The sequence below is a fragment of the Motacilla alba genome, chromosome 1A (assembly GCF_015832195.1).
Source record: "Motacilla alba alba isolate MOTALB_02 chromosome 1A, Motacilla_alba_V1.0_pri, whole genome shotgun sequence".
Classification (NCBI taxonomy): domain Eukaryota; kingdom Metazoa; phylum Chordata; class Aves; order Passeriformes; family Motacillidae; genus Motacilla; species Motacilla alba.
In genome coordinates, this window is record NC_052031.1 from 55,062,004 (window position 1) to 55,185,970 (window position 123,967).

A 123,967-nucleotide genomic window follows, 5' to 3' on the forward strand; every position below is an offset into this window, starting at 1 on the left:
TAATGTACTTTCTGGAAAGTGTGCTTAGTTTCCCTTCTTATAAAAGGCATCCAGTCCTACCTGACAGGTTTACCTTGAAGACGTTTTATTTCTTTCATTCTAAATTTCTTTTGAAAAGAAGGACAAGGGCAAAGATGTGCTTGTCAAATGCATTAATTCAAGATAGTAGCAGAACATCCAACCCATTTATAGAGAAGTGGCTTAATATTAATCCCATCATTAGTAGTGTAATTCACTAAAATAGTATGATAGGGGAGACAGTTAAGTAGAGCAAACATCCAGGGTTTAGAAGTGAATCTTTTAAGCAGCAGTAGCCTTTCAAAGCCTTTGAAATTTAATTAGAAGGACGCTGGTAATCTCAGATCACCTGTAGAACCTGTATCTCTGTATGAATTGAACATGGCTACCAAATCCACCTGCAGGGAAATCACCTCTCTTGTCATCTCTTTAGAAATATCTGATTTACTTAGGTTGGATTATTAATTAACCCTCAGCAAGATGCTTCTGCTACAAATAGATGAAAAGAGAAGAGAAGAGAAGAGAAGAGAAGAGAAGAGAAGAGAAGAGAAGAGAAGAGAAGAGAAGAGAAGAGAAGAGAAGAGAAGAGAAGAGAAGAGATCCTTTCTGGCTCCTATATTTGGGAATCTGTAAAGACTCATCTGGAATGAATGTCCTATATGCCAGTCCTGAAGTTATCTCTTGTTATCTCACCTAAATATGCAATATTTAGGGGGGAAAAATTTGAAGTTTCACACAATATATACTGAATAATATCCACAAATATTTTCCATTATGTAGCTCATATGAGAGGACATGTATCCCATAGACTAAAGGAAATTCAGTTCAGTATCAGACGCTTCTAAGACTAATAAGTGAGTTAAGGCCTTTCTAGCACAAAATCAAGGCATATTTTTGTTGCATTCAGACTGTATAATGCCCTTTTTTTTCAGGATTTTGACACTGGGTGAGTTGAATTCTTGGTTTGCCATTTACAGAGAAGCTTCTCTTTTCTCCCAAACCTCTGCCGCACACTTCTATTCTTCTCCTCCATTCCTGCTCAAGAAGAGCCATCTCTGAGCTGGAGCAGAGTTCAGAGTGTGTGGCAGGGTGTGAAGGGACTTGGGCAGCAGCAATCCAGAACAAACTTTTGCTGTGGTAGGCAGAGTGAACACAGTTCTTGGGGAGGAAAGGAATATTTAGGCATGGCAGAAAAAGTAGTATTGATACATTTGCCAACTTGCAGATGCTGGAATCCTGCTGAATTTTGAAGTATTTTAAAAGTTATTTAATTGCTTTAACAGTACTCTATCCCACATTAAAATATTCTTTTTCAAGATTCTGGGTAAATGCTCTTTTCTGTTTTAATTCAGCAATTGTTTATTACTGCAGTAAAGCAGGAGGCTTGACTTTGTTTGATTGGTGTATACCTCATTGCAAGGCCCTGTCCCTACCCCAGAAAAGCTGCAAAAGCAATCTTTCTTTGGCACCATTGGCACCTCACCCCAGCCCTGACAGGTAAGAAAAATGGGATATTGCTTTATGAATTGCAATTACCACAGCTTTGCAAACTTCTATTTGCATCTGTGTTTGTGAACTTTTTAATCCATCCAAGAAGGAAATCAGCTTAAAGAAATTAGGTTCTCAGCACAGGTAAAAAAGGGCTGTTAATTATCCTGGTGCCCAGGTGATGTGCAGTAACATAAATTTCTTTGTATTTGTTTTGGATTATGTGACCAGAGGTTTAGAGTTCTTTTAGCAGTTTTGTGCTGGTGGAACTATTACAGGTCTCCATGGCTGTAATAGCAACTTGTGCTTTGTGTGGTTTTTATGAGGTTTAATTGTCTTTACATCGATGAATCCAGAGAGTGCTTTTTCACCTAAAAGTTACCAGATAAACCACGTCTCAGCCTAACACACACTGAGACTGGGGGTGATCATTGACCAGTTCTGAACAACAAAGCCAGCTTTATCCCCAGTTTTATTCTCTCACCAGCTTTGACAGCTGCCGTCCCAGCAATAACACCTGAGTGTCCAGAAAGACTTTTGAAAGAGTCCCAAATACTTTCTTCCTTGTTTAGCATTGCCATCTCAACTTCTTCATATCTGCTCTGGAAACTGTTCACCTTTTTTGGAAACCTCTCTGCAAGCTACTTTATTAATTATGCATAATTTAATTTTTCTATTACTGACTTGAAGAAATAAAATTTTAAACACTGCATTAATAGCTGATGTATGATGAAGGGTGCTTAGTGGAAATTCATTAGGACTTGCTATTAATTTTCCACTCTTCCCTGCTGTCTCCATTTTGTATCTGTGGTCAGAAGTAATCCTGACCAAACTTTCTTTTACTGGATTTTGTCATTCCTGGCAGTGACAGGTACCACTGCTAGCAGTGGCAGCAGCTTTATAAGATGAGCAGAGGAAACCTTTTCACCCTGAGTAGTGTGTTTGGGCATAACATGGAGCCGAGAGCCACCCCAGCCCTGATTCACGGCACACCTTGCTCTTTCCAGGACACCTCTTGCAGGGATGTGCAGCCGCACCAAGCTGCCTGAGCACTTCATGCTTTTCACTTTGTGCTGTTAAATGAACTGGGGTTCAATTGCAGCTACCGCAGCTGCAACATCACACAGGCACAGAACTTGGAAATGGTTTGTACACCACAGTTTGAGAGGCCCTGACACACAGCAAGGTGCAGTCAGAGGTGAAAGCTGCTTCAGAGACTCTATTGATTCCTGGGTTTATTTTGCAGGAATTGGGCCTGGTAGCTATTGAAAGCAATAAAAAAGATTCTCTCCTGCAGGCACTACAGCAGGGTTTTCTGTGTGAGAAGCCTGCCAAACTGACGGCTGTGCAAACCAAACTCTCTGTTTCATGGAGGAGTAACATTATGCACAAGTAGAGACAGCAGGAGATCTTCCTTCTCTTACTAATGCACTGCATTTCACACCCAAAGGGTATCATTTGATGGGAGAGTAAATATTTTGTATGTGTCCTAACTGCAGTCCTCAGTATTTTTACTGTTTGAGAAACCTAGAAAAAGAGTTTGCTCTTTCCGTTAGAGTGATTCTTTGTTAGATTTCGTGGTGGTGCATCCCCCTCCTGCTTGGTCTGCACTACGATCTCAGAGTGACTGAAACCCTCATTTCACAACAGATTTTAAATGGCATGTGCCTGGGTTTCTTTCCTGCAATTCCATGTGGTGTTGTATAATCCCTGAAAAACATCCTTTTTCTCCCTTCCACCAAATACATTTAAAGAAAACAGGTTTTTAGCTCTTTATTCCATCAATGCTTGAGAAGAGGTCTTCAGTTTTCCATCTTAGCAAGAACTCAATTATCACACCTCCTACTCTGACCAGCAGAGTTGAAAAAAACTCTTAAAGATTTCTGGAGTATTTTTATTGAAATCAAAAGCCTAAGATAAAATCTCAGTTGGATCCCAAGTGTCCACTGGGCTATGAGGAACTGGGGATTATCTCATAGGTGTGTTGCTTTCCTACTGAATTCAAGCAAGTTCTCACCATATATTTAATGTAGAAGTTGAGGAAATTAATAAATTCAGAGCAAGACACAGAAGAATGCACAGCATTTCCAGTGAAACTGGGTTTGCCCTGATCTCATTCCCAAGCTGTAATGTGGCTTCATGCTCATAAAATCCAGCCCAGTTTTGCTGAAAGTTTTATGAACTTCCTTCAGCCTGGGAATTAACTCAATTTTCAGCCAAAAAACATACTCCGATAGACAGTGTGTGAGTGGGAGGATGGATATGTGGCATTGACATAGGTTTTCATATCTCTTTCAAGTAATACTTTAGAAAACAAGAACATTAATAACAGGTTGAAAAACTAACTTCAGAGTCAACCTTGTTCAACATAGCTTGGGTCTAATATCTGCCGCCCAAAACTGGTGGGAGTTTCTGTCTCTGATGCCACAGCCTGGAAACTGAAAGTGAATATTCTGAGTGCATCCACAGAGGGATCTGCTTCTTGGCACTCAACTCTTCCTCAAAGCTGAAAATTCCACAAGAGAGATTGCACATTTTTGGCTAATTTATTTCTGATAGAGGACAAAATCTTGCTGTCAAAGATGATGAAGAAAATTCCAGTTATGTTTACCAAAGAAATTACCAGTACAGAAGTCAGGAAATGAAGGCTGTGGGAATTCTCTCAGCCTGGTGCTGGTAGAGGAAAGCTCCAGACAGGCAGGATGTTTCCAGCTTACACCTCACCTCTCATAGCTGCTCTCAGATTGTTCTTTCCTGGTACCAATAATCAGATCAACTGTAGTTTAGGGCTGTATATTTTCTCCTCCCTCTCTCTCTCTCTGCCTATACATGATGATAAAGACAGCAGTCATGCTGCTGTACTTGCCAAACCCCAAAGTAAAAGGACTTCCTGGTGTGTTTCTGGGGTGCTGGGCAGTGCTGCTTTGTGCTGTTTTCCAGCCATGTCTGTGGCCTGGGAGCCATGGAACCCCTGGATAGATGGCATAGAAATGGTGTGTCTGGAGTGCCATGACAGCTGACATATGTGGGCACAGCTCAGCCTGTGAAACAGGCTGTGCTTATGCATATTCAGCTCCTCATTAAATGTAAACTCATTATGTAAATGCAGAGGCTTCACAGAGCATTTTCATTTGCTGGGTGTTTTCTTTGGTAGATCATGAATCACTGCCATGTTAAAAAACAGTCAGTGTATAAACTATGTCAAATCCTTCATGCAATGAAATAATTTTCAAAATTATATTCATTGTCATTAGGTCAATTTTCCCACCAAGAAATCATTTTTCTAATGGCACGACTCAACAGACAAAAGAAGCAGTTGCAATAATAAGGCCTCATTCCTGTGCAAGAGCTGATTGGAAATTTGGAAGACAAGAGCTCTGTAACATTTAAATAACTGAATTTTGAATTGCAGAAAAGCTATTTTTGACTGCTACAAAACAAGCTGGTTGGTTTTTTTCAGGTTAATGTGTAAACTGTATTAAAATAGTTCATGTGTAAAGTGTATTAAAACTGTTGCATCCTGATTGAAAGGGAACTATAACTTCTTTTATTTATTTCTGGAAGAAAGGTTGTCCTTCAGGGATTTTTTTTTCCCTAAAACTACAAAAATGTAAATTTACTTGCAAGTTTCCCTTTGCTGCAATTTCCTGCAAAGTGTCGGCTTTCAGCATCATTAAGAGACCATATTGCAAAGCACACAGGAAATGCTGGTTTTCTTGCTTATAGAAGATCATTGACTGTTTTGGGGTCTTTTTTAGTAGACTGGGACACAGGTCATTTTCCCTGAGAAGGGAGAGGGGGAAGCCAGGAAGAGGACTGTGACTGTGGCTCATGTCTAGAGCAACCCTGTACCATCCTGAAGATGAGAACTCATTGTTTTCTTCATTCTTTCTCAGTGTTTTGGGACACTTTGACTCAGACTAAGGCACAGCTTAGTGTGGTTTCAGATGAAGAGCAAAAATAATTTGTGGTGGGCAAAATGAAATGGCTCAGGTTAAAGGAGGGTTTTCCACACTTGAAAGAAATTTCAGATTCAAGTGTGAACACAAATGGAAAAGGCCATTTTTTGAAGCAATGCCCATGCAGGTGTTCTTGTTCTCTAACAGGTGTGCACATTTTGGTATTGATTAATCCTCCTGGAAATGATGCTATATTTTGTGTGGAAAGAATGAGGTCATCCAAAGAGCTGCTGCTTAAGAAACAGCTACAGAACAAGAGCTTATTTGGCTGGAGTCCTGCTGCAGATGGGCACACACAGCTTTCCTGGGGTCTCTTCTGGAGGGCTGATTGCTGTGTTTTTCCCTGTTCCCAGCACACAACTGACACACAAGAGAGTTAATTGTCAGAGCCATCCCTGTGAAGTTGCTAAGCAACATCACTGGGCCCCAGCATCAGTTCTGCCACCAGGCACTTCTGCTGCCACAGGATGCCTCTGGTTCAGCAGATGATTCTGCAGTCCAGCAGAGAAATGCTCAGAAAACTTAGCTCACCTCCTCAGATCCCACAGTCCAATCCAGCTCACCTAACAAAAATAATTTAGTAATTTCATTTTTGTAATTTAACTCCAGCTGCTTAAAAATTATTCCCAGTCTAAAATTTCTATAGTAAGACCAGTTTATTCCATTAACAGCCAATCATTTCAGATGTTTAAACTGATCACTCCACTTGAGATGACCTGATTGCGTTTATGATTTTAAGGTATTATTGTAATAAGTGAACATATATTTTGACATCCCATGAGGCTGAAGCAGGGTGAACACCTATTCAGTCACTGCAGTTATGCTTCCCAGAACTGAGCCTGAGGTTTTCCAATTTTATCACAGATTTTTTTCAGCCTGGCATCCTAATCAAAGCCAAAGCTATTGGGGAACTTGCAATCTTTGGGTAAATCAACAAGCCTTACAATCATTAAAAACACAAGACTGCGTACTCTTGTCATCCTCGCCTGATTACAGATCAAGAATTCTGGTCTACATCATCTGTTCTTAATGGAGTATGTGCCCTGCAGAGTTCGCCCTCCGTGTGAAAGGTTCGAGTTCTGAATACCCTTGAGACAGCAGCAAAACTCCTAATCAGCAATGGAATCCATTGTTATATCTATTCTCAGAAAAAATAATTCTAGGGCTGCCAGAGGTAATAAAAACAACATTTTTACGGCTTAGTGTCCTACAGTGGTTTTGAGGTCTGACTGAAGACAATGGCATTTAGTGGGTTTGCTTTCTGTGTCAATTCTCTGTCATCAAGCTAAGTAAAAGTCACACTGCAGCTTCTCTCCCTCACCAAGAGATTCATACTCTTGTTCTTTTTTCCTCACTACGCTTAAAAATTGTAGAAACCTAATTATTAGTCAATTTTGGATGAATTTGGACCCCTCAGAAGCTACTGGTGAAAAGATAAGGTAAACAAGCACTCAAAAGCTATGATTAAAGAAGCTTCTTTTCCTTAGGGAAGCAGCCTTAGTAGCCAGTCTTAGTAATTCCAAAGAATTCATTCTTGTGCATGTATCCAGGCTATCACAAGTACGTGGATTTCAGCCTGAGGAAGGTATCTTGAATAAATAGGTTTTCATCCAAATCCTAGACCCTTGTCAAAATGGTTTGTCACTCTTTCTTTGGTTTTTTTATAAGTAGTATTTTGCATAAATATTGATCATTCTCATTTTCATGTCCACTTACGACACCTTATTATAAGTTTAGCAATATCACTGTTTTAACACATTTGGTTTTTCAATTTCTTTGAATTTTTGGATTCTCAAAAACTCTTATGGTCACTTCAGGCATTGGCAGAGTGAATTTCATTGACTGGCAATATAAATGCTTTATTTCTTTGCCTTTTCTAGGCTTTTGGAAGTATTTTAGAGTGCTATAGCAGTTTGTAGGCCACAGATAAAAATGGCTACTCTAAAGTTACCCCTTTATTTTGTTTGGGTTTATTGTGTTTATAGTCACCCACATCCTGAAACTATTCTCAGCTAAGTCTGGAAAATATTCTATACTGTTAAGCCAGAATTATTTGTGTCTTTTGATCTTCAAGCATATCTGTGCTGCCTTAGTCTGAAAGAGATTAATTATGTGTGCTGCTCTGGGAAGTGGAACCACACCTCTGGAAGCCAGTGAAAGTAAGAAGGATAGCAGCAAAATAATCCCAGGCTCAATCAAATTTTATTGGTGGTTACAGCAGAGTATAATAGTGATCAGCACATTGCACAGTGATAAGTACACTGTGAGAAAAATTCCAGTTTTGTTTAGGTTAGTGGGAGTCTTATAATCGACTTCAGTTGAATCAGGATTTACATTTTATTCTTTTGGGGTTTAATAGTCTTGCATCATTATACTCCATAGAAGAATGACAGAAATCAGACATACGCTGCTCCTGTTAGTTTTGCTTTCCCTCTCTTTTTTGTCAATGTTTTTTTCACTGTAACATTCTCATCTAGCATTTAGTTTCTTATCTGTATTAGGCAGAGTCCATGTACCACTTCACTGTTCACAGACTTTTTTCTGTTAAGCAGACAGCAAATATGTTGTTCTTTTTCTGTTTGGATGTAGAGTCTAGCACCCCTGAGGTCATCCAAGATCCATGAAGGGGCAGCAATAGCACTGTACCATTGCTGGCAGCTAAAAACTGTTCTGCATCAGCCTCTTGAGTGCACCTTGGGGGACTGGTAATGACATGAGGAGCCTTCTCCACAAACATGCTGGAAGGGGCCTCACTAGAGCACCCTGTTAAAATTTCTCTTTTATAAGTGGAAATTGCTTTGCCTCAAAGGTCATCCCCTTTTCACGTCTCATTTAATCATGACTATGAAAGATGACTTATCTCTGAGGCTATAAAAATGTTTTGCCCCCTGATGTACTTTAAATTATAACATTTTGGGTTTTTTTTTAAAAAAAAAGCAAACGAGAAAAATGAGATGATATGACACCTTAAAATTACCACCAAAAGGAGTCCAATATTACCTAAGAACATGAGCATTCCAAATTCCCAGATAAAGCCCCCTACCCCTCATGTCTAAAGTCCCAAATGGAATTGTGAAGAACACCATCAAAATTAAGACCATTTTCACCCATAAAATGACTGCAGATTGGTGGCCTTTTCTTCACTGTTTGTGACAGGGAAGTGACAACAAATTTCTATTATTAAATCTAATAAACAGAGAAATTATTGTCAACATGGTTCTGCTTTCACCAAACAAATCAAATTTGTCCCTGATGGCACATTGAACATTAAACTAAGCACAGAGAAGGTTCAGGGTGAAATCCTGAAATCCTGTCCCTTTGGAACCACTGGACCTTGAAGCATGACTTGAACATCCCTATACAGGAAGTTATTCAGTATCTTAGTAAAATCTCTTTTTTTTTTTCTCTTCTGTGCACTGTAAGAAGGCATCCTGCTAATCAGCACTTGAGGGTTTTATGTGTCCTTCACAGGTTCAGATGATCAATACCACTGGAATACTTAATATATCTTTTCTAAGTATGAGAAAACAGCCATTGTGGCAATAGGAGAATGTTGAAAGTACATGTAACAATTAAGTCAATAAAGAACAAAAAAAAAAAAAAAGAGGATTCATGGAAGATTAAATTTATCAAATACCTTTAAAAGTAGGGTCAGTTTTATAGTACAATCACAAGTCAAAAAATAACATTTTCAGGTCAGCACCTGAGTCGATCCTTGGTGGTTTAGAACAAATAGAAAGCCTCATGTCTGTTCCTTAAAATTGAACTCAAATTGATTTGAATCTCCTGTTTTCTGAAAAGTGGCTGACAACTTCTTCGATGAGTATTTACTTAGTAAAAGCTAACCTGCTAACCTATTTAAAGTGTTGCACAAGTGGCTTAACTGAAGTGTTATTTTCAGTCAGTTTAAATGAACAATATTAGTGTTGTGCAGATGCACTTAAATCAATGTATAGCTACCATATAAAACTCCACCCTTTGAATTAATCTAGATCAACAAAAGCCAGTTGTAAATCAATTTAACTGTGTCCATACATGGATTTGCTTGATGTTTAATGAAATTGATCTAAAAGAAAAAATCCAACTGAATCCACTGGAATTTTACTTTGCAGGCAAAACCTATATTATGTTAATTTATTTGGAGCTAGAACTCCTCTGGCAAATGTACTGAATAGCAAGCAGAACTGAAGTGCTGAACATCAACCTGAATTCTTGGTCTTGTTAGGGATTTTGACTAAGAAGGTTTTTTTTGGATGAAGCCATGTTCCTCCCTCAGTGAGATTTAACCCATGCATTTGTCCTCCCAAATGACTGGGATTTTTTTTTGTTGTTGTAGATTAAGTGTCAGAGCATCAGTATTGCACAGGCTCCTCACATCAGTAGTTATGTTCTTAATGAAATAGCCTGACCTTTCAGTTTGAGTTATGAATACAAGCAAGGAAAACTTTAAATTCAGTCAGAAAAATTGTCCATGTGTTGTCTAGCCAGGATGTTCTGGCAGGATTTCCTTTGTATCTAGGAAATTGATGCTTCCATGAATTTATGGCTTCTAATGACAGCAATCTTTAGTTTGTTCCTCATTAAAAAACACTAGTTCTAGTTAAAGCTCCCACTTTTTGTACTTCTGGAAACTGTACAAAGAATAATCATCCTTGTACATGTACCTATCATTTAGTGAACTGATATTTCCAGAATTCATAGTAGGTCTTCTATAAGTCACTAATTTTAGTGATTACCTTTAAAGGGCAGCAGGAAAGAAAAAGTTCAGACTTGAACAACCCCAATTCCTAATGTCTAATCTGAAAATCACAAATCTACAGCCATGACAAACATATACATAAAAAGCCATATGAGTCTCTATGGCTTTGTCTAGACTTTTATTTCCCCCAAAATACAGCTGTTATTCTGATAAAAGCTATTGCTTCTCCCTGCAGACTTCCCCTGGCCAATAGACAAAAACAATTCCAGCTACAGTCACACTTCTGTTGGTGTTGTGCACAGCACTCAAAAATTTAGTAGGAACATGAGAAAATAGTAGTGGTGTAGCCTTTTGACCTGGAATAATGTATACATCTAACAGCATTAATTTTGTACATGCTCATTATTTCCTACCTGCACTGCAGGGTAGTACCAGATTTACCAGTGCCAGAGCCTAATGAATATTTTCTGTGGTATAGAAGAAATTATTTGCCTGTAGTGGACTCTTCTTTGTTGTTCGGAGTTTTCTGAAGGCACTGTAGGGAACTGTTGCCACAGGCAGGTAATAATAAGCATTGACTCCATAATTCTCAGAAGGCTGATCAATCACTTTATTATACCATACTCATTAAGAAACCCATCGCCTTTACAGACAGTCACAATACAGGCGGACTCAATTGGTCTGTCAATCTAAACATCATCACCATTGGCCAATTCAAAAACCATCCTTTGGTGGAACAAATCTCCATAACACATTCCACATGTTCACAACAATAGGTGCAGCAAGTGAAAATAAGAATTGTTTATCATTCTTTTCTCTGATCTTCTCACAGCCTTTTCCAGGTCAATGCCTGGGAAAGTTGTCCATCGCTCTCTGTGGCCAGAGAGCTGCTGCCACAGGGAACTTCAATAAAAACATACATTTGGAAAGAAAACACACTGAATATATACTAAGGGCAAACCTCTCTGCCATGCAGAGCCCTCTCAAAGCTCTTATTCTCAGCACAGTGTGAGCACACTGTTCTCAGTATAACACTACTCCAAACATCCAAATGCATGGAGATTTTTAAGGGGGAAAATTTAGAAAACCACCTTGGATTTTCTGCAAGTACTTTCAACCTGTACTGGTACAGTTATCTTCAATAAAATATCCAGATGCTGAAGAAATGCAACCAGGAGAATAAATAACCAGATTTGACATGTTTCATTAACAAACGTGGAAGTTCACAATATCTCGTTTGTTGGCATCAGCATGGAGATTCAGACCACTATATCCTCTGGAGACAGCCCTCTCTTATTTTGATGTCTTTCTGCCTCTTTCTCACCTAGACTCAGCCTTCCTCATCCCTTATTCCTTTTCTTTTGTACACATTTTTTTCCTATCAGCTCAGTCTCTCAAATCAAAATATTGTCCTCTTTTCATCTTTCTTCCCTATGTGTCTTGTCCCAGATCTTAACTTTCCTCTAACAGTACTGAAAATGTATAATTATCTTAAGAAAGGATGGTCTTTGTCATTTGAGACTTTCAAGCCTAATCAGCAAGAGTGGAGATTTAATTGGTGAAACACAGAGAGTGCCAGCAAGCTGCAAGTGATGCCCAGGTGTTGAAAAAATAAATTATTTGTGGGTAGAACTGCCTTGTTAAGGTTTAGGGCTGGACATGCTGCAATGATCTCAGCCCAGGCAGAGGCTGACAAAGCTTGGGAAGAAGAAGATCCAGTGAAAATGGACACAAAGAAGACAGAATTTAGAGACCACAGGGACATCTGGCAGAACTCCCAAGATAAGGAAGTTCCTGCCCAGCTTCTGCTGCCACCTTTTCTTTGTCTTGTGCCCTCTAAAAATTTCTCTAAAAATTGTTTGATTCTCAAGCTATTGGTCCATGAGGCAATGCTAAATAGTCTATGAAATAATTTAATTTTCAGATAAAGTATGTTTTTTATTCAGATGATGACCCACAAGGAATTCAGATGGTTGAGAGGCTTTACTGAGCAGCAGACTTAGGAACTCCTGCTCCAGAAACTGTTTCCATGGTTAATTTGACAATAAACTTTTGAGTATGTAGAAAGACTTTTTTTCAGCCTCAGATTTATAACCCATTGGGTTGGCAAAATCTTTTATGAGTTCCATAACTGAATTTTGGCCTGACTTCGTCTTTCATGCAAAGCATCAATTCTATTTCTGTCCCCCAAATCCATCTATTTTTACATGGGGGCTTTGTGTGTCATTCTCTGCATGGTCCTGGCTGCCATACTCCCAGCCTTCATCCAGTCCCACATTTTCCAGAGCATTGTCTTCCCAAAAACTCCTGTCTCCCATGACCCTATTTCCAAGCTAGCAGCTTCTCAGTTCCTGCTATTGTCTATAGTCTCCACCTGGCACTTATCCCACTGCTTTCGGGCACATACGTATTTTCCTTGTCTTTTCCTTTTGCTTTTCAGAGTATTCCTCCTCTTGTTCCTACAAATCCAGCTCCCTCCTGGCACAGTTTCTCCTCCTGAATCCTAGCTGAGCTCCCCTCCCTGCTCCAGCCCCAGCCCTTGCTTTTTTATGCTGCTGTTCCCATCATTTTCAGCAGAAGTAAAGAATTCCTGTGTGATGGCACTGTAAAATAATACACTGGGTTTTTTTTACTGATAAACAAGGTTTATCCCATTCTCTTTGAAGCACTTCTATTCTAGCATATTTGGGGAAGCCTTTTAAATTGTTTCAGAGAGACAAATAAAGTACCAATTTTTCCCCCCACCACGTTCCCAAATGCTGCGTGATTCCCAGGATCTCAGCTAGAACTTTGCAATTAGGCAATTTTAAAGCTTGTCAAAGCTGCAGACAATATGAGGCCAGACAATGCAGCATAGACATAACACAAATAGAGTGAGTGTTCCAGTTATAAAGTAAGGCGAGATGTGCATAATAGGAAAAGCAGTGAGTGAGGGCAGAGGGGGAAGTGAAGGGCTCAAATTCCTTCCTCAGCTTCAGCAGTTCTTAAACAATTGTATGGAGCTGCACGCTCCAGGTGGGTTTGAATTTGTCTCATTACTCTCTAGGGTGGAAAGCTGCTCCTTCTGTCCTGTTCCTTCCCCAGACAAACACCTTATTTTTCTACTCTGGGCTCAGGCTTATTTCTCTGTTTCCTGTCATCCTCTTCATGCAGGCATGATCCCTGCAACTCTTAAAATCCAGAGTCACGATGACCTGATGTAATACAGTTCGGCAAACAAACAAAGCAAATGGGATTTGTTCACAGATATTTTTCTCCTAAAGACCATTTTAGTTCTTGTGCCTCTCTGCCCATTCAGCTGCCTGACTGCTGGACAGTCCCTGGCAACACTTAACCACCGCCCTATTTCCTTTACTATGGCACTCTCAGGCAGTGGAGAAAAAGGACTCTGCCAGCTCAAACTCCATAGTGTGTCTGATAAAATTAATATTTATATTTTTGTGCAAAGCCATTAGGGAGCCACAAAAACATCTCTTATTACAGCATGCTCTGCTACCAGGACCCTTTCATGGGGTGACCTCCGTCCACAAAGAACCTCAGGCTCTTTCTTCATTAGCGAAGTGTTGTAGGGCCTTCTGGGCCCTGTGACTGTCCAGGGGTATCTGATCTAATTTCTTAATTTTAATTATTGCTACAAGAGTAAAGGCAGCAATTCAGAGCAGTGTTTAGCACTGGGGAAAGGAGAACACATTCCATTTTGCCTGTAATAATTTGGATTTCTTTGAACAATAGACAGGGTGCTAACCAGAACTACACAGGAGACCTCTACAAATGCTATTAATTTATTTTTAATATGGTAGTATAGTATATATGGAGAGGCAACAGAAAATACAGAGGTATTTATGCAGAATATTAATTTTTGTATTTAAAATTCCGTCTGCAGCAGCTCAGAGGCAGATGACACTCCCTGTTCACCTCACTGGGAGAACTCAGGGTTTAAATAAGGCTTCTCTAACTAGTTAAAATTTCTTGGCAGTTTATTACCTTGGTCCTTAATTACATTTATTTCCCTGTGGAAATTTTTTGACAGAGATTCTCCATCACATGATTGCGGGAAAATTTCCAACAATTCATGTTTTTCCCCATTAATTTCAGACTCAAATATTGACTTGTTTTGGGACTGAAGTGACAATAAGACTGAATTTCTGATTTGTACAGCTGGATATACATGTCCTGGGATGTAGTATATACATTAATTAATTCCCAATTGGGTGACTGAAATGCCTGGTGTCTAGGGGAACTCTCAAAGTTTGTGCTTCAACAGGAAATCAAAAGGAATAGTGTGATGATGGCTTATGGCCTCTGAAGATAATGGAAGTGTCAGAGTCTCTTTAGCTCATGATGAGAGAAGTTGGTGAAAGAGTACAAGACCTGAATGCTGGAATTAAGCACAGGCTGAAACCCTGAAGTTTGTAGATGGTGGAGGATAAACCCCCGGTTCTGTGTGGAGCCCATATTGATCACTGGATTGCATGCAGTGGTGCAAATATGTTCCAATGGTTGTGGACGTTTTGAACAAATCCAATTGGACTTGGAGGCAAAATGAAGCTCAAAAGCATTTTCAGACTCATTGTGTCTATATCAGTTTCTAACTAGCTGCCTGCCAGCACTGCTGAGAAGAGATCCCAGTCTGAAGTCACAGCACAGCATCCCTCCTCCACCCAGGGCTTTCCTCAGCCTCACTCTTCAAAAATAAATCCAAGCACCTCTTATAAAAAGAAGTTTAAGGAATACTATGTGGATTCCTGTGACAGGAAATGTCCTCCAGGCTTCCCCTGCTTTCAAATTCTTAACTGCCTTCTCATCTGATGATGAAAGTGCCTGTGCTGTGCTACCACAGCTCCTGGCAATTTCTCAATAAGTAGCCCCTCCATGGCAGTGTGGTCCTATCCAGCAGGTCCTTGTGTTCTGAGAGCTGAAAAAAATTCTTCCATTTCCTCAGAAATCTTCGAATGATGTTAATAATTTACCATGTCTATAGAGGGCTACTGTTCTACTCAAAAGGGCTGTTTAATCAGGCCTTTAAACCATAATCAGATGAGAAATGTATGCTTTTCCAGCTAATTCCCAGAAATAATGCCTGTCTATAAAGAAGGAATTGAGCCTGATATGAATGCACTTTTTGAAATCATATTGCTATTAGCCAGAGCTTGCTACATATATGGAAATAGAGCCTTTAATGCCAGATAGAAGAGTAATTTGCTTTTATTTCTGAAGAACTCTTAAAATTTTTCTATGATAATTTTTTACTAGGATATATCTGGTAATTTCTGTGTTATATGTTGAAAGCATGGGGGGGAATAATGCTTGTTTATTTTTCATTGGCAAGTTATTTTTCCTCAATAAAATTTTTGAAGTATGTCTCTGGCAGAAATGTAAAATCCTCAGTTTCTGTTCCTTGCATGTGTTTCCATTCAGAGGGTTACAAATGCTCAATCATAAGAAAAAACCATGGCAATGCAAGAGACAGAGAAAATTAACAAGGCACAGCAAAGCAGAAGGAAATCTGTACAAGTACAGAACCCAAAAAATGGGAAAAGGATAGATAATCTACATGGACAGGATATATGGACTTCCAGGTATTGCTTACCTGTACATCTTGCAACATAATTCCAGCACAGTTGTAGTTTTAGCTGGTTTATGGCTTTGGGGTCAGATGTAGCCAGAAAGGAATCAAAGCACTAAAGCAATCACAATAGCCATGTATGTGATTTAAGGTATAGATATTTAAAAAGTCAATTAAAAAGGGAAAACACTGGAAAGGCCTATACATCATAAATGTGTATATATGTATATTACTCATTTTTTGAGATAGAGGCAGGGCTGAGATATGGTGAGCAGTTGTGATATCCTGGTCAGGAGATTTTTCAACTCTCAGTACCTTCCCTGATCATTTGGTATTTCTCCTAGGAGACTTAGTACTTAGGAGGGACCTGGGAAATGGAAACTTAGAAAGCTTGGTGGATTTTAGCTGATGTCAAATTATTCCTATCTATTATTTCTTTAATAAGTTTATCAAATGCAGCACATAAGTGCTTTTAACTGAGACAGGCATTTGAAACTGTGGAAGCTCGGCATCATCACTAAGACACTTTACGTGCAGAGATTATTTCCTTTCCAGTCAGAAAAGCACAGAGAAATAACTGAATTTAAACAAGCCTATTGCCATGAATCATGAACTTTCATACTAAGAGTCCTGTCTTGTGTCATGTTGTTGTTCTCAAGGTCTGAGGGTTTTTGAGGAGTTCTGACTACAAAATAGGGAACAGGGAATCTCAGATTCTAGGTGAAAGGAAGTGGGAAAACAGGGGAAGGGACTGGGCCTGTGCAAAAGAGGGGATGGACAGGGGCAAAATGGGAGCATCTGAGACTGCAATAAAAGCTAAAGGTAATAAAGTAAAGAAAAAGAAAAACTGTAGATGGGTAGAAATCACATACCCCATAGCTCAGTAGCCTTTTTTATCTTTATTTCCTTTCAGCCCCCCCATTAGTACATCACTCAGGTTTTTCATGCATCACCTAGTGCCATTCTGCAAGAGCAGCTTGCTTTGATGAGCCCAGAACATGGATTCAGCAGCCCCTGTGGACTCTGAGAAAGCAAACAGGGTTTTCAGCAGGGTTCTCTGCAGGCACTCCTCTTCTAAAGCAGAGTGCTTCCCTGCAGGGAAACCATCTCTTTTGTGCACTTTGTTGTGGAGATAAGAGTGTACTATCTGCAAACAAATTATCTCTATTGATCTGCCCAGTTAGGTTGCCTGCCAACATGTCATTAACTCCCTGCCAGGGCTGGAGGAACCTGAAACCCGATAACACTATTTCAATGCATCCTTCTGGCCATGATCTCTTTCCCTCAAGAAGAACCTTGAGGAATTCACTGCTGGACCATTTCACATCCCAACTTGCTATACCTATTCCAGGAGATAATAAAGTGTGTGCTTGGAGGGGAGAAGGTTTTTAGATGTGTTAGTCATGGCCACTGGTTAAGCTTTTATATACAAGTGGAGTAGACAACTGTAACAACTAAAAGAAGCTTAGTGGGAAACAAACAAACAAACCAAAGCTTTTTTTTTTTCTGGTTTCTGCAAAGGATGCATTTCGTAACTGAGTTGGAATTGCAGCTGTTGTTGGAATTGCAAAAGTTCATTGAGAAACACAGTCTTTCCTGCTTAGCATATCTCCTGGAAAATCTGAGCTGTTTTCTTTCTAGTCTTGGGCCTAAATTTTTAAAAATAATTGTCTTAATACATTGTGTTCCCTAACATAATTTCTTTTTTTCACACAGACTAACTGCATTCTCTTTTTTTTTTTTAAGGGGAATTTGAAAAATGTTCCAATCAGTTCTGGAGGTTTACAGTTCACTGTTGATTTAGTAACTCAGTAACTCACCAAAATTATTTCTACTTTTATCAAATGGGGTAAAAACTTCCTCAGGCAGTGGGGAGAATTGTAGTTTGAGAGTCTGCCTTTATCTGCCCTCTCAGGAACTCTGGCAGTTGCAGAATGACCTCTTTTGAACTTCTCCAGTATGTTGTATTTAACAAATCAAAAACAAATTTAAATTTTCAGCTGTCTACAAAGATCTTTCCCTTAATCCATCATCAGTGTTCTCCCTTGCATGTCATTCTTCCCCAGTATTGGTCTTTATGAGCCTTTTGTGTTTTAGCAGCTCCTCCAAGTCAGGCAATTGTGTATTCTTGAGCCTGGAAAGAGAGAAAAATGTGGCACGATTCCCAAAGCCTTTCAGTCACTCTGGAGTTTGCACCAAAGAGTTACCTCTGCACCTTTCAGAGGTTTCAAAGGAGGGAAGGGCCATCAAGGCTTCCTGGTCCTGATGGCAGAAGGATCAGGGACAGAAAACACCACAAATTCAGAAGAAGCGAAGGGAAGGCTAAATGTGCAGCTCAGCAGTGCAGCTCCTCAACCCAGGAAAGCATGGGTGACAAGAGTGGACAGAGTTTAAAGAGAGCATTTGGAAGATGAGTGTAAGAGATAAACAGTTGCAGGTTGTTAAATACAAAGTCTGTGCTCATGAGCCACAGACTGTCAGACATTGGGAGAATATTGCAGAATTTTCCAAACTTGTGCTCCCCCACAGGGAAGTAATTCTGGCTCTTGTTAAAGACCTCTGGTCTGACCCAGGAGATGTACTCTTACATTCCTGAGCAAGTAACCATCCTAACCCGAGCTGGAGGGTGGGGTGTTTATTTTTGGCTTGGGTTCTTTTCTAGAATGGAAGGTCAGCGGCCAGAATGGGACACAAAGAATGAGGGAAGTTCTTCTTTGAGGTGTTTGGTTTTTCTTCTTATCAGAACTTCAAACACCAAGTGTGCTTGGGTTCTTTAAACACAGTATGACCTCCCATTTCATCTTGCCTTTTTTTCCTCTCTGATCTAAACTTCTCTCTCTACATAGAGAGTCCTGGATCCCTTTAAACTAACTTCAAGTACCTGGCTGAAGAATCTATATCTGAATTAAGGTCACCTGGAGGGTGCCCTTGCAGTCAGTGAACCTCCAGTGGGTGGTTCATTTCTGAGGTAGGCTGCACCTCCCTCAGAAAACATGAATTAACAGTGTGGGAAACCTAACCTGACCGTGTTTTTAATTTAAGCACATTAGCTAAGTGTCTAAATTGTCAGCACTTCAAGATAGGTAGGAACAGAATTTACTACCCTTGTACCTTCTGTCCTTTCAGAGGTTTACTATTCTCATTTGTCCTGAAAGTTATCAGCTCTTTCTAATTTCTAAGCCATATAAACCATGGCACAGCTGTTGTCACATGGGTATAAGATCAAACTATATGATAAATAAAAATAAAGGATAGATGCTTGGGATCCTCCTTTTCCAGATACTTTTCATATACAAGGAACATTATCAGTGTTAAAACAGAACAAGTTTAATAGGCAGAATGGAGATATTTAACTCCCCTTAAAATCCACAGTTTTGCACTCCTCAGCCAACAATGCAGGACCTGCCACAACATGCGGCCAATCTTCATTTTCTAAGTAGGGGAAGAAGGAACCATCAGGATTTTATTTACCAAGCTATTGTTATATCTGTTCATATTGGAATTCTTGTCTGATTTAGTAATTGAGCTAATTTTGCACACAATGAAATGTTGTCATGATGACTTAATTTTGCATTTTCCTAGGGAAAAAAAAAAGCAGATGCATAAATGAGGTTTTCTGTAAGAAATCTAATGGAATGGGATTCTTAAAAATGGGCATGTAACAATTCTTATTTCTAATACAGAGTACTGCTATGGTTAGCTCAGCTTTCCTTCTGGGAGCATTCAAGAACTTACAAAATTATTCTACCACAGGCAGCAAAATTCTACAAAACATTGCTATGATTTTTAGTTTTCTCCTCAAGAATTTCATTAGATGAGCAAGAGCAGTTTTGAGTCTTCAGTTTTGGCAGTATCCACACAAACAGTGTGAGAGTTAAATGTTGTCTCTCAAGATTTTACAGTTCAGCTTTCATTTCATGAAGGGATGATTCATATATACTTCATGTTTTCAGAGGGGGTTTATCCAAAAGGGATTTCTCTGAATGAGGCTTTCATGCTTCCTTTGTCTGGAAGGCTCAAGTATCATCATTTCACAGATGAGAAGATTCCCGTCTGAACATCCTCAAATGTCCACACTGAGACTCATCCCTGTTTCTTCAGCAGTTATTGTCCCTTTTTCTTGAGATGGCCACAAAACACCGACCAACACAGGTCTTCCTACAAATACTGGTGGTCACACATTTCTGTGTTAGAATGACCAAAATCAGGAGTTTTACCAGAAGCTGGAAGGATCTTGAAAACACTCTTTCAGACCCTGGCTGTTCTGACACTCCTCTCTCACCCAACTTTTATCTCTTCTTTAGAAACCTTTGTGCTCTGTTGTAAACAGCTGGAGAAAAATTCCATGGGAAAGAAACCAGTCTTTGGGGAAGGGAAGTTCTGGGAAAGGAAGAGGGAAGGGAAGGGAAGGGAAGGGAAGGGAAGGGAAGGGAAGGGAAGGGAAGGGAAGGGAAGGGAAGGGAAGGGAAGGGAAGGGAAGGGAAGGGAAGGGAAGGGAAGGGAAGGGAAGGGAAGGGAAGGGAAGGGAAGGGAAGGGAAGGGAAGGGAAGGGAAGGGAAGGGAAGGGAAGGGAAGGGAAGGGAAGGGAAGGGAAGGGAAGGGAAGGGAAGGGAAGGGAAGGGGGTTTCCCATTTCCTAAGGTTCTACTGCCATTGTAATACTCAATGAGTATGAAACTTTGCACAGAGCATTGAAAATACTGAAAGCAAAATTGATCGGTAGTGTCAAATATTAATTAACCAGACCAGACTCCTGCTTCTTCCTGGGAAAAGGCTCTTGGTGACTGAAATGGGTCTCATACTGCAGGTCTGGCTTTGTTAGTGAGGTGCATGAGCAAGTTGCTGCATAAGGCATGAGATGCTGCCTAAAAGAGCAGTATCTGCCTCCTTGAAACAGCTTTTCACACACTTTCACTGTGTCACTTTATATGTGATATGGCTCAGCTCATTATCTTCAACAAAAGACCATAAATAGAGAGCAAAAGTTAGTATAGAGAGTAAAAGCTTGCTTAAGAAAGAGAAAAACATGTTGAAGTTAAAACTTATTTACACGCAGTCTTTGCAGACAGCAGACATTTCAGATACATTTTGGAGGAAGGGGGGCACAGTTCTTGGATCTGCAATTCAAAGACCATTATATTACCAGATTATTTTCTTGTTAAGTAAAATTAAAGGTAAGAGTTTAGCTAAAACTCCTTCCCTTTCTTTTTTCCTCATGATCTCTCACTTTTTCTTTCCTCATAAACAGCTGGATTACTTTTATCAAATAAGTATTCTTAAAAACAATGATATCCATTCTATTTGCATGACAGCTAGAAGAAAAATTATCTTTCTCTCATATTTCCATGTAATTTCTCTTTTTTAAAATATTTTTTTTCTCCCGTTGTGACTTTCTTCTTGGAAATTTTATTGTGCATCAATACTTGAAATCTCCCAAAGAACATAACATTCCAAATAGAAAAGAAAAGAAAAAAACTTATTATGATAAATGCCTTTCAAAGATATTTCTTTTTTATGAGAATATAAATACAGACCCTTTCATCAGAATATTATAACTCAGATCCTCATATGCCTCTGAGTCTGTCATTATTTATAAAAATAATGATGTCTCATTGCTATACACTCCTGATTTCAGCTGCAATTTAAGCACTCCAGGGAGGTACCAGCAGTGCCTAAATCATGAACTCTTTCCTCAACATTCTGTTTTATTTGGGCTGTTCTTCCCTGTCCTGCAGCAGCCCCCAAAATCAGCACCCATGGGGACAAGGGTGATCCTTGGCTCAGCAGCTTCTCCACCCTGGGAGCTGGGAAAGGATGGAATATCAAGAGTGGTTTGCCTTTCCTTGCCAGGAAGGTTTATCCTGTTAGAAAGGCACTGCAGAGGCTTTTGGGAGGTGCTGGTTCAGTTTCTGATCTTTACATATTTCTTGCAAAATGTGAGAAAATAATTCACTCTGCCTTTGTTTCAGCACTAAACTTCTGACAAAGCAGGTTTTGGTGTTTCCTTCTTTTTAAAGCACTCCTATTATGAGGGATCCTAAACAGGGACATTAGCTTTATGTGCAAAATTTATTCCAGTGGGAGCCTCATATCAGTGGGGATGTACTGTAGCAGCAATTATGGAAATATTAGTGACTATTCATCAATTGCTTATGTAATTCAAGGTTAGATATGCAGCAGGGCTTTACAAACAGATAAAAGTCAGCCATATTTCTAAATAAAGAATTGTCTTAGAAAATTGTAACAAACAATATCTAGAGTGGTGTGAATCAGACTCATAAATTTTACTAATTACTTATTTACCAAAAATATGCATTTGTTGGACAGTTGCATTTGTTGGACAGTCAGAATTCTTCACTGATATGGCTGATGGTTTAAAAATTGAAATGATGCTATAAATATAAATATGCTGAATTCAAAAAACATTTTTCAACTTTTGCCTTCAAAATCAGTGTGAAGTTGCCAATTTTTTTTTTTTAATAGAGAGGATTAAAGAATTAAAGATAGCACTTTTCTTCTGGTTAATGAAAACATGCAGTAATTCTGAATTATTCCACTTACAATGTGTGTTACTGGAAAAAGAAAAAAAAGTTGAGTTTAGCCCAGTAAAAATGTGAGGTAGCAGATATTGAGCTCATCTGGCTTGGAACAGGCAATTAGCAAAAAATTTAGCAGTTTTTCTTGGTTGGACTGTACAGCTGTCTGGATGTCCATGTTGGTTTTTTCATAAGCCAAACTACTAAGAAACTGTCTCTCCAGATTTCCAGAGCTTTAGTGCCATGAATATAAGAGCAAATGTCAAGAACAGAGTCCATTTTCTCAAATAAACAACAGGGTGTCTCAAGATGTATAAGGAGCTGTGCTACTGTCTATATTTCTGACTCAGTGGAGGCTTTTAACTTTCTTTTTTTCTTTTGTGTCAAAGATGAATTGGATTATCATTTATCATGGTGTCATGTTCGTTATAAAAGAGAATGTGGTAATACCAGGATATTTTCGCATTCCTATTTTATTTAGTACTTCTCTTTCTGAGTCATTAATTATTTCTGGCAGTGCCTGGTATTTCAGGTCATAGAAGCAAAATTAGCAAACTTGGTTCACTTTTGCCCAGAAGTGAACCATTTCTACTGCCAAACAGATCCCACACATTTCAATGGCTCTTACTGATCCTCAGGTAGGAGACAGAACTGAATGCTGGTCAGCAGAAACTGAAGGAAGCTTGTAGAGAAGGAAGGAAGGCCAGAGGGCTGATTCTCTCATGACACCTTTCTGGTGTCTGATTTCCCAGGCAGACACAAAGGCCTCATTTTGTGTACCTTAAGGTAATGTCTCCCTGTGCTGTGACGATGACACACCAAAGATGCTCTCTCGGCATAAACCATCCTGTTGCTGATGGAGGCTGAGCAACTGTGCACCTCCATCTTACATAAATGAAAGGGAATGAGGTTATTTTGCCTCTGTAAGAGGAAGGAAAGTCACTCCATGCACACTGGAGCATCACCAACCCAGCCTACTCTGAGTGGTGCAATGTGGGACAATGAAAATGGAGTTATTTGAAATACTGCCTGCCCACTTTGTGGTCTCAAAAAACCCCACATCTCTCTATTCCCTCTCTTTTGACTGTCACTGAGGTTTATGTTTGCCTGCTAATACTTTTCTCCCAGTCTGTACTAGGTTTGACATTTTGGAAAAGCAACTATTTTTTTCCTGATGAAGGAAGGGATTGGACACTGCAGCACCTTTTTGTCATGGGTAGTCCAAGAGAACTACAAACTTGAATTTAGCATGGACATTCTTCAGAGAATGAAAGGTCCAGCACTAGCCATATGTTTTTGTTGAATTCCCATCTGAGTTTTCATTGTAATGCCAAGTTAAGCTACTTCCAAGAACAAAAGGAATGAGATCAGTAACAAGATTTGCCTCTAGATGAAGTATATGGTGTAAGTCTCTCCTAGAGATAAACACCAGACTCACTGAACTATGAGTATGACTTGCAAAAAATAATGATTTTGTAGCCTCTAGGTCTTCCTGCTGCTTCCACATTAGCAATTGGATCTTTCCAAACTCAAATAGTATTTCAACTGGTGCTGCTTTGAAACAGGTTTGTATGTGTATCTTCTATAAAAAGGAAAGAAATGAACCTTAAAAATACATTCTGTAATAAGGGATAAAAACCTCCTTCTTTCTGATAGTATCGAAAATGTAGTAAGTTTCCCTTCCCTTTTCATGAAGGGAAAACAGGAACATCATTTAGGGGAGACAAAGAACAGAAAAAATCCTACTGATGACTAAATTCAATACAGAAACATCAAAATTAAAACATCTATCATAATTTAGTCTGAATCAAAATACTGATTTAAGATTGCGAATGCAGTGAGGGAGTGGGAGTATGGGGGAATCCTACTGCTCAAATACCACTTGTCAGGAAATGGAGAAACCTGAAATTTGGTTTGGCTTCATGATCATGGTTTGGCACTGTTATGCCACATCCCCTATATATAGCCAGATGCAATCAAAAGTGGCAATGTGGCATGTGCTGCATGCATTGACTTTATGACAGCAGCATAATCTGCTCACTTTAGTAGCTTGGTCATGTTATGTCACTCAGACACACAGATCTAGACATACTAAGACAAAATCTGGTTTCTTGATGCTTTCCATTTTAAGTTTAGAGCTCACCAAGCATAAGGGACCAATATTCTATCAACTAACTTAAGGAAAAAAAGTAGCTGGACCTCCTTTTTCTGTCAAAGGAGTAGATGGAAAATGCAGAAAGGGAAAGCAATTAAAGGACACTATTCCAGTTATTTATGTTGGTATAAAGTTGTTTTGAAATGCTGGTCATAAAGCTGAGCAGAGACTGTTAGGTTTTATTCCTGTAATCAAAATTATTCAAGGGTACCTTTTCCATCTTTAGCACCTGTACAGCCATCCAGGGTTCTGCAACTTCAGCTCAAGGGACTGAAATCCCAACGTGGCCTTTGCTCCTTTTCCAGAAAGGTTAACAGTGCTTGCACCAATGGGAAAATGCTTCACACTCTCCCTGGAAGAAGCTTGGGAAAATTGTTTTTCCCATGTGGGACTTACCCATTTCTCACCTTTATCAGTGGCATGTGTGAATTTGTTCTCTGCATACTGGGGAGATTTGGTGGTGGTGGTGGTGGTGGTGGTGTTCCTTTTGTACTGTACCCACAAGCAGCGGGATGCTGGAGAAAAGATATTGCATTCTGGGGTTCAGGGACTTGGATGGGATTTTTGGACTTGTGTTGACATGGTTTATACTTTTCGTTCAGACACTCTTTCTTGTTCTTTTTGGAATGTAATGGACCACAGCAGGCATTTTGAGTTAGGTATGCTGGGAGAAGGGCAGGCAGCTGGAAAAATAGGAGAGGATGCAATTTCATTATAGGATCTTCCTCTTGAATTCATTTAAAAATTTCAATAGCATGGTTGTCAGACAATGCTGCTTTGAGTGCCCAGTCAAGGGGAACTTTCTTTGAGAACACACAGGAGTTCTTGCACAATATTTAGATGGTTTTTTCAAAAACTGTGATTGAATAGTTTTCCAGGGAAGCACTTTAAATGTACTGCTCCCTCCTTTCTTCCTCACTCATGGACACAGAGCTAGTTAAAAGGCACCTGAAAAACAGAATAAGCTCTCACAGCAACTGAAAACATTAGGAAGAGATAGACACATATATACATAAAGTCCAGAGGAAGTGACTATCTTTAATAAATTCTTCCAGTATTTGCAATTCAAATGTTATATTGGAGTGTGAATGCCAGAGAGAGACCTAAAAAGAAAATGACTGGGAAGTCACTCTTTTTATTGCAAACAGAAAGAAGGGCACAAGGTAATCAAACAGCATACACAATGAAAAGCAAATTAGATTTCTGAAACTCTTCCTGTTTCTACTGACTCCCATGTGGCACTTGCAACATGAGCAAGCAAACTTTTTTATTTTATAAGTAGCCGGCCAAATCCTTACACCCTTCCCCTTATGCCAATCTAACATCACAGGTGATGATAAATTTAGCACTTGCTTTCTCAGCCAGCCTGCAAAGGAATGTTACCTCCCTTCAGCTTCGTCCAGTGAAGAGAGTAAACTAGAGAAGGGAGGAGGGGTGGTTGTAGACAGAATATAATTTTCTGGTTTGAGCTGGGTAAGGGGCAAAATCAGGCACAGCCAGCTGCATTTGAAATGTCTGGGCTGCTCTGAAAAGTCAAGAGTGAGCTGCAATTTGGGTAGTTGAAGAAAATAGAGATGAAGTCCACTGGGGATGTTAAAACATAATTATTTTCCTTTACAAAAGATAAGATACTCTCATATTTTGAACCATAATACCCAATTAGATGGGAGAGAGGTGAGAAATATTGCAGGGTTCATATCTTGGTAGGGATAAATATGTAAATTGATCACCCAGACAGATTACTTGGAAGCCACTTCAACTAATGGTTCTCATTTCTCACTATTCTTCAGCATTTCTGTCCTCTAAGTATTTTTGATTTTTAACATCAGGGAGCTTGGCAGTGACTCATATAATCTGTGCTCTACCCTTGCCTCTCCCATCATTTCCCTGGGTGATCCTTGAACAAGTTACTTCATTAATTTTAATTGGAAGCTGTCATGGGAAAAGACTTGTTGGGCTGGGCTGCGAATCCGCACTTATTCAACCCTTGTTGACACAAATTCCTGTTAATTCTAGTGGGAATTTTCTCTGTGTGAAGACTGCAAAATTTGCCCTGACTGCATGTGCTGAAAAGGTGGCAACAATTGGATATGCGGAGTCTGGTCATGTGCAGGTTTCTTAGAATCTGCTATTAAAACTTCTCTTCTTGCTTGCCACTTGAACAAATTCAGGACCTTCCCTGGCTGATTCCAACCACAACAGGCATTCCTAAGAGAGTCTGTATTTCTATTAGCAGCTCTGCCCTCTCCATTCAAACTTTGAGCAAGTCTTGGGCGTGAAGGAAAAAGCACAAAATTATGTGTGGTTATTTTTTAACCTACCATTGTGAAGCAGAAATGAACAGGTAGATACAGTTCCCATCTCTAAATAAAGACAAGAGCCCAAGAGAAGGTGGCCAGGTTGGCTTCCACTGCAGCAGAAATCCAGCCAAATGTGGTTCTTCTGCAGAGGAGACCAGAGACAGTTTAAACAGCTCTTACAAGATTTTCAAGAATACTGCAAATAAATGGGATGTGGAAAAAACTAGATTAGAATGCGAATGTGCCTTATTTACATAGCTTTGTAGAGCAAATATTGCTATTATAATGAAAGCAGAGACAGCTTCTGATTGAACAATATCCTTTTAAACACAGGAGTACTAGAAAAATACAAGAGTCAGAAAAATTACTGGAACTGTGTAAAATAAAGACAAAAATAATAATAATGATGATTATAATAATAGCAATAAGTAGTAGTAGTAGTCAATAATAATATTAATATTATGTTCTACCTGGACTCTCTGCAATTCCTCCCACTTTAATTTCTGATCATCAGGAGGCTGAGACAAGGCCCTGATATGTGAGAAAGAGGGAGAGGAAATATTCTTAAACATTACCTTCAAAACTGAAAAATAGCTGTGAAAGTACTCGTGACTTCTTTTTTATTTACTCCTTTTCTTTGCAAATGTTTTTGCCCTAAGAAAATGTCCAGAATTCATGCAGAAGTGACCAGTAAGGCTGGTAGCATTCCCTGGCTGCCCTGAAAGGGCTTCAGTGTGAGAGTCTGTGGAACAGGATTTGGAAGCCATGACATGTACATGCCACCAAGCATTTGGGTAAGAGGCAACCATGGTCGCTGTCACCATGACTGGCATAAAAGACTTCCAGCCCTCTAAATATGCACATACATTACACAGGAGCCCTGAGATCCTTCTAACCAGGACAGGACAAGAGCAACATGGCCTCAGATTGTGCAAGGGGAGGTTCAGGTTGGACATCAGGAGGAACTTCTTCACGGAAAAGAGACAAAATCGTCAAGAACTGGCAGGGGCTGCCCAGGGAGGTGTTTGGGTCCCCATCCCCAGAAGTGGTCAAGGAATGACTGGACATGGCACTCAGTGCTCTGGGCTGGTTGATGAGATGTGAAAAGACAGCAGGAAATAAAATCATAGGAAGTTGAAAAGCTCTATTCACATCCTCACACAGCCTGTAACAGTACAGAAATTGTAGGGTAAAAAATACAGCTGCTGCTTCCTGGATGTAATGTGGCTGGAATGCTCAAAAGCTCTTCCATGATGATTCCCACAGATATAAACTGCATCCACAGCACCTGCTGAAGGGATGGTGTTGGTGTGTGTCCCTTCAAGCACCCTCTAATCCAGCAGGACTGTTCAGGGAAAAGGACCCCAAAATGGGACAGGATTGGTAAGGCACAAAGGGTCTCAGCTTTCCTGGGCAGACAATTTAAACACCAAGGATCCAGGAAATATCCCCTTTTCAAATGACACAAGGGGGGCTCAGAGTTGGACCCAATGATCTTTGAGGTCTTTTCCAACTTAAATGATACTGTGATTCCATGAACCACTAGTTTCTGCTTCATCCCTTACAATTCCATGTATGTTATTTGTTGAAAAGGAAAAAGAAATATTTTATCCAAGAGAAAGCAAAATTTCCCCCCAGGGAGCAGCATGCAGAACAGTCTTCCATTTTTATGAAGATTATGGAATTGCAAGCTTAATATTAAGACATCAAATGGCTGGTGCCTACTCCTTGCAGACAGTGATATTGTTTAATGTATTTCATCCTGAAAAGGAATTTCACCAGCTCATAGAACACCATAGGTTTGCAGCCATCCTTTAGCAAGGCACAGCAGAACCACAACACCCTATTAGGTTTGTGTTGAACAGAAAAACATCTTCATTTTAGAAGTTTCACTTACAATCCCTTCATTTTCTGTCAGTGATTTATGGTGTCTTAACATGGGTGTGCCACCCCTAAAAAGATATTATTTTTCCCAGGATAAAGAGTGGCACAAACATTCGTGGTTAAGGGACTGTAACCTATTTCTGTTTCACTAACAAAAAGGTTTCTGGTATAAATAAACAGGAAGAGAAGAAGCAGCAGGAAGCAAGCAGATTTGTATTGAAGCTGCACTTCAAAGTGAAGATAATATTTTCTAATACATCTCTGACCCAGACCCTCAAGGATATGGAGAAGTGTTACTCTGATGCTTAAATAACTTAATGGGTATGGACAGAGATGGTTTAGCAGGACATGTAAATTTGTGTCCTCTAATCTGCCTGTGGTTGCTGTTGGTTTTTGCAAAGGAGAAAATACGCAAGTGAAGTGTAGAAGGGAGGATACAGCAGTGCAGTTAGGAAGGAACGTGCCATCATGGGAGAAGTGGCTGTCCCAGCTCCCATTTCAGGCAGGAGAAAATCTTCCAGTGGAGTTAAAAACTTTCTTTTCCAGTCCATCAGGAAGAAATCCTAAGCAGGAAGATGAAATACTGCTCTGGATGTAATAACTTATTAATATAGAGAGGATTTTGATTATAAGCCATGCACATACACCAATAAAGGCACATTTACTCTCTGCAAATCCTAGCCCAAGGATGGCAATCTAAAACCTGTGGTCACAGAATATTGTGCAAGAGAAACGTATTTACACTGTGGCTTTATAGGTTATTTTCTCTTGTGTTTCTGTTCTGCACTGACAGAACCCATGGAGTTGAATATAAAGGAAATCATAAGCAACTCTGCAAACTATGCTTCAATCTCTGGATTCCACTGGCATTAAAACCCCTTTTACTGAACTTTGGCTGTTCATTCCCACACAGGAGAAAAATACCCTTGCTGGTATGGCTCAATGTTACATGGCATGTTTCTCAATTCAAATACTTTCTCTCATTTTTATTCCTCTTTCCTTTTTTTTTCCTGTGCACACTTACTTCAAGGACTATTTCCAGTGAACTGCTAAGGCAGAGACAATGTAAATCTTAATTATAGTACAAAGGGTAGGGAGATCCAACATCTTGGCCTTTTCAATACAGTGGCATGTTTTGAAACTTTCCATGTTTGAGGTCCTCTCTCTAATAACAAGGATTAATACAATGTGCCTACAAAGAGATTACGCCAATGAATTATACAGAGGATTAGAGAGAAATCTCATTTCATGTGCCCATCAAAATAAAACCTTTTCCGACTCATTGAAAAGCAGCCTTTCTTTCCTCCCTTATTGCACCAGATCCTTAAATATCCTGTAAGAGGACTCAAAGAGACCAGGGAACCCAAAGCTAACCTATATTCCCAGCAAACTTCCAACCAATCTGTCCTGGAAAGGTCATTTATGCTGACAAACATGAACATGAGTCAGCCCCATGTGTCTCTCATGTACCATCCTGCAAAAACCCCCCACTGTGAGCCAGTGGTGACAGAGTTGGCCGTGGAAAAGTTCCTGCTGTTTTCTAGCACGCAAAACACAATACAAATTCCTGCTCATTTGTAGAACCTTAAAATACTTGACAAACAATATGTTCTGCAGCACATCTGGGAGACCAGAAATTTTTGTGTTTATGTTGAGGATAGCTAAACCAAAATATGCTCCACTTGTCAAAGACAGGAAAGGGAAAAAAAAAGGATTCCAAAGAACCATGGGAATGTAAGTACATGAAAGCCCACCCTGCTGGCTCTCCTCCCTGCTTTGGTTAATATCTTCTAGTAAAATATAGTCATTGCACATCTGCATAGTTTTTTCCATGTCAAGGATCTCAGACTCCTTCAAAAATTGACACAATTCAGCAATAACAATCCCTCCCCTGAAGTGCAACCATATTTGGAATGAAATGTAGCCACTGTTCAACAATCCAATCCTGTGTAATAATCCCTGACAGAAAGTGAACAGTGACAAAATAGAACTTGTGGGAAAACTATTAGCTGATATGTATTTTTACAATAATTTAAACTGTAAATTGTGGAGAACACAATAAAACTTGCCCCAGAATTTGCTCCTTTTTCTCTTCACACTTCCCATTTGGTTTGCATAAATCTACTTACATTGCAATTGTTCTTCCACCAATTTTTTTCTCTTATTAAGGATTCCACATCCAAGTCCAAACACTGCATTGAGCTGCATCTCTTTCTTTTATAACTGGAGGCTTTGTCTGGACACCGTGGCCACAAAGATCTACTTGCATTTTGAAGAGCAAAATCTTTTCTCTTTCTTTCTTTCTTTCTTTCTTTCTTTCTTTCTTTCTTTCTTTCTTTCTTTCTTTCTTTCTTTCTTTCTTTCTTTCTTTCTTTCTTTCTTTCTTTCTTTCTTTCTTTCTTTCTTTCTTTCTTTCTTTCTTTTCTTTTCTTTTCTTTTCTTTTCTTTTCTTTTCTTTTCTTTTCTTTTCTTTCTTTTCCTCCCTCTTCTCTTCACCAACACAAAGTTATCCAGTTCCATCCAGCTCAGACTCCTTTGGAACTGATAACTCCTCTGCTGGGTGCAGAATGACTCAGAAGGATGGTCTGTCATTTTGCAGAGAACTGTGGAGGCACCTTTGCTTTTAATGTCAGACTGGAAGGCCACTCCAGCTCTCCCCTCTCTCTTTACAAGTGCATGGTAACACAGCCTGACAGCACAGGCCTGATAACCTTTTGGGAGCAGTCACACATTTTCTCCTCAGCAATCAGACACAGGGAAAGAGCAAAAAGCATCTAAAGGAGAGTGGGGAGAGTGATGGCCTTGTTGCACTAGGGAGGGACAATCTACACACTGTGTATTATTTCTGTGACAAGTGTGAATGTGTTTTAAATGTCAGCCACTGTAGCAGAACCCACTGTCTACACACAGAAGCAAGCAGTATTTTTGATTTGCTGACAGAAAAACAGCTCCCTTCCCCTCTTGCTCTTCTGAGCAGCAGCTGCCTGGAGTGCATATGATGGGGAGAGAGGTGCTGCAGTCTGCCTTGCTTAGGAATCAAGTGGAGGAAAGAGCTTTGTGAATTCACAATGGGCTGCTCTGTGGGAGGAGGAATGAATGTCCTTCCCTCTGGGATAACAGGATTAATGCCAATCCCATACATTTGTGTGTGTTCTGGGGTGGATCTAGCAGTAGAAGCCTACCACCAGCTAGCATGGAGTGGCATCTGCACTGTGTAATATTGTGACCCACTCTACATCCCTGAATGTGGGCTTGAAAATGTATATTTATGTATATGTGCCTAAATGTATACAAAAATCACACAGATAAATGTCCTTACACTATCATAATTAACTATTGTTGTGCCTCTGTTATTCTCCTTCTTTTTTTCTTTTTGGAAACCCCAGCTAATTGAAACAATATCCAAGTATTTATGTTATAGGTAGTCCTTTTCAAATTCACAGCTTCAAGAATGTTTATAGAAGTATATGCTAGGGTTCATGATTCTGATCCACTCTTTAAATACAATTTTTTTTCCTGAAAATGAAACATACATACATTTCTTTACACATATACAGCCTGGACAGCAACAGTAAGGCCTGTCCCTGAGTAATTTCTTTGACATTTAGCTTTGAAAAACCATCTTTGGCAATCTTCAATGACCATGTGGTAGCCAGGGCCATGTCCAAACCACCTGAGTTTGGGCTGCCCTTTTTGCAGTCAGCACTTTGATTGTTAATTCACTCCAGATGCCAAGACTTCTCATTTGGAAGGATCTAATGCACCTTGTCCGCATGCAAGTCCCTCACAAAAGAAAACCCATGCAGGTTCGCCCTAGGTGATCTTTAAAGACGAGTTATGAAAGGTGAATGAAACATTATTTGAAACACTGTCTTACTCATAGTATTTTCCAAACACTGTGTGGAAATGGTGCATTTCATGTCATAATACTCCAAGAAAAACTATTAAGAATGCCAGAAGATGTATTATCCTTTTCAAAAATGAATCTGACACTGACATGCTGCACTTCTGTGCATATAATGCATTATCAAGATTTCCTGATGTTGCCAAGGAAAAACTTTATGTTAAACATGAAGTTTTTCATCCTCATACAGAGGATGAAATTGCATGGAATTCCCAGGATGAAACAATAGGGCTTTGGCTTTTCATCTTCAGTGATGAATACCTAAGAAATTTGGGGTCAGACCCACAAAGGCTTAGACACATGCTTATCTTCATGTATAACTCATGCCTGCAGATCATTGCAGCATTTGGCTCCTGACACACTTGTTTCAGCACAGAATCTGTACTGTAAAACCTGGGATGTGAACTTGTTCTTGCTGCAGTCAGTGGGACTGGGGGCAAAGTTAGTTTATGTGAGCCAGCAGAGCTGGCCTGTAAGGGCAAGAATAGAAAATGAGCTGCTCAGATGTTGTGAACTTTAAAGTAGTGCTTTTCTGTAACTTCAGAAGAGAGACAAAAAGATTCTTTGAATAACAGCTTTATCCTATTTTTCATTCTTTTACTATTTACTGTGGTATTGTCCCAAATAAGGCCCAAATGAAGTTCCCATTTCAGGTTTCTTTATAACACATTAAGCAAATTATCACTTCTTGGATTCTAACCATCTTTTGTATTTTTATACAGAGCTTTAACTTTGAAACCTTGAAGCAGTACAAGCTTGATTGGGAACACTGCCATACTCAGTGGCATTGAATCCTAACACCAATTCCAACACAGGTTTGGGCAAGAGTGACAGTTAAATCGCCCATCTTCTGTTTGGTGTCACCCCCCACTCTGAGACAGGTACTTGAAGTTTATCTCATGGCATAAGTCATGATTTTAAACAGTGTTTATTTGATGGGACAGGAGTGTTAGAGTGGGAAGACTTGTAGATATTTTAGAAAATAGAAAGTGTCTACCAACTCATTGAAATATAAGATTGGTTTTATTTTGTATTTAGTGCAAAAAGAGCAACACAATGTCAAGCAGATCATGATGAGGCTGTTGGGACACAAGCATTTGGTTGCTGCATCTGGCACTAGCATGGGATGACAGAATCATTCATCAGGATTTAATTTTAATTTCTTGTCCTAATTTGCATTTCCCTATTACTGTTTGCTGCGTTTCAGCCCTGTGGGTTTGGGATCTGACTAAAAGCCAGTTGAAAGCTCAAACCATTAAAAGTCCAGCATTTCTCTCTTTCCTCCAAAATATTCAGCAAAAATAAACACCCTACATCCTGATCTTTCCCCTCAAACGTTTATCCACTGGAAAATGTCTGCTCCTCTCAAAGTAGTCATGAGTACCACAGAATTGTTTATGTCATATTTAGAGGAGACTCTGGCCATAGCTTTTCCCTTGGTCACTCACAACTATGAAATAGGTGAGGGTGAGAGTGTGTCACTCTCACAGAAAGAGAAGAACAGAACAAAAGGAGTAGCTGAAGCCTGAGTTCCTCACAGGAATGGCTTTGAATCTTTGTGTATGTGTGGGAAAAGCTTCCTTGATGCCATCTGCTTGAAAAGAAGGAGGAAAAACAAATGAAGAATAGGGAAGAGAACAGCTTTTTGCCCTTGCACTCTCAAGGTTTACTAAAATGGAGGAATCAGCAATTTTACAGGACTTTAGGAAGGAAACAAACAGATGAACTTGTGGTCCACCATTTATTTGCTCTGTAATTATTTTATGAAAAATAACAGCAGCCCACCTAGCCATAAGGAAGGTTCTTTTGGTGTCTGGAAGAGAATTAGTCCCAATGGGATGGTGAAGCCTAGTTTAACACAGCCGTGTAATAAGACATCCCAGTATGAGAAACTGGCACAAGCTGGCAGGGTATCTTCATTTCTGTTTGCAATTGTTGAACTTAACAGTTTTTATCTGCTAATGTGCAGAAAGCCATAGTTTACATTCCTGCCTGATCTGAGAAGTACATCTGTGATTGTTCCTTTCCACCTTCAGTGCCTGTGCAGAAAGAGCACTCCACCGGCTAGGAAATTCAAAACATGTAGTTCCATACAAGTCTCTGAATTAAAATGTGTCAGGGAGAAAGACTAGGGTTAAGAAATTATGCTTTACTTCCTCCAGAACATAATTATAGGTAAGCAGTTCAGAACATTCAGATTAGGTTATCAAGCAGCCTAATTTAAACACGGTCCCATCCTCAGTCAATAAATAATGTACATGTGGGGAGCATGAGTCATCACTCTTGCAACAGTGTCTGGAGCTCCCTACTTTGCATGATTTATGCATGAAAATGTAAATGAAAAATCTTTTTTTCTTATTGTGTGAATTCATGCGAGAGGTCATTTATAAACATTACTTAGATTAGCTTAGAACTTCTCTGAGGTCACAACCACCTGTTGGGCTCTGGAGGTGTGATGCAAAAGGAAGGAGGGGGAGAAAGGGAAGCTTTAGCCATCTTCTGAGGGCTGAGCCCTCAAATCAGTGTCTATCCTCTTTCCATCTCGGAGCTGCTTTAGTCGTAGTCTTGGAGCCGCGGGGCTGCTGTTGCAGCAGCGAGGGGCCGCCGGGTGCGCAGGTGAGCTCGAGAATCGCTCTGAGGAGCCAGGAGGGCTCACACCGCACTGCTTCTCTGTCTGTCCGCTGGCGACAGGCCGTATAAAAGCCAGATTTCCCCTGCCCTAAGGATGTGCACTTTCTGCAGCGTCTAAACTCCGGCTGCACGGCCAACCCCTGCCTAGCCCGGCCTGGTTTAGTCTCTAGGGAGATGTGGGACAAACTCTGGGGCTGTTCCCAGGCGGAGGCCGAGTTTCTCCCGGTGCTCCCTCCGTCCCTCCCGCCGGCTGCACCGCCTTCCCGGGCCGGGCAGGGCTCTCCCGTAAGGAATTTTCCTAAGAAACCCCACAGCAAGTGAGCGTTCGGCCGCGGCTCCCCGGGCAAGTCCCGCTGGAGACAGCGGAGGACGAGGCGCCCGTGCTCTGATCCCTCCGATTAAACTGTGCCTGGAAGGGATTGCTTCTTAACAGGCTGACGGATGTATGCCAGCAGAGTAATTTAAAATCACCGAATCGCTATTTATTAATACACTGCTCTTAAAATTGAACGTACACTTAATCCCCGGTGCCCTCGTAACGATTGGGAGGGGAGGGCGGCGTGCGGGAAGGGGGAAGAAGAAGAGGGGAGCTGGCCCGAGTCTGAGCCGGGCAGGGACCGGTGGCTAGCTGGGAGCCCTGGGGAAGCCGCCGCACTGTCGCCTCCGGGCCCAGCCGCCCGCTCGCAGGTGACAGAGCCCAGTTTGCCCGGGTGAAGCCGATCCTTGTGCACCGCAGAGCGGCACCGCACGGCTCCGCTCCGACCGCACCAGCCCTGCCAGCGCCCCCTTCCTGATCCATCCTCCCCCCAGCTCAGGAGGGTGGGCGGCGGCACCGCAGAGGCGGCCCGGCAGTGCCGGCAGCGCCCGGGCGGCGCGTCCCATCCCTCCCCGGGGAGCCCCGCAGGAGGAGCAGGACAGGGAGAGGGCAGGGGGAGCGCCCCACACCCCCGCCAGGTTTCACCTCCATCGGCGATGCCGCCAGTGCCGCGTCCACCCCCATCCTTAGAGGGTACCGCTGGGCTTTGCTGAGGTGAGTGGTCACCTCCGGGCGGCTCTGCCTGTCCCCGAGCCGGGACAGGGCCCCGCGCTGCGATGTCCCCGGCCGAGGCGAGGAGCCCGCTCCGTACACGACAGGAGCGCCGGGGGCCGGGGAAGTTTCCCTTAGGGACAGCGGAGGCAGCGCGACGAGAGGCGGAGCAGCGGCCCCGTCGCTCCAGCTGCGCTAGGGGACGTGTGTGGGAGCAGGGAGGCACCTGGAGAGCCTGCCCAGGTGGAGCGAGAACAGCTGGTTCGAGCGGGGGTGGGGGAGGAAGAGAGAAGGTGGAGAAGCGGGCGGGGACAGGAGGGGATGGGGGAGCCAGGGTAGGAGGTGGCAGTAGCTTCTGTGCATCGGTGCCTCGTCCCCGCGCTCGCCGGCCGAAACGCCGTGCTCTGCTCCCCGAGGTCGGGGGTGCCACCTCTGCCGAACCCGGCCACACGCCGGAGCCGCGCTCTCCTTCGTGGATTCGCCGTGCAACTATCGGGAAAAGTGGCTGTGCGCGGGCAGCGACTTAGCGCAAGGTGAGGGGTGGCGTGTCTGTCTGTCTGTCTGTGAGGGGCCGGGCGGGTGGCGGTCGCGGGCTACGCTGCTCCGTGCGCTGCCGGAGACCGGCGGCCACCGTACCCGGCTGTAGGAGCGGGGCAGAGCGCCTGGCCCGGCCCGGCCCGCGTTGTTCTGCGCGGTGGCCGCCGTCGCTCCCCCGCGCAGCGTGGTGGCAGCAGCGCTCGGGAAACTTTGTGCGGTCCCCTTTGTGCGCAGGGAGCCGCGGCGTGTGCGCGCTGCGCTGCTGCTCGCCCCGATCCAGCGGCTGCCTGCGTGTCTGGCTGCGTTCGGCTTCAATATTTATTTACAGGGCTCGGGTATTAATCACTCATGCCGTGGAAACTCATTAGCGGCGACTTGTTTCCATGACAACGGGACCCCTCGGAGTCTTCGGGGTTATCTATTTGCCCGATTTTCTCTCTTTTCATATTCGTAGTAGTACCGTATTTTGTCTCCGGGGACCGAAACAAGCAAATAAGCCCTGCGTGATCCTATGGCCCCTCTTCGCTTTTCCTCCAACGCTCCACGATTACCCCAGACTTAATTAACGATACGTGGATGTGATTGAGCAAGTGTGAGAGTTACACAAGGTTTCTGAGTATTTGCTCTGCTGCATCACCTCGTTTAGCTGTAAAGCTCAAACTAAGCCGTGGTCTGACTTGTCTCGTGTTCAAAGTACTCCTGAGACATATTAGTACTAAAAACTGTTGATGTTACTTATCTTTCTGCTTGTGTGTCATTTGGCAGCACAGAACCCTTTTGAGGAGCTTTGTGTTGCAGTCTCTGCTACAGCTGAACTGGGAATCAGTGGTGACTTCCTCTGTAACTTTGTCATCGTGCTGTGGTGTGACCTTGACAGGTCTCTTTAACTTCTTCCTACCCCACTCTGCTCAACAAAAGGAAATGTCGTTCACATGCACCTGTGCTCTGAGCTAATCAAGCAAAACACTTTATCTGAGATGGAGTAGTGTTAAAACCGAGTATACGAGTGTATTCTCCTCTGTTACAAGGAGTTATGTTATATGTTATCCCTAATGGTAGATGTAAAAATCCTCCTTTTTAACTCCAGTCTTTATTTAACCCCCTGGTCTTCAAAAGATGTGAACTGTTACCATCCAGCTGAAAACAGTGGTTCTAATGCTGTTTTAAAATGCTTTCCTGGTTAGCGACTTCAGAATCAGATAAAAACTGGGGTCTTTAGCATTCTGAAATTTGTAGGAATATCCACTGTTACAAAGAGTATACCTCCAGTTAGAAGATGCAAAAGTAAGGAAAGAAAATGTTGTGAAACTGAATGACAGTCTTGATGATTTGCCTTGGCATTGCAACCTGCGAAGGGACTTAAAAGGTTTTTTTTAGAGAGAATGAGCAAACACACGCTTTTAACTTAACTACATGTTAGGTTAAACATCTGAAACCCTCCTGCAAATTTCCATAGTTTTGCAAGAGACAGTTTAATATATAGTGTTATATTGAGAAGCATTGGGAGTGTGTAGGGAATGTTTTAGAATACTCAGTTCTGAAATACTGCCCAAGAGATGTACAGTTGTGACTGTTTCAGATTACAGGAGTAGGAAGTTATAATAGTAGGGGTACTTCTGTATGAAGCACACACCTGTCTTGAAACACTCCTTCTCAGTGAATAAACTGTTATGAAATAACTGTATTTTTCATGTTGTGAGAGTCTATCCTCAGCTCAGTCCAGCAAAGTGCTAAAACATCTTCCTCATTCCAAATGCATTAGAGTAGGCAAATCACTTTTTTCAAAAAGTTTCAAGCTTTTACTGAAATACCCTAAAGGTATTTTTACTGAAATACCCCTTGACTTTTGTATTCTGTTTTTTAGCAACTCAGTAGTGAGATACTTCTCTGAAAATATTTCTTGTGAGTGGAGAGCCATCACCAGCCCCTAGTTACCAGTGAAGTAACTTAATAACAATCCCATTAATAGAAAGAAAGAAAAGAACAAAAATCTTAGTTGTCATCTTGTCTCCTTTGGATGTCATTGACTTAAATTTGCATGCTGAATAATTACATTTTTACTACTTAGTGCTGCACAGTCAATACAAGTAGAGGGAAAGTGATCTAGGTTTTACTCTGGGCTTTACATCTCTGAAGCTGAGCCTTTTATTATTGGTGGTAGTAAGAGCAACAGATATTCCAGTTCATTTTTCAGACCCTAAGTGCCATGAAGAGGGAAAAAAAAAAGTTTTATTTTTTAAGACTGATAACAGGCAGCAAGAAAGATAATTTGTAACAAGCCCTTACTACTTTTATAGATATTTTCAGAACAATAATCACTTAAGGTTGTGAGAAGGCATCTGAGTATGTAAAGCTGTCACTGACAAAGGGATTTTGTTTCAGGGAGTGGGAAAAATGTACATAGATATGAAGGCTAAGCCTATAAATATGGATAATGATATTGGTTTGCATTTTGTTTTACTCAACATTATACCAAAGTAACTTGGATATAATGTACACTGGTTTTTATAAACAAAAATGCTTTTTATGGTGTTCATATTCAAGATACCACAAATTACTCAACCAGCCTATTGCTCAAACTTTGCTGTCACATGGAAATAGACTTAATATTCTTTGTTTCTCTGGTGCTGGAAATCCCATACCTGGGATGAATAAGTACTGCACCATTATTTAGAGGAGGCGGTTGAGCTCCTTTCTTGGTAGCTGATCTACTCTGGCCAAGTCACTTTACCCCTCTATTATAACTTTTCCCTACCCCCATTAATAATCATCATTCAGGGTTGCTTATTTGGAGTGTAGATTTATGCTATGTGCATATATTGTGCCCAGAGAGATCTCTGGGGAAGTAGCAAGATGTTAGTGCATCACAATAACAAATGATAGTCAACATTTTTCCTGTCTTGGGCCTTGGTCACTGGCATCTGTACACCAGTGAGATCAGTGGGAAGATGTTGTGAGGAATTACTTCCAGTGCTAGTTCCTTAACATTCATTTTGCTGAATAAATTTGAAGGAAACAGATTTCAGAGAAAAAGTTCACAGATCTGTACTCCAAAGACTTGAAAACAAAGAATGGCTCATCATTGCTTTTCCTGTTTGCTGTCAGGTTGGATGTACTGGTTTTTTGGATGGAAAAATAAGGCCATTATGAATTTAAAAGAGGCATATTGGCAGCAAGGGGCTTGTGAAGGGCAGAAACCAGCACTATATATCCAAAGTGAATTTTTTGTGTGTGCGTGTGTTTGTTTTTGGGTTGTTTTGGGGTTTTTTTCTGTTTTTAGGAGAGGGTTGGGCAGGTGAGTTGCCAGGTATACCTTTTGAACTTACAAAATGCACAGCCTCATTTGACAGGAGCAAGTAATGGTGTTAGGCAGGTATGAGAGATGTTTCTGTTATTCCAGTTCGGAGCTCAGTTATATTCTTCATAAGCCACTGTAATGTGTTTATACTTCAAATGCTGGTGTACTTGATTTAGCTATAGGGTTTTTAGTTTGGTCTTCATTTCAGAATCACCCTAACAATCAATACTTCTGATAAACCAGTCTTAGATTGAGGCAGGATTGTTTCATATGAAAGGTTTGCAGATGAAAACCTGACTTTTAAAGTGATGTCTCTTATATATGGTAGACTAACTTCTGCTTTTCATCAAAATTTAGTGGCCAAACTTATGATAAAACAAAGATTGTATTTTTACATACCAGTGGTAATGTAAAACTCTCCTGTTTCTGTGATTTTATTCTTTTGAAAAATGAACCTTCTTAAGCATGAAGATGTAAAAAAGCTCCTTTCTGGCCTTTCACTTACTCACCATATTTTTAATGAACTTTATAATAATTTAAAAACTACTTAGGCTTTTAAGGCCCAAGTTTGAAACAACCCAAAGAAATCTGTGTTTTAAAAATGCATTCTAGAGGGATGCCTCTCCCCTATCTCTGAGAGATAGGGATGCCTCTCCCCTATCTGCCTGATTATTCACATGCTTAAACTCCCAAGTCATTTTGGAAGTTTTCGACCTGGATGCATTTTCTACTTGTAAAATAGAGATGTCAGCTCAAATTGCTTAGAAATTCAAATTCCTCCCTTACCTGTATTACTCAGAGTTATGGGTTCAACAGCACCTCAACCAAGAGATGCTGCTGTTGCTCTGCCTTTTCTCTTCAGCTGCTGGGATGGGCTGGCAGGGGGAAGGAGCCAGGGAGTGAAATTGGGATTTTCTCTGGGGATAAGGCAAGGAGAGGCCTCCCTTCTGCATGTGCTGCAGCCCTGGTGCTTTTCCTGCGGGAGTCCCTTGATTTGGAGGTTGACCTTTCCACACCAATGAAGCTTAGCAGGCCCTCCCAATTTCCTCACTTTATGCCAAGATGTCTGATGTTGCAGACAAGGAGTCTGCTCCTGCTCTATTTGGAGGCAAGGACAGAATTCTCACTGATTTCCACTGGAACAAGATGTATTCCTAAACCTACTTCAGTAGCTAGAAAGAAACTTCCTAATAAAAAACCAGGCTCACAGAACATGAAACATTGTTCTGAGCTTCACTTTAGAGCTTTTAGCAGGAACAGGTCTGCAGACCACCAAGCACTGCAAGCAGCAAATTTCAGGGCATTCCTGCCAGCGCTGTCAAGGATTATCCACTCTCATTCTGCCCATAGAAACATCTGAGGCTTCAGCAGGTTATTGATAAAATCTTATTTACTCTAATGGATGCCGTTTGAGCCCCTTAGGTGATATCAGGAGTGAGCAGTGAGGTGTGATGTAGTAGCTGTTGCACAAGCAATTTGCTAAGTCAAGCAGAAAAGGCAGTGGAATTTCAGTTTACCTGAAAAAACAAAATGCCCTCTCTCACACTGATGTGGGAGACTCTTGGAAGTTACTAAGGAAAATTTTGGAATGTAATTCTGCTGCTCTGAGTTGTTGTACTCTAGCCAGACTGGTTCCTAACTAAAACTTATTTTTGTTCTTCTTCCTTTGGATGGAGTTTTTTTTAAGGTGGAGATGTTCCAGCCCTCATTTTACTGACATTCCTGTGTTGCTGTTTCTCAACACTGAATCCTTTCCAGTTACAGGCTTTTTCTTTAAGAGGGGTTCAAATGAATCACCTAAAGGCTATTGGAGGCAAATGTTTCCAAATGTAACTCATAGATATCTATGATTCCTTTCTTTCCCAAATCCATGTATTCAATTAATTTTGCCACTAGAAAGGCACCGTTCTGTCCAAATAGAGCTGTCAGGGTGCAAGGAGGTGGTGGGAAGATACAGATTATTGCTTTTGCCATTTGTGTTGCATTCCCATATATGAGAGCCTCAGGGCTGCTTTTTCACACAATTTTCAGCTTTTCGTAGTCAGAGTATAATTTTCTCTGGTTATCTCCCATCTTGGACTGTTTGTTTTTTTTGTGGTGAACATTTGGGGAAATGCATTTTTCCCCATGGTGTATTAACAGCATCAACATTTGTTAAATTCTTTACTTACTGCCCAATAGTTAGTATACTTATTAAAATTTTGAAAAGCTTTGTCTTGTAAAGCATGCAGAATACGTGCTTTCTCCTTATGTCATTTTTCAGGTAATTACTACTTTAACATTTGAAAATATAGACAGAAGCCTAGAGAGATGAACTTTTTCAAGGAAATTGCATCCACTTCAGACACTTTCTCTTAAACGTCAAATGTAAATGTTCAATATGCATTAAACTCCAGAGTTAAGTTAGGGTTCTTTGTTCATGTCTTGTTTCAGTATGACCATTGCATATCATTGGATAGAAAGCTGCCAAGATAATAGACTAAGTTTCCTATCCTCAAGATACAAAACATCTCTATTTCTAAAGGTACAAATATCCCAAAATGCAGTTGAACACAAGACTGCTCGAATGATTTACTTGAAAGCTGCAACCCAACATTTCATAGTCCTGAAGAAATTTTTACCCCAAAGCAGGGAGTTGTCCAGTGTGTGTGAATGGAAATGAATTGAAACTGAACAGCATCTTCATAGGATGGGTTTCATTTCTATTTTGTCATGAAAACAAGACATTAATTCTTTTAACATTCATATTGTCACTTAGATTCCCCTTAGTGGTAAAGGAAACCTGACCTGAATAAAATACTGGTTCAGTATCTGGCTTCTTGAGCTGGAATGCAGAAGTCATGGCAGAAATCAGTGAGTGGCTGCTCTGAGTACTGAAACCACTTCTCAGAGGCATTCAGTTTGATGCTTATTACCTTTTTTAATTGTGTGGAATTTTAAGAGTAATTCATTGTCATTCTGCTGTGAAGTGTTATGATGTGGCAACATTTTGTTGTTTAAGATATTGCTGGAAATTCATTTTTAGAAATACTATTACCAGGGATTTAGAAACCTGGGCTCCAGCCAGGAAGTGAACAATCACTGGATCCAGCTCTGCAAGGAGATTCTTTAGACACACGTTGGAGATTTGTTAACTATTACTTTGTGCTGCAGCCCCTCTCATCCCTGTTTGGGCAAGTCTGTGAATTCTTGTGGGAAATCGTGTAAGGGGCTGGCAGAGAGATTGCTGTAGTGCAGGGACATTGGCCAGGGCAGTGGCACTGAACCATGTGCTGTCTCACAGCCCCTTCAGGGCAGGTGGCATGGAAAGGGTCCCATGGCCTTGGTGCTGTTCTGCTTCTACCCTGTGGTCTTTGACAAGTAGTTCTTCTGTTGGAAGATCAGCAAGGTGCACAAATCACTGTGCTCACCTCTGCTGCAGAGATCAGGCCCTGTCACTCTTCTTCCCATTTCCCTTCCTTCTTTTCACTGTTCATCTCCAGCTAGGGTGGGTCAAAGGCAGCTCCTTGAAATTCCAGAGGGTTTGTTTACCTCAGAAACAAATTTTACATAAGAAACCAGCTCATATTGTATATTGCTGGTGATAATTGCTTTTTAACAATTGCTAATAATAATTGCTTTTTAGGAGCCTTATACACAGAACTATATTGATAAATTATGAGCTTGTCTTGCAACAATTTGCCTTTATTTTAGAGTAGAAGGGCACAAGTGAAGAGTTACAGAACAGGGCTTTTTAATAATAAATAACTGTTTTTAAGACAGGTATCCTACTTTTGCAAGTCCATGGCCAAATTCCTGTTTATTTGAATGGAAGCAGGGTCAAGCCTCATGTGCCTGATGGCTGCTATTGTGAAAGTAGACCCTTGCTGAGTCCCCTCTGCTGGAATTGGGATGCACTCCTGGGCAGTGAGCTAAATATAACAATGAGAAATTAATAAGAAAGGGAATTGGCAGCAGTGGTACTACTTTTGCCTTTCTGCTCTTTATCACTGGGGCCATGATCTCATTGCAGCCACAGAGACATGGTGGGAATAGAGTCGTGGATGGCTACATTCCTTCTAGGAAAGCCAGAGCACCAAGGCAAGGAGGTGGAACTGCTGTTTATGGGAGAGAGTGACTGGAATGTGCTGAACTCTGCCAGGGAGTGGATGAAGAAGGAGTCAAGAGCTTATGGGTGTATGAGGGTGACAGAGCACTGGAACTAGCTTCACAGAGAGGCTGTGCAGTCTTCCTTTCTCAAAAGATTCCAGACCATCCTGGATGCAGTCCTGTGGAACTTGCTCCAGGTGATCCTTGAGCAGGGGGTTGGGCTGGATGATCTCCAGAGGTCCCTGCCAGCCTCATCTACTTACTGTTTCTGTTATTAGATTTCCACACTTCTGTGTCATGCAGTCCATTAATTCAGTCTTTGTTAGACAGTCCCTTCTTTCTCATAATGACATGTTAATACTAGGGAAAGTTCTATCCATCATTACTCATTTAAGCCCTAAGGCTAGAATCTGCAGTTTGCTTTTTTTTTCTTTTCTAGAATCTATTGGACAAGAGAGAAGTTAATATGGATGTACATGCACACATAGCTCTCCTTAAAATTAATTTGCATTACATGCATTCATTTTGTGCTTCTCTATTGGTCTGCTCTCTGTGATGAGAGCTGCAAGCAGGTTAATGCTTATAGGAAATTTTTGTTCAGTTTTTAACCTTGATTACTATTCCCTTACTCCACCTAGCTTCTCCCTAAACCTTCTGAGTTTGGACTGCAGTGTGAAATTTTCAGTAGCATGAACATGAGTTCAAGTGACAGAGAACTATTAATAATGCAATTTATTCCTTTGTGTTGAATATAAATAACATTGCTCCAAAATTACTGCAGTGATGGAAATGAAATACAGAATAAACATGTTCACAAGACTTCACAGTTTGAAACATTTAAGGCATTATTTTTCACTTTTGATCACTGAAATTTAATCCAGTAGTCTTAAATCAATGGTTATTATAGAGCAACCTTAAAGCTTCCAGCCAGAGCACCCACCATGGTTTTCAGGAGCACCCTGTACAGTGCATGTGTCATAGAAAGCCCCAGCCACAGCTCTTGCTACCAGTTGTTTTTCAAGGAAGGATAAAAGAGGAGCAATATTCTCAAGGAAGCCAACACTTTTCTTAAGCAGGATGTGGTTTTGTTACTGTCTTTTTTGATAATTAGACACAGAAGGCAAGCATTGTTTTAACTACCTCCTGCATATTTCAAAAATTAAAAACCCTGTATAAAATAAATCATGTAAATAAAACCGTAGTGTGATCACTCACCATCAAAGCTAAGATTTCTCCTTAGTTTCTGAATTTGCTCTGCCTTCCCTGTTCTGTGTTGTCAGCCTGTTTCAGATGGGCTTAAGCAGACAAATGGAAATCTTGTCATTTTCTTTAGTTACCAAGATTGGGATTTACTGTGTTTTGCAGTTTACTGCTGCCATGGGCTGGCTGCCCAGCAGCTGCCAACAAACTTCCAAAATGGGCCAGGCTTCTATCTCAAAAGTATTTTTTGGAGTCTTCCATGGGAAGTGGTGCTAGGGCCAGTAGTAATGATTTTGTTTCTGGCAGTGCTGATCAGAACTTGGAAAATAATTTTCTTGTTTCCTTTGCTTTTTCCTTTCATTTTCCTTTTTGCCTGGTGTGAAGTAACTGTTCTGATGTTTTAGTTTCAAGTATCAAAACCAAACAAATGTTTATCCCATTTAAACATTAATTTCTTTTCTAATTGTCTTCCAAGTCAGCTGCCAAAACAACAAAAAAAGCCTGTCAGTTGCATGGCCCTTATGGAGAATTTGTATCTGGCACAGAGGGGCCCTCCACAAGAATGTGTTTTTTCATGTGAATTGAGATGCTGAGCACAGATAGGATCAATTTGTTTCCAGAGCCATCATCATTGCAAGCCCTCAGAAATCCTATCCTCTTACACAAGAGCATTTTCTGTGATTAAACAGCCAGAGACTTAGAGTTTGAAGAGTTAGGAAACCACTAAAAAAACCCCAAAGCTTTGTTGAAGGGAGTAGATCATCACCTATGTCCTTTTCTTGAAAACAAAGCTAAGACATGGTCCCCAAGAAATTTGATAGCTTCAGTTCTTAAGCCCATCATGGCTCTGTTTATGATAGAATCACAATTGTTTAAAATCCTCTTTCAGTAAGTGCAAAGAGTATTTTGTGACAAATATCTCTTGGGTTGTAAGATGGAATTATCTCACATGTTGTTTCTGTATCCAAGCTGAGTGCAATCCATCAGAATGATGGTTTTATTCATTTGGGGGAGCAGGAAGAAGGATGTAACCAAAATTGAGTTTTCTAGCTATGAGTAGCAAAGCAGACCCAGTAAAGTGAGCCATGTGTTCTACTGCTTGCTACTGCTGACAAATGTAATAATACACCAAAAACAAACACAGTGACCCAGCAAGTATTCATAGCAGGAATTCAAAAATTCAGAGCCTGAATTTTTGGTTGTTTGTTTTTTGGTTTTTTGTTTGTTTTTTTTTTCAAATGACAACAGATGCAATGGAAATTAATTGGGATGGCAGTTTCTCTGGCATTCCTTCCCCTGTGAATGGGAACCAGAATTTCCAACAAGGCTAAACAGAAAGGCCTTAACATACATAAACCAGCACCTAAACCTGAAGTTTGTTCTGTTACAAGAGTGAATGATCTCTGCAAATGTAATGATATGAGTAGTTATGAGCAGTTCTGGCCCATCAGAAGGATGAAATAATGTCTGGAGAACATATTGCTTTAAGACAGAATTAGTAAAGTGCCACTTAAAAATTTAAATGATAAATTCTTCTGCATGGTCTGTTTTTTTAGTGGTGTGATGTGGCAGCTTTTGATCAAAGCTGAAGATCACCAGAACACAAACCCTTCATTGTTGCACCATATAAAGCACACTACAACAGAAAGTAAAGCCATCAAAACACAAGTGATCAGCAGGATGCAGTAAGGCATAAATATCTGTACAATATTAGGTTCTTTAAAAAGAAAAGTGAGATCTCATTTCTGTTTCATTGTGACAGCAAAAGGGAATAGCTGCTTTCCTAGAAACAATTTAATGACTGGTGTGACTCTTGGTTTGGGCACACGACACAGGAGAAGGGTGTAAGAGTGGATGTTTGGATCAGGGTAAGCATCTTTCTAGCTTGTTAGTATTGACTGGGCTAGGCATTTTATTATCTAAGTATAGGGAAATTGTATTTCTCCAGATACACCCTCTCAGCTTCTGGCTGGTGGCCTCACAGGTACATTCTGTCTGGCAGCAGAGTCAGTTTGGTGTTTAATAGCTGTTGGTGGGAGTTTTTATCCATAGAATTTGTCTAATTGTTCTTGAAAGACAAGTAAGCTTTTGTCATAAAGAGAACAATTAAACTGCATGCTGTGTGGGAAAACCACCCCCTTTTGCTGGTTTTCAAACTGCTGTCTGATAATTCTTGTATTATGAAAAGTGATGCAGGATTGCTGTCTATTCAGTTTGTCAACACTTCTTGTAAATTTTTGTAGACTTTTATCAAATTCCTTCCTAGTCTGTTCAAATGCTTTGCATAGAGAAAACATTTTACAGCTCTTACTATCCTTGTCATTCCTGATCCCTTTCCAGCTCTAGAGATGTAGAAAAATCATACCATGATATAATGAGATTTTCTTTCCCCCCTTTTTTTTTCTCATCAGCTTCTGAACTTCTATCTTCTACTGAGTCCTAAATCGCTATCTGCATAGAACTGATATGCATAATTTCATTGTAGCTTTCCTGTCCCTCTAAGATGCAGTAGCCTATCCAGTGCTGAGAGAAAGGCATTTCCTCCCTGCATTACTTTGCATTTACCAGCAGGAATTTCATTTACCATTTTATCCCCCTGGTTCCTCAGTGAGTGATGGATCCTGCTAGAATGATTTCTGGGTGAAGGCAAGGAAGTGTTCTCCAAGCTGTAGATGCTTTGAGGAGGGAGTCAGCTCAGTGTAAGGGAAAGTGTGTCTTGGGATTTGTCATAGTTTTGAGGAATTTGAACTCCTAAATTCTCTGAAATAAATTTGGTCAAGAAATTCTGTTAAGTCTATGCAGTTCTTTGCCTTCTGGCACAGAATCTTTGAAGGACTGAAAGGGCAAAGCCTGACAGGCTAACAGTGGGAATGCGGAAGCCCTGCTTTACTAGTTTTCAGCATCAAGGGCAGCAGTGAGAGAGGAAAAGAGACCTCGAATCACAAAAAAAAAAAAAAAAAAAAAAAAAAAGAGAGATAGAGGTTAGTCTTCACTGGAAGTCCCTTAACTTAGACACAGCATCTTGATGGCTGAATGACAGCAGAGGTACATGATCCACTGAGAGTAGAGACACTGATACCCTGCATGCACGCTGATCATCATGGGTTCTGTAGATCTTTGGCTTTTCTCAGGTGACAGCTCTTGTCCACTATGGTATTGTGCTGTGTTTCTTGTACAGATTTAAAGTTTCTTTGACATAAATGGCTCTTAGTTTTTGCTCCCTGTGCAGTGTTTTGGTCAGCAACAGCAATTGGGCTCTTTAGTGGCGAGAGAAGGAACCTGCAACATGATCAGATTCCCGGTGTTTATCAGACCGCTTTAAAACTATGCATTCTCAGGGATGCAGTTCCTCATATAAAGGATTCCTAAGATCTGTCTCCTCACCAAAGAAGAAAATCCTCTGAGGTTGTCAAATCTTCCTTCCCATATAAAAGTATAAGTTTTATCCTTGTGGAAACTAGCCTTGTTTTCAATGAACTGCCAGATGTTGAGGTATTTTCCCTCCTAGTGTCTTTACCTCTCCTCTAGCCAGAGTAATCAGCACCTCTTTGGGAAAGCAAGTTGCAGTTAGTGGTGTTGCAAAAGAATTTGGTTTGTTATGGAGTCACAGAATGCAATTAGCCAAAGTACTTATGAAGACTGCTATCTAGATAATAGTCCTCATGTGAGTTTGTCTCCAGGAGACAGAGCAATCACTGAACATTATAAACAACAAACAACAGCAACTCAGATCGGATATTGAGGGAAATTGAGTTATTTTTGCAATAGCCCTTTGTTGTAGCATATTTGTGGTCGCCTGTACAGTCTGAGGCGCCTCCCTTTGCAAATGTGGTAATAATGCTATTTTTATTTTTAGGGAATTTACCTTCTTTCTTTGCTTTACTCTGTGAATTCTAGTTCCTTCTAGAGCTGTTCAGACTCATATTTAGTCATGTTATTTCTTTTACGTTAAGACTTAAACTTTACTAGTATTAACCTTTTATATCACCAAAATGTCTATGCTTTTCCTTTATTTGCCTTCTTTGCTGGGAAAGTAATCTACAGAATACATTTCTTTAATGGGTACCGTAAAGGTATTCTGCGTTTCCAACTGCTTTATACATAACCTTGTGCTGTCTTAAGATACAGGGAATACATGGAGTCATTTACCTCTCCAGGTTTTTCTCCCTCATTCTCTTTTTACATATTTGATTGGTTCATTTCAGTCAGTATCTAAGTTCTACCTCCTTTTGTGCTGTAGGGGCATTCATGCTCTGCTTGTACAGGTTATTCAATAGCTGTATGAGAGAAAAACCTCTGCTCTGTGTCTTAAGGCACAGACTGCTAAGTACTTGAATTTTTGAGATTTGTTGTGTTACCATGTTAATATTGTCCTTGGACCCTGGGGTAGCAATTTGATATATGCAGGAATGGCCTGGCTAATGAACAACCAGTTAATCTCAGTGATGGGTAATTCCTCCTCCATTATGCGCTTCACCTTTGTCAGTTCTTTTACTGAAGCATTTTATTCTGTATTCTGCCGTGGCAAAAGCAAAGAGCTCTTGAAACTCAGTTTAACTTCTTTCTGTGAAGTGCTTTTTCTTGAAGTTTGGAGATCGTTATTTGGCTAACTATGTTGACTTGGGTATGCCAAACACAAATGTAATAAGCAGCCTGTTTAATTTCAGGCTGATAGTCTTGCTTATCTTCTCCTAAAACTTTGTACGTAACTCTGAAGCAGAATACTTTTGAATTAATTCTCCTACTGACATGGTTCTCAGTGATGTGTTATGCAAGCTCTTATTCTTACGTGCTCTTATTAATTGAAGTAATCCTCTTGTAGTCCCTGCATCTGTCCTTCACATGGCAGGAAGTTATTGTGCTCTCAGTTTGCCAGAGGTCCACAGGCAACTTTCAGCATCAGGTATCTTTTGCTCGTAACAGTCAGGGTTCTTTGCAGTTTGCATAGTTGCTGTCCACTGTGTATAGTTGGATTTTCTTCACTTGTCACATCCTCATTTCCTCAAGAAAGTTCAAGGCTGCATCTTCCAGTGGTCTTCCTGTGTTTCCCTGGTCTCTTGTCATTGTAGTATTCCCTATTTATTTCTAATGATGAGGCTGACCCGTAGTTGGCCCTCTCTGTCACATTTGACTAAAAGACAATCAACTGCTGCCTGAAATAAGGTTTCCTAAAGCTGTCTCATCCCTAGCTGGTGCCCGGTGCTGGTGGATAAGGTGTGACTCTGAGGACTTGATGTATTCATGCACAATGGAGTTCTCTTCACCCAGTGGAGTCAGCAGCACCTTCTTTGTCTTCCAAATGGAGATGTTCATATTGATTTGCATGTGGAAAGCCCCCCTCCACTGAACTCAGTATAGATACAGATCTGTGTGCTGTAGGAAGTTTCTAAAGATAGAGGTGTCCCAGGAATGTCTAAATATCTGCCTCTGGAGTTCTGCTTAGGGACCCTTAACTCACCCCTTTTCTACAAGAGGAATTTAGTGGACAGCAGATTTCTTGTCCTCGTGTAATTTTGGTGTGGTTTGGCTAGCTTTGTTTCTCTTCCTAGAATACCATTCTGTCTTGATTTTGGAAGTGAAGCACAGGACACAGCAGTCTGTCCCCCAGAGCTCGGCCCTTTACAGGGCTGTGCCTAGAGATGGGGAACAAGAGTGACTACATGATCAATCCTTGAGCAAGGGGCAGTAGGCAGCTCCTGATTTAGATAATGTGAGCTTATCCATAAGTCTTGTTCCCACCATCCCACTCTTATTAGTGTCAATTATTCGATGAATACTCAGCCCAGCCTTTTGATGAAGTTGATCTTGGAGAAGGAAAGAAAATGAGACAGCAGAGCTCTAGTGGCAGTATACTCGAGCCTTGTGTATTCACTGCTGCCCAACAATAGCAAGGCTGACATTTCAAATAAGGCCTTGCACAGGTATGTGCAGCATTGTTTAACTAGTAATTTATTAAAAATATTAATAGTTTGTTTCTTTAAGTCTCTTAAAATCTGTAACTTGTCGCAGTTGATTGGTCATGGTCGTTTAACCTTTTGATTCTCTGGAGATGAGAGACTGGGGAGAGGGGATATTTTGGTAAAAATCACACAAGAGAACCCATTGTATGGTACCAATTGAACAGATGTGGGCTAAAACAAAGCAGACAGCAGGTGTTTGAATCTGAGACTCTGGTCAGCAAAACTGACACTGTTCTAGGTGCTCAAGGAATTCTTTGCAAAGTATTTGTAATGCAATTTAAAACTTTTCTCAATTATGAAGTATTATATGATGATTACTATGGAAATAAAAATTACTACCCTTCCTCCTGTTTTCAGTTACGTTCTTCCTTAGCTACATTGAGTCGTCATATACTTGTAACAGGCGTGACTGGTTTTCATTCTGCGCGACTGGTTTTAATTTCAAAGTGCATTTAGGGCAGAAGACTCTTTTTAACTGTGACAGTGTACAAAAATACCTGCCCCATACCTGGTAGTCCAGTTACCAGTAGTAAGTGCTAATGTTTTTTAACTAAGTACGTTTTCCTAAACATGTGAAAGAAATGCTTATTTTTTTACTCAAAGGCAGACACTTGTTCAATTGTACTCCAGCCTGTGTTTTGCAAAAATTTCCTTCCTGTGCGCATTATCCTTTTAATTTCTGCACCCTTATCGTTGCTAAGAGGCTTTCTCAGTTGTTGATCCATCTTCCCACTCCTCATTTTTATTAATATCGCATCTTTTATTAGAGTCTTGCTTCCATTTATATAGTGTGCCATGATTCAGCATAGTTAATAAGGGACTTTTACTGAAAGGCAGTAAAAGGCTTTTGGATTAGCTTTTAAAACATATTGTAGTAGGTTTGAAAATGAGATTTGTTACATTTAATGTCTTGAGACAATGTAGCTTAATCCAGGCAGATTGCAGAAAATCCAGCTATTAAGTGGAGAATTTATACTATATTTAAAGTTTTCACTGAACATGAAGTGGATATTGTAGTAATGAAAATCATTGCTTTCCTCATGGTTCAGGACTGCACAAGGTTGTAACTCATCTCTTTTTTCTAAACCTGCCCCTTCTTCAAATACACAAAAAATCCAGAAAACAGGCGAGCTTAATCTGTTCTTAAGAGGATTTCTCAGAAAAAAAATCAACCCAAACCTGTTATATCATATCTCATATATATGCCATGTATAATATATATTATATATATGTCATTAATAATAATGTTTCATATTTATCTTATATATTGTTTATGTATCACTATTGTATTTGCCATGAATAATTATATAATATGATTTTTGTAGTAGTATTGTCATAAGATGTCATGGATCACATGTCATATGATATGATGTTATATGTATCATGTGATACATGTCACAGGTATCAAATCCTATATATTGTGTCACATTTATCACATGTATCACATCATTTTCAATCACTTTTGCCCAAACGACTGAGGACAGGTAAAGCAGAAAATTCTGCAATGCCATTTCTATTTTAGTTGGAAGTATAGTGGAGGAAGAAACTTTCAGAGGCAAGTTTTCTCTAATTCAGTTAAACCCCAGAATGTTTCAAAGTCTTTGGAACCAGTTTCTGTTCCTGAGTGTTGCTCCCATGAAGTGTTCTACCTTTGTCCAATACAGAATCCTTCTGGTTTGACCAAAAGGACAGTGATAACTTGGCAAAATACAAAGGGTGAAAGGCAAGCTGCTGTACACAGGGAGTCTTTTCGTTAAGGCTCTCTGAATTTACGTGTCAGTTTTTAAAATCCTTCAGAAATACTTCCAAGAAAAAAGAATATCCAAGAATGTTTCTTGTTGCTTAAGATGAATGCATAAAAATACATTATCTGGAAACACTACAGAAATCTTTCAAGTAACGAAGGAATCACTTTCACATCACTTGTTCTCCAGAAGGGAAACTTCTATTTAAGCACAAGTCATACTGTTTGAAATTATTGACAGAGTAATTTTTGTATTTAAAAAGCTTCACCTTAGAAGAGTGAGACATCAAAGATGTCCAAGTCCATTAAGAGAAGGAGGTCCTTTGATTTTTTTTTTAATTGATTTTTTTTTTTTTTTTCATTCTGGCTCTTACTCTGCAAATAACAGAGGGGATTGCATTGATGGTCAGAAATTGCAGTCCAGTGCCAGGGCTGGGCTTGTCCAGGGAGGGAGGGTGTGCCTGCAGTGGCATGTCAGTAGTCTGGTGGTTATTAAATAAATCTGTTACACTGATTAGCACACTTTAGACCCAAATTGTTTGTTTCTTTTGGAGTGCTGAGCAGCTGGATAGAATTTTTAGCCAGTGCATAGCTGAAAAATAAAGTACCACGCCAGGCCGTTGGGTGCTGTCTGCAGATTGAACTTAAATATATGGAAACTACCTGTATGCACATGTTCAAATTGAATCATATTTCTAACAGTGAAGAAAATACTGATGTTTGCCTCAGTAGTTATTTTTTCTTGTAAAACTGCTGATGAAAAGCTACTCTCTTTAATTATTGGATTACCTTTTCCCAGTAAGAAGGTTCTGGAGGACTTAAATACTCTCTTTTTTTTTAGTTATGTTCTGGGTAACTTTTGAGTGAATTAAGTTTCTTATAGTACTGAGTCAGTGGGAGAATAAACATATTTATCTTCATACGAATGTGCAATCTGAGCCATATGTTTGCATGGTAGAACAATATGAATTATACAGAATGTACAAAGAGTTTTTATTTTCAATAACAAATTTTATTAAATGCATAAAAAAGCTTTAGTCTGGCTTTTAATGGTGAAAATAGGTGACATTAATATATATGGTGCAATATAAATACTTAATGTTTGTGATTATTTCTTCCCCTTTGGGCACAACAAACCTCTCCAGAATGCTTTTCATGCTCCAAATACAAAAGCAAATTGAAATACAATGCAATTGCTTTCCTGACTGGAGAATCTAGATGCTGGTTGTGAGACCAAAATGGAAGTTTCTACTAAAGTGTTCCTGGTGGTGCTGGTGTTTGCTCCATGTGAGTAGCCTCAGAGAGCCACTGATGTGTTCCTCTTTGGAGGAAGGCTGAACTCAGTTGGCTTTTGTTCCCTTCCATCTCTAAGACAAACAACGAAATAACCACTTTACTCAGGTTAGCTGAGGCAGGCACCACTTTCAAGCACTGGTACATTCTGAAACCTCTCCTTCTGTAGGAGATCTCCCTTTTAATAGCGATATTTCCTTTCAAAATCATGCTGATCCCTCTCTTCCCACAGAAAGTTTGAAAATGTCTGTGGGTGGTCAGACCGATAGGACTGCCCTGAATTTTTAAAACTACTGTTTTGGTTGCAGATGCTTTGTTTGTCCTTTACATGGATATTCTCCTGAACTGACCGCCTTACACAGCCGCAATTGAGACGATTCAATTGAAACTGCTTGTTTCTAGTTCCTTGGGCTGATATCCCCATAGTTCTTAAGAGTATATCTTTGTTTGTATTTAAGGCATTTAGCAGCCTGTCAGAGACCTTGAAAATTCAATATATTGCTGTCAGTTGTGTAGTGGCTTTTAGCTGTCTGGGTGCCAAGCACCCATCAAAGCCTCTCTATCACTGCCTCTCTTAGCTGGACAGAGGAGAGGAAAGGCTCTGGAGGTCAAGTAGGGGCAGGGAGAGATCCCTCCCCCATCATTGTCATGGGAAAACCAGATTCCACTTGGGGAAATAGATTGAATTTATGAACAAAGAACAAAATAATGAGAAGTAAAACCAATATTGAAAACACCTGCCCCCCACCACTCCCCCCTTTCCAGGATTAATCCCGATTCTCTCCCTCCTCCCCTCCCAGCAGCATAGGGAGGTGGGGAAGGGGGTTAAGGGCAGTTCATTATATCTCACCCCACTCTTCTCTGTACACAGTTACAGCTGTGCATGATTTTTTTTTGTTTGTTCTTAAATCCATTATTCCCTAGGTGTCACCACCTTCTCTGCTAGGCTTGACCTTGACCATGGTAGGTCTGTCCTGGAGCCTGGGCTGGCATTGGCTCTGCAGGATATGGGGGATGGTTCTGGGAGCTTCTCACAGAAGCCACCCTTGTAGCCCTCCCTCCACTACCAGAACTTTGCCAGGTAAACCCAATATCTGTATGGTGGATGCTCACCAAGCTGCTCTATCACTCCTCAGCTGGACAGAGTAGAGAAAATGTGATGGAAAACGAGGAGGATGAAATAAAGCGGTTTATTAAAGCAAAAGCCAAGACTGGATTTGCACAAGCAAAGGAAAAAGTCCAAAGATTTTATTCTCTACTTCCCGTCAGCAAGCAACATCCAAGGTAAGCAGGGCTCCAGTGCGGTTCTGGAAAGCAAACATGGTAAATAATCAATGCTCCCCCTTCCTCCTCCTTTTCTTAGGTTTTGTTTGAATCAATGTCACATGGTCTGGAATATCCCTTTGGTCAGTTTGGGTCACTTTCCTGGCTGTGTTCCCTGGTGGGACTTTGTCCACCCCCAGCCCACTGCTGGGGGAATGTTGGATGCTGTGCCAGTCCTGCCCAGCAGCACCAACCAAGTCACCTTTAATTGTATTATTTGTCTTCATTCCTAGCCAGTTTTCCTTTCTGCTTGCTTTAAGAAACAATCCCTTCTGGATTTCTTCAAGGCTTGCTTCATCTGTTTGAAGTTTTCATGCTAGAGAAACAAATGGGCTCCCTCTTTAACATGCAGCAGGGGTTCTTAGGACACTGTGATGTTTCAGCTCTGGTTGCCACCTCTTGACTTCCCTGAGGAAGGTTACCACTTCTCCCCATGAATCTTGCTCTCCTCTCTGAACATATTTTACATCCCTCTTCATTTGAAGAGCCCCTTTTTGACAAGGAGGGAGTTTGGAAGGCAGGCACAGTGCAAATGCCAAGACTTGCTGGGAGGGATGAGGTGGAATTTGGTGCCCACAATGTTGCAGTTTCAAGCTAAAGGTCTGATTAAGTGAGAAGTGTTCCCCTAAGTGTGATTTTTCTTGAATTCTTTTTTAATCAGTGCTGTGCTTCAAGGTGAGTTTTTGTCTTAGACTGAGAGATATTTCTGTAATTTAGAATGGCCTTCCCAATTACTGTAAATTACCTTGTCATACAAGGAAGATGATTAATTGCATTACTTGATTTGGAAATTCATTGTTCAAAATGGCCTTCAGAAGCTGCTATGCTTAGAGCTTACAAGAATGATGAAATTGCAGGTTTGCCCTTTGGTTTGGCATTTTCAGTACACAATTGAAGTAAAGACAGCAGCTGGAGGGAAAAAGAAGGTATGTCAGAGAAGCATCGTTTGAGATTTCTTAGCTAGAAATATGTCAGGTTAAAAATAAGGCCTCCTTTTAATTGAATGACTTACTCACTGGATGTTTCCAGTTGATAAGGTTTCTGACCTAGTGTGATGATCTTTCTTAAAGAAAACACTATTTTTTACCTATATGTAAATATCAGTCCAATGTAAAATATTTCCTCACTTCTTTAAATTAATTGATGTTTCAATATTTCATTTTCTATGTGCTTCTTTGAAATCAGGATGATGATCCAAGCTTGCTTTCTTTATCAAAGACTACTGAGTTTCTCCCATATTTCTCACAGGACAAGTGACACAAAACTTGTCTCAAAGAGAGAGGATACTGAGAAATTAAACTTTTTTGGGAAGTGGAATGCAAAAGTAGTGATACAGTGAGGGCAAATTAGCCTTTTTGTAAAGCAAGAATAAGAGAATGTTAATCTAGTCCAGTAGCATTTACTATTTATTTACAGCTAATCAATAGAAGTCATTGAATTAAAAGATGTCCATGCTGATAAGAGCTCTGGAGAAAAGCAGGCATTTATATAAGCAATGAAGTAATTTATTGCTATGATAATTACATGAAGATTTTTCAGGAATTAATTTTTCCTTTATAACATGTTTAGCCTTGTTAGGGGGACACAGAAGAAATTTATGTCTAAGACAAACTTATTCTCATGCCGACATATCTGGAAGACATATCTGGAAGACATATCTGGAAGTCAGTTCTGCAGGAGGAAGACCGGACTGATATGGTCTTCTAACCCACTGAACTAGAGTACAGTGATTTGATAGTTCTACCAGTCAGCAGAAAATTAGGATGATAAATAAACCAAAGTTCTAGCAGTTATAAGGTGTAATTCTACCAACCAAAAAACCCTGTTGCAGTTCCAGTGATTAGTCTAATGCTTTGAGTCATGTGCATATGGAATATGATGGTATTCTGGCCTTTGAAAACTATGTAAACCATACACATGTAAACCAATTTTTAGGCAGATTAATTCCTTTAATTGGTAAGATAACAATGGTTTTTCCCTAAACTTTCACTATTGTGGACAGGACAATCAAATTTCTGTATTGTACTAGTGCAGAATGCATAAGATGCTAAATAAAAATTATTTATGTCTTTGCATGAAAGACCTTGGATTGGTCAAGCCTTCTTAGGAAGGCTGTGTTTATTTGCTACATTTTGCTGTAACTACAAATCCAGATTATGTTCCTAAAATAGAATTTACTTGCAATGTATCCAGAAGTTTGTTTGACTTGAGGCTACACTTAGGATCTACAGTAACACCTACAGCTGAGGCACTGATTCCTCAGGAGCCCTTTGAAAATCCTCTTTCGCTAGCGTTAAGGTTCCTGAAAAAGGACAGTAATCCTAGATGGTGATTACATGATAGAAATGTTACAAAACCATGCTGTAGTCTGTGCCTACCCTTTTAACTGATGTTGAAGCCCAGATAACAAAACATGAGGATTCTTTGATAAATGGTTTACCCAATATAAGGACTTGTTTGAAGAGGAAAAAAAATAGGACAAGGAGAAGAGAGTGACATATGACCTCTGCTGAAATGCCACAAACCAGAGCAATATATTTAGTAGTGTAGAAGACAGTTGATTACCAAGGAAGCTGAGGAATGGACTGCTGACTTTGATTTTCAGTAAAGTAAAAATTCAGAAAAAAATTCAAGAATGGAAAGAGCTTTTCAGATATGATCATTTCTATTCAGCAGTTTTGCTGGAGGGAATAAATAATGATTTAAGCAGCTGAAAGAAGTAGAAGATGAGAAGGAATAGAATCAAGTTATCTGGCTATCATTCCCTTACTTGGACAACTCTGTTTCCCATTATGCTATCATTCAGTTTCCATCTCATTTATATGAGCTAGAAACTAAATATTTCTATAATTTACTTCTTAAAATAGTAGCTGTTGTCCCCAGAGTTATCCAGAGATGTCTCTGTGAGTTGTCACTCCAAGTAAAATAAGGAAGGCAGATCTCAATCCTTTCTCCATATCAGGCCTCTTTATGTGGGGAATTCTGATTTGTTTACTGTAACTGAAATGGGTTAATTTAAATACAAAAAGCCTCTCTGCTCTTCACCAACTCCATTAGATTCAGTTCGTTTATATTGAAGGTCTAAGGATTCCACCATTCAATATATTTTGGATTCAGTTTACTGTGCCAAGACACAAAATTGATTGTCTGGGCTATGTGACTCCATCCATTCTGATAAGTATATTACAAAGTGGGCATCAAAGGCCTTATGGTTGGTGAAAAGAAAATGATTGCAGAATGAGCATCTGTGGCGGCTGCCAAAAGGATGAGATTTTTATTAGACAAGAAGTATTGTTACAATAGGCATAACATCTTGGGAACAGACCTTGAAAACACCTTGAGATACCAGCATTAAAATAACATTCTGCTCATAAAATTTGCAAGCATGTTGGGTCCTCCCTGCCTTGGAGGCTGTAATTCCAGCTTTTGTTGTTGTTGTTGTATTGGGGTTTTTTTAATATGTTTTATGATCAGTTTTCTGTGTTCCCCATTTAAGGGAAATAGCTAAAACTATCTGTGTTACATGGTTATAAAATTGCTGCTTACCAAATGTAACTAATTTCATGTTGATAAAGTACCCTAAAGAATGGGTCATTAGGAGAATGTGAGAAACTGTTCCCTGTGTGAGTAAGGCTTTTTCATGTCAACTTTCATGAGGTAATACATGTAATGTAGTATTATTGCAGAGGAAAAGCAGTTGTTCAGCTGAAATTTCCAGAAACAAAGCATTTGATTTTTAAAATACTTCTTGTTATTTAAAACTTTACATTCTTATTTTGCATCTTTACCTAATTTTGAGCTGTTTTTCACTATCTGAATGTGGAGATTAGGTGTGATCCTTCAAAGATATCTAAGCCTGTTATCAACAAGGATGGCTTAAAGTGATGTTGGTATCCCTGTATCCTTTCACCACAATTTTTCATTAAATTGAGGTGTGTATTTAATTATACAGAGGCTTAATTAAATTTTCAGTTCTTTGGGTCAGAGACTTTGTAATTGCATCTCAAAGATACGGTGGCTAGCATCTGGTTCCTATCAGAAGGTTGTAATCAATCTGTGACCACCGTATCTCAGTTTCACCAGTCCAGAAGCCATCACTGCACATGACTTGAGAGTTGACCATTACTAAATTGGGTGCAGTAGAATTCCTAAGCCATGCTGTCTTCTGTACATAAACTTCATGAAAATCTTTTAAACATCAAGTGACTTTGTATTCTCATAGGTGAAGTTTTTTTTCCTACCCTGTTTTCTGCGTGGCTTTTTAAATCAGTGTTTCCTGTTTAAAGCATTAGGTCAACAAACCTAATGTACAGTCCTCAAATCTGTTGTATTCCTCCTTTATGACTGTGACTGCTCTGAGCATCAGCATCCTTTCTGTAAACTAGAAATAGTGCCGCCCCTCCACTGGGGTTTTTTTGTTGTGGTTTTTTTTGTGGGTTTTTTTTTCCATTTGTTTGGACTCCAAAATATCTGTGAGAAGGAACAGACTGCATGACTGCAGTATTGCTTGCTGGCAAATAGCTTTGCTGGGATGAATGCTGTACTTTCATTCTTACTTACCAAATACTTGGATTTGAGAGGTTCTCTTGGTCTCTAAGGAAAATGGGAAATGCATGTCACTTTTCCCTTTCTGAAGAACCATTTCAGAAAGTTCTGGCAAACTGTTCTCTGTGTGTTGCTGTAGTTGTACACCTATAAATGGGAAATGTTTCGGATGGAGCCAAAATATGGTGTTGATTATAGTAGCTGGAACACACTGGATTATGCTCTATGTGAGGGATGTAAACCTGCCCTCTGAGATAAATATTAAACAACTGTGGCTTCAGTCTGCAGCTGATGCTTCTGGTACATTCCATTTTGCTCAGCTGCACTGCGCTCAGTGAGGAGAGGGGTGTTTGATGCTTTGGAATTCTGTACAAGCCTTTGGATGCAGCTCCTCTCACACCCACCTCTGCGCACAGCATAAAATCTGCAGAACCCCAAGCTAGGCATAAAATAGGCAGTTTTTACATCTTGTAAAACAGAGGGTGTGAAACAAAGCTTGGAGCCATGTGATGTCACCACCAGCAGCACAGCTTTATTTTACCTGGTTTTCCAGTTCCAAAAATTGCACATTTAAAAAAGAAGAAAAGGATAAATTGTTGAAAGCCACTTTTCTGTTGCTCTCCATGCTTTCTCTGCTTCTGCTTGGCAACCTCCACACCTGCTGTTCTGACTACTAAAAATTGTCCTTTCTTTTGTCCTGCAGGTATTTTTGCTTAAGAGGAGAGGACAAAGGATTCACTAGCATTTTCCTTGGTTTCTCTGCCTTGTTACTTTCAAAATTAAGCCTTTTTAACAATCCAGTGTTCTTGGGGCTGAAAATTCAGGGATTTTAATTAGAATAGCTGTTAGCTAGGACAGTTGCAGTAGTACAGCCATGTACTGCTCTCAAAACCAGCTTTTTAGGGTAGTTATGTGTGCAGCAGTGAAAAATGGCATTTTCTCCTGCAGTGTGAGGCTGGTTGTTCAGTCAGAATGAGGCAAAAGAACAGGTGAAAAGGAAGTTACTCCCACCTTCTATTGAGCATTTTTTTTCTCTTTCCTAAAGTCCTTGGTTAAGGCTCCCACACCATTTTCTTTTTCCTTAGCTGGAGTCTGCTTTAGGAACAACCTTCATTTGTGATGTTACTGAGAAACATTTCAGTATGTGAAACATTTGCAGATGTTTTAAGAGGAGAGGCAAATTCTTTTGAACTTGCTGATTCTTGTGGGTCCCTTTCATCTTGATACTCTGATTTCTCAGTTTACTCCAGTGGGTATTTTTCATCATTTCATTTAACAAAAGGGTGAGGAAGATTTGACCAAAATGCTTGCAGGAATTCAGAGTTATTTTCTTCCTAGGGGACTAGTATCAGGTTTTAAAAATGAAGAAGACCTGCCTTTTGCACGTTGAGGTGTTATCCTTAGGAAAGTTGGAATAATGCTGTCAAAATACTTGTAGTCAGATCCATCTATGTAAGATAAGCTACACTTTGTGTTGGCATGATTAAATGATCCTCATGAGGGAAAAAATGTGTTTTTTTTTTTTCATTTTGAAATGTTTCATTAGATTGTAAAGGGATGGAGTAATAATTTATATTTGTAAAAGGAAACACCCTTTCTAAAGCTGATGGTAAGAAGAAAAAGCATTTATGAGAGTTTTGATTTCCTTTGTATTTGATATGATCAAATTAATGCTTTTCTGAGTTGACTTCAATTTTTGTTTAACTTGCTGCTCCTATTTTTTCACTTTTGAAGAAAATAACATTTGAAAATGTCTACAGACCCAGAGTGACAGAAGGTTAGAAACCCATCTGATTAAATACAGATGTTGATAATTGATGTTGAAGAATGTGAGAATAAAATAAAATTTAGATGTCCCAGACTTTGCACTGGAAGGTTTATTTTTCCGAAGAGGCCATTTTGAAAGGATACCGTGTCAAAAAATGTTCCCAGAGAGACTATAGGTAGTTTTTGCTTTCTGCGTATATACAGCTGACAGCATATTGGGGAAACCAAAAATGTGCTCACATTTTTCACTAGATAAACTGCTGATATATTACTTTTGTCTCAAATGGATATTAAAAATACACTACCTAGGTTTACTGCCCTTTTGACAGGTACACACATTCACATGTTTTAGAGCTATACTCTAAAGCAGAATGAGGGATTAGATCTGGGAGTTTTATAAAACCTGGCTATTATAAAACCTCTAATCTTACCATCAAAACTTATTTCTTAGTAACATCCTTAGAATTACTTGGACAAATAGTTTCACATAAACTAGTAGAAATTGTATTATTCATTTAAGACTTGGTAATATTTTAAATCAAAGCACATTTGCTTTGGTTCTGTACTGAAAATAACTCAAAAAGCCAAAGCAGAAGTTTCCCCAGAGAAGAGCCTTGCATTTCTTCAAAAACTGAAACTTGATTAACAGTAGAGATTTGTAGTCACTAAAATATGTATCCTATCCCTTTCTTAAACTCTCTTAGAATATTATTACACAACTGTGTATACTTTCTTATCATTCCTGCCTCATGGGAGACCAAGACCATTCATAATTTCAGAGTGAAAATTCAGTTTTCTCAGATTGCTTTGCTTCATGCATAGCTTGACTGTCTCACCCTGGCAGATTTATGAATTCATTAGCAAAGCACTCAGTTGAGCTCCCACAGATTGTAGATGTTGGGTTGTCCAAAATCCCCTCAGCTGACTCAATAGTCCAGGTGTACATCTGAAATTAGTTATTTCACTAAAAATAAGAGTTCTGGAGGACTACAGCAAACCTTTACCAGCTGCCTATGCTCAGGCTGATAAAGTACATGTAAATGAGAAAATACGAATATTTTAGTCTCAGTGGCTTCAGAGCATTAGGGAAGGTTGCAGCTCTTGGCTGCAGAATCAATCTTGCTTAATGACAAGTGAGAAAGTTGCCATTAACTTGTAGCTGAAGTTAGTTATTAGTAAATCATCACAACTGCAGCTGTTATTTTTACAAAGCTGGCTGTCTCCACAGAGTAATTTAGGTATTTTTCCCCAAAATGAGGTCTAATGTATACAGTGGAAGGCTAACTGTAGAACCAACAACTCTCTAAGATTTTCTGACCTTTATCAGAAATAAAAATAGGAAATTAAACATTTATTCTATCAAATGCAAGTATGTAATGAATCACTTATTTGCACTACAGCTACATTATGGGATTATCTTTAATATCTTTACATGTGCTATGGAGACAGTTTAGAATTTGGCTGTGAATAAAGAGTTTGTACTCTCTTGTAGAACTATCTCATCAGTTAAATTTTGTGATTATAAGGTCTGAATGCACCACTGACTCTCTAAAATTAATTCTCTTGTAATAAAGGGACCCTTTAACTTCTGTATCAGACTCTACTGTGCATTGTGCTTACCATGGGAACTGCTAAAACCCTACTCCAACTTAGATGTTTATGATGTGGCTGTGGGACAGTTTCCAATGACCAACTAAATGTGTTGGTGAAAAGGGGAAAAAGAGAGGTAAAATGAGAGGAATCAATGGCTTTGACAGGTGACACTTGTGGCATGTGCAGGTTTCTTAGCCCCATCCTGTTAATAACAGCTTGAAGTTCACAAGTTGGCCTCCAGGCTTTTATTTTTTAGGATTCATGAATGTTGTCTCTTCATAACTGTTTGCAGAACAGCTCTGGGAAATAATAAACACAGGAGGGTGGAATAAAACACAGCAGTCTATATTTTCAATTATAACATTCATAAAATAAGGGGGAAGAATTTTGTGGCAAAGGCTTTATCTGCAGCTGGGTAGAGATTCACACATGCTTAATTTCCAGCACATATGTAGTGAGATGTTTTTAGGGAAGAGGCACTGAGTAATGTTACTGCTGTATCGCAATCCAGAAGGTTTTCTACCAGCAGCTCCTTTCCATAGGTTGTTTCAAGTAAGGCAACTGTCAGTTGAAACCTAGTATCTGTTTTTCATAAACATTTTGTTGAGGTTGCTGCTGTGTGAAACCACATCTTTTCTTAATAATCAGGTTTTCTTTCATGTCACTTACATTGCTTCCTTTCTAATAAGCCCGTAATTTCATTGCAATGGCATTCATGAGCACATACTGGATGGATTTTTAAGCCCTCTTTAAAGTGAGATGTGAACAGAGCCAGAACAGGAGTTAGGTTTGGATCACAGCCTTTTCTTTTCCATCTAATTTCAAACAGCTTTCTCAACCACTGTCATGCTCTGGTCATGTTACTCATCCCCTTACTGCTGCCACAATGCTCCAGCATTGTTTGTCATGTAGTCCTGATGCATTTTTACCCATGTGGTTTTGTCTGTTTGTAGATGTCCCTCTCTTCATTTCAGAGGGATTTACCTGTGTGTCCTTGCAGTAACTGAGAATTAGCAGAAGCTCCATGGCTCTCTGCACTTTGGTAATGCTGTGTTTTTATTTCTCCTGGAAGAACTGGCAGCTCTTGGGATGTTTATTAGGACTTTCAAGGCACTAAGAAAATACAAACCACTGAATACAAAATGATGCTGAAGTTACTTGCACAACCTTGCTATAAAGGATAGAGGCAGATCAAAGAGGGGGTATAGAAGGTATAACAAGGATGTTTTTAAAGGAAAGATTGCAATAGGTGTAAGCTGTTAGCCTAAGAAAAGGTTGAGTGAAGATATGATAGCACTTCTTGTATGTATTAATTAAAAGATTGATGCAAAGAGGTGAAACCAGTGTGTCTGTAGGTAAATCATTCTCCAGCTCCACTGCTGATAGGGCTTAAAGCAAAGCAAAGGGTTTGCAAATTTGGCATAGGGAAACCTTTCTAGGCTAGAGAAACACTCTAGGGAATTGACTGAGAAGGTTAGAAAGCCACTGGTGGTGGGAATCCTGTGAACTTCTGATAAGAATGGTTTAGATGGTCTTAATCCTATGGTAAGAAAAAGGAATAAAATGATCTCCTGAATTGCCCTATTTTCTGTTCTAGGCAGAGAGAAAGCTTGTGAGGCAGTGCTGATGTGTTTAATAAATTCTCTTGCTCTAGCTCCTTTTGTTCTTCCTAATAACTAAAAAAATGCAAAATGTGCATTGTTTTTCAGACATTTCTTCTAAACATAACTTTTGCTTTCCTTCAAAGTCAGGGGAAAATAATTCCTTCATCAGAATCTTCCCTCATGAAATGGTTGTTTCTCTTGGCAGCTTTTCTTTGCAGTGATTCACTGATTCCCTTCAAGAAAAGACAGCTAGATAAAACTATGAGGGTAACCAAAGCAGTGTAGGTAGGAACAGAGTGAGAGCTAAAATGTCACAGAAAAGTAAAATCTGGCATAATGAGCTCATGCATTTCTATGGTCCCCTTGATCATAACATTACAGCACCTTTCCTCTGAGTGGTGCTGTCTTTGGATCATGCCTGGCTGCATTTTCTGCGAAAGAAAACAAGATTCCGGACAGAATCCTTATTCATGAGAAGATAGCAAAAGTCATGAGTGAGGACCATTTCTTCTGTTCCAGATTAGATGTATGTCATGGTTTAACCCTAGCCTGCAACTAACTGCCATGCAGCTGCTTGCATAATAATAATAGTAAAAAGTAGTGAGAGAGGGGATAAGGACAAGATGTGGACAAACAGTGAAAAAAAGCCTCTAAAAATGTGATTCTTCAGCAATTTCTTTAATCTGCTTTCTGGGGTAGCTGCAGAGATACTTGTGATTGCCAGCAGAAGGAAGGAGGTGGTGTGAGGGTATGAATCTTAAAGGAGGAGGAAAAGGATGGGCATCATCCTTACCTCCACAGTGACCACAAATAAGCTTGGAATGGTGCATTAAAAATGAAAACTGGTGCATTAGACCACCCTTCTAATTGTTGGTTTGCTGAACTAGAAGGAAAACATAATCACACAGCCTCCAGGCTCTCAAATTCTACTCAAAAAACAACAACAACAAAAAAAAGACTACAACTAAATCTTCTTTTCCTTCATCCTTCAGATGTAATGCCCTTGCTTTAAAATGCCATCAGTCTTTAATTATTAACAATAATACATAACAATAATTTATCTAGACCATTGCTAATTACCATGTTTCTGTTCTCCCTATTCTGTGGCCTGACATCAGGAAATACTGTGATTGATTTAAGCTCTTCCTTGTAGCACATCACCTGTTGTCCTGCACATCTCTTCCAGTGGCTGAGTGGATCTCTTAATACCTCAGAGATGTCATCGTGGTACTCCATGAAATACAATGGCTTTAGCCAGACAGCAGCATTTAAGAAACTCAAAATAGTCAAGGAATGAACTTGTATTTCTGTCCTCCAAAAACGGTCTTATTCCGTGTAATGATCACTGAAGCCGTAAAATTATTGCTTATTAAGTTTTAAAACTGGAGTATTTCCCTACTGCCACAAACATATACCTAGATGTATGTATTCACTTACACAGATTCTGTCACTCTGCTGGCTCTTGATGTGCAGCTCTCACTATCTAGTCCCCCACTCTGATCCTCCCAGATGATACTTTATAAAATACAAGCATTGCATGAGTTGGATTAAAATGCCAATTTCATTGTTGCCCATTCTGTTGGATATAATTGAATAAATTTTCCCTCCCTAAAAGCTTCTAAATTTGTACCTGCAGTGCTGTTTAGGAAATTAGCAGTGAGGCTGTACTCAGTTACAAACAGGATTGTACTTTCCAAAACATGTACCTGATTTCCAGACTGAGTTATACTTCCACAACTGATAAGAAGTTTTTTTCATCATTTTCACTGCCTGCTCAAGTTGCATGATACTAAAGTGAGATATTTTACAGGCATCTCCTACATTATAACTATCTTTAAGCTACTTTTGTCAACAGCCCTGAGAGAAATAAAATTAATTTTGCCAAATGCCCATAGTGATCATGTTAATTATATTTATCTCCCTAATTATTTGTTATTTGGAAAGCATGTTAACCATTCCATTAATTTTGTCTGGATTAACATCACACTCACAAGCTTTTGATTACCTGGATTATCTCATTTACTTCTAAAAATGTTCTTGCATTTCTACAGGTCCTCTGAAACCTGCCATTGTTTTCCAACAAACTGAAAAAAATATATATGTGTCCCCCAGCCAGCTCTGCTGAAATAACTAGGTACAAATTACACAGAAATGCAGATATCAAATTGCAAACATTAGTATCAACTCATTAATGTCATCCTGAATTATTCTTGATATGGAAATATTTAATAGTCTCAGCTATACCAAACATCTTTGTCATCCCAGATACACAACAGGAGTGCTTATTGATCTCTTTTTAATTAACTGTTATGAAAGCCAAGATTTCCCTTAGTAATGCATCCCTACCATAATTCCTGCAGCTTTGGTTTACTCAGGAAAATATCAAATTCCTTTTATTCATATCAATACTGGCAACAGCTTGTTCTTTGTAGCTGTTTTTCATGATTAAATGCCTACATTTTCAACCTCTGGCTTGTGTTCATTATTTTTTTTTTTTTTTAAACACAGTTCCAACTTTAAGTCTGCTTAGTTTTCTAATTAATATGATATTCCTTCCGGAAAAGAAGGGAGGCATTTTTTTCAGTACTCATGAGAAATACTCTTACTTAACATTCCTAGTTTATTGCACTTTTTTTTTTTTTTTTTTACAGTGTTAAAGCTTCAAATTGTTTTCTCTGGAGGAACTGGCTTATTTTAAAGCTAGAAATACAGTGATTTGGGTGTTAATCATGCTTGCAGCAAACAGTGTAAACTGGTGTGATTTCTTGTACATTAGTGTAGATATATTATACATACAATATATAGTTATACACAGATAATGGTAGTAATATTTAGTAAATGGTGATATTTATATATAGTTATTTACTTAATAATCAGATCTTCTTGAGGTATAAATTGTGTTGTTTTATTTTTCTGTATTATCTACTATGTATAATATGGTCCCTGAGTAAAGACAACCCTATGAATGGGTTTGTCTGTATTTGAGGTAGAGTTGATTTAAACTGTTTTCCTTAATAAATCTTTGATATGTACTATTGGGATTTTTTTTCTGTTTATTGTATGTAGGGGTTTCGATTCGGTAGGGTTCATTTGGTTGGTAGAGTCTTAGGAGTTAAGTAATTAGGTGGTTTTTGTTGGATGTTGTTTCTAATTTTTGAAAGACTATTTACTTAATGTTTTTATAGTGGTTTTTAATAGTCTAATGTATTTCTTTATTTTGTTTGTAGTTGGTGTATGATAGGGGATATAGTGTACTTATTTAATGTCACGTTCCCTAGCCCAGGTGTTGATAAGATTGTTTTTGAAATTAGTTCTCTTGTTGATTTAATCTTTTTAGGGGTACTATATTTCTAAAGGATTTGTTTTTCAAGGCCTAGGATGGTGTTTCTGCCTGGTGTCCAACTGAAACCACCACAAGAAGTTACACTGATTTTTAGGTTTGTGATCCATATGCTAACATAGCTCTTGGTGAATCTGCTTGTGCCACACACAGCATTTGTGTTAGTGAGGAATCCTTTGCCTCTCAACACTTCGTAGGTAGCACTGTAGGTAGTCTCCCCTCCAGTGCCCACATCTGTTACTCAGAATTCAGTTGCTCATGGTGTGTTAATTTTCACCCCCTCCCCCTTTTGTTATGTGCAGGTGCAATTGTTTGGGGATTTTCATTTGATTCAGTAAGTTGGAGCAGTCACCAACCAGTAAACCATGTAGTATTTATAGGATACAGCATATTCATATACAGCTTATTTCATAGGCATTTGGCAAAATGTCTCTTGAGGTGTCAGGAGCAATGTAATTTTTACAGAAATTGCCATTCCCTTTCTTTCTTCCCCAAGTTGCTCCATTGTAAACACCTTAGAGCAATTTTAGCAGTGCAGGAGTTGGATGCCCTATACCAGGTTGCTGCAGCACCCCCTGGGCCATTCTGTCTGTGGCCCCAGTGCACACAGGGTTCATGCACAAAGGCAGAATTGACCTCTTCTGTTGTGCCCTGATGTCAGTGTTAGTCCAAGATGCTGGAAACCTCTGAGACCCAGAGTTAGGTTTATCAGTGATGGCAGTGACACGTGCCACCAGTCCTCTTGGTGGTGACACCCGGGACAGTCCCTGCTGCAGCTGCTGTTGTTGAATCAAGGTGAAGAGGAGTTTGGACTCACCCTGTCTGGGAAACAAACACCAAGGGGGGCTGCCAGTCAGATCAAATTGCATCACTTCTCACTCCCTGTCTTAGAAAAACAACAAATAACAATCCCATGAAAAGCTCTGATGCTAATAAAAATACATTTTTTGAAGTGTTTCCAACCATCTCAGTTGCTTGACCCACTTTCTGAGTGACTGCATCCTCTAATGGGGTAAAACAGATTGACTTTCAAAGCAGCCAGTTTATTTTTCTATTGTTTATTCCTTTCTGGCCCTTACACATATAATACAATAACCTGTTCTTGTGACAGTAAAACAAACAGAGTTCTGCTGGATGTAGATTACAGGGGACATATGAACATTTAGTAAAAACTTCATATGATTCATCTCTACTCTGGTGTAATGAAAATTATGTAAACAGCTGTATATCTCCATGGTGAAACGAGAAAGGAATTTTAATCATAGAAAGGAGAATTTATTTCCCTTTAAAAATGTGGGGAAAAAAATCCAGAAAAAAAGTTGATTTTGTTTCCTTACTGCACAAAGCCATGTCATTTTACCAAAGCTTTGTGGGAAAGTGAACATTTGAACAATGAAATGAGATGAAACAGACATTTAATCATGATGTTGCATCTTGTCCAACAGGTAATTCTCTAATGGACCAATGAAAGCTAATGATGACAAGTTGTGGTCAACAGTCCTTGAATGTGCTGATGGTTCTGCTCTCATTACTCTTGTCAGCAGGTAACATTTATAATTTATCTTTTACTGATGTGTGCTACAGTGAAAAAATAATTGTAATTTAATACTGTGCTCCTACAAAATAAACAAGACTAAATGTTTACTAATTGTCTAATAAATAAGTCACAGAATCATAGAATGGTTAAGGCTGGAAGGGACCTTCAAGATCATCTAGGTCCAATATAAATGAAACCTCTTTGTATTTAAGAACTGGAAACTGGAATTTGAAATGGAATTGAAAATTCACTGTAAGAGCAAAGCAGATTGGAAAGTTTGAAAGAGTAGCTTTATTTCTTTGGATATGCTATTTTTTCAGCTCACCTAAAAGAAAATAATAATTTCTATACCACTGCGTGTTTCTATAAAACACATCTCTTTTGCTAAATAACCATCCACTGGAAGCAGAGCAAGTCAGGTTCCAGGTGTGTGTTTTTCTGTGTGCACACCAGAGAATGTAAAACACCTGAAGGATTGAACTTGGAATCAGTGCAATTTTCCTGAATCTAAAGAATTGACTGGACCAGAGATGTTTCTCCTGATGCTTGGTAGTTCTGCTCTAGATGTTTGCAATTACCACACAGAAAGGGTTTGTGTGGAAATATGCTGTTGGACTGCGAATTAGTGGAGTGCTCTGATTATTGTTTGTATTTGTTCATCAGAAGTAATTTATGGCATTAGGGGTTTTTTGTAATTGTGAGTGAATATTTAAAATAAAATTTTCAAAGGTTTTCAGTCCAAATAGATTTGATCTTACATGTTTTTAGTTCAGTATCTTTTGTCCTCCACTCTTGAGGCAGTTTTTAATACAAAAAGACTTTTTTTTTCAATCACTGCTTCTTATTGTCTTGTAATACATCACATCCCCAAGCACCAGAGTTAAAATTTTACCAGGCGCCATGTTTCTCAAAGCATCCTTGTGCTCCAGTCAAAATTGTTATTATTGAGTCTATGTCTTTAACATTCATAAAATATTAATACTCATATCCTCACCAGTCAGTTCAAGCATGTGTTTTGTTGCCCACAGTCTCATTGCTTGTTTGCAGTGTTTAAGTTGATTCTTGCTAATGACAGTTCATTATGTAGCTCTGACACAGCCCTTTTGCAAACAATGTTATAATATTATCAATTAGAGCACTCCTCTGCTCACGTTAAATCATTGTTTTCCTTTAGAGCCCTTCCCCTGGAATCCCCATGTATGGAACTTCCTATTTGTGAAGATAGGATCCCTGTCCTCCTCTGATGGACTGGGATCAGGCACAGGGACTGGAGCTGCTTCTTTGTTTTCCTCTAGGCTAAAGAATTTCAAAAATCTACCTCCCTGGTGTAGCAATGAACTTGGTTATCAAGAAGTCTTCAATGAAGTGATCCAACAGGGATCAAACATCACAAAACTGTTCCACGTGCTCCAGGTTCTTCTGTTGATTCTTAAGTTTTTATACCTTTGCCACTCTTCATAGGGGACTTCTACTGGAGCTGTCCTGAGGTCCCACTCCTCCAACCCATTTCCTCAAGTTGATACAAATTCCTGTTGGAGTTGAATGGGACACTGTGATTGCACTGTGCAATGCACTATGCAAATAGCTGTATTCAGCCACTGGTGTATTCCCTCAAACCCTCATTCCCACAAACCCAGACTTTATTTTCCCTTCTCTTAGAAGTACTGCCTTTGAAGTGCAATGTTTTTATTTGAAACAAATGACACACAGCTTTTACTTCTTACATAATTTATCTATTATCCTTGATAACTATTTGCTTTGTAAATGTGTTTCTTATCATTTTATTGCTCTTTGCATTATTGGTGTTTTATTATCTCATGTCCTATATTAGCATGTCGAGTCCAGGCTTAATTTGAAATCATCACAAGTCTTTCATGACAGTCAAACTGCTCCTGCCTTGTGGAATTTTGCCACTGTGATCTGTAGGAAGGGTTTAGGTCATTGGTAACTCACAGCACATTTTACAGGCGGAAATTTATTAGTATTTTTCAGCCAACCAATGTAATTTTTTTTTTTTTTTTTTGTCCAAGACAGATCAGTTTCCATAAAGGAAAACTACTGGCTTTATGCAGTGAATGATAGGGGGTGTGGGGGAGAAGTGATGCTAATCTCACTAGAATATAAACCTCGTTTTTAACCCAAGCTGAAATGAAAATCTAATATCAAGATTCCCTTTGAGTGCCCTAGATTTACAGACTTCCATCTGTAAGATATTGCTTTACTTCCAGGTCTTTGGTATACTAAGATTAACAATTTCAGTAATCAGTTTCTGGGTTGAGAATACTGAAACTTGAGATATTTTATTTCAGTGCTAGCAAGATCACAGTGACGTTTTAGGGGTGGTGAACATTCACTGGTTTTACTGGGCACAGAAGGAATGCATAATAAAGGGATGAGCAACATGCAGCCATGAGGATGACTTTCTGACCACTAACTCTTAGATTGGCTTTGCAAATCTAAACCTTTTTGTTTAAATGATTGAAACACATTTATAAAATCAGTGCTGACAGCAAGGCTTATATTAACAAGCAAAAATCATCAGATTATTTGCACATTACAGCATTTTTTCTTTGAAGTAGGAAATGAACATTAACACAGCAAGTTAACATGTGGTAAAATCATACATATGAATATTTTTGTGGTTCCATATGGAAAGCTGATAAACACCAGCCATCTAGAGAGTCTTGGGGCTTTAAAAATTTAGTGTCAAAATTAAAAATGTACATTAGGCAGATCTCTAGCTGTGACCAGATAGAGAAGTAACAGTTTGACATTTGCTGGCTGGGTATTTTTTAAGGTAAAGTAGGTAAGTCTTGTGATTATGAAGCATGACAGACTATTCTCTTGAAATCAGTTGGAACAGAGAGAGGAGCATCTGTGGCAACTGTTCAATAACTGTTTTCAAAAATAGCCTGAGAATTTGCACTCACAACTCCAGACACAGCTACACCCTTGAAAGACAACTTAAAGCCTTTACAGGTACAATGCTTTTATATTAAGTATTTCTATAGAAATAAGGTCCTTTAAACCTGGGGATTTAAGTGAAGTTATTTTCAGGGAAAAAAAAAAAAAACACAACAAAAAACTTTGAAGAAAATAAATCCCACTTTGTTTATTGTCTCTCTGGTCCACAGAGAAGCAAAGACAGCAACTGAAATTACACAGAGTATAATAAATTGAGGAAGTGTTTTCTCTGTGTGCTAGGTCTGGCTGGGGTGGGGTCAAGGCTGTGTTTTAGGCTGGTGACCAAAGCAGCGCTGACATCACAGAGCTGTTGTGGCTAGTGACAGGCTGGCACTGCTGACCTAGATTGACCAAGGTGGTTTCTATTTCATGGAATGGATGCTCAGCAATGAAACTGGGGTGGGACTTTGTCCAAAAATTGCTCAGGGACTGGCTGGACATCAGTCTGCTGGTAGTGAGTGATTGCTTTAGCATCACTTGTGCTTTGCTTTTTGTTGTTGATGCTGTTGTGGGTTTTTTTCTTATTTGTTATACAGTGTTTATCTCAAGCCATGAATTTTCTCTTTGCTTCCTGATTCACTGACCCATCCCACTGGGAGAGGGAAGCAAGCAAGCAGCTTGCGTGGTGTTCAGCTGCCCAGCAGGTGTAACCCACCCCACACTGACTGCCCAGCTCAGAATGGCATTCAGTCATCACATCATGCCTTTATTTAATCACCGACACATTTTGCTATTTGAGGATTTGCTTACAACTGTTTTATTGCAGACATCCCTCCTCCTAGGACTTGATGTTATCTTATTTCTCCCTTCCTTCTATAATCATGTTTTCCTCCATTTTCATTCTCAGAGAAGTTTGGGGATTCTTTTCTTTTTAAAATGTGCAAAGGAGCAATGAAGGGATCAAGGGACATTTCCAGATGTGCAGTTAAACCAAACACTTGGCAGTGATGAGCAGGCTTAACCCCTGAGTGGTAGGGGCAGGACCAGAGGCCATGGGCACAAACTGCAACCCAGAGGCTCCCTCCAAATGTCAAGAAATGCTTTTTCTCTGGTGGGGGGGGGACTGAGCAATGCCACAGGAGGATGTGGAGTCTCCATCCTTTGCGATACTCAAAAGCCATTTGGACATGGTTCTGGGTACCAGGTGGCCCTACCCGAGTAGAGGATTTGCATGAGATGACCTCCAGAGGTCCTTTCCAGCTGCAAAAATTCAGGTTTTTCAAAAATAATAATCTATCTTGGCACACTTTTATTACTGCTATGTTAATTAAGGAGGAGTGTGCAGCAAAGTAGTTGTTCAAACAAACTCATTCCCATGCAATTACATGCTGTGTGGATTTTGTGACTGAATTTGAACATGCAGATTTGTTACAAAGAGTTTCAGAGGGTGTTGAAAACCTAACCCTAAAGAAATTTTCTTTACTGATGAAAACATCCTCACATTTGGAACACATATTTTTTTTTGCCAAGGTAGAGCAAGAACAGGTAGGTAATTAGTTTTCTCTATATCTGTATTCCTTTAGAAATTACTTTCTTCCAGCACTTTCAGTTCCTGGCTGAATTAATCTATAAAAATGATTTCTTCTTTCATGCAAGTAATGATGCCAGGTATATGAGTGCGTACATAAATATTTGGAGTGACCTTTCTTGACTCAGACTGCAGTACAAGACTACCTTGTCACCAGCCTAGTACTCTGTTTTTTGTTCTAGGCTCCCCCTCTCTACACACAAAAAAAGTGATCTCCACTGTCACAATCCTTTAAATTTGTCTTGAAATTATTATTTTATAAAATTGACAAACAAAAGTGTTAGGAATAGGCTTTTTTTCAGCAAAGTAGAAAAAATGAGGATTAGACAGGCAAGGTGCATAGATGTACTTGCAGATTAAGAGGGGCTCTGTGCAGAGGGATACAGTGCAGTTCAGCAAGTCATGCAAGTCATTATGTGTAACTTCTTGTACTGGTAAACTGACAGAAAACATATGCACCAAATTACAAGAGTTAATTCTGTCAGTCCAAAGTGAATTTATAATTTATTAATTGGTGTAAACTTATGGACTGCAGCTGCCCACAGCATTGCTGAGCCTCAGTTCTCCAAAGGACAAACTGCTAAGAGGATTCAGACTCAGCTTCCACATTTTATGTTCCTTAGAGCTTAAACCCTTTGGAGTGTCTGTGGAGTACATGTATTCTTAAATGATGCTGTAAGGCCTACCATAACACAAACTGTGAATGTGGAACCAAACATCGACTCCTAAAAGTCTTTCAGGAAGCTGTATATGTTTGCTTACAACCAGTTTGGAAGGGATCTCTACCCTACCCCTCTGCAAAATTGAAAAAATCAGAAACTCAGGGAAACCAAGATGAGAAAAGGATTTCAGTGGACACCTTCTTTTTTCCCCCAGTAAAAGTGATGGTGAAATCAGTGTGACACAGGACTGCAAAAAAGAAAAATGTTCTCAGAGCTGTAATAAACACTTCACATGAGAACTTGTTAAAGAAGAAATGTAAGAATTCCCAGGAGCACCTGTATTTTATTAGTTCTGTCTATTTGCAAATTCAAAGTTGCTGAGATTTCTTATAGTGTTTGTAATGACTGTTTCTGATAGACTATTCCTTATCAAAGACTGACCTTTAGAGGAGAACAGTAGACCAAGTGCCATCAAACTTTCATTGCAGTTTCTACACAGACTTTTTGTATTTATTAAGTCGTCCCAGGAGAATCAAGCATGAACATTGTGTGTTATGGATATCCCTATAACTAGACCAGCAGTATGAAAAAATTTCCCTAAATACTTTTGTGCCTTTTAACATGGAGGGCATTACTCCCTTCCCTTAAAACAAACAGTGGTAATCAGAAACATAGAAGCAACAAAACTCAAAACACAACAGAAGTCTGAGCATTGTTACCTTCAAGTACTAAATGTTAAAACATTGAAAGTTCTGAACTACTGATGCTTTTCAGAAATCAACCAACAGTTGTTTAGCCTTGAAAAATGAGAGTTGATAAGATGCAGATAAGAGAAGTGACTGACAAAGCCAATGTTGTTTTTGTTTTCCAGTGTTGTCTGCGCATTTTCGGGTCTGCGAGCCATACACGGACTACAAAGGTCGCTACCACTTTGGCTTTCATTGCCCCCGTCTTTCTGACAATAAATCTTACATCTTTTGCTGTCACCATAACAACACAGTGTTTAAATATTGTTGCAATGAGACAGAATTTCAGACTGTTATGCAGATGAACTTAACAGGGAATGCAGATGGATATATGCATAAGTAAGTAAATGAGTTTTAAAGTACTCTTCACCAAACTGTTCCTGGTCTAATAACAGAGTCTGAGGTGCACTTAATGATGGAAACAATTAGAATAATTGCATATACAGAAAACCATTACTAAAAGGTTTTTGGTTGTTGCAGAGCTCCTAAAAGAAAGAATATTTCAGCTTTGCTTTCTTCACTTTGACATGGGCTATAAGCATTGCAAGGAGAGTAAAAGTGCATATAAATGTGACAAATAAAAAGTTGCATATAAAAGTTAGAAAAGTCTTTTCCCGACCCTAATTTGATCCAAACTATGTTTAAATGTGCATCAGTAAAAATAAACCCCAAAGCTGTTCATAGGTGAGAGAGGAAGTGAGCTGACATTTTCCATATCAACCCAAATGCCCTCTTTGGAATCCCTGATGTTTTTGAATCTTAATCTCTTGTAACAAATTATTAGCCTTGGGGAACAGAATGTATTTGCTTTTATATCAACATTGTGTGGTCCCCTTGCCTTTTACCTGGGATACTTCCATGTTCTGCTGAGGGCTATCCCCCAGAATAAATGTCAGTAAGTTTTTTACTTATAAAGAAGTAGGAAGTAGCAAATAGATCTTTGTTACTGAATACCTACTTGCAGGAACAAAATCTTCCCTTGTGGTCAGTTTGCTATTTAGTATTGACATGCTGGCCACACTGATCTGCTGTGATTTCCCTTGGTGTAATCCCCAAGATTGAATTCTGATCAATCTGCTTTCCCTGCCATTTTATTCTGGTATTCAGCCCCTACAGGACAAGGAAGGAGCAGATTAAAGACAGGTGGAATCACAGTGTATGGATTGCTGTTTACAAGAGGATTTTCGGGTTTTCTGTGGTGCCAGTCAATTGGTCTGTTGTATTCACCTCAATGGCAGCAGGTGCAGGGCTGTTAGGAGATGATGGTGCTGGAATATGGATGCTTGCTGGTCTAACTCACTGTGTGCAGCTGTGCTCAGCTTGAGAAGTCAGCAAAGCATTGCCTTCCTTAACATTCACTCCTCACACAGAGCTGCCCAGAGAAATTTCAGTCTTGCATAGATGTAGAAGTTGCATTCTCTAAATTTACCAGTTGTTAATGTGTCAATCACCTGCAAAGACAGACAAAAATAGACTCTACCCATGTAAGATATCTTTAAATCAATGTGGATCTATACTGTTGTGTTACTTTATGTGCAGTTACATCCTTCAGGTGAAATTTTCTTGCCTTGGCTTAGTAATGCATCTGGGATCATGAGAACAGATCACACAGAACGCTGGGAAGATACTGAGTACCAAGCCTGTTAAAGACCATCCACTTTCTCCACCTTTTGTGCAGCCGAGACAATCCAGCAGCTTTTGCCTGGAGCTCCCCAAATCTGACAACATAAATAGTTCCAGGCAACCAGGTGGAGTTTATAGCCCCAGTGCTCCTACACAGTGTGTGCTCTACACATGCTAAAAAACCAGGGTGTGCTGCGCCTTTGTGTACTAGGATGGCCCTGCTCCCTCAACAGCCCTGGATGTCAGAGAGGTCCTCACTGGACTCTCAGAACTGAAGGGTTCTGCAGGTAATCACAGACAGAGCCAGAATCTGCTGCACACTTAGAGTGGTAAAATGAGCTTCAAGAATGGGCTCGTGAGGCTGTTGCCCCATGCTTTTCCAGGTCTTTGTCCTGCACACAGCAAATTGTTTTATTTCTTGCTATGCTGTTCTATAAACCCTGCGTCAGCACTGCTGACCACCCTGTCTCACAGAGGTCGGGATGTTACCATCAAAGGCAGTTCTGACAAGCACTAAGCCAATGCTTCAGGCTTTTCCCAGTGTTTCAGCAGCTTTTCTGTGTAAGCTCTGGCCAGAGCTTACAGGTCCAGACTGATTGCAAAAGATGCCCTGGGACACAGACCATTTCTCTGCCTCCAGAGTTGTTTGCCCATTCACATCTGCACATGGGCACACACCCCTGGAGAAATAAATCCAGGGGTCTTCACATCACAGAGCTGTTGTGTATGCAAGCAGTTTGGGAAAAAAAAAAAAAGAGTTTGGTATTCTGTGAAATACAGCATTCGTTTTGATAAAAATATTTAGAGCAAAAGGTATTATATTAGTTTTCATGTAGAACTATTTTTTTAAAAGTCACCTTGTTCAATTGTAATGGAGAAAGAGGTACTTGTGTAGTTTTTGTTGGTAAGATTTGTGATTGAGAACCACCTGCAGACTATTTACCATCCAGTCCTGAATTTCCTAGGGGCATCAGCTGTGTGTGAACTTTTGCAAAGGTATGTGACATCCTACTAGATACAGTAAAAAGCCTCTGGAGCTGTAGTGTAGAGAAGTGCAGGAATGGAACTGGTGTTGCCTTGTTCCTCAAACGTCTCTTCTGATAAATCTGTCAGGAGCAGGAAAATGAAGAGATGCTGCTTCCTATGTAAAACTCCAGAAGTAAGATAGACAGGAGAGATCTCCTCACCCTGAACTCAGTGATATTGGTAGAAAACTCCCTGGTATTTTTAGAAGGAGCAGAAAGAAGAGAACCGTATGTGCCTACATTAAAAACATTGCAAAAAGCTTCTTAAGTAATACACTGACTTTATCTCCTGTACACAATAATTTGGATTCTAATGCTTCCAGGCTTCAGTTTACAGTGACAAAGTCAGCTCTTTGTTTAGATCTAATTTCATACACCACTGAAAAAAAATCTAATGAAAACTATTGTACTGTGGCAAGGGAGAATAATTTAAGATATGGAAAAAGTAATGAACTTTAAAAAAATGGATTATAGTTTTCAGGGAAGAGTGATTCAACATTATTGTTTGGTTTATTTCAATATTATTATTCAGTTTATTTTTCCCCTTAGCCATTCTTGTGTTCACCAAAACAGATTTCTTGTTTTATAATACAGTTGACGGAAAAAGTTAATGAAGTGACTTGAAACTTCTTTGATATGGCACAGCTCAAAAGGCACATTTGTCTTCACCAGTCCCACATTGTACTATAGTCACATTTATTTACATTTTTCCATTACTGTAACACAATATTTATATGTTTTTATAAGAGGAAAATATGGGAGTATTGTATCTTTGTAATCATGCAAATTAATCAGTCTATAATATTTTTGAATGTGAATAATTAATTTAGTATTAAATATAGAAATAAAAATAATGTCTGACAGGAAAAGCTCTGTAATCCAAAGTATTTTCCCTTAAAACAGTCTAAGAAATTGTTTAGCTATTCTTAAAAATAGTATTCACTTGAACCTAGTTTGTCTAGTTTTCATAGCCAGGTTTTCTGTTGTGCATATTTTGGTGGATTATCAGTAGTACTGCTATGATAGGAGTCCTTAATCTGCTACTGGAGCAATGGTCTGGCAGTCTGTACTGTATCCATGTTTTTCCTTATCTCTTAGTTTGGCTTGTAAGAGTGGAATGGCTTTTGCACACCTCATTGCAACACTGGCACCCAAAGCAGTGTGAGAACAGAATAGCACCATCTTTCTCCAGGTACTGAGTGTCCCCTGCAGAAATGGTATTTGCTTAAATAGCACTCGGAGAGTTATCTTTACAAGAAAGAAAAAAAAAAAAAAGTCATCAACCCCACTACCAATTGTTGCAAAAATATATAATTTGGCAGGGAAGACCTCTCAGGTACGGCAGGAACAGATTCTTCAGGAAAACCCAGGATTGGACAAAGGCCTGGAGATAATTATAAAAGAAAAATGGGGGGGAAATCTCATTTAAAGTGCAGATGCAAAAACTGCACTGGTTTCCTCAGCACCAAGGCTGTAACCTTACATATCCTAGGGGCAGCCCTGATTGTTACTAATCCAAGTAACTGCCCCTTTTAAGTAGAACAGCGAAGGGAACTATTTCCCTTACCATGTGCCCACATTTAAACTCCGCAGCTGTAGAATTCAGACTGCAATTGTTCAGATTTGTTGGTTTTTTTCAAACCTGAATTCCCAAGCGAGTTATTTTTTTGTTCCTGTGCTGCACATAAAACCCAAGAAAATATACTAAAAAGGTACAGGCTAGTCATAGCCAGCTTGTTATCTGTGTCAAAAAGTGAATGAATGAGATGGGTGCAACTTGATACACCCTGTAATGGAACAAACCCTATAATTTGAATCTCAGCAAATTTAGAATCTGTTCACACTTCAGTTTCAGTAAAAATTAAACTTCTCCCCAAAAGAACGGGAAAACCAGATTGCAAGAATAAACTGAGAAATCATTCAGGTCAGTGAAATGAGAGCAAGTCCTACAAGTTTTTGGATTCCGAGTACTCTTCTGTGTTTCTGGCCTTACTGTTATTCCGTGTAAAGAAGATTTTTTATTTTCTAATGAGGACATCTTCTTGATTTGCAGGGCAGTTTTAATTTTTATTAGTAGCCATCAGAAAAATTACCAATTTCTTCCACCTTAATAGTTGGAGAAACAGAAGGTATCAATGTATGGAACATCCTTCTGCACACTAGACATACTACTTCCTATTTTTACTTATGATTTTTCACAAGGCCCTTTTGATAGTGCTGTTGTCCCATTGTCTGTTAATTAATATAAAGCAGCCTTTCATTTTTTGTACTTGTGAGAAACAGATTTTTTTAGCAAGAGCAGATGAAAAGCTTACATATTGGCATGATTATTAAAGTGCTGCTTTAAATTGGAACACTCAAAGTAGCTCTAATTTTCACTAGTCAAAATTTTGGTAGATGAAATTAAATACCTAAAATACAAAAAATTCTTTTGAGTTAACTAGAAGGAATGTTTATGCCTCTCACATTGTTGCCAAAAGAAATATGTTTTCTTTGTGTCGGTCAAATACAGCTCACCTGTATGCAAAATGAATCCTATTGGCAATAATGATGAGCAAGAATGGGATTTGTCCAAGGGCATTTCTTCCTGACTTTTCCAGCCTTTGCTTGCATTTTATTTATGTTAACAGAAAATAGAAGAATTTACCCCCAATAGGACTAAATCTACTGGAAGTCAAGAACAGTACTGCTGAGAAGCTTGGATTAACCAGATCCTGTTTTACTTTCAAGGGCCTGAACTGCAGATTTTAGTGCATTATTAAGATCTACCTTCTGTTGTGTGAAGTTAGGCTTGCATGTGTAAGTCTTCAGCAGAAGCAAAGACTCTGGAGTTAAGGTTTTTCAGAACATTAAACTTTGCCCACTTCTAATCCTTCTGGAAATGTTCTGATTTCTTTCTTTTTTTTTTTTTTTTTCTTTTTTTTTTTAATTTTAATTCTAGGCTTGTGTAGTCCTAAAATTATACAGGAAGAGAGCCATTAACAGCTTGGACCTTCCTCTTGTTACTTAGTTACTTAAAATGGAAACTCATTTAATGTAAGGGCATTATAGCTGTGTTGTGGAAAAATCATTCCCTGAAGGGAAGAATCAGTCTCTTGAAGTGCTGACAGACAGCAACACAGACAGTAAAATTCTGATTTCTTGTTTCAAATCCTGATTTTTTAAAAGTATAAAATGGAAGAGTCATACAATAGTTTAAATTGAAAAGAAAGTTCAAAGCAGGGACTTGAAATCTTTTGATCCAGAAAGGCTGGAGGACATGTTTTTAAAATACCAAAATACCCTTCTGGTTTTCATGTCTTCTCATCCTTTTTTTTTTTTTTTTTTTTTTTTTTTTTTGCAGCACTTCCATTTTGATCAATGTCCTAAAAAAATATTATTTCCTCCAAGTTTCTCTGACTGGCTGTGAAAGGAGAGCGTGGCTGACTGTGTGTTCAGCTTTGAGTTCAGCTCCATGGAGATGTGGATTGCCCACCTATGACTTGGATATAATTTTTCTGAGACTGCCTTCCTAATGACATTTTTTACTAACATCCCTTCAGCTTCTTCTTGGTTTTACAATCTCCAGTACATGTACTTCCACATTAGCTCATGGGTATAGATCAGCCTTTCTTTTGCTTTCTACCTAACAATCTCATTTTTATACATTTATTTCCATCTCAGTTCTGATCTCATTCTCCCCACTCACACAGTTTCCAATCCAAACTGCATTTACACCTGACAGTAATTTTTCTTTTAATAATACTTCATCTTCAGCATGGCATAGCACTTCTTCCCCTTTTTGATGTCTATGTTTTTGACCCCTTACACTTTTTCCTCCTGTTCTTCCCCCCTTTCTTTTAATACCATTAGTCATCCATCACAGCTCATTTACAGCTCTCTGCACCATATAATTGCCATGGCCTTTATCTATATATACACATTATAAGTACACCAACATATGCATCTCAGTGTTGTACATATTTTCCTTCCTGTGAAGTGCATTGTCTAACATTATTTTGCCAATGTTCTTCCTTCCTAAAATTTATTATCAGGCATATTAAGAGGTCTTTAGCAGCCACTCTGGAAAGCCTATGGACAGATGAGAAGGACAAAAATTTTTGTAAGACAGGTGGCATTAGTTTCTAAAAACCATGCTTATAGCAGTATTCATATTGAAAAAATAGCTTAATTTTAAAGATACATGTTTGGAACAATATTTTGTTTCAGTCATCTATAAATAATTAATGAAACAAACAACCTTGATGAACTAACACAGTGACCACTACTGAGAGATAACTTTCTTTGTTGTCCCTTTTCTTCCTTTCACAGCAACTACAGTGCACTGTTGGGAGTGTGGATCTATGGCTTTTTTGTGGTGATCTTACTGATACTGGACCTTTTATATTACTCTTCAATGAACTATGATATTTGCAAATTTTACCTGGCCCGCTGGGGAATCCATGGAAAGTGGATGACACCGGGACAGAGCCGATGGATTAACTCTGCTCAGGACCCAAGACAGACACAGCCTCAGCCAGAGACACAGCCTCAAATTCAGCCCCAGCCTCGAACATCACAGACAGTACACACCTTAAAAGGAGATGCTTTAAGCCCACCCCTGGTCTCTTTTCAGAGTACATCTGCCTGGTAAGTAAGCTAAGCCATACTGAGATATATTCTTTTGCTGTTTTGAAGTGTGAACAATCCCCTGTTTGGAAGTGCCTGTGAATTCAGGCTGAACAGCACCACTTCTGGCACATAATTATTTATATCATGACCTGTCTTATTGAATTACTGCTTAGGAGTAATGTCTTACTCTGAAATATATTAAGTTATCTTTTAATCCTTTTCCTGGAGAAACAGGTGCTGCTATCTTTCAGTGCTGAGCAGTTTTACTACTGCATCATGCAAATAAACTACAAATCTGCATCAACTATAAAAGTAGTTTTAATCTGGTCTCAAAGACTAATTGCTATGTGTATCTATTGCTCTGGTTTTAAAAGACTTTATAAATAGTTATGTTGGGATAGCTTTAACATGAGATGTTACAAATCCTCTCTATTTGTGGCATGAGACACAGAAACAACATAAAAACCAGGTTAGTTTTTTATATGCATAGCTAAAAAAGCTTTGCTTGATCTCGTTTGACAGAGTGACACAAGTAGGCTACTGTAAGGGTAAATGCTATGAAACCAAAACAAAACCTCCAACAAAACCCCTCAGACCAAAAGGGAGGCAGATCTGTGGGAGCAAGCAGAACTTGCAGTATAAATAGAAAAAAATTAAACATAGCCACGGGGCAAAATGACATTGAATTATTTTCTACTCGTTTTGCAAGGAAAATGAAAACAAAAGGGAGAGAGCTGAGTAAAACATATATCTGAAAAAGGTGTCAAAAAAGGCAGGAAATTTTTTTCTTACCAAGAAAGCATTAGTACTTCAAAGGATGCGGAGAGAGTACCTAGTCACCACTGTATTTTAGAAGAGTTCCAGAAGGCTGAGTGTTGAGTTTTGGCAAAATAAAGTGATCTAAGAATGTGCAGGGTGAAAAAGATGACAGCAGTTCCTGGAGCTGTGGAGCACATGAAGCCTCAGCACTAATGTTAGTCTAAAACCTTTGGGTATTGCTGGGTTGCAGATGGGATGGTAACAGCGATGGCCCTTTGATTTCATCATTTGTCCCGAAATTTTAAGTGTAAATAGAGAGCAAATAGAGCTAAAGATTTGTTGCAATAGGGAAAGAAGTGATGGTTAATTCAGTATAGAGGAGGTTGCTTGGCACTGGAGCCAGTCCTGGATGTATCCAGTGCAGATCAGACTGAAGGACCATTCCAACAGCGCTTGCTCAAACAGAAGAGTCTGAGGCTGCTACTTAAGAGAGAGAATTGCTTGCACTTTGTTGTGAGCATTCTCCTTTTCACTTCCTCTTTTCTTTTTCCTTGCTCTAATTCTTCCAGCTTTTTTGCACATTGATCTTCCAATCTCCAGTTAAAATTGCCATGTATGTTAAGAACTACATTTGTAGTACAGTAATGGTATCCTGGCTTAATATGTATGTGTACATGTACAAAAATGACTGCATCTGCAAATTTATGTACTATTCATTTTCTCTAACATTATAAATTGAAACCATTCAATATTCTTGAAGACTTGATTCCTGGTCACCTCTCATGACTGACTCCTGTTCTATTTCTCTGCTTTTCCCAAAGTGTTAAGCAGGCTGTGTATGTTAGGATCAGGTGAGCGCATCACATATGCTCCTTGTCCTGTGTTGGCAGGAGAGGAGCATTGATAAGCCACTCCAGTAACACTCACTTCTTCCCCAGTGAGCTGTTTGTGCTCCCCTCAGCTTCCACAAAATTGTTCTTTTCCCCATGTACTTTCCTTGCTCAGTGGAAGAAATAAGTAGATGCTTCCTTATCAAAACCCTATTTATCCCCTGTATTTCAGCAGTAAAACACTACACTAGCTTCTATATTTTCATTCTTGTGACCTGCAACTTTTGGATCTTGTAGCCTCTGAACCAAAAGCACAGGTTATTCAGTCAGAGTTGGATACAGAAAAAATAGCAATAGGCACTGATGCTCACAGGCAAGATGTTTAGCATGCAAAAGAGGATTTTGAGTAAACAGCTCCCTCAGAAAATGACAGATTTGTGCACTACAGCAATTACTAAAACAGTGGAGAGTGGGTTGCCTGGCTATTTATTTCTCTGTTAAATAATCTGCAGGATATATAGATGAAAATATAATAATTTTGCCCTACAGAAATTAAGCTTATTTTCAGAGCCTGGTTTTCTGGGGCAGTCTATATTTGATAAATGACCTCAGTACTGTCTTCTCAAAATGTAACCATACTATCAGTGAAGAAGTGAACACTTACTGGATTTATAATTTCCATCCCCATTTTTAAAATCACTGAGTCTATTAAAATACCTGTTTTACATTTTCTACCTGAATTTCTATTATTCTAGATTATGACATCTACTTTGGTAACACCAGGTTTCCAGTCTAAAAAAATCAACTTTTCAGTTTATGTTGCCATTTTAATGTGTCCTAAACTTATCCCAGCTTTTCTGTCCACAGGGAAAACAAGCATTTTTCTTTAGCATCTCACAAACACTCTGTGTGTGTGTGTGTGTGTGTGTGTGTGTATATAATATATATGTGTGATATCATACCATAGGAATGGTTCCTGTGTACAGATGAGCATGTTGAAAATGCAGAATAGATCTTTGAATCCTGACAGGTATGGCTATACCCCCAGGCATAATAAACTTAAATACCATTAACAACATTTTCCAAACTAGTTTTCAAGTCTTTGTGATGACAGATGTTGTTCAAGTTGTTAACTTCCTGTACTACATTCTTCTGAGCACAGCTAAAAATATGCCCATTCTAGAAGACACTACATGATGATAATAGGAAAGTGATTCTTGCAAATCCCTTGAGTACTGCAGAGAACTGGCAGTGTAAGGCACTGTCCCAAGAAGGATGTCAGGATTAACCTATAGCTTGTAAAGTAGTTTTTGGATCTTCCTGGATTAAAAAAATGATGCAACTGGTTTTTATTTTAGCATTTCTTTCCTTGCCCTAGTTTAAGTGCTATGAATTTGCAATGAATTGGCAATGAATTGGGTATGTCAGAAGGAAAAATCAAGCAAGTTATAGTAAAGAGTGGGTAGAACCATCCCTATGATGCTTAAACATTTGTCACAGTAGATCACTTTGTTATTTACTTGAGACAAAGAGAACCATGTATAGCCATAATATTATTATAAGTAAAGAGGTCTGGGAACCCATTAGGCAAGCTTCTGGCTGCTCGTGCCATGATAGGAAGGAAAATCATTAATCTCAGGAGCATCCAACCCCATTTGGACAAACAAAAGGGTTTGCTTCATCCTGTAGCGTGCAGCCCAACTAATGCTGATTTCTTCTTCAGTATGAAAACCACCTGAGGGCTGCCCAAGGCCTGTGTGGGCGGAAGGTCATGGTGGATGCACCTTCTGCAACCCCAGCACCGGCACAGCCCACAGTGATTGAGCTCACATAGCTGTGCCTTCTCTCATGGTGATCCTTCAGAGAATGAGCTGGGCCCTCCATACTCCCTGGCTAGACGGAGAATCTGCAGTCTAGTTACCTGAGCAAGGTTTTACACCTGGAAATGGAACTCCAACAAGCAGCAGGCAAATTATTTCTACTGCTCAGCAAAGTAAAAGCCAGGGAGGTGATAAAATGGAATATTGCCAGTTGGGGAATCGAAATCCTGACTGCTGAAACAACTTGTTCTCACAACTGTGGGAATATTGTTAATTAATAGTAATTAAAACATACTAAAGAGGAAGATCACATTAAGAAGACTGGGCCAGGGCAGCCTGGCAGAATTCCTCCAGGTACTCTGTGGCTGTGTTGTGTTCTGGAATGTGAGAGGAAGACCTGATCCCTCAGCCTTGCTCTGCTGATGGTAAACTCCTCCTCACCTCCATCAAGGATGCAAATCACAGAGAATAAATACTGTCTGGAATTCCAACATTTGCTTCTGTGTTCTTTGCCTTTCTGCACAACAGCAGGCAGAGGCACTGTCTGTGATCACACACATGCTCCGTGACTCTCAGTTTTAGAAACCTGCTGCTTGGCTACAATCAGGAAAGGAGCAGCCCAGCAGGGTTAGCCCCTGCTATTTCCTTCACACAGCTGGAATGGATTAGGCAAAGGCAAGTCTATTTTACTTTCCCTTATTAAATGCTGGAATCTGCTTTTGCTATGAATTCCTCTGGGGCACTTTCTCTTTTGGACAACAGATAGAATAGTTTCTAGCCTGCTGCTATTCACCTGCTTCTTGACACCTCTTCAGACGACTACCAAAGCACCAGAGAGAATAGAGCCCATAAAATACTGCCAGAGTTTAGGAGCCAGCAGGTAACTGAACATGTCCTCAGCAACTATACAAAAACTGCATGAATATTTTGCTGGTGGCTACAAAGATCGTGTGAAAGAATTTGCTTTGATAGCAGATTTTCAAACAGGGTATAGTCTACCCCTGCAGTGCTTCCTTCAGTGACTTGTAGGAGCTGCAATCTTGCCTGTGTCATGGGACATTGGTGCTGCAGTGGGTCACTGTGCACACAGTCCACCAAAATCATGAGCCATTGTGGTGACAGAAGAGTTTGTGCAGACACTGCTCTTGATACAGTTATTTGCAGTAAACAAGGGAAAAAAGCTGCTTCCTTCCATTTTAGGTTAATAAGATATCAAGTTCATATTTGCAGAATTACTTCACTGAACAGCAATAGGATGATGCTGTTTTAAATATGCAGAATTTTGCCTCATAGGACCAAGCATCATTTTTATTTAGAGCCCCTACCTAGACTTTTATGTTAGACTAAATTTGGCAAGTCAGAGCATGAGTAATTTGGGTTTTTTAAAAGATGAAAAAAAAATAATACTTATATTGTGCTTTTCTGAAAGAACTCTCTGGGAATTGAAATCACCTAGAAAATCTGTTTGGTTACAAAGATTAGGTAAGTGTGTTAGGCTACACCTACCATTATCTGTGGGCTTCCAATGCCTTTGGAATATATTGGGTTAGAATAACAGATAATGCTGAATGTATTTTTTTCTGAATATTCTTACCTTGCTTGCTGGGAACTGCATAACTGTTAAAATAGAAATTAGCTCTACCCCAGCCCAAACCAGCACATCAGAGCAGGAAGCCAACAGCACAAACACACAGTGGGCTTGGAACCAAACACCTCAAAATCTGCAGTGCTCTGAGTCTTGTTTGTTTGCCTCGATACAACATGCAAAAAATTGGGAGACATTGGTTCTATTATTCGCATTTAAATAATTTAAGTTACTGAGTGCCTGCTTCCTTTCTTCCTTGTGTTTAGAAATTCACTGTTAGCATGTGAAGTTAAGCCAATATGCAAGGTTTTTGTCCAGTTCAATCTAAGTCTTTGTGTGCCTAGATATGCACAAACTGCATCTTTTGTTGGTACATATGTAGTACACATTGTTCATTTTATGCCATATTCTCCTTTTCCTCTGGCTCTGTTAATTATGGACCCCATATTGATTTCTCTATGTTCTTAACTTCAAATTCATGGCATGTGGACTGATTGCTATTCCCTATTGCAGCTGTTTCTCAGCCTTTTCATTGGGACTGTTGCATTCATCACATTCAAGAAAATCTTTCTTTTAAAGGGACTGTACAGTTGAAGCAGTTTAACTTAAATATGATAATGAATTGTGAGAAAATAGTAATTAGTAACTCACTCAAAAGTTAGTGGTTAAAAGATTATCTGAGTACTATTGCTGAATGAACTCTTCATGCTGAGAAATGAAATCTAGTAAAATTACTGGAAACCAGAGCTAAACTTCTTCCATATTTAAATTTTCTCATCTATTCTGGATAGAATTTTTTGCAGTGAGATCATTACCTTATCCCCATGATACAGATATGGAATGACACTACTGAAGTAGCAAATAGCGGCATAAAATTTATGTGAAATCAGAACACTTCAATTAAGCCCACAATTTTACTGCATGTCACAACACTGTAGCATCACACTGGAAGGAGTTTGACATCCCAGACTGTATCAACCAATTCCATCTCCTCTGTCACAATAGGAACCAGTAAACTTTAAAACACTCTATAAATATTTTGATAGTTACATAAGTCATACCTCTGGCATCCTCTTAGGTGCTAGATGCTCAACAGCAATTGAGTAATGTTTTACACACTTTAAATATGCACAGAAAAAGAAGATAACGTTCTCACTTGGGTTCTGAAGTACGACAGAAAAACTTTAGCATCAGCCAAAGATATTTCCAGGGATAGAAAGAATAAAAGGGGAGATGTTGAGAAGCTGGAGTTAATGATTTAAATAGACAATCCTTACTTTATGCAAAGTGGCAACAGGATTTCTAAGGAGGAGATTTAATGTAATTCATTGTTCTGAACTGAAAGAAAGCACATTTCAAAAATAAAACAGAAAAAAAATATAGACAGGATATTTCCCATCTTCAGTAGTTTATGCTGTAGAGAACTACTTAAAATACCTGCAGAACAACTATCTATGTACACTTGGTGCTTTTAAACAGAAGTGAGAAGGAAGAAGAACAAACAAGGTAAGAGTCTCTGAAGTAAGCTGCCACTGCTTCCACCTTGGAAAAGGAACTCCCAATGTCTATTTTGGATGTCAAAAAACAAGTAACTCCCTAAACTCAGTACTGAAGATCCTGTGGTGACCTATTTATTATTTTCAGAGTTATTATTAAGCAAAAAGACATATGTAATAAATAATCCTTCTATGGGGTAGCAGAAGATCTTTTAAGTAAACTAAAATTTCTATGTGAAACAATGGCATATTATGGGATATCAGACATTAATGGAATAATCAGAAACTTACATGATAATGCTGAAGGCAGGACCATAAATGGTAACATCAGACAATTATTTTCAGTGAGAGCTGAGGTCAGGAATCTACCACATCATTACTTTTATTGTCCCTGTCTCCTGATAAGATCATAATGAAAACAACCACAGTAGTCAGTTCATCAGAGAAGTGCTAACACTTGTCTGTATGACCTTGTGAAGCAGTACTTTTGAGTGGGCCCCCAGGGAGTCCCCGGGGGCCTCCTAAGCTGTATGTTCGCTGGTAGCAGCAGGCAGGCAAGGAGACTCCACACGGCTTCTGACGGTGTTAATTAGATGAGGGTTTATTGGGGGGCCCACTCCCGGGAGCAGCATGGTTTCTGAGGGGGAAGGGAGGAAGGAGGAGGGAGGGGGAAGGAGGGAGAGCCTAGGGAGAAAAGGAGCCAAGAGAAAGGGTTTCGTCTCCCTCGCACAGTTGAAGAGGGAGATTCAAAGTGGGCGCAGAATAAGACTTGGGCCAATGGGATTACAGACACATGACACTGCAGGGGACGATCACAGCTTGGAATAAACCGTACATTTTCGAGGGGTGAGATAGAGCATACCATTTAACTAAAATGCAGCACTACACCCTTGTTTTTATAATTATATTTCACTGAACAGCTCAAAAAAAGAACTTAAAAGAAACAGAAATTAGACACAGATTTTCATTATTAGCAAGGTATCAGAGATATCTTGGCTGTTTAAGTCTCAAAAGCAAAATAGATCAAGAAGCACTGAAATCTGTGTCATTATACTCTTCACTGAGACATGAGAGAACGCTGATGTCAATCAGCAAATAATTTTCAGGCACTTGAAAGCTTTTGGGGAAGTTGCGTGATCAACACTGTCATAAATAAATAGACGCAGACGCCTACAATTCACTGCAGGAAAAAAAACATGCCTCTGAGGACAGTTTGAAATCCACATAGAAAGTTTCGTGGAAATTTGCAATGCTGAGGAGATAAAACCAGCTTAAGACATGAAATGGCAGGAATATGACATGTCACTGGAACTTAATTGGAAATGCTGCTAATGTTAGTCCCACCTCAGGTGACAACATGATCTCAAAACAGAACAAGTGAGGCACATTGCTTCAAGCAACTTGGAGATGAGTTTAATCAGCACAACACTATAAGCCTGCACAGAGCAGCAGCAGAGGAATAATTGGTTAGAATGTGGCACTCATCATAATATACAGGAACGTAAAAAAAAGGTGGGTAAAAAGTGGTTATGTGTGGAAATAAACTACCTCACTTCACTTCCCAATAGGGTATCTGTTTCCTGGTGTTTCTGTATAGTGGGAGCCTTTACTTATGCTCCAGAGAATCTCAGAGGTGAAATGACTTGGGAGACAGAGCTATTGACAGTAAATGTTAAAGGCAGAGATGGAAAGGTGTTTGCACAGCAGCTCACAACAGAAAAATGACTGTGGGGCTCAAACCTGGAAGGGAGCAAGCTCCACCCACAATTTTCCTTCCTGAAAAACTGGTGTTGTACATCAAGGAGGAGTTTATGCACAAAGGAGTTGTCCTAGTTACAGGAATCGTGTGTATTAACGAGCTGATATTATCCCTGAGCTGAGCTCTGCTGAGCACACACCACACAGACTGCCTCCTGTCTGCTGGAAATCACTGCTGACTGTCACATGGAAAAGGAACTTCAGTGAGCTTCATCAGGAATTACAGTAAATTAATTAAACAGTCATTAAGTATATTCTGTGTTGATTAGTGTTACAGATTTTGGTCACTCACGCAGAGGATGGAGGCAAAGTAATTTTCTGTTGCATTTACAGTCTTTGGAAAGTGGTGAGTCACAGGGAGCTGCTGAAACCAGCACCTGCTACCTGCTCATCCCCAGCACAGCTTCATCAAAAACATTCTGAAGAAATTGTGACTGGAAGGCAGCCAGAAATCAGCCTTTCACTCACCAAAAACCTCCCAAACTTCTCTCATGCTGCTGAAGTTAACAGCAGCCAGAAAAAACACCTGCCTGATTTGCATTTTAAGGCATTTCAAAGAATATTACAAAATGGAATGAGAGTTGACTCATTTTTTTAAATATTCACTGAAACCTCTTAGAGCATAACAAAAATAGGCATCCCAATTAAAAAGAGCCCCAGTGTTTGCCTGAACAACAAAAAGAAGACAAAAATTGGGATGCATTTCTGAGGGTATTATGGGATGATGGTTAAACAAGCAACTTTGGAATTCTGGAGTTCATGGAGAGGAGATGCCAATTAGTAGACAACTGTTGTCTCACGAATAGTGAGAAACTAGAGGGAAACACCACCTTTCCTAGGGCCTGCAGCAGCAAAAATCCTAGTGACAGTTGGGAAAGCATTCAGGAAGAGCCGCAGAACTTACCTGAATTCTGGAAAGTTTGTCACTATGGAGTTAAAGAAGCTCAAGGCTAAAAGAACATTAAAAGGTAATTTAAGCTTGGTCTGTAAATTCTTCATGGCCAGGAGATTTCAGATAGTAGACGACTGTACAAAGACAGAAAAATATCCAATACCTGGAAGATCTAATTATACAAATCCTTACTGGTGATAAAGAGCAGAATTAAACTTCGTCAATTTAGCTATCTAAAAGTCCTGTATCTGCTAGTTACCCTCACTAACACATTGAAAGAGGCATTTCTGGGGGGTTATTCATTCAACTTATCTTAAGATGGATGAAATTGCTTGGAAGCCTAGCTTGATTAATTTTTTTTGACATTTTGCTGGAAGATGAGTTTATAGAAGTCATTTATCCAGCTGAAATTTGCCAGTGGGATTTGCTCCAAATGAGCTTTTTTTTAAAAGTTGGCAGTTGATCAAGGAAATGTCTTGAGATGTAGCAGAACACCCATTACTTGTCATTTTAAAATTGGCAAGGCAGCTTGGGGAACATAAGCAACAGTGGGAAGAATGGGAAGCTAGGTCTGCACAGCTAGCCAAACTGAGGACCCTAAGAGAACAAAAATCTTCAAAAATCAGATTTATCTGGGGAAGAGGTGAGGCTGCAGTCCCAGAAGATTTACACCAACATCAGTTTTCTTAGAATCATTAGGCTGGAAAAAACCCTTAACATCATTGAGTGCAATCATTCCATCAGCACTGTCAACCCATGTCCCCAAGTGCCACATCCACACAACTTTGAAATCCCTCCAGGGATGGAGACTTCACCACTGCCCTGGGTAGACTCTGCCAGTGCTTGGTAGCTCTTTCAGTGAAGAAATTTCTCCAACCTAAACCTTCCCTGGTGCCACTTGAGGCTGCTTCCTCTTGCCCTATTGCTTGTTAGCTGGGAGAAGAAATCGACTCCCGCCTGTTTTCAGTCTCTTTCCAGATAGCGATAAAGTGCAACAAGGTCCCCCCTGAGCCTCTTTTACTCCAAGCTGAGCCCCCTCCCAGTTCCCTCAGCCCCTCCTGCTGCTCCAGCCCCTTAATGTCTGTTTTGTGAGGGCCCAGAACTGGACTCAAGATTCAAGTTGTGGTCCCAGCAGTGCCAGCACAGGGGACGTCACTGCCCTGGCCATGCTGCCACACCATGGCTGGCATAGCCCAGGTGCCATTGGCCTCCTGCCCACCTGGACACACCTGGGCTCCTGTCCAGTCGCTGTTCCCAGCACCTCCAGGGCCTTTCCTAGCTTTCCAGCCCCTCTGCCCCAGCCTGGAGCTGCAGGGGGTTGGCGTGATGCAAGCATCACATTTTCCCAGCATGGCAAGCTCATCATGCTCACTGAGCAGTCAGAAAACACAAACCAACAGCTGCACATCAAAACTTACACAATGCTTTTCCCAGTTGTATCACCCTCTACCATTCAGGACTGCAGGGGACAAACATGTGGCCTTCTTCCTTCCCTACCTCTTCCAATAAATGCCTGATTATGCAGCTGCTGCATAATAGCTCCTGATGCTAGTGGAACTGTGCAGTGATTGCATTATCACTCCAGAGAATGGGAATCTCTGGGCAAAGCCTCATCCCAGCACCACCTGCCCAGTCCTCATCTTTCAGGTTCCATGGGCCCAGAGAGCCAGAGGTGATAGCAGCACTGAAAAGGTGAAAATTATTTTTGTATGTAACAGGCTTCCAACTTTTCGTGTGGAAGCACTGTGAGATTATAGTGGACAAGAGAGCATCCAGCAATGGGCTCTGTTACAGTGTGTGCATGTAAAAGCTGTTGTGGAACTAATCATCCTGAATTCTTACAGCCTTTCTGCTTCTCCTCTAATGTTAAGGGGCACGCGTGATAGCTGCAGTTATCACTGGGCACCTCTAAGAAGCCTAAATTTCTGTCATAAAAAAATAAGCATACGATCTACAATATGAAATGTGCACAGAGATTTAAAAAAAAGGGCAAATAATGAAAAGTAACCTAGAACTAAATGAGAATAACCCACCAACTGGCAGTCATAATGGTATACAACAAAAAATTTCCACGCTTTGTAAATTATCATTCAAACCATGCCATACCAAGTGGAATTCCTCAGTTCGGTGACACCAACCAAGCACTGGTTTTCTTTCTCTGTGATTCAAGAAATGCTGTTCTGCAGGGATCATACACTGCCACTGAGCCATGCACCAAGTTCCTGTTGCAGCCAAAGGACATTTGATGTCCCAGCACACCCATATATAGATGCGACTGTGAGACAATTTAAAAATAATAAACTAGTCACAGTTCCAGCACTGGCCTCACAACATGTTTCAGTGTAAAACCAGCCATACTGCTCAGATAGCTGCAGAAGAAAATTTGTTTTTTTGCCTTTTGCACTCTGCTAAAATTGCCCAGGGTCCTTGGCCTCTTCTCTTTCCACATCACAGCACACCTCAATTTCTCCTATCACTTTTTTACATGGGAGAGGCAGGGAGGAAAGAAGAAGCGGAATAAAGAACGGAAGAAAGAATGGATGAAGCATTTCTGCATAAAATTGCCTTTCTAATATTGCTTCCAGTGTGTAGTGCTGTAACCAATTATGGTGTTGTAGGTGTAGCCCTTCTGCTCCTAACTGCAAAGAAATGAAGTTAAAAGTTATTTATTGCTTGGATGATTATGTGCAAGGAAATATAGACTGTATCTACAACAGGAAGCCAAACAGGAACCAGATCAAATTTCAAAGGCTTTATTATTCCTATTGATTTTAGCTGTTGATACTTTTGTTAATGTTAAAAAGCAGTTCTGTGTTGTTAATTGAAGTATCTCCAGAAACTTATTTTAAAAGAAATAGTTTAAATTTTCCTGCTGCTAGAAAAGCCACACAAATTCAGTTGTGAAAAGAAAAACATACACAGAAAGAACAGTTGCAGGAAACATGACTGGTTTCATCCTACAATGAAAGCACTCAACACAGTAACTACTACATATTTTCTCTTGTGCTCTGACTCAGAAGACTAGCTCTCTTAATACTGAAAAGTGAGAGCAGAAAATAAAGCTCTGGTAAAGTAATAACTATTTCAAAAAATACTTTTTCTCACATGTTATTAATATGCATTTTATTTCCAGAAATGACAGAACCTCCTGTATTGTACAGAGGTAACTAAAAAAGCTAATTTAATTTGGACTAAATATGTAGCTCTGGGTTAAACCACAGGTTTGGTGCTCAAAACTCAAGTGCTGAAACAGATTCCTCCGTCCTAAATAGATGGTTGTGCAGCTGGAGCAATTTGAACCTCTGGCGAGGCAGAGGGAAGCAGCACATGCATCTTGTCTCAGAAGATTGTTCATGCTCAGGAGAGAGAAATGGAAATGAAGAAAGAAAGGGGAGGTAGCTTCCTGAGCCAAATGAAGTGCAGAGGCTGAGGAGCAGTTCCAGTACTCAGAGGGGCTCCCTGGTTGTTGGAGGCCAGCACAGGAATTGGGCACCTTCCTCCTCCTCCACTGTTCTGCCCCCTTTCTATGCAGCACTCACCCTCCTAGCAGGGGAAAAAGAGCCTGGAGTATTTCTTAATGATCCATCTGGGATCCAGTTCAAGCAATATACTCATTTGATCTGCTTTGTAAACCAGCATTGCCACATTCTTTCAAACAGAATCTGGGACAAAGTCTTATCCTGCTTCTAACATAAGTCCCCTGAAATCTCAGTGGCTTTCAGTTTTCTTGACTTCTCTGGGCCTTAGAAGAAGCCAGCTCCTCAAAGCTCTGCAAATGGCACCAGAACATTCCAATCTAATGCTTGGCTGACCCCTTTTTCCTTGCAGCATGTTTCAGCAGTTCAATTTCTACGCAAGTAGTTGGGTTTTAGCCTCTGTTGGACATCAGAACATGCTAGGCAGCAATTTTAAGAGATTGAATTTTGCTGATGCCAAGATGTTAGGGCAAAAAGAGCAGGATATTCACCTGTAGGCTGGCCTGAGCTGTTGTTTAGCTCAGTAGATTATTCTTGAATTTTACACAGAAACAAAGCTACACGTATATAAATAATGTCAGAGATTAAATACATGAACTATGGGCCGGATAAATAGATGCATAATAAACACATGCATTCCTTACATCTGGCCACATTTCTCCTCTACTCACTAACATTTCTGTTCAATTGATGCCAAGGTACAAACCACATTGTCCTGTATAACTGAGCTGCATTTACCCTCAGGTGTAACTTGCAAAAACCCATTACAACACTTAGAGTTGACCATCCCCATAGGTAAAGATACTGTGAGCTATAGTGAGTATAGCTTGCACAGACAGCCTTTTAAATTGTCCTTCATTTATAAATAAATAGATTAAAAAAATTAAAAGATACCAGACTGCTCTGTAAGTGCTCTTCTTTCTGCATCAAGCAATACTGTTGAACCAAAATTTTGGTGCTTGTAGGTTTTTAAAAATCCCTGTCAGTATTTTCAGTGCATTAGGAGACGGTGTAAGCAGGGAAAGGCAGTGTCCTAATAAGCTACATCATAAATCACATACCAAGTTTTACTGGGTTTTTTTTTTAACCTCACTTTCTAGAGGATCCATTAAATTCAAGTTGTCAGTCAGCACGAAAGGAGGCTTTTTTTTTTCCTATCATGTACCTGAATTTTAACACAGAAGGGCACGCTCTTGTAAAGCCTCCTGTATTTCCACTGTGCTCTCCTGGATCTAAGATGAATGGTTTGGCCCTACTTTATAAGAGCTCAGCACCCATGGAGAATATTTGAGTGTCTGAGGAATGTCAGAGTCACTCTCTAGGAACAGATTTTGAAAGCTGGTGACATCAGCTTTTGGGAAATTGGGATGAGCTGAAATTAGAGATAGCTCAGTCCTTACCACTGATGCAGAAACAGTTCAAGTTCACAGCTTTTTTAAGAGCTTTTACAGCAGTACCAAGAACAAATTGAGGATCAAGCCCTGCTCCAGAGAGTGCCCATTTATTACCCCACCCACAGGAACATGCAGCATCTCTTTGCATGTCATGAGCCTCAGGGATTCACCTTTCCTGCCACTGAGTTTGAGAGATGGGGGGGGAAAAATCTAGGACTGCACATGCAGATGTGGGATAAGAATCTGCTTCCCTTTCCAGAGGTAGCTGGGTTTGAGGAGATACCTACGGGCCTTGGGTTTTCCATCAGAATCTTTTAGGATGTTACAGGTCTGTTATAGGTGTACATCAAATCTGGTGGTGAATGAACTTGAGGGAAGAAGTTTTCTAACCAGAACATGGAGACTACAGAAACCCTTCAACTTAGTGGTACTGGATTGTAAAACAGAGTTTCAAATATTTACGAAGAACTTTGTATATTTGCATGTGGCAGTGTGAGAGTAAAGATGGTGTTAAGAGAAATCTGTACTACTGCTGCACATTTTTATAATTCAGTTTTTGGGCCAGTGGGCCTTCTCATTTCCCAAGTTAGGCTTGGAACTCTGAGGTTCTTGCACTATCAGTTTCTTTTGGAGCCCGTCTGAGGAGAAATAGAGTAGCTCTTCAGAGTTGTTTTCTGTTGACAATAAAGGACACTGAGGTGACTCTCTAGAAGCTAACCCAGTTTACCATTCTGATGTCTGCATTTAGGTGGGATTAAGCCCACTTGGATTTTCTATGCCATTAAATTACACTACACACAGCAATAATTCTCCTTTCCAAAACAACACACTTGGACCTTAAAGAAGCAGACAAAAAATACTCTCTTGCCTCTAGCAATAGTTCCTCTGTTTTTAAATATCTTCCTCTATGATAGGAGAGCAATTAAAGCTTTTTGGTCACTCTAGTTACATGAAAAAGATGTGAAAATGAGCACAGTCTTAAGTGGAATAATAAGTCTAGAGTTCTTCACATGATACCCACATTCAGCTTGGAATTATGATGCCTTGGGGTCTTGAAAAATCTTGAAAGCAGCTCAAACTGTTTACATAGCAAAACCAGGGTTGGGTTTTTTTTTAATCATACAAAGAAATTATGGTTCAGGCATATCAGCTGTTTAAGGACTGCCACATATTAGCAAAAAAATTCATCAACAATCAACCAGATGAATTTCAGTCTCAAGCCACACATCTGTTTCAGGCAGCCTGGTAGTGACACAAGGGTTTCATATCTGGAGAATTAATAAGTCCAACTAATTTTAAGTTTTACTTGTAATGGGCCATCCACTCTTTTAACACATTTTGGAAGGTCTCGGGTGTTTTGATGTTTTTCTGAAATAACCTTAAGAGGAGGAAGAAAACATTTCAGATCGTGAAAAGTCAGACTGCAGCTCTTCAGTGAGGAAAAACACAGCTTTTCAGTGATCATCTTTCAGTTTATGTGCTCAAACCTTCATCTGTTCCTCCAGTCAAAACTTGTAAATCAAACTTTGAATGCTTCATATTTCCATTTAAAATGAAAACAAACCTCAGAAATTCTCCTGGATGTTTTTACTTTCCAGAACAGTGTTCAGGAACTACCAAATGAAAAACACTGCTACTAATTGAAAAATACTTGACTTTCAGGAGCATAGGATTACTTCAGAAACCATTATTTACAGTAAGCAATGTTTATTTATGTTCGCAACCTAATTGGTTTCAAATCACTGCTCTTTGCAAGTGAGTATTGTAAAATATGGCCATTAGTAAAAAAAAAAAAAAATAGAGAAAATTGTATCCTGTGTGGTTTCATTTCTCTCCCACCCAACCCACCTGATGGGACAAAATACGTATTTAATTTGTACAATTATAGATATTCCAGAGACTCTACAGGAGACCAGTTTTCCCTCTTATTAGCTTTGCTCTGTTGACCAGGCAGCCATGTTAATGACAGAAGTTAAGCCAGCTGCTGTTTTAACTCCTGCAGTTCAGGGGAAGGAGCTGGATGAGGCAAGTCCTTGCCTGCTGCAGCTCTCCAGGCTCACTGCAAGTGCCAAACCTCCTCCTGCATCCATTTGTAGGACAGGCCTTGGATCCAAGCAGATCCTAAGCCTCACTTCCCAAAAGAGCAGCCAGATCTTTGGTAGTGTGACCATAGTGCTGTACCAAAACCAGTTCCTGACTGTTTGCAATTTATTTCCCAGCTCTCTGGCTTCCAAATCACAGCACTGCCCTAGACACAAGTCCAAAACAGTAAGTCTACCAGTGTGAAGCCTAAACACATCGTATAGGCAAAGTGTTCCTCTGAAAACCACCTCTGAACTCAATATTAGCAGCAGAAAGTCACAGAATCAAATTTAAAAGTAATTTAAAGAGGCAAAGAAAGCCCCTCCACTGGTGTGATATCCTAATCTCATGGGTGAGTGCTCACCAGAGGGGGGTATGCAGCTGCTGGTAATTAGAAGGTCTTAGTATTGTTTTCAGATTTATCTGGAAAATAAGCAGCAGTGGAGTTTAAATCTTTCAAGTCCGTGTCTGTCCCTCTGACACAGAGAGCAGCCCTACACCTCCCCTGACCCACCAACCTTCCTCTGCAGGACAGCAACACGACCTGGCTAGCAGGCACCTGCCTGACATCTGCCAGCAGCTCTCTCTGCGCAAGCCAGCCTGTCCCTTGGGACCATGAGAGCTTCCCAAAGTGTCTGAAGTTCCTCCAAAATCAGGGAGCAGCTCTCAGAAGCGATGTGATGCCATGTGCAGTTCAGGTTATCACCCTTGAGCCCTTATGGGAGTTGCACAAGCTTAGACTGGTCTGTAAGGTGGTCTCACCTTTTAAGAAATGTGATTGCAGGAAATGGAAAGCTAGAAACTTCCACAGATGCTGAAGCGTTTGATTCACAGCCTTGGAAGAAGCTTGGATTCATGTAAAAAAAAAAATAGTACACAGACATTAAGCAGAAAAATTATAAACTTATGTTTCTCTTGTTGTAAGTAAGAATATACCTTAAGTAAGTAAGAAATGGTATTGGGTAAGATGGTGAAGGGCTTTATAGTGCAGCAATATAATTGTACAGAGTAAGCTAAGAGTTTAGATGTTATCATAGAAGTATCTGTGTGTACGTGCAATAATAGCCCAAAAGTATCCGCAGTGCAGCAGAGTTAAATAAAGGTGATAGGTTACAAAACCAAAATAAACTTTGTGGCAATTTTCTTTGGATTAGAATGTTTTATATTGCTTTGTAACGAAAAAACTTGTGACTACCTTGACCTATGGCCGACTTCTTACCCCTCTAAAAATCTCGTCGCCTTTGAGGCTGATGTTCATCTGAGTAATAAATCGCTTTTAGCCCCACAGAAGTCCCATCCCTTCAAGTAAGGCATCGATAATAACAGTCGTGAGGAATTTAAAAAGCAGACTTACCAGCTCTCATAACAAACTATTCAGATGGAAACTTCTTTAAAACTGCTTCACAAGTTGTTTTTTTCTGGTAATCCATTGTAAACAGTCAATGCTGGGATGTCTGAGACAGCTGTCAGCAATCACCTTTTTACACATGCTGCCCTTAGGTGATAATTAGCTCCCATTATACAGACAAGCGATTCAGCTGTGAAAGAGCAGTGGAAGTAAGCACATGCCTGGTTCCCAGCTGCATTTCCTAGGTGGAAGAGAGAACAGCCTGATAGGTGACATTCACACTTTGTGTCTGAGCTCACAGACATTTTGCTGATGTTAGCTCGTTGCAGCAGTGACCAAACACACTGCAAGCATAATGCAAGGTAAATTTAAAAATCCAAATGCTTTCTTCCCACCTGCAAAGCAATATTGTTTAACTCTGGTGAATCAGGCATGTAGACATTTATTCCATTTAAACCTTAACACCATCTTGAGGTACTTGCTTTCAAACATATTTTGACATTTCTCTCCATTTTTGCAGAATTGTCAGCTATGGTAGGAGCAGCACTTGAGTGGAAATTTCAGGCTGTTTTCCAAGTTGAACATGTCCAGTGCCTGACTTTTGTGTAGACTCTTAAGCACCAAATGTCTGTCTGCCCTAAGCCAGCTATTATTTAGAAATATTAGCAGAAGCTGTCAGTGATGGTGGTCATTTTTAACAGTGGCTGTGACAAAACTGATTTGCCACCACTTAAGGTCCTCCTCCTATCCGAACCTCATGCAGGTGTTGGGATACATTTCACAGCTGGAGGAGAATTTGTGATCCATCAAGAGTGAGGTAATTCAGCTGGGGATGAAAATAGAGGCAAATGCAATGCTCCTTTATGGCAAGATGGTAGCACCCAGGGCCACTGCTTAATGCTGAGTTGTTCCTTGTCAGTTCAAAAAATCCTGAACATTCAATCTCTTTGGTATTGAGCCAACCTGAAGCAAAATTTTCTTGTTGTTTACGTTTCCTCTGCATTGGAAAAACCTGAATCATTCAGCTATTTTGATGTTCTCCAAAAAAAAAAAAGAAAAAAAAAGAGGAGCCCCACCTAAAAAGTCTGAGACTTTCCACTTTCTTTCATGCAAACAAGATGGCCAAATTGAGATTGAACTAACAGCATTCACTCTGGAATTTTCTAACTTTCAAGAATTAGTATTGGTAATGCAAGCAACCTTTCACTATATACTTTGGATATCATGTTACATGCTCTATGTAACATAGCCATAAGAGTCTACTGATTCCAAACATGAAAATTATTTCCCTGCTCTTTGGCAGACTCCACAGGCAGAGGGATTAGATTATATTCTATTCCTTTCTGGTTTGAAATGTATTTAGACAACTGAATGGCTTTTCATTTAGTGCTTGTCCTGCAATTAATTTCTCATGTCCTCCCTTTCAATCTGGTGAGTCTTTTATGAAGTCTCGTGTGTTGTGCTTTGTCCTCCCTCGTCCTTCCAATTCTGGGCAAGGAGGGCACATTCCTATTTCCTGTAACAATAGGTGTAGCCACCAAAGGCTTCCTGTTGCAGAAAGCTGTTTGTTAGCCTGGCATCCCAGCTCTGCCTGTGCTCAGAGAGAGCAAAAGCTTTTCTCTCAGTCCCACTGAGCAGGCTGGAAGGCAGATACAGATCACAGCAGGCCTGCTCAGATCAGTGTAGTGCCATTTTATGCCAGAGTAAAACCTGAACAGTTGCAGAGGCTGGTTGCTTTCATGTGAACTGTGAGCCACAACTTGTGTAATGGATCCAGGGTGTATCTGAGGCCTGAAGGGACTGTGGTGATCCATGATGCTTTTTAACCAGAGGGCTTGTAATGGTGAATGTGGATACTGTTTACCTCATTTGTTAGAAAAATGGCAGAAATCTCTGGAAAAACTTGGCTCCAGAGGCTCTGAATCATTCCTTCATTACTAATGGATGGCATTTCATTCCAGCAGAACTGAGCTACCAAGAAATTACTGCTGTCAAAGAGGAGGCAGTCTTTTAGTTGGCTGCTGCCTTGCCAAGCAATGAAAATCACAGAATCACAGAATGATCTGGGTGGGAAGAGACCTTAGAGCTTATCCAGTTCCACCCCCTGCATGGGCAGGAACACCTTCCACTAGACCAGGCTGCTCCAAACCCCATCCAACCTGGCCTTGGACACTTCCAGGGATGGGGCAGCCACAGTTTCTCTGGGCAACTTGTACCAGGGCCTCACCACCCTCATGGTAAAGAATTTCTTCCCAATATCTGATCTGAAGCTCCCCTCTGCTTGGTGTGGCTTGCCTGGGTGCTGTTCATTGAGCAGTGTGGAGTGCTGTACAGTGACTAACTTTTGCCAGGGAAAAGGAACAACCTGAGCCACCTCCAGCACACAGGCTTCAGCTCTAAGTGCATTAAAACCCTGTAGAAGTGACCAGAAGTGACAAACACAGTGTTTCTGTTGCCAAGCAAGCTGTGTTGGGGAACTGGAATATAACACTCTTGCACATGGAAATTAGCATTCATCTCTTTTAGGAAAATGCAGGTATTTTTATGGGATCCTGCTATTCTAAAATGATGTGAAGCAGTACCTCTCAACCTTACTGGTCCAGCTCCCAGTCAATCAATTAATCAATCAATCAATCACACACCCCACTTCATTTTTTTTGTAGGGGAAGAGGACCTTTTAGCTTAGCAACTGTCCTATCAGGGTTTGGTTTCAGGGAGAAGCTGTGGATTTGGCCCAGACTCATCCAGCTTGGAAAATGTAGGGTGAATACTCCCTACTTGCTGTAAGAGGCTTCCAGAGCTGAGTGGGGTCTGGCTCTGCTGTCCAAATCCTCCCACTCATTCTCCCATGGCTTTAGACAGAGGAGAAGAATTGGCAGGAAATTCGAGCTACTCACAGGAGTGGTATTTTAGCTTCTGTGATGCAGACAAATATTCATGAACTTTGCTATGGTCTTTGGGTCCAGGAACTTCAGTAACTCTCACTTTGGTGACACTCTTGATTTTACCTTAACCTGAAGAAGGACCTGACCAGCAGCAACTTGGGGACACTCAGGTACAGGAAAAGAGTAACTGGCTGATAGGTGGGACACATTCGAAACTGCACTCTGTCCTGGGACACACAAATGCCTGCTCTATCTGCTTCACCTCTAAACATTTATTTAAAAGCAAAGATGGATAAATAAAAGAAAATGTATCCCGTCAAATAGTCTAGTGATTTAAATTATGTAGATAGCAGATTAGTAAAGCATTTTATAGGAGGGGAAGCACATGTGGCAATCTACAAAAGAGTGAGATGAAACAACTGAAGGTGCTGTGAAGGACAGAGGGGCCTGCAAGCCATGATATGTACTCATAGTTGCAGTTTCTTTCTCCCCAGGTGTTTTTTTTTAAGTAGTTATAGCTAAGTCTCCTGAGACTCTCTTCTAGATATGAACAACTCATTTTAAACTTCTGTGTGCAGACCTTACAAGATGCAGGTTTGCATGTTGTGTTAATATGCATTTCTATATATATCAAAAAAGGACAAGTGACGGAACAAAACTTTTGTTGTTGTTGTTGTTGTTTTGGGGTTTTTTTGTATATTTCTAACATGAAAAAGGCTGTGTAGGCTATTTGATTATTAGAAAGGAATTAGCTGTCAAACCTTGGCAGGTCTCATGTGACTGAGTTTTGGGTGAAGGCTTAAACCCTCAGGGTTGCAAGAAAATCTCGGATTTCTGTCTGGAGGTCCTCCCTGGCTGACAGTACTGTGAAAAATGCCTCAATCTGAATTAAGGTAACACTGTTGTGCTATGGCTCAGGTGGCTGCATATCCAACCTTACAGTGCCCAGCATCTTGCACTTGTTACCTGCTTGAGCAAACAGATGTATTTCTTTAATTTGTTACTATGATTAGTGATCTTAGTCTGCCTCAAAACATTCCCTAGCAGGACCTTCAGCCCAGCCCCCTGCACCCTATCATAGTTGTCTGTTGATGGATCCCACAGCCATTTGCACACTCTGCACAAGATTTAAAGCAGCTGTAATGTCCAGAAAGTGCTGCATGCAAAAAGCTTAGTAATGCTTACAACACTTCTGTAAGGAAAGCACATAAATATATTATTTACCCATGTATATGTGTGGAAATAGAAGCACATTTTCTCATCATAGGAAAGGAATAGGGATCAGAGTAAGCAGCCAGGACCAGTTTAATATGAACAGGGAGAAACAAGCTCAGCCTCCCATGCCGGCTATGCAGAATCAAACAAGAGAAGGAGAATGCAGCCATCCATAGCATACACAAGGTCATACCAGAACTAGCAAAGGAAGGTAGAAGCCTCTTAACATCTTCTCTTTCTTCCTCATGCTTTTCCTTCTTCTTTCTTGCCTCCCCAAATTAATTCTGCAGCTGTGATACTACAAGTTCTTTTTACAGGAAATACTTTTGTGTTGGGTGTTCCTGAAATATTATGGAAACCATCTGTGCTTTATGTCTTCCAGAAAATTATATTGATGTGCCTCAAGATGGGAGAGGTAAGACCAGACTTCAAGGAGTAGCTTTCAAGAAAATCAACTAAATTACAAGAGCTGAAAAAAATATGGATAAGCAGGAGAGAGAAAGACTGAAAGATGAAGATTGACCAACTCACCTGAAGACAGACACCATTCAAACAACTTCTACAGGCAAATGAAATAGAATGAGTCTCCAGGAGAAAGTAGTCTGTAAGCAATATTTTAATTCTAGACTGACGCTATTATCTCTGAAAGGAAGAAATCATATTCATCATATCTGTGAAAATGCTCAGTAGGAAGAAAATTACATTGCTGTCGCAAAGCCACACAAAGGTGGAAAACGACCACAAGACAAACCTTTGGTAGATAACTTTTCTTTGCCTCCCCATCCATCAATTGCCATTTGAGCCTAATCTCAGCCTAAGTGTCAGAATCCTGAATGTGAGTTTTTCCAAAGTTCTCTGGTGAACATTTTGTCACAATAGGGTAAATGCTGGTAATCCACATCACTGTTAACCATATTGTCCTATGTATTGCAAAAGTAAGCAGAGCCCTTTCATTGAGTCAGACTGCAGGGTAACTTCAACCATAATGCACGTTTTTAGATCACTGGCAATGACTCTGCTAAGACTATCCGAGCCCATCTTAAATTCAGGTTCTTGTAGAGGGCAACTTTATTAGGATACAACACAATTCCACCCCTATACTCCTTGAAGCTGAAAGCGAAACAGAAAAAAAAACAACAAACTGTATATTTCAAAAGCAATAATACCATTGTCCTCCTCCTTTCCAAGGCAATAGTCGGATTCCCTAAGCCACTGCCTGGCTGCAGAGTTTACCCCACACAAGTCTCAGAATCCATTTGTAAGCCAGAAAGGCAATGACTTTGCCATAGAGGTATGTGGAGCACTTGATCACTGGGTTGCAATAGGTCAACTTAACTTTACACAGGGCAGGGTTATTTTAAAATACAGTACCAATTACATGAGCAAATCCTGTGAAATTCAGTTATTAAGATATTTGCATGGAGAACCTGGCAGTGACAAGTAAACAGAGGAGTTCATCTAGAAATCATAACACAAAGCCAGTGTTTGCCAGTTTAATCCTTCATGTCTAATATTTTGTCCTGCAAATCTCAGTAACTTTAAAATAACCTTACATTTTACCATTTAACCACAACACGAGGAACACCTTGTTAATGAATAACCAAGTGTTTCTTTTGTACCTCTTTGACTGAATGAACTTTAGTTTTCTGTTGAATTCAGAGGGGACACTCTTCTCAGTGATTTGAGTTAGTTCATGACTACTGGAGTTCAGGATGGTATGTGACTAAAACTATGAAGGAATAAAAAGCATTGGAAGACTCAACACGGCTGGACACCATAGGAGTGGAAGCTCAGTCTTCAAATAAAACCCAGTCTGAGTAGGATGCCAACATGCACGTGCCCCTTTTCTCTGTAAACCAACAACTAAACATCACTGAGGTATCACTGAGTAAGGGCAGGCAGCGCCTAAAAGAACAAATTCACAGGTGGGAGTGCCACCCTGCAGGCATGAAACTCCATCCTGTCCCAGGAAAACTTGAAGCCTGGCCCACTCTCACTCAACACGGAAGCTCCTGCACACCCCTCCAGCTTGGCGAGACCTAAGGGAGCTGCCACAGTGCACCTGGGGTATTACACCTGTGTTACACCTTAGGAAGTCTCCAAGAAAAGCAGAGCAAACCAAGTAACTGGAGGTGGTGCCATCCATGCCAACATCATACTCCTCCACACTTTCTTGTTGGCTCCAAGATCCATAACCCCTGCAAATACCCAAAAAAGTATCCACAGTAACCAGTGTGGTGCTCTGCAGTAACTGCTTGGTCCTTTTACCTTCTCCCAGCACCTACTTTTGTTGTGAGGTGATGACTGCCTCAGAGAGCTTTGGAAAAAGCTTATGTTCATAAAGGAATTTGTATTAGATACTGGTTTGTGTGACTTACTGTATTTTGTAAGGGGTTTTTTCCCTTTGGGAATTGTGTGTTATTAATGAGCAGTTTTATGCTTTACTTTCAGTACATGTATACCTTGTAATGGATGTGCTTTTTGTTTGTTTGTTTTCTTTTATTCTCTATACAGAGCCAGTAAATATAAGGTAGATACTCTCTGGCTGAAATTCTGATTTTGCCTACCAATTAATTTATGGATAAATCCATGTCGTAGCTGGTGAACAATTTTTCATCAATTGTCTTGTTATAATCACCTGATAGTCTCTCCACTTGAGCAGAATAAAAGATCCTGAATAAGAGTAATGCTAGTTGGGCCTTAAATTAGAGGGAAATAGTATACTACATATTTCCCTACCATCATTTCTATCAGCCCTTCTTCCCTGCTGTTGGGACACTGGAGAAGAGCCACCTGAAACCTCATCCACCTCTGTAGCTGTGCTCTGATATCCCCCTGCATTTACTTGATCAAAACTATGATGGACCAGATAAACTGCAATGAATTTTTTAGTTATTTCTGCAGAGAGACTGGTTCAAATGCAATCCTTCTCTAAAAGAAATTATCTGGACTAAAATAATTGTATTGTTCTCTATGTCCATTCTGAGATGTTTGGAAAAATAAGAGATCTGAAATTAACACTTTAAAAAGTGCATATACCTCCTGTGTGACAATGGCAGCTATCTCAGTGGCTGTTAGGGACCTTCCTGCTCCAGAAGCCCCTTCCCCTGCCCAAATAATTTCCTATCTTCTGTTTCACTGAGAACTGTGTCCAACTTCTTAGTAATTGCTGTGTATAACGTGGACATAAAAAGATAAGTTATAAAGCTTGTGCAGGACTTGATGTTGTAATTTAACCATCTTTTGTGCCTGGTTATGGATTTTACAAAAAACAGAGTGAAAATAATCCGCCCTCTTAATGTATATTTCAGCATATTGTAGCAGCTATTTTAGACACATATTTTTTATAGTTTTACTACAGCTATGATTTCTGCATGAGGACAGTCCATTTGAAGAAGCGGTGAAGTTAACATGTCAAAATGATTTTTTAAAGTCTGTTCTATTCCACCTGTGACTGTATATGAAAAGTAAAGCAACAAAAACAAAACCTCAACCACTGCTGGGAAGAAACACCTTTTCTCAGCTTCAGAAGTTCTCTTCTGTAAGACAGGCATTTCTTCTAGTCCTCCTTTTACAAAAGTAGTAAATTACTAAGAAAATAATATATATACAGTACAATAGTCTATTTTGATAGTCAGCAGACTCTTTTAGGCTAATTAAGCTAACTAGAAATTGTAGGGTTGCAGTGATTTCTCTTTATTGATACATTGATGATAATCCTGTTTCCATAATACTTGGTGTTTGAAGTCAGCACATGCCAGGGTCCAGTGATTTGCTAATCTAGTTTCTGGTCTAATCCTGTCCTATTTTTTGCTGAATTCTCTGACTTCATATTATGACTCATGTTGTCTTTCTAAAGTGATTGCCAAGCAAACCAAAAATGTGTTTTACACTGCTATTGCACTGCTCTTGTCTTTATATACAGTAGTTTTTATAAAGATGTCCTTAGGTTTTAATAAATGAGTGTAACATAAACTAATCTCTGTAATAAAACTTGCTTTAGTGTTTCAAAGGCTGTCTGGAATAGCTGTAGAGATTTGAGCTTCTAAGCATTTCAATAGCTTCAAAATTCATGGCTTCCTTTCCCTCTGCAGGAAATCCCCAGATACCAGAACTCCATAGTCTTTACAAGGGTAAAATGAAGAGAGTATATTTAACCAAAAGAATGGACTTAGAGATTGGGGGAAGGGGTTCCCTTCCCAAGGAAGAAGCCAAACCACACCATTAAAAAAACCACTAAGGCCATGGCATTAAGGAATACATGTTCCATTTAGTCTGCTTCACATTTCCAGCCTTTGCTGATACAAGATATTTAAGAGGGAAGTGTGGGACACTGAAGAAAGATTGCTAAGAAATAAACATAATCTTTCCACTACTCGAGGCAAGCTGAGAAGGCCAAACTGCAACTGAGCAGAAAGAAAGCAACATTTTGACTTTCATACATAAAGTACTGTGTCCCACATGGCTCACCTCCCCTCCTGAGGCAAACACAGTTTAGTTTGCTCTGTACAGAAAGGCAGGACCAACAATTCTCAGAGAACTTATCTCTGGGATAAATTCTCAGGGAAAAGAGATTTAATTTGTTCTTTGCTTCCAGGCTGAAGGATTTGGACAATTTCCCCAGAAAGTTTCAGATTTTCTAAACACTCTCTCAAGTCTCTTCATCCCCTGTTGTTTAGGAGGCATCATCGCCAGTGTTCCCAAAATACTAAGAGCTTTGAGCTGAAATTTCAATTCTTCTATTAGTAAAAGGGAGTATTTTTGACAACATCACCTCTTGGAACACTCTGCTTCCTTTTACAGAAAGAGTTCTTGCTCTGTCCTGCTGCCCCCAAGCTTTAGTTTTCCTCAGCTGTTTTCCTGCTCAGCACTTGCTGTTCTTGGCCCACCCCAAATCCGACTGAAGTCCTGGCATTTATACACAGCATGTACCTTTTCCCATTAGAAATTATCATTTCAGCATCAGATCACTAGCCTCAGACTAGAGACTCTGCTGTGGGAATATACCTAAACCCTCAAAAATAGATTTTTAAAGCCAAATTTTAAAGGAAGGATGAGAAATCCTTTGTAATGTCACTTCATGTGCCAGAGTGCATTTCTGGAGCTTCTATAACAAAGCACATGAGCTCTAAGTAGAAAAGGATCATTTTCATTAAAGCAACACTTCAGTCATTCTTAGGGGTTTTGCAACTGTAAGAGACTATAATTGCACTCCACTGTGCTAAAATTTATGGAAGGCATTACAGAAAGAAAGACAACAAAAACAGCTTTAAAAATACATAAATGTGTAAAATTACAAATAATTGCAACCCATTCCCCTTCTCAAACTGCACCTGCAATTGTGAAAACAGTTAAATATATGAGACAAGGGATATAAATCAATGGATTGGGTGTGTTATAGCTCCCTCACCAAGTTTCAACAATTTTTATTATGTGCTTCTAGTAATTGAGTAAGGGTTATATTCAGCACATTATGCTCACCAGGAACAGCTTTTATATACCAAGGAGCAAATTAAATACTCCTGGAATTTCCATGGGAGATGTTAAAATGCTGATGTTGACTTACAGACTGCCATTATCACCAAGTTAAAAACTAACAGGAGCATCACCATCAGTTCCTTTAAACTGTTTATTCTTACTAGAAAGCAGAGACTTCATTGATTTTCTGGTTGCTCACACATACAGAAGGACAAGGAGAGAAAAGAGAGCTAAGATTTGATTTTTATTTCCAAGAAAACAAAACCCTGTCACTCACCCAAGCTATTCCAAACAATTAGTTTAATATCGAAAATGAAAAAACATTACTTTGGGGAGGGGGGCAGGAAACATACCAATACATTAGGTATGAGCAGCTACTGCTGCTGCTTTGCTGTAGTGAGAATTAGCAATGACAATTGGGTTTAAATCCTTAGTGTTCACAACACACAAATGAAAAAAGCTTGATCTAGGTAACATTTGAGAATACTCTCCCCTTAGCCAACTACAGAGATTTAATTTAAGGCATTTATGGGAATTACATGGGTTTTGTTTGTTTTGACTGACTTGTAGTTACTGCTTAAAAATGCTGTTTTTTCAGGTAGGGCTACTGAAAACAGCTGAAATCTTTGAAACATCTGAAAAGCTGTGTCCCATTTTACCTCAAGGCTTTTGCTGCCCAGCATAAAGCCTACCTCCTCTGCTCTCCAGTATTTGCTGTCCTGAGAAGTAAGAATATTGCATCATACTACCATTACTATGCAGTATCAAACTGTTCCCTGTAAAGCCGCCTTCCTCAAGCATTCCTGGCTTTTGTTGGAAGAATTTATGTTGCAAAATGCTGCTGGGGTGGGTGGGAGCACAGTAGGAAGTGCCACCTTCAGTGAGCTAGTGATAGCTGGGGTTTGCTCTATAAACTCCATTATCATTTTAACCACACAGTCAACCTCCCATTTCTCTGAGTGAATGTGCTCACAGCAGCCACCAGAAAAAGCCAGTTGAGAATTTATCTAGCAAAGAGACACTGCATCCTTGTGCTGTGTCTGCTATTATTATGAAGATAGAGGAGCTCAAAGACATTTCACAACCTCTCCCTCTTTTCTTTGCAAGCTGCATGGACGTTTGTTAAAGAAATCATCTCCACCTAATAAAAAAACCTTAAAAGCCCCAAACTCTAAGGAAAGAAATCATGCAATACTGTGAGTCTTACAGATTTTGGTTTTTTATAATACCCACAGAAATGCCACATAAATAAAAGGTACTGCTTAAGCCCCAGTTGCATTTTTATGGAGTTTCTAGGCTGTAGCTCAGTGGCACAGGATGTGACTTCTGTTAGCGCTCTGCATTCATCATTCCCCCCCTTTCACATCTTCTCCCCACAGTGCCCATAAACAAGGAGCACTCTAAGCATGACAGGCAATGATTTTGCACTACTGGAGGTAGTGGGGGTGCTCCCACCCTCCCTGAGACCCAGCCATGCCTCACGGCCCATAGCAGAAACAGGCGATCCCCCAGCCAGGGAATAATGTGCTTTGACTCCATGATTCAGGAGGCTGAACAACTGCTTTATTAAGCTGTACTATATTACACTAACACTATACTAAATTACATACTAAAAAGATACTATACTAAAGAATACTTAAGAAAAACCCATGACTGTCTGGAGACAGCCAGGACACAACTTTGACCCAATTGGTCAAGGAATCAAAACAACCTTCACCGGTGTCCAATTAACAAATCACTTTAGGTAAACAATCTCCATAACACATTCCACATGTGCAAAACTACAGGAGCAGTGAATAGAGATAAGAATTGTTTTCTCTTCTTCTCTAAGCTTCTCACTGCCTTCCCCAGGAAAAATCCTGGGAGACAGTTGTGCCTGCTGCTCTCTGTGAAGAGAGCTGTGGCCACACACGGCCCTCGGCAAGCAAAAACTTCTCTGCAAGGACCAACATCTTCTTCTAAAGTATTGTCCCTCCCAGTCTGTGCAGGGAGGTCTCTGCTCACCCAAGGCATCTCTGACTTCTGCCTTTGGCTGGCTCCTCTGCCTAGGTCCTTCAGCATTACACTGACAAAAGGGGAACCACAAGCATTCAGAAAAATGCCCAGAAGTGGAACTGATTCAGGACAGAAATAAAAGAGGAATACTTGGACTACTTGAACACACTTGCAACTTCTGCTCCCAATCTCCAGTGTTCAGACAACAGGAAAGCAAGCCATGGGAGAACCACTGCTATTAAGAAATTTCCTTTCTTCTCAGCTGTAGGATTGTAGGCACTAGGGTTTCCAACAGCCTTTTGCAGAGACACACGTTCCTTGCTAGCAGGAATGGACAATTTGGGCAAATCCAGTTTTCTGTTTCACTTCTCCTTCTCAACGCTTAAAGAAAGAATATTTTGGCTGGAGTGTGCTCTTTCCTAACCAGCTGCAAAATGCCATTCCCTGCTGCAGCCCAAACTTGTGTAGTGAGTAGAGGCTCCCAAATGCAATTCTAACATCAGCCCACACTGGAAGTCCAGTGTGCTCTGGAGTAAGCCTTATTCCTGAAATAGACTCTGTCAGAGCTGTGTAAAACTTGCAACCTGATGCTATGGGCAGATTGTCACATGGCCACTTCCCAAGGTTTGACCCAGGGTCCCTTTTGCTATCCTCTCCTTCAGGGCACAATCCCTGGAACACTGCCCTTCCCTTTGCCGGGTCTCCCCATGTTGCAGGAGTGGTTTTCCAGCCCCATCATTCTCTGCCTCACTCCATCACCAGGCAATGAAGCACTTCCTTCTGTTTTTCAGGGAGCCAGGAACATCTGCATGCCCTAAACAAAGGAAGCAGTTTTTAATTTAAGAGTGAGCTTTGCACCTGTGATGCAAACCTATACCCTGCTGCCCCAGTGCTACCTGGTTTACACCACAGGGTTGGGCTTTGGCTTTGCTGCTGAGGTGAATTGAGGAGGCAAACAGGGAGCTGGCAAGCGCCAAATAAATTTGGAGCAGAGTACGGTAAAAATAGCAGGATCCGAAGAAGGTCAAGCTGTGCGCCTGGTTACTGTGAGCCCCTAAGCCAGAGGGAACCCTTGCCCCCTTGTTTGCACATACCCAAGCAGCAGTCTCATACTTCAGCCAGGCTCCTTTCCCATGCAAAGTCAAACACCCAGAGATCACCTCGGATCAAAGGGAGCCGCCACTCACCCAGGGCATGTGAGCACAAGCATGCAAGTCTGCAAGCATGAAGAATGGTCTGGCTCAGACCCAGAAAGTTTCGGCCTGCTTGGCTGAGACTCTGTCTCTCCTCCTCTGTGCCATGTCCCATCTCAAGCCACTGGCTTGGTCATCCCCTTCAAGCCTGTCTAACTTACATAATTAATTCCTACAGTGCTGCTACAGGAAAATGAGCACTACAAATGGCTACTCAAAAGACACACAGAAAACTTCAGAACTAACAGGAAAATATAAAACTGAGTGGCAGGGGGCCTCTGCAAAAACATGAAGCTTTTGCCAAAGCAACTGAGGGATTTTTTGGGGTTTTTTCCCTCCATTTCAGCCAAAATTTCTCATCCAAGAAAACCTAGCTTGGCATACCCAAAGCCATTGGTTTTAGCTGAACTACTCATGGGTTTCCATGTGATTTGTAGCTCCAAGGTACAGATCAGAGAGGTTGAGTGGGATACATTTGGTGGCAGCCAGGTCTCAGCAGTTCACTGTCACACCTGGAGCTTGTAGAACATTCAGAGAAGAGGGTATGAAGCAAAAGGTTGGGCTATTTCTCACCACAGACTGTATCAAAGAGAGGACACCAAGAAAATTGCCCTCCCTGCAGAATATTGCACAGTCTTCCCTTCAGGCCCTCCTAGTAGGGACTTCTTGGGTGTAAATATGAGGGGTTTCTTCTAATGTCTTCATCTGATCTACATTATCTTATGTACGTCAAGACGCATACATAACAGTACAGCAAATTCAAATCCTCAGGGAAAGCTTTATGAAAACTGCTGTGACTGATGTATTCCCAGCATCTGCTGCTTTAATCATCTCTTGATGGAAAAGAAAGGAGCTCAGCAACAGGCTGGTAATTAATTCTGCAACAATACTCAATAAGGAAAAGTTTGGTTTTAATAAACAGAACAGAACTGCTGATTTAATGCAAACATATTCAGTTAGAAGGACATCTCAAAAATATTTATATTAGAAGCAAGAACAAAGCAATAACAACCACACTCTACGGGAAGTATTGCTTGCTGTCTGGTGATTAATAAACCCCAGGAAAGAATAAAATGGATGGTGTAAATTTTTCTTCCCTGTTTTCCATAAACTGAAACACACAAAGGAAATAAATGCCTATGGTGATACCAAAACCAAAATTTTGCTGTGAACTTATGTTATTACAGGAATGTCTTGAGATGCCCCTTCCCAAGGAGCTCAAGTGATTTCTTATAATGGTGATAGAGGAACAATGGGGAAGACTTCTAAAACAGTGGAGACTTATCCAGTTTTTATAAACTGTCTGTCAAGCAAAGGAAGTGTTCCTCCCCTGCCAGTCTCTGCGGCCGCAGCTCCAGCAGAAAGCAATGGGAGCTCAGGCACATGCAGTCTCAGTTAGCAGCAGCAGTTAGTCCCTACCAAATATGCTAAAGAATGTGCTAAAATTCAATTGTAATATTTCTCCCCAAAACATTTAGCTCAACAGGAAATGCAATGTCATACGGGCAGTAAAAGTTTTAATTTCTTTTCATTATCCTTTGTGTTTCAATAAACTTTTGGAAAACAAGTTACAGAATACTCCTGGATGTTCATCTCGAAATTCTTCTTTTTTCTAAAATATCCTCTTTCCAAATCTGCCTGGCAATATATTCTGAGGAATCAGTCTGTCATTGAGAATGTGCCAGACACATGTTACGACCTCAACGCCAGACCACAGTTGGAGGTCGCGTGAGTTTTTGGCTGCCAGAAGCTTTCTCTGAGCCCTTGGTCTGCACAGTTCAGCTCTCACCATCTAAGGTCTTGTTGTGGTCTAGCCCCAGCCAGCAACTAAACACCACAGAGTCACTCCCACCAGCTGGACCAGGGAGAGAATAGGAAGTATAAAAGCCAGGATACTCGTGGGTGGAAATAAAGGCAGTTTACTAGGGAAGGCAAAAGCCACACACAAAAGCAAAGCAAAACAAGGAGTTAATTCCCTGCTTCCTATGGGCAGGCAGGTGTTCAGCACCTCCAGGAGAGCAGGGCCCTGTCCCATGGAATAGTGACTTGGGAAGACAAACACCACCACCCCAAATGTCTCTGCCCTTCCTCCTTCTTCCTCTCCCTTTACATACTGAGCATGATGTCACGAGGTCTGGAGCATCCATTGGGTCAGTCAGGGTCACCTGTCCTGGCTGTGTCTCCTCCCAAACTCCCAGGCACCCCCTGCCCCTCCCCAGCATGACCTTTGAGGGGCAGGAAAGGCCTTGGCCCTGTGCAATTCCTGCTCAGCAATAACACCACCTCTGTGTTATCAGTCCTGTGTGCAGCACAGATCCAAACCACAGCTCCATTCCAGCCCCTGGGAAGGAAACTAACTCCAGCACAGGTCCTTAAAAAGAGGCATATGTCCAAGTCTGACATTGAAAGGAAACAACCTGGAAACCTTTATGAAGTTTTCAAGTGCTCTGATGAAAATGACAGAGAAAGACAGAGTCCATATGGATTTGCAGTCAGACACTGGTTTAAAAACAAGCAAAAAGATTGCAGTAATTTAAATATGTTTGTCCAGACCTCTCTTTTACACACTATGGATACAAATCTGTCCTTTGCATCACATCAGGAAGTTTTGAGAGGAGTCATTACGTCATCTCTGTATTTGATGTGCCCTTTTCGAGTATCAGCTTTCTTTCCACAGGCAAAATCCCCCGAGCCCAGCTGTGACATTCCTGTGCTGCATCCATCAGTCACTGCGGACACTGCTCCTTGCTTGTACCACAGCAGCTGGAACATGGAATCCTCAGCTGGCATGTGAAAACTGCCTTTTCCAGACAGCTGGAATTGCTGTAGCAGCCTCGTCTGAAACAAGGCTGTCTGAAGTGCAGAAGTCACAAATATATAAAAGAGGAAGTGGAAATATTCAGGATCAAAGCAATGAGCAGAGGGGGGTTGTTTGCTTTTAAGTTCAGAGTTGGGGGTGTCCTTGGGGTTTTGCTTTGTTTTGCTTTGCTTTTTGAGCAGCACAGGTAGAGTGGGGTCTGTCTGACATGGTTCAAAGACAAAAGAGTTGGCAAAGGTCCCAGGTGTCAGGAGGGGGGGAGGTCAGAGCACATGGCAGTCATAGCAGGGCTGCAAACTCCCTTGTGCCCATGGATTTTACTTGAGCAAGTTGTTCACCTGTCCTACACAGGGCTCTGTTTATTATTAGCCCTGGCCATGCTGCAAGTTTCAGTGCCAGAGTCAGCAGTGTGAAATGCCCAAAGGATTTGTGCCCAAAGTAGCTCCTCTGTGGCAGGGATGCTACTGGCACACCTGCACAACACCAGAAGAGCAAAAGACTGTTCTGAGTCCAAGATGAAAAGGTTTTTTTATACACTTTACTCTTCCTGTTTCCAGTTTCTGCCTCAAAAATGAAACTTTGACTCTTTATTTCTCGTTCTTTAGGTGCAGGATGCTCAGTAGTTACCCCTCATACCTCCATGAGGCGTTTGGCTGTGCTCCAGGACCAAACAGTAATAGATGAAAACTACAGGACACAACAAGAACATTGTGTGGCACAAACATCAAACTGTACAAACATCCCACACTCCTTGATTTTAGTCTTAGGTCTAATGAATTCCCAGCAAATTTGCCATAAACAGATAAAACCCCTAAGAAATCAGAGCTACCAGTGGTAGTCCAGGAGAGGGACAGGAGGAATTTGGGCAATATATTTCATCAATTCGACAGAAATAGAGGCATACAATAAGTTACTGTCATGACACTTATAAAGGCAAGTCTGAAAAAAAGCAGGAGGAGATAATTTTGCAATTCTCAGTGTGAATTCCCATAATAAAGAGCTTTATTCTTTGAAATAGAAAACAATCATTTATTCCAGCTGTCTTCACATCCTTTTTGCCTTCCAGGGTTAATCTGCTGAAAAGCATTTAGCTAAGATTAATGTATATCCAGATGTCTCTGGAATTTTCTGTTTTATCCAAAAATTAACACACAAAAAACAAACAAACAAATATTGGCAATAACACATTAGCAAGAAAAGGGACATTCCAATTCAAACACAATTCCCACAATGTTGCCTATCACTCCGGAAGAATAAAGCCAATTGAATTTGTTTTTTAAAGGGAAAAAAATTGAGATGGGATGAAAAAAGGTACTCTGCTAATTTATAGCATTGCTCAGAAGATAAGCAGATTAAAAGGCTTAGGAGCTGGGAGTATAAAATTGCTGGTTGCCTGCATGGTATATGTGGAGATACCACCAGTGGAGAAACTGCGGCTACCAATGCCACAATGGTTTTACCTCATACCAGCAAACCCCTTAAAACCTTCTGCAGGAGAACACAACCTTCACTTCAACGTGCTCAATCACTCCTTGTTGCCCCAGCCAATTCCTGTTCTCCTGCATAGGATGTCATTAGGCAACTGTTTGCCTTCACGTAGCTTTTAAGATTCGTCTATTAAAATTTTTAGAGATGCCTCTACCTGAGTTAGTGCAAATAAGACTATATGCCAAAGTCAATAGTATGGATTTTATTTAACAGTAAACCTGACAGAGAGAAATAGAAAAGAGTGGGGGGAAAGATAGTGACAGAGACAAATTAAGCAGAAAATATCACCACTCTGTGGATCCCAATAGCATCCCACCAATCCTCTCCATCTTGTCTTCTTAGTGGTGTTATGAATGAAGTCAAAATTCATAAGAAAATAAATGACATGGTGAATGTAATATAGTTATAAATGTGGGGATAATATAAATAAGTTAGAAATAGTTACAAGAATTAGGAAGTTATGTTTTAGCACGAGGAAGCTTGTCCAGGCATGTTTTCAGAAGCTAAGAAAAGCAGCTCACGAGATTGGGAAACCGGCTGTCACACACACATACCACATAGTAGGACTACATTTACATGTAAAGGAGAACAGCTGCACAGAGTTTTGGAGGCTTTAGCTGAGTAAAGAATTATGCCATCAGCAGCACACCTGACTGCTGACGGCCGGAGAGGGGGACAATACATCCAATGAAAATCCATTCAGGCTTGTAATCTGTTTCTGGGAAATACCTTAGCATGTAAGAGATTTCCAGTAAAAGACTGTTTGACTTGTTTATCTCCCCAGACATGGGGTTTGTGTATTGCAAACATGGGTTTTTCGAGTTCTGTCTAGCACAAAACAAGGAGTCGATGAATTACTCCCAAGACATGAGAGCTGGACCATCTTTCATCTGATAGCATTATCCTGAACCGGAGAAGTCTTTGAGACTCGTTTGATTAAGAAAAGGACAAAGGACATCCTGGCCTGCGGCAAGAAAAAGAGTATAAGAACTGGACTCGAACTCGCAAAATTGTGCCGCTCCACTCTGAGGCAGCAGGGGCCCAGAGCTGCGCAGTGCGTCACCCAGAGCCTAAGTCCTGGGCTAGACTCTGTCCAATTCGTGGCTGACCCAGATTTTGTCATTCGATCACGAAATAAATTTTATACTTTGTTATTTTATCATAATTTGGCTCTTGCAAATTATTGATTTGATTTGATTGGCAATTTCATACATAACAGTGGTGAGGGTCCCCCAAAAAAACATAGCATTCATGGATTAATATACATTTGGGCCAGGTGGGAACACCCAGACACCTCCCATGGGGGGTCAGGTTTGACACTATCTTGCAAGACCCTGGATCTGTTGCATCACTTTGCATCATGTGCAGTCTCCTGCTGCAAGGCCTCAGGAATTGGTCTGAGGGGTGCTTTGGGAGCCTTTGATGGATTATGACTCCTTTAGCAGCTAGTTTTGCTAAAGACGTTTTTCACCAAAACACCACAGAACAAAAAATAAACCATCATGCAACTGCACCTATCAAAGCTGAGAAGTTCAGCATTGTAATAAATGTATTAAAATTCATGCTCGAATAAATATATTTGTACTTAGGGAAATATATATATATATATATATATATATATATATATATTTAATCACGTTACAAAAAGCACCCAAATTTATAGAAATCTCTCACAGGAGTTGGGAAACCAGTTACCTCACTAGAATGTAGCATCCACAGGTGTTCACTGAATAGAAATCCAAATTAGCAAGTGAAGGGGAAATAGCTCCTCTGGAAATTCTGAGCGAGTCTCAAGTGCCCAAGCCATCATCGGCCAATAACGACCATAGATAATGAAGACAGCTCAGTTCCCGACTACCATGTGAATACCCAGTTCCTGTAACCCGACTAGCATGTGAATGCTTGGTTCCCGTAACCCTTATTTACATGTATGTGTTCCGGGACACGAGTTGTGTATTCCAAGGCAGCTTTGTCCAAGTAGGAGACAGGATTCCTCCAACACCCGATGGAGGACAAGGAACTACATAAATATTCGAATGGTTCTCCAGACTCTGTTCTGCCTGCTCGAAAAACAGGATTCTTCTAACACTGGACAGAGGATGAGGACCACATGAATATTCGCAGAAAGAGAAAAGAACAAAAGAAACCTAGCTCCGGGCAAGAAAAATAGTATAAAACCTGGACTCACTAGGACGGACTTTGTGAACTCACCAGATCTGATGTGAAAGGGGGACAGAACTGCATTCACCCAGAGTTGAGTCCCGGCCTCGGCCCTGTTCCTTTGATTTGTGGCTGGCATAGATTGTGATCCAATATGCAAAATAAAATCTATTTCTTTTTGTTAACTGTTAATTTGGCTTTCTCAAATCATTGATTCCGCCTAATCTGGTTTTTACCTATAACAGCATGAACATCTGTAACCAGAGCAGAGAGAAAAAAGCTGACCAAGACTGCACCAATGAGAATACATTGATCTGGCCTCAACATGCAAGTTTTTAAGGTATATTTCAAGTCCTCCTGGATTCCTTGATACACTGTCAAATACAACCTGTGTGTATTTGTCTTATGATTTTTTACTTGTAGCTTTCCATTTACTTAGTCATCATATGGAATTTTATTCAGGGCAAAGTTGCTGTCATTTTGTCATTTCACAGCTGACACTGTATCACCTTTCCTTAAAAAAAAACAACCAAAAAACCCAACAACAACAACAACTGTGCTTTTAAAAGCACCTTTATTGTTGCTCTACATTTAATTAACCACCAACAACAGGCCCTGGGATGTTTTTCTTTCTGAGATTATGAAGGACTTGTTTCCAACTCCTTGGAAAAAACACAACCAGAGGCAAGGTTAACTTTCCAGAGGAGCACCACAGAATAATGGAGAAAGTCTGTGGTGTGGTGAGAGGTTAAATGAAGGCTGTGCAGAAATGTTGGCCAGCCTGAGTAGTAGGGATAAGGTCAAGCTTGTAGGGACAAAAGAGAATTAAACTTTTTAACTGAGTTTTTTCAGAGAAAAATACTGCTTCAATTCTACCAAAATTGTGTAGCGTTTTGCCCAAGGGGTTTCGAGCTGATCTGATAAGCTCTCAACACCCCAACACTACACCCCAGAATAGCTCAGCTTTCATTAGGAGGCATAAAAGGAGCAGGAGGCTGATGTGACAGCGTCAGGAAAGGCAAAATAACAAACTCAAAGCGATCCAGGTGCCACAAGCTTGTGCTCCTGGTAAAGACACCTCACAAAAGTGATTTGGTTTCTTTGTTCTGTGCTTTTCTACTAAATGGCCCAGGCAGGACCTTTTGGCTTATGGCCAATTAGCTGTCCCCAAACTTGAGGTGAAGTCCCCAAGGTCCTATCACTGACTTTTCTACCTGATCACCGGGAGAAATTTCTGGGCTCTTTCCTTTTTGGGGTACAGAGGAACGTTCTGTCACTCTGTCCATAGGGGGCACATTCCTACAAAATTGGAAGGAAAAAAGTCTCATGAAAATGAAGCTGGACCTTACTCTACCACAAATTTTTCAGAAAGAAACATTCCAAAATGGATTAAAAAAAAAACAAAACTCCAATCTTTCTGTATGCACCACATTAAATGTTCCTCTATAGCTTAAAATGGAAGTAAAATAGATTATTGCACACAGTCTCTGCAAATACTGAACTTGGTGTGAGGAGCAGGAGCTCTCCCCAGATCTCAGCTTCTTTTCAGAGTCAACCAAGCTGTTCTCTGATCAGCACTGCAAGTGGATGTATAACTTTAGATACTACTCAAGTCCTTGTCTTTGGTGACCCACAGAAAATGGGCATCTCTTACAGCAAAAGGGAAGTTTAATTGGAGCTGAAGAAGTTCTAGTTTTCAGGCTGGGTGTTCCTCATGTAAGCAACTAGTGCAAGAGCCAGGATAAATTTGTGTTTTCCACCACCTTCCTTTGTGGGTCTGTAAAAAGATCAGTCTTAAATGTTATCACACATGAAACTTTTACTAGTGTTTTTCTAAATAAAGATTGATTTTTTTTCAACATCAGCTTACAAGGAAAATTCTTCAGGATGATCAGTTCTAAAGACGTGTAAAGGCTGATAAGGAACAGGAAATTCAAACTTCATAGAAGCTGTGGAAATACTTGCCTAATGTGTGAAAGCAGTTATAAGAGGAACCCTAAAATATGAATCTGTTTACCTTTTTAGGGGCCTGGTGGTGTTTTCCTGTGAAAGCACAAGCCTTGCCAAATCAAAACCAACCAGCCCTAGGGAACAATTGAAAAATGGTTCACAAAGAGGGAAATATTCCCAAATGTGGCAGGACACTGCAATATCCAAGCACATCCAAATGGCCTGGTAAAGGTACCAGAGCTAAGTGATAACAGATGTGTTTTAGACTGTACCGAAAACTCCAATTTAAAAAAAAAAGACAACAACAGAGTGAAGGACTTTAAAATGTAAATGTCTTGGACAAAATAACATGTCAACATAGTTAAAACTAGTAATGACATGATATTGTTTGAATTTCAATGCAGGTAAAGTGCACGTGGTAAGCAGCAAGTCACCTTTAAATAGCATTTAATTTCACAAGGGAAATAAATACAAGAACCAAAAACCAAACACAAAAAGCCCTTTCTCACAGACACCCAGGCTGAAGAGAGGCTCAGATGTTGGTGCTATTCCCGGATCATTGCTACAATACCACTTCTACTTCCTCCTTTGCTGCTCATTAATAGTTGCTGTTGTTTTTGCTTGAGAGTTCAGCAATTCAGAAACATATCAGACACATCCGATGTGTATCCAAAAACCTGAGGGTTTAATATGGATTAAATCACTGAATGTCCTGTCAGTAATGCCAAAGTCTGGCCAAGTATCAGTAGACCACTAAAAAAATGGATATTCATGATCTTCTAGCCTCCCTCAAGACACTGCTCCCAAATCTGTCAAGGCTCTTCTGCACTCTCTGAAGTGCTGTAAAATTTATCCTCAGGAAGGATTCCAAGCTGATAGTTCATCTTTTCTTAATTCCAGAAATCTAAGCCTACCCTGAAGCTGTAGGATTTCCATTGCAGCACCCTCCCCTGCAACTGGCCTACTCCTCACAACATTTTCTAGCAATTTTGTCTTGGCAGGTTTTCTGCAAGGAGCAGAATGCAAGAAGTAGACTTGTTCTCCTAAAACGCATAGAGATGTCTCTTGAAAGTCATTATCACAGAGAGGAGAGACAGCCACGAAGCTGAAACATACACAAGAATGGGCAAGCTATACAGTATTTTTCTCAAAGGTGCAAAAATAGGAAGCTGGGACTAAGTTACTTGGAAGCTAAGCCTAACCTAAAGTCTGAAGACAAAAAGGGGCCAAATGCCAATGAGAAAATTTCTTGAAGGCTTCCCACAAGGACCCTTGGACCACTTTGGTCACAGTCTGGTGCCTCCTCAGGGTCACCTGCAGCTGCAGTGACGGTCAGTGCTTTCCCATATTGTGATACTGTCTCCCAAGCAGCTATGGGACATCACACAGCTGTAGAGGCAAAGGGACACAGGCAGGGAACAGAAGTTCACAGCAGACACAGGGTAATTGCTGCATTTCAATGACCTGACCAAAACAAAGATTCTTTGCTAGAATGAAATTACTGATGTCACTAACAGAGGTAAAATACAATTGGTAGGAAGGAAAGAAGTCCTCTCCAGACAGGATTTTCAGTGGTTTTGAAGTTAAAAGAAAGGGGAAGGCAAAAAAATAGGTTTAAAATTCTAAAACTCAATGTGTTCAGTATACTTACATATTCAGCTGGGAAGGCTTTGTAGCTCTGTGTCCTGGAATTCATCTTTATTGGAAAAAATTTTAAAGGAGCTTTTTACAGGTAAAAGATGGGATCTGAATCAGCAATGAAGCCAGCCACAGATGTAAAAAATAGGAAAACAATGGAACATCAGGGTGTTTTTGTTTACCTGCCATAGCAGCCTGGAGGAAGAGAAGTCTCTAGCTTCTTGGCCCCCGGGGTTTCACAAAGGGTATATTTAAGCTTTTTGCCCTAATCTCTAAGTTAAAAGAAAATCTACACTGCAGCCTCCAGCCTTCCAGAGCTCCTGATGGAAAAAAGGCCACTGAGTCTCCCAGTCTTCTATGGGATTTGCTCCTGAGAGCTTGGAAACTGCAGGTTTTTGTGCCTGGTTTGCACTACAGCACAAGGAGCCAAGTGCAAGGGTCATCCTCTGCAGATGGTGCCAGATGGATGCCAGACAAACTCTTCATTTTACTGTCCAGGACAGCCATTAAGCTTTTGCCTCCTGATCAAACTTGCAAGGCATGCAACAAGTG

The 123,967-nt window shown here is 40.1% G+C and overlaps 1 protein-coding gene across 6 annotated transcripts; it reads left to right on the forward strand.

Moving 5' to 3' along the window:
* The first annotated feature begins 35,012 nt into the window (after nucleotides 1-35,012).
* SHISAL1 (shisa like 1) lies at nucleotides 35,013-115,415 on the forward strand. Of its 6 annotated transcripts, none has more exons than XM_038154470.1 (6): nucleotides 35,013-36,169; nucleotides 55,424-55,571; nucleotides 69,905-70,003; nucleotides 76,022-76,235; nucleotides 82,856-83,173; nucleotides 86,468-90,249. In XM_038154470.1, exons 3-6 carry the CDS (start codon nucleotides 69,934-69,936, stop codon nucleotides 86,481-86,483), a joined length of 618 nt encoding a protein of 205 aa, XP_038010398.1. In that variant the 5' UTR covers nucleotides 35,013-36,169; nucleotides 55,424-55,571; nucleotides 69,905-69,933; the 3' UTR covers nucleotides 86,484-90,249. The 6 variants fall into 6 exon arrangements, with proteins under 6 accessions (XP_038010398.1, XP_038010394.1, XP_038010395.1 ...); XM_038154467.1 differs by lacking the exon at nucleotides 35,013-36,169 and adding an exon at nucleotides 36,181-36,699; XM_038154466.1 differs by lacking the exon at nucleotides 55,424-55,571.
* The last annotated feature ends 8,552 nt before the right edge of the window (nucleotides 115,416-123,967 follow it).

Coding starts and splice junctions, on each gene's coding strand:
- SHISAL1 (XM_038154472.1), top strand. CDS start 69,934: ATGATGACAAGTTGTGGTCAACAGTCCTTGAATGTGCTGATGGTTCTG. Junction 70,004..76,021: donor CTCATTACTCTTGTCAGCAG/GTAACATTTATA, acceptor TTTGTTTTCCAG/TGTTGTCTGCGCATTTTCGG. Junction 83,174..85,835: donor TTTCAGAGTACATCTGCCTG/GTAAGTAAGCTA, acceptor TTTCCAAACTAG/TTTTCAAGTCTTTGTGATGA.